Source organism: Phascolarctos cinereus, unplaced genomic scaffold, assembly GCF_003287225.1.
Source record: "Phascolarctos cinereus isolate Bilbo 61053 unplaced genomic scaffold, phaCin_HiC Scaffold_5;HRSCAF=322, whole genome shotgun sequence".
Taxonomy (NCBI): Eukaryota; Metazoa; Chordata; class Mammalia; order Diprotodontia; family Phascolarctidae; genus Phascolarctos; species Phascolarctos cinereus.
The window spans coordinates 116001950-116146128 of NW_027555958.1; the positions used below are offsets into that span (position 1 = coordinate 116001950).

Below are 144179 nucleotides of genomic sequence, written 5' to 3' on the forward strand. Positions count from 1 at the left end.
TACCACTTCATCCTCTTACAACCAAAAGTACAAGCAAGCATTTTTTCTGGTTCAATCTGTTTCTCTAAAGTTTGGGTATTTCACTGAGTTTTCTGTTTTCTCTATCCAGTATAGTCATGCCAGCGTGGTCACAAGTGAGGTCCAATAAGCCTCCCTTGATTTCACCACTCCCAATGGGTCCTATAATTCAAATGCACTTCCCAGAACCTTCCTGAGCTTCCAGTTGTGACTAAACACAATGGCATGGTTGAAAGGTGTCTACACATTCTAGAGGGTGCACACAGGATCCTAGCCTCTATGTTCTCTCCTCCAGCAGAAGGCAGGCCTATTACCTCTATTAGTTTACCCTGAACAATGTATTCTTCCTATCTATCCATAACTTGTTATGTTAGTCAAAGAATTGAAGGCTATCAAATTCAGGTTTTTATGATTTCCCACCTGCCCATGGATGACAATGTCCAGAAACCTAGTAGGGGAAAATGACCACCAGATTTGGCATTCAGACCATCTGGAGCTTCTGAATGTTCTAAAAGTTCTAAAATGTTCTCTAAAAGTTCACAGCCAATGTAAACAATAAAGGGTTACCAAACCCTCTCAAAAATGATGATTTCCTATATCAAATGAAGCCTTGGCTCTGAGCAGGTTTTTCTCCCAGATTGTACAATTCTTATCAGCATTAATCAATTTGCAGAGTAATTAAGGGCCCTGGCTTAGAGTTGTCCAGAATGACCCATTACAGGACATTTCTCACAATAATCTTGACTCCATGAGTATTAACAAAAATCTAGATTATCAAAAGAGGGGCTGAGGTAAGCCAGGTCTTCATAGCCCCATAGTCACTAAATGTGCCTCCCCTCAACCTCTAGCATCCATTGGAAAGTCTTGAGGTGTTTCAACAAATCAGGGATGCTGGCAAGATGGAGGTGCTGGAATGAACCAGCCACAATACTCTGTCTAGCTAAGGAGCTATACTACTGATTGTGGAGGACCTTAAATATCCACTTGAGGAGATTGTATTTTATTTTAGTGGGGAGAGGGAGCCACTGAAGATTTTTGAGGAGAGTGACAAGGACAGATACATGTTTTAGGAATATCATTTGATAGCTGTGTGACTTGGAGAAGGGATACCAATTATGGAACTGGAGGCAGAGATACCAATTATGTAGTTACTACAACAGTCCAGGCAAGGAGTAGCGAGGACCCAGAAAAGGGTCATGATTAATAAGAGACACTGTTTCCACTGAAGGAAGCTGTTCTCTTGCATCCTGTTAAATTGACACATTGTCAATCACAGTCCTACCTCTGTGGTCATTACTATCAAATATTTTCAGTAGGTAGCACTTTTGCAGGAAGGTGGGAAGCCAAGTTTGGCCATCTTATTTATGGAGCAATCCCTTAGCAATTGGGAATCCAACAATGATTGGTCCTGTCATTCCTCCTTCCCTTCTCCCAACTGCTTATCTTCCTACTTCTTCCTGAATCACTCTGCAGTGGTTTTCACCCTACCACCTACCTGAAGATTCACTTAGAGACAGACTGAAAAACCAGAGAGAAACAGCCAAATGATCATTTTCCTTTAAAAGCAAAACATTCACTCTCTTCTCTTAAATTAAGATAAAATGTTTTATTTTATGTTAATCTGCTTCAATATGGCCTTCTAAAAACTAATACAAGTGCCTTGGGGATGGGTGATAATATCTTTCTGAATTTCATATTACTCCCAGTCATTTATTACAAGTCACCAAGAGAAGTACTATGATTTTGGAGATTACTAGAGTAAAGAAGGAAAGCAGATCTAAATGTTTTTTGGCATTGATAGTGATCGGACCCTCTCCCCAGCAGGTGGTTAATTCTTTTCAATTCCTTCTACTTGGGAATACACTGATTTCTCTTTTTAACACTTGTAACCCTTTTGTGTCAGGAAAGATATAAATGGAGCAGAAGAGGAAAGAAGTTGGAAATCACACTTAGATACCATAACTGCAGGAGGCAAACCACCCAGAGATGTGAGGAATTACCCTGTTCCCTTCACAAAAAGGAAAGTAGCAGTGGGAAGAACCAGGCAGAGGCAATGGAGAATACCATAGACATCTATTAACATTATTATTATCCAAAGCGGTAGCATGCTTGTAACTCTCCTACCAGATATTTTCTTTGGTGGAGAAGAATGCTGATCTCTAGTTGAAGGATTGGGTCTGAGTCCACATTTTTTCATGTTTCCCAACATCTCTGGGCTTCACTTTCCTTACCTGCAAAAGGGGAATAATGTTATTTGCACAACCTAGCTCAAAATTATTAAGAGGTTTAAATAAGAAAATATGCATAAAAAAATTTTGTATACAATCAAAGGCTCCATCATTGTGAGTTGCTATCAACGCCACCTCTCTGGCAATACGGAGCGTGGTTTTATCTGAGTTCTTGAGTACCCAAGGATGGTTGATTTAGGGTGTCTCATAAAACAGAGGTACTATCATCTAGGTGGGAAAAGATAAATTGGAGTTGAGAGTTGTTTTTTTTTCCAAAACCAATTTCTCCTTATGCCCACAATGTAAAATAGTTGACAATTAAATGCCCAATTATTTTCCTCTGTGGGTCTTTCAATGGAGTATAAACATGGCCGCAATGATGCCTTAAAGTTAACACCCCATTACGAATGAGAAAGTAGCCATGCCACTTAGTATATTGCAGCAGTATTACTAGCCATAGAACCAATACAATTGTAGTGCATTTGATTGGTAAACTAAATGCCTTTCCCTCAGTTCTGTTGGGATTTTTTTTAAGAGGCCATATTTGAGTTCATACTTTGCAGAAAACAAATTAACATATCTGAGATTATGGAAAATCAAATAGAGTCTTAAGAAATTTAAGGACAAAAGCGACTAGTTCTATCTTCCACAATTAGTGGTGTGAAACGTATAAGAAACAGATCCTTGTAGACTACATATTAACTTATAAATCCACATATTAATATTATCTGTGGCTTATTGTATTTTAATATATTTTCTTAAACTTTCCCAATTACATTTTAATCATGATTTGGACTATATTCAGGAGTTGGTCATGAGTTTGACACCTCTCTTCTACATGACCCTGGGCATGTTTTGGTACCAATACATACCAGACATTGTGCTAGGTACTACATATGCAAAATGAACAACAACAACAAAGAAAGAATGAAAAAGAAACAATCCCTATTCTCAAGGAGCTCGTATTTTATAGAAGGAAGCAACATGCATATGATAATAATAATAATACCTAGTTTTTATATAGCATATACCATGTGCCAGGAACAGTGCTAAGCATTTTACGAATATTATCTCATTTGATCCTCATAACAACCCTGGGAAGCAGGTACTGTTATTATCTCCATTTTACAGTTGAGGAAACTGAGGCAAACAAAGGTTAGGTGACTTGCACAGAGTCAGTCACATAGCAAGTATTTGAGGCTGGATGTGAACTCAGGTTTTCTGACTCCAGGCCCAGTGCTCCAATCACTGCATTACCTAGGTAGGGGTGTGGGTATGGATAAGGGTATGGATGTGTGTGTGTGTGTGTGTGTGTGTAGCTGGGGTGTGCATATACAGATACAAAATGAAAAGTAGGGGGGAGCATTAGCATTTGGAGGAATAAAGAAAAGCTTTGTGTAAAAGTTTGAGTTTAATCTTGAAGGAAGAGAAAGATTACATACTGGGGAGTTGAGGAAGACATGCATTCCAGGCATGGAAGTGTGGGGTGGGTAGAGAGACAAGGTAGAGTATCACATGTGAGGAATACAGTAGACTAGTTTGTATAGAATGTGGGAAAAGAAATAATGCATAATAAGGTTGGAAAAATAAATTGGAGCCAGGTTGTAAAGGACTTTAAAAGGCCAGCAGAGCAGTTTATATTTTATCCCAGAGGCAATAGGGAACCACTGGCATTTATTGAATAGTGGGGTGGCATGGTCAGATTTTCTCTTTAGGAAAATCACTTTGGGGGGGGCAGCTAGGTGGCACAGTAGATAGAGCACTGGCCCTCGAGTCAGGAGGACCTGAGTTCAAATCCAGCCTCAGACCAAACACTTGACACTTACTAGCTGTGTGACCTTGGGCAAGTCACTTAACCCCAATTGCCTCGCCAAAAAGCAAAAACTAAAAATAAACAGAAGAGAATAGAAAGAAGTTCAGAGGGAGACACTGACAAATGCAGCAGTGTTGAAACTATGATATTAGATTTTAATTATACAAAAAATTCAAGCTGTACCTAAAAGGGAAAAAAAACTAGGTTAGAGTATATAGTTTCATTCAGAATCCCCCTTTTTTGTCATTCTTTGTATACTGATATGTTCATCCTACTTAAGCTCACAATAAAAAAGATAATTTAAAACAATAAAAATAAACCATTCAATTTGGCAATTGAGAGATCATTGGCAACTTCGGAGAGAGCTGAGTGATGAGGGCTGAAACTCAATTGCAAAGGACTGAAAGAAAGCAAAGTAGAGGAAAAGAGTAGAAATGGTTTTCCCCCTTAGGAGTTGGTTGAAAAAGAAAATAAATATTTGGGATGACAACTTGAGAGGATGGTATGGTCTAGTGAATGTGTTTTGTTTTGTTTTGTTTTTTAAAAGGATGAACAGACTGGCATATTTGAAGGCAATAAAGAAGGACACAGTAGAGAGGGAGAGATTGAAAATTGGAGCAAGAAGAGATGGTAGGGGGAACAATCTTTTGAATGGGGGAGGGGGGATCAAAGGTACATGTAGAAGAGTTGTCCTTGACAAGAAAAAGAGCTACAACCTATGTTATAGTATGCAGAACATTATATGTATATATGTATATATATATAAACATGTATACGTCTGTTTATACACATATATGGTATCCAAAAAATCTTTGTGTAGTTTAAGCTATTAAAACTTGATAAATAATTAATTTAAAGCTTTAATAGCTTAAAACTGCACTGTTTTGGGACACCTTGTATGTGAAATAGCAGGATAGCAAAAGAAAAAAAAAGCTAGTTGGATAGTGAAAGAGGGGTTAGATTTTTTTTTTTTTGGTTCCACACAGAAGAACTAGGGCTAAAGAATGGAAGAGGCAAAGAGGCAGATTTAGACTTAATATAAGGGAAAGCTTCTTAACAATTAGAGCTGTTCAATACTGGCATGCTTAGCTTTGAAAATTAATGAAATTCCTGTATTTGGAGGTCTTCAAGCAGGTGCCAGATGACCACTTACGGAGAGTGGAAAAGTTTTCTTGGTCAAGTATAAATTGGACTAAATGAAATCTGAAGTCCCTTCTAACATAGATCATGTTATAGTCAAATATCAGGTTTAAGGATTTCTGTCCCCATTAATAAAAAATAATAACTATCGTTAGTATTCTTACTGTTTTTTGTATTCATCTTTTTTGATGGGGTTTAGATAGAAGCAATCTGAAGTCAAATTATTATACTACTTTGTATTTTTTAAATTTAACCTTCTGCAGACTATTTTGCAGAGAAATAAACCGATTTCTTTATATATAATTGAAGAAGTGTGTTGGAATGAAAACACATCTTCTGTGGACTTACTGAAAATGTCTTTAGGACAATTCTCATTGCAGGCAGAACAGCAGTGATGATATCTATCTTATCCTGTTCCCATATTATTGTAATGTCTCTTAGATTTCTACATTTTGAAGAGATTTTCATTCCATGCAATTTGGAGATTATGGGTATCTGGTATTGCAACATCTAGCAGAAACATTCTGAAATTTTTATGGATCAGTGTTATATGCTGGTTATTCTTTCTGAAATGACGTTTTGGTTCCGAACACATACTTCAAAGTGATACAATTTGCTGGATTTTTCTAGGATATTTCAGGGCTTATATTTTTAGGATAGGGAATTGTCATCAGTTGTTAGTTGAGAAAGAATAGTGAGCTTCTGGTGTATAATTCTATTCATATGATTTTGTCTGTCTAGATATCCAGTAGATACTAAATTTGTGTAACATGATTTAACATCTTACATTGTTTCAACCACTTCATTGTATAATCTGCATATGTTCTGTAATTTCTAGTGTCAACAGGCTGATCTCGAAATATTATAATTAGCATCTTGTTCTCATCTTTTATCATCATTGTCATTATTATAATCTCTTTTTCCTCTTCCTCCTTCCCATCCTCTTCCTTCTCCTCAATGGATCTGTGATTCAATAATGTAGTTACACTGTCTACTGCCTTCTCTTCCCATGTGACTCTTATTCAAGTCCTTTTGTAAATCTTTCTTATGTGGCTCACCCAATGTTGGATGGGAGTCTTCTGTGTTTCTTAGCATTTTATGGGTGCCAGCACAAAACATAGGACCCTCACTGGTAGGACATCTAGTCCTCTAAGGTCTTTATAGCTTTAAATCTATGATCCTATGAGCTATGTTTTAACCCTCACCTTCACAACATAACCAGCCTCACTCCTTTTCTGGGCATATGTTTCCCGGATGATGTCTTTTATGCCATTTCTTAACTGTAACTTACCGCTGGCAATATTAGGCTATGGTCTATTAAATCCCACAATCACTCAATTAAATACCAAACATTTATTAAGCACTTCTCTGTGCCTGACACCTAGGCGCTAAGGAGATAGACATAAAAAATAAACAATTCTTGCTTTCAAGGAGCTTACATTCTCTCAGGAGAAATAAAATGTACAACTATGAGTGTATATTGAACGCATATATATCAAAGAGATCAAAAGGGGAAAAAAGGATCCATATGTATAAGAATGTTCATAGAAGGTTTTTTTGTTATATCCAAGAACTAGAAACTAAGAGGTGCCCATTAATTATAGAATGGCTGGGCAAGTTTTATAGGAATGTCACAGAATATTATTGCTACATGAAAAGAAAAGGGACAGATTCAGAGAAACCTGGTAAGATTTGTATGAATTGATACCAAGTGAAGTGCATAGAACCTGGATAACAATTTATATAAGAGCACCAAAAACTATGTTTGATATAATGATCAATTATAATTCCAGAGCACCCATGTTGAAGCATACTAAATTATTCATTGATCTGGAAATTCCCCTACTGAGTGTGTAAGCCAAAGGTGCTTACTGATTAGGAGGATGGCTGAATGAATTGTGGAATATGAATGTCATCTTAGGTATTTTTTGTTCCAACTTGGGCCCTAAAATGTGGATTAGGTTACATGGTGTTAAGTATTTAGCCCTTAATCAAGACCTAGAATGAGGATAGGCTAAATACTCTTTAACCTGCTTTAAAGGGAATCTTATACAAACTGGTATCAAGAAGGAAGAAAAAGTCTTTGGATTTAATGAACTGTTTATTGCTACATAGGCTATTTCTGTTGTTAACTTGGTGGTGTCCCCATAGATGGGTACCAGAGAACTGCACCTATATCATATATCCATTCTGAGTGTTTATAGTTTAGCTTAAAGATGTTGTTTTCTCCCCCTCTCCCCAAAAAATTATCTGCCTCATTGATTCAATGTCTCAATATTATAAGCTTGCATTTGGGGCAGATGTATACTTGGACAGGGATATGTAGTGTAACTGCCAGCGTCTGGTTAAGTTTTTTGCTAGAAGGGGGAATAGCAATTGTGAAGGAAAGTAGGCTAGAACATTCCCATTGCTGGGGTGCTGTTGTTCCATATTATTTGATGGCACAGGAATTAAAACTCTATGAGATGGATTCCATTCATGGAATATCTAGAATCCCTATAAACCCAGAGGGATTGACCTGCTGAATTTGGCAGGAGAGGTAATGAGGGAGTAAAACCACTTTTCACTTTACTATTCTCTGGCTGTTGCTAATTATTGAAAAACCAGCTTCTGTGTTAACAAAAGTAAAGTTAAATGAGGCCAAGATAGTTTTACATGCACAAAAGGCAGAGGGCCAATTGATAGACTTTGTGATAGCCCAGTTGAAGGTGACAGGGCCAACATTTTCCCTGAGGTAGCACTACATAGGGTATCTGATCATGACTTAGCCTAACCTTGTTGTTCCAGGAAATTTGTGCTATTAGAGATTAAATTTGGGGAAAGGGTGGGGGCTGGAGTAAGGAAGATTCTCCTTCTGTTGGTATTTCCCCTCTATCTTGGTCCCAGCCCTAGCTTTCCCCATAGACTGGGAACTGGAGTGTATACTCAGTCACCATCACAAAGCAGTGTTCTCTTAGAGGACAGTAAATGGGAAGATAATCAGGGTAGGAAATAAGGTGCCAGAAGGAAATGGAGGCTTTAAGGGATTGGCTAGTTCATTTGTGGGAAAAAGAAGCCAACACTGATTTATTTTCTGAGGACAAATTTCATAACTTTAGGGAATTTACTGAAACCCCTGTTGCAAGGCCATTCTGATACCCTATCCAGTTGGGATAGGTGATCTATTTCTGTTTCAGTGGTCTTAGGTGGGAATCCAGCAGGTTTAGCTCTCTAAGGATGAATTCCCTTCCTGACCTATTCAAGCAGCCTAGAATAAATACTCACTATAGAAGACCTGGGAGTTCTTGATTGCCCATATGATACTGAATAGTTGAAACTAAACAAACTCCAGTCCCCTTATGAACAGCCTGTTTCAAAGACCATTAGAACTGAAAGCTCTTAGAAGGTGTTCCTCCTACCTGGAAGTAATTGTGCTTACTATGGGACTTTCTCTGTGTGTTACAATTCAGGTTATGCTTTTGAAGTTTGAACAAAGATTGGACCTCCTTAATGTTAAGCAGACACCAGTATAGTGCTGCCCTCTCTGGTCAGCCACTCTAAAAGAATGGGAAGACAGGAAGCTTTGTCTAGGTAGGAGGCCACGAATATAGTTATCACAACATGAGGTTGATGAGACATTTTAGCATCCTGATTGGGTTAGGATTAGGATTAATCACAATGGAAGAATGTCCAGACAAAGGACTGATAAATTCTGAATGCAGTTCAGAGCGTGCCGTGTGTGTGTGTGTGTGTGTGTGTGTGTGTGTGTGTGTGTGTGTGTGTTCCTTGTGGTCTGTTTCTCCTTTCACAACTGTGATTAATATGGAAATACATTTTACATGATTGCACATACATAACCTATATCAAATTGCTATCATTTTAGGAAGAGAGGAGGGGAGGGGAGGAAGGATGGGAGAAAAATTTGGAGCTCAAAATTTTATAAAAATGAATGCTTAAAAATTGCCTTTTATGTAATTGGGGGAAATACTATAAAATTTTAAAAATAAGTTAAAAAATAACAACAGAAAAGGAAGGAATAGGCAAATGGGCTTTCAATGGTCTCCACTGATCCTTTTGTACCATAACCTTATGTAATTTAAAGATTGTCAGGGGTGGGGCCAAGTTCTCCAAAATTGTTCAGATGGATGATAGGGTTCAGATCTTTAGGGATCTTCTAGATACCAGAAATCAGGTGACCAGTACTCCTAGGGTTCTCAATTGAGTGAGACATGGAATACTTCTAGAGGTGGGAGGTTTAGAGAAAATCACTAAATGGGGAACAAAAGCCACTGACTCAATAAAGGGGAGACAATATAATAATAGTATCATATATGAAAGGTGACCTGGCATCATGGATAGGTCACTGGAATCAGAGACACTTAATAGATATATGACTATGGACAAATCATTAAACTTCACTGTGCCTCAGATTCTCCATCTGTGACACAATGACCTTTAAGGTCCCTTTTAGCTCCTAATCTACGACCTTATAAGCACATGATTCTATTATAGTTACAAATCAGCCTATTTAAAGTGGGGGTAGGTTCATTGGCTTTGTGGGGGTTGTTTCCAGCTTAGGTTATTGTTTCCATTAGTAAACATGAATTTTAATAGAATGAACAAAGGCCAAGAGTATGTTAAGCCTGGGACCACCAGTGCTAGCACCCACCATGAAAATGTTACTGATCTCCTTAAAAGTGATATTCCCAATGAGTCTCTTCCCCTGCCACTATAATGCTTGATTTGCAAACAGTTCAACCCATTATGGGTACACCATGGGGCTCAATTCCATCTCTCATGAGAACCCAATGGATCAGGGGCCTAGACAGTTCTTAGGACACTGTTGCTATAGTAAGGAGCCTAGAGGCTCAACATTTGGATCACCAAGGGGAATAGCTTGTGGGGGCAGGGTCAGTCAACCATATCAGCACTCCAATGCATATTAGGGTAGACCATATCAGTACAACTAACAAACATATATTCTCTCAGCTAAATGGAATAATGCTGTAGATTGATTTTTTTCTTTTTGACCGTCCATCTGTCATTTTCTTTGATTAAGGGACTCTGCCTCCTGTACAATGAAGGATGTTACTCCCAATCTCATGCTAATTTATTTCCTAGAATGGTTTGAGCAAATAATATCCCTGAAAACCAAGGAGGGTTTGGCAGTAGAGAGAGAAATAGTGGGCCCCAGCCATAGGGAAGCAATAAAAGGGGTGGTAACAACATATGAGGAAAGCACATTAACCAATTAATCGCTTTGCCAAATCCGTAGGTTTAAAAGTCAGATAAACAATAGGACCCTTGAGAAATGTGGGGATTATTACTCTGGATCAGAGGGTGTGGTTTCACTCATCTCTGTGAGGAAAAGGTGATAGCCAAAGTGCTAGGTCATATAGGATGGGTAGCTGAGCAGGAGAGGGGAGATGTTATCTCGGGCCAAATGGCACATTGCAAGAAAAGAAGATTATAAACCCTCAGCTTCTTGTTCCAATTATGCTTTTTTGCAGATATTCTGTAACGAAATATCCTCTGATCCTTGTTATTCTTGTGGCTGAATTTTGTTACTAGTTATTCTTGGTGTTATATTTTATTGACCTCTAGCTAAAATAAGACCTTTAGGCTAGTTTATGATTTGGCAACAAAATTAATGTTCAAACTTGGGGTATAGTTAAGGTTTTGGGGTTGTTGTTTTGTTTTTGGTTTTTGTTTTTTTGCTTTTTTAAAAAACTTTCCTGGAAGTATACTTTGTGTACTACTCCCCTGTGCATTTTGTTTGTCAGTACTTGAGATTAAATGCTATGTTATTAATTCTTAGGCATAAAATATGGTGTTGGTCCTGATGTGGTCATGATAGGTATGAGGCCAAGGGGTGGAATGTCTTAGGCACTATTTGTTTTGTCCAGATCTTGAGAATGAAGGGTCCGCATGACATTCATGACTTAAAGTGTGTGGTCTTTCTACGACCAAGAGATCTAGAATGGTAATGGGTTAAATAAAATAAGGCCTGCTTTGGAGCAAATCTTACATAAACTAGTATCAAGAAAGGAGATTACCAATGTAGGTTTGATGAACTATGTATTCCCACACAAGCTGTTGCTGCTATTCATAGGCAATGACCTTGAATGCTACACCTATTTATTCTTATTAAGTGTATATGTTTAGGAAAAACAATTTTTCCCTATTTTTATTTTTGCTTCACTGATTCAATCTGTACAGATAATCCAGACAATCTTATAATCAGGGCCAATGCATACCTAGAATAAGACAAATATAAGGGAATGATATTGTACCCAAAGAAACAATGAATATGAAGGGAAATGTGGGATTTAAAAAAAAATAAATACAGAGTAAAACAATACAAATGGTGATTATAATAATATAAATAAAAACAATGCAGAAAGGCAACAACTCAAAATAAGAGTGATACTGATAACCAAGTTCAGATGACTGTAGATGCTAAAGATGATAGATATAGATAGACACAGCTGCTACACTTGTCAGTGTTGCTTGAGCTTTTTTTTATTATAAAGGAGAGTTATAGGAAAACAGAAGGACATGTAGAGAAATGATTATGATGTAAAAACATAAAGACGTTGATCATCATTATGTTGGTGTTTTTTTTAAAAAAAATTCTCAAAATAGTCAATGTGGCACAATTTTATGCAGTCCTACGTGTACAGGTAGAAATCACAATTATCCCCAAATGCATAGTTTTTTCAGATCCAACAAACATTTCAGAAAGCCTACTGAAGATTACTGCTTGCTTAGTACTCAACTAGTGCCTGACTCAGTGCTAGAATGGCCTTCTTTAACCTACAATCAAAAAGAAAAGAAAATGGACTTCTCTGTCTCAGTTGGAAATCTGATCCTTACAGAGCATCCCAGAGCAAATGGATCTCTCACTACAGAGATTTCAGACCTGGGCTTGACTAGGCATCACCCCCTCACTTTTAGATGAGAAGTCAAATGCCCTGGGTGAAAATGCTTCCATTATTCCCTCAGTACCTAAGGACATCCAAAGGGTATTTGGACAAATTTTTCTAAGTGTGTCTTTATACACCTGGCACTCCAAAATTTCTCTAGCCTTCATCATAGACTCTCTCTCTCTCTCTCTCTCTCTCTCTCTCTTCTCTCTCTCTCTCTCTCTCTCTGTCTATATATGTGTGATATATATGTATATACACACATACACGTATATGTATGTGTGTTTATATCATAGACAATGGACCTTTAGAGGTCTAGTCAAATTTCCTCCCCTTATTCCAAAGGGTACCTGAAATTCCCCCAATGGATTCCTGCCACAGCAAGGGCAATCCAAGTGGAAATGCAAACTCACTCAACATGACAAGTAACCTGTTAGAAAAATAGCACAGAAAGTCAAATATTTGGGTAAGCAAAACTTACTCTGTGGATTTTCAGGGTATATTGCTCTCATAATAAAGCAAACAAAATAGTTCTGTTTGACTGCAAAAAGAGGGAAAAAAAGATGAATATCAGCTGTTCTTCATACCTTCATTTTCTTTAGTACCTTTTCCACTTCGTCATGCAGCATATTAGGGACTGAAATCTCCAAGTCCAAATGTAGGAACTACACTGCCATCAATGAAGAAAATAATTTGCTACATAAATTTTGGAAAAGCTTTTCCATTTTTCCTGTTTGTTGTCCTACTTTCTGTTTTACTGCTCATCTTCAAATGATCTAATTAGGTTTCATGCTTTGCTTTCTGTAAATTATTTTTCTTTCCTTCCTCTGCTTCTCATTTTTTAAAAAATGAAACATCACTCTTCATAATCTTCCATCATCCTTATCTGCAAAGTCTTGAAAATGAATCCAATGTTGCACTTGGCAACCAGTTCTATCTGCTTGAGAGATAAAAGTGTTTGATGTCTGAGGGAGTTCCTAGGTTTTTTGGTTCTTTTTTGTGGTGATTGCTTTACATCAGTTAAACTCTGTAAGAAGAGGTAATCTTCTCTGTTGATATCTTCTCCTTTGTGTATTCTATATCCTTCAGCATCAGTAACTTATTTAAATAGATCAGATTATAGTTGTTTTAATTGCATGTTATGTTTTATCTTCGTAACATCTAATGTGATATTGACTTTAATATTTTCTTTAATAAGGAGCTGAACTGACTGTACATCTTCAGCACTAACTCCCACATTAGTAAAACAGATAAAATCCCTTTAAATTTCAAACTATTTCTTACAACCAAACAACTATTTGGCATAGGATATCTCAATGAAGAAATTTTCCTGCCCAATGCATATCAGCAGAGAGAATTCCTACAATTCATTGAGAGTTCCTATTAACAGTGAAATATGTTTGTGTGGGTCTATGTATATAGAATATGTGTGTTGCCAACATGGGTTATGTGTATATGCATATTTTTGTTGTTTACTCATTTTTCATGACTTTTCAGATGTTTTTCAGACTCTTTATGGCCTCTTTTAGAGTTTTCTTGGTATAGAGAGATGAGTGGTTTGCCATTTCTTTCTCCAACTCATTTTACAAATGAGGAAACTGAGGCAAACAGGGGTAAATGACTTGCCCAGGGTCACACAGCTAATAAGTGTCTGAGACTGTATTTGAACTCAGGTCGTTCTGACTCCAAGCCCAGTGTTCTATCCACTGTCCCACCTAGCTGTCCTTTATGTGTGGACAGATAGAATTTACACAGAGATATACACAACACACACACATAAAAATGTGTTGTATATGTGTATATATATCCATATATGCACATACATATGTATATATTTGTGTGTGTGTGTGTGTGTATCCAGACATGTGATCTCATTGGTATAAAGAACTCTTGATAGGAACTAAATTAATATTTATTAAATAACAATATATTATTAACTTACAATAGGGTATCTAGTTGACACTGAGACATTAGTAGCTCCATATTATATATCCTTTACAGTAATTTAATGCCAGCTTAATGAGGTTTTACTATAGTTGTTCTATTAAACATTTAATTTTGGGATTTTTTTCTCTGAATATAATGCATGTGTCATTCATTGTTCCCAGTTACTTTCTAAGATCTATTTCTTATTTATTAAAACCTAATTTCTTGTAGCCTGCACTCTCTTAATAAATTTTCTTTCTACAGCTTTTTTCCCCTGTTGCTGGTCTCCTGATATAGTGGCTTGTCTTCAGTGCTACAAGGAATTATGTGGAATAGAAAGAGAGTCCATATAAATTTTATTCATCTCAATACAAATTCTTTTTTCCTCTCTCAGTTATTTTGTTCTCTTGCAGAGTCTCAAATTCCCTTGTCTGGAATATCCATCTTTTGCCCTTCACATTTTTAGTAACACAAGCTATTTAAACAGAATCTCAAGCTCTCACTTTTCTCTGGGGATGTGACAAATATTCTATTTGTATGAGCTTTGTATACAAATATTCACTTCCCCATTATTTCATTCATTTGAGTCTTGCTCTGTGGGAAAAATATGAATAACAAATAATTATACACAATGCAGGCCTCATCCTGAGAATGCAAAGATAGTGAATTTTATGAGGTAATTTACTTTCTTCTAGCATTCACAGATATAGAGAACAATAACATTTTCTTCAGAATAACAAATTTCCAATCCCCCAAAAGAAAAACCATGTGTTATTCCAAGTATAAGTTAACCTCCAATTTGGGATCTCGTTTTCTGAAAAGAACTTATGAACTGATTCCAAACCAAGCACTCAGTTAAGTGACAAGCTTGCTATTCTGATAGTTAGAAAACCTGTATTCTTGCCTTCATTCTGTAATTAACTGGTTTAATGTCAGACAAGTGACTTGAATCATTCTTTTTTTTAGTTTTTCTTTTAGGCAACTGGGGTTAAATGACTTGCCCAGGGTCACACAGCTGGTAAGTGTCAAGTGTTTGGTCTGAGACTGGATTTGAACTCCTGTCCTCCTGATTTCAAGGCTGGTGCTCTATCCACTGTGCCACCTAGCTCCCCTTGACTTGAATCATTTTTAATTCAGCTCCCCAAAGTGAAAGGCAGTTAGGCTTTCTCATAGGAGTCTTATAGGGATGAAAATACATAAAAGATACTTTGAATTGTTCGGGGAAATTGGAGTTAAATAAACTAGCATTATTTTTTAAAGCTCTACTCTATGCTTCATGGTGGTGTGAAAGGGACTGTAAATTCTTAGAATGACAGAATTTGAAAAGATGTCAAAGAACATCTAATCATATTCCCATTTTACAGAGGAGCAAACTGAGGCCCAGAAGGATGAAATGACCTGCTCAAAGTGCAAAAGTAGTAAGTGGCACATCTAAGATCTGAACCTAAGCTCGCAGTCTTTATACTATAGAACATTAGTGAAAGAAAATTTTTTTAATATTTTCAAAATATTGTATCAATGTTCATAGGTATATTGGTCTACAGTATTTTTTCTCTGCTTTGTCTCTCCCTGGTTTAGGTATCAAGAACATATTTGTAGCACAGAGAGAAATTGGAAGGGTCCCAGTATGTTGGTTCTCTGAATGTTTGGTAGAATTTACTCATAAACTCATCCAGTTCTGGAATTTTTTCTCTGGGATTTCATTTATTGCTTATTCAACTTCTTCTCCTGATAATGAGTTAATCTTTTTTTATTTTTTGTTAATCTAGCTATTTTATGCTTTTGAAACTATTCCTCCCATTTCCCCTAAGTTATTTTTGTTAGTATATAACTGGAAAAAATTAGTCCAATAACTTCCTTTATTTCTTTGTCAGTTATTGTGAATTATCCATTTTCTTATTTGATATGAATAATTTGGTTTTCTTCTCTTTTTAAAAATCAAATTAGTTCACTGTTTATGTTTTATTGGGTTTTTTTTAATTACAAGATCTATTAACATGCCAGAATTGTCTGCTTTTTAGAAGGGCTTTCATCACTGATTGTCTTTATACTCTTCTTCCATAGCATTCTCTCACAACATCATCATTTTATCAATTCTCATCTCATTCTTGGCCCCCAGACTGTCCACATCAACATGTTCTGACTGCTTCTAACTTGCATCCCAGTCTGTATAGATGATTCAACCATCCAGGCAAGTTCCACCAATATACCAAGTGACATTTCAGCACTTCCTCTGGAGTCGTATTCAACATAACAGCACCCACATATCCATTTTCTTCTCTTTATTCAGGTTGACAGTGATTTTTTTTAGGTCGCAACTCTTGGCAAAGTTCATTGATCTGTTCCCCAGTTGTATGAAAGGAAAGATTTCCCATATGCAAGTTAGAACTTTTTTTAAGTGGTTTCTCTTGGATCACTGTTTTCATCCAGGACGTATGGGTCACAGTACTAGCTGAGTTCCATCTAGACTACTCTAGACATTCTGCATTTGGGGGGTGGCTGAGGCTAGGGTAGTCACTTAGTGAGCATGACTAGAATCAGGTGTATCTCTGGACTGCTTTTTCAAATCAAATCAAATTAAATACACTGATTGAGTTAATATATATGATGATCATCTATTACCTGGGAAATGTAGAAGGGAGAGTACCACTCAGATGACATATAAAAATCACAGCTAATAGGTCAAGTGTGTCTTGGAGCCCACTAGGACCAGCTCTAGAGAGCCCATTGTTAAATATTCAGTGTGAGCATTTACACCTTAGAATTAGCAATCATTACAAAGCTAGGCTTGATTTATTGTTTTGTTGATTGTGTAGACTTAAGAAAGTGCTAACAATGCAGATTAAACTTAAAAGTGTTCATACATTCTCCCTCTCCCCCCCCCACATACACCCCAGTGGTTAAACATTTACTGGCACACCCATGTATTGCTTAATAAACATTGCTGGAGCTCAGTCCCAGTGCAGTAGAAGGCTCAGGGAATGATGTCATAACTAGAATGAAGGCCTGGTTACTGAAGGCTAATAATAATAATAATAATCAGCATTTATATACTGCTTTTAGTTTTGCGAAGTCTTTTACATCCATTATCACCGAGCCTCATAATGCCCTGTGGTAAGTCCAGAACTCACTCTCCCTTTCTCTCCCTCTCTCCACACACACACACACACACACACACACACACACACACACACACATACAGAGAAGAGAGAGAGAGAGAGAGAAAGAGAGAGAGAGAGAGAGAGAGAGAGAGAGAGAGAGAGAGAGAGAGAGAGAGAGAGAGAGAGAGAGAGAGTCACTGTTTGGAATCAAAGAGTAAATTTGGGAAATGAATAGGAGCTAGAAATTAAACTATAGACTTAGGATTCCTGGACCCCAGCTTGAAATTTAGGAATGGCTTTTGACCAAGGGTAGAGTGCACATAATGAGGCATAATAAAATATATTAGCTGTATTACAGACTTGCAAATATTATCAAGAGGGCTTTAAATTTGAAAATGAAGGGGGAATTTATAACAGTTCATTTGTAGATTCCAGAGAAAGCAATGCAGCTCATACTTTGGGAATTTTCCTAACTAAAATGTATTTATATCACAACAAAGCATTCAGGAAGGACATTTCCACCTCTGTAACAATGCCAGGTGTCATCCTAGCATGCTTGATTTCTGGCGTGACCCCTGACACTTGTAGATCCCTAGGGCAAGAGAACGGCTCACAGGGAGTATTTTCAGGAAGGCAGCATGCTGACCTCAATGCTTCTAGTCAACACATCCTTTCCCTTGGTACAAATATACCAGCTTCAAGCAGCAAGTAGCACTTCCAGGGCATAATCCACACAACTCAATTCAATTCAAATCAATAAGCACTAAAATGTCTCCTCTGGCAAAGAACTCTCTCAGGCACTGGAGATACAAAGACAAAAATGGAACAATTCTTGCCTTCAAGATGCTTATATTTATAAATTCTTTAATGTTTCACTGAAGAAGCACCTTCACCCCAAAAAGGAAGACAAATTGGGTATATATAAATGCTGCATATGAAGGACACACACTCAGTGTTTCTCACTTGAGCTGGTTTTTCCTTCACTATCTCCTTACCTTCAAACTACTTAACATACACAGACAGCGCGGCCAGTCTCTTAAAAATACCCCAGCTACCTTCCTATGTTCAGTTCAAGTTAAATGCTTAAATACTTGGGGTAAGTGCAATACTGTCTATAAGTATTCATGCAGTCATTCTATACCTCATCCCATCTGGAATTTGTTCTACTCCATCTTTTTGTGGGTTCTGCTGCTCTAGAATTTGTTTAGAATCATTTTTAAAGGTATTAGGATGAGTTTGGGAAAGAGCTCAGGCAAGTCCCAGCCTTTACTCTGCCATCTTGGTTCTACCTCCTCTCCCATTACCTCATCCCATCTGTATTGGGAAGCTCCAGCATAGTGGAACCATTCCAGGGACATCTCTAATGCACAGTGATGATAAACCTCTACTGGTCATTTGGCAACAAATACAGATCTCTGGACATGCACTCAAAGCCTTTTGAGCTTGTGAGGATATGGCAGAAATTGCATTTTGCTGGCATGGCCTTAAAGAATACAGAAAACTATGTTACAGGTAGAAATTAGGCAATGCTGGTCTATATATACAGCAACCAGAAAATCACTGGTTTCAACTGTCAGCCTGAAATTCTCTTGGGCAAGTGGCTAACAACTGATGCTTTAAGAATAGAAGTGTCTTCATACCTCAACCATGGGGAATTCAAATAAATGTAAAAACAGTTGTTAGCTTCCATACTTATATACAATGAATTTTCCCAGGAGGGGATATCACCTGCCACAGTACTGGAGTAGCCAGGGACAATGGTAGATTGAAACAACCATTTTCTACCTACAGGCTAGCTGGAGTTAAAAAAAAAAATCCTGTCAGAACACCACAAAGTTATCCTGTATCTCTCCTAGATGCTGTAACAGTTATTCAAAGACTTTTCATAATAATGGAAAATCAATCACACCCTCATCGAAACAGACTTTATCCTTCAAGTCTCTCTCACTGCTAAAATGAACTCTCAGGAATTCATGATAATAAAACCTGACCAATTCAGACTCCATTAATTTGGAATTTGTAATCATTAAGAGGGGCTAAGGTTTACCTTTGTGGAAAACAAAGTACTTTCAAGGACTTGCAAAGAACCATATAATTTAAATGCATTATTTATTCTTACTACTTTAATGTCTATTAAAAGCAAGTCTATTAAGAATTTTTACTAGGCAACCTAATCCTAGGTGTGTTTCTATACTTTTTATCCTTTTTTGAATATTCAAGAATTCACATATTAATTCAAGAAAAATATTTCATTTATTATTATATCTCTCAGCTTTGCACATAGTAGGTATTAAATAAGTTTTCATTAAGTTAAATGTGGTTGAACTTTCACTAATCCAGACTGACTATCTCCCTGAGCTCAAATTAGTGAGGTTTTGCTCTATTTTCCAGATAGCTAGACTAGTGAAAAACAAGGTCAATTTGATTACAACCCTACCCTGTCCACAAGAATAAAATGAAGCTACAATCCTTGCTCAACATGAAGACAATGTTGACTGAAGTTCACCCTGTTCTAACCACGCTCTTCCTCTTCCCCCTACTCCGGAGTACTGTCATAAATTTGTAATAGCACAAAAACTTGGCTTTGATTTTAGAAACTAAATTCCAAGACAGCACAGTTCCAAAATCTGTTTACTATAAATCCCATTCATTCCCCTCTTCTGTCTAGCTTTTCATACTCAATACCATTAACTGCTTGGTGTTAATTAAGGTAAGCTATAAACCCTTCACTTAGATTTAACGATAGAATCCTCAAGTTGGAAGCTACCTCAAAGGTCAAGTCCAACATTCCTTTCAAAATAAATAGAAACCTTTTTCTATGGTATGTCTAACACAAAGTCATCCAGATTCAGCTTGAAGAATTTCAGTGATGAGGATCTCACTACTTTGCAGAAGGTTTTACCGTAATGCTTTCATCTGTAGAATCTCTTCCCTACAGTATGTTTATCTTTATTTGCAACTGTTTCATCTCACCCTCTCTGTCAGGAAGACATACTGAGAGTATTTCAAGTTCTGCAGTCATGATTTAAAAAAAAAAAAACAACAACCCTGCTATTGTTCCTGATAAGGATATCTCAGTTTATCCTCCTATGGCCTACTGACCATTTCTATAGTAACCCTCACCAAAGTTCCCTTCCCTGACCATCTGTTTTGCTATGTGTTTTGTGTCTGCCCCTATTACAATGTAAGTTCCTTGAAGGCAGGCACAGCCTTATATTTGTATCCTTAGAGCTTAGCACAGTGCTAGTCACAGAGTGAGCAGTTAATGAAAACTTTCTCATTTATCCATTGTAAGGTATTCCATTATTGAATTTTTCCAGTTGTTAGGCAGTCCTTTGAAATATTATCTCAAAGACTTGTGTAGCCCTTAAAACTCTAGAAGTCCTCACCTGAACTCCCATTTTCACTGATGAATGAGATATTCAGAACAAGCCTCATCACTATATCTCCCCCTATGGGCTCCAGAGATATTCTTGAGGGATTGGGAAATTCTATCTTTAATACTATCAGCTTGAGACCCCATTCTGGTATGTGCTCCAAGTATCAAGCACCAATGATTAGCACCATATATTCATTTAGCCAACTAATGTCAATTAGTTTTTTCAAAGAGATATTTACCAGGGGGCAGCTAGGGGGCAGGTAGGTGGCAGCTAGGTGGCACAGTGGATAGAGCTCCAGCCCTGAAGTCAGGAGGACCTGAGTTCAAATACAGCCTCAGATCAAACACTTAACACTTACTAGCTGTGTGACTCTGAGTAAGTCACTTAACCCTAATTGCCAAAAAAAAAGAGAGAGATATTTACTGAGAAGATATATGAACAGAGATATAAACCATTCCCCCAAAACTAAGGATACACTCTCCCCTCTGCCACCCCAGTCCATAGAGATAGTGGTCTCAGACTTAAGGTTTGCTATAAAAAAAATTCATTCCCCACCCTCACTCCCCAGTCCACTTCTAAATTCAAACGAGCTACTGAATGAATCCTTGTCTCATCTACTGCTAAACTTGGTACTGCTAGGCTGAATCCCAAAGATTGTTCCTTGGGGACTTTACTTTTGGTCTGGCATAGACTCTAGCTCCCATACCTCTGAGGATACATCATTCTGACCTTCTGAAGTTCACAATGTCAGAGCTGTTTCCACTACTTTTTCTTCTACAGTAGTAGAGATCGGCCACAGTAAAAACCACCACCACCAACAACAAAAAAAAAAGCAAGAGTAGAGCCATGAGTCATTGGGGCATATTATTGGGATCCAGTGGGGAAATAAAGGCCTGAGGCCTCTCTGTCTCCACTGATGACTTTCAACTGTTCTTGACTCTCCACAGGTTCACATCCAGACTGGAAGGAGGATGAAACCTCACTGTGGTCATCTAATAGGGCTTGTTGAATACACACCCACTTCCAATTCACAGCCAAGCAAAAATGCTCCTCTTCACCACAGGGTCAACAGACCAGAACCAGCTATAGAATGTCTGGACATGCTCCAAGTCATCAGGCAAGGCCTGATGTCATACCTCTCCATAAGCAGACTTGCAGCCTCTTCCATGGGAGGATCTTATCAGCTGAGTACACTGTGCCTGCTCACCAGTCATCCTTTTTACTCAGAAAGTTAGCTTCCTATCTCAGAAGCAACCTGGTCCTTACAGAGCTTCTCAGCTTATCCCAAGGGGCTTGAGGGCCAATTGATAGTCAACCTCTCAACTTCAGGTGAGAAACCAAAGTAATTTGGCTTGTTACCTACAAACCAGCTAGGGGAGAGGCTGTCTTATTTTGCTCTTTCTCTATTAAACTAAGCTCCCCTCCCCCTATTCTGTAGGTCTACACTCACAGAGTGGGTTTAATGCTGTCAAATTCTTTGGGGCCCCTGCAATAACACAGGTACTCACATTTTTCTCTAGGGATCCCTGAAATTCAAAGAACATTCTACTAGAAGTCCAGAAAAAGAAAATCCTCAGTTGCCCCTTCCCACACAGGGCACACCAAGATCTTCTGAGTTACATTACTCACTAAGATAATCAAGTTAACTTCAAAAGAAAACTCAGGAAAGCCCTCCTGTAAGGCTCCCCCTAAAAATGATTAAGTATGTAGGGTTAATTACTCAGAGTTTCTAGGCCAACAAGCATACTTTATTTTGAAGTAAACCTTATCTGTTTAAAAGCAACATTTATCAGCTGGGCCGATACACTTGCAAGACTATAATAACATCGTAAAGGTGGTCACATTTTAGCAATCTCATAACCTGATCTAGATTGCTAACTAATTTAACAACAGCACTAACAAAGATTGGAAAAGCAATTTCAGACTTTCAGAAATATGTTCTATGGAAATTCACGAATTGCATCTATACTAGTGTACTAACACTTCACTAAAGATGACCAGCTGTCACCAAAGGAGAAATAGAGAAAGGCTTAGAAAGAGGAGTCAGTGTGAAATAGCGGAAAGATGATTGATTTTGAAGTCAGAGTACATGGGTTCAGATCCTGTCTTATTTACTACCTGTGTGAGTTTGATCAAGTCCCCTCCCCTCATCTGGAAAGTGGTAAGTTGGGCAAGATGGTATAGAAAGTCATTTTTTTACCTCTTAAATTCTATGATCCTGTTTTAGAATCTTTCCACTATAACAGTGTGTTCACATATTTGGCATGAGAGACATATATGTGTAATATCCAGTATTAAATGTGATGAAAACTAAGTCAGGGTATCCATTCATTTATGTGTTAGATACTGTGTGCTAGGTGCTGGGGATTAAAAGACAAAAAATGTCTCCTTAAGGAGCTTACATTCTACTACAGAAAGGTAACATGAATGCAAAGAATTACGTAGAAAAGATATACAGATTAAACACAAAGTAATGTTGGTGAGGGGAGAACACTAATAACTGGGGAGATGAGGGAAGCCCTCCAGTAGTAAGTGGCTCAGTGGAGAGAGTGCTGGGCTTGGAGTCAGGAAGACCTGAGTTCAAATACAGCCTCAAACATTTAGGAGCTGGGTGACCCTGGATAAGTCACTTAACCTGTTTGCTTCAGTTTCCTCATCTGTAAAATGAACTGGAGAAGGAAATGGCAAATCGTGCCAGTATCATGGTCAAGAAAACCCCAAATGGGGTCATAAAGAGTCAGAAGTGATTGAATAAGAAAGGGATTCTTTGAGATAGAGGTGAGAAGGGAGCCCATTTCAAGCACGGAGAGAGCTTTTGCAAAGGCACAGAAATGGGAGATGGACTTTCATGTATAGCATCAGTTTGGTTGGACATAGAGTGCATGAGAAGTGATAAGAAGTCAGTCACAAAAGACAGGCTGAAATCAGACTGAAAAAGGACTTTAAATGCCAAAGAGGGGGATTTGTTCTTTATTCTAGAAACATATGAAGCTACTGAAGCTTCTTAAGCAAGGAAGTGACATGGTCAGACCTGCACTTTAGGAACATCAATCATGCAACGGTGTGAAGAATGGATTAGAGAGATATGCAATCAAAGACTAGCTGTATCAGCAATTATTGAACATTTTAACATTAGAGGTCATTTAAGTAAATGCATGTACATTTTTGCAGATGATACAATTTAGAGAAATAACCCTTACTCAGGTTTGCATAGCACTTTAAGATAGTAAAAGCACTTTCCTCACAACAATCCAGTTAGGTTAAGTGTTACTGACCTCATTTTACATTGGAGGAAACTGAGACTCCTAAAAGTTGTCTAAAGTCAGAACTATTTCTAGGTTGGAGCTGGGGCCCAAATCCAGGTCTTCCAACTCCAAAAAGAACAGCAATTTTTTTTTTCCATACGCTGCTCCTTTCCACATACTACAATGACTAATTATTAATTATGTAAGCAATCCCTGAATGTCTCACAATAGAAAATCTATTCCAAGTCTAATAAAAATGTTTCCATGCTTAGGACACTACATTATTTCCTATGTTACTATGTTACATGTTACTATGTTACAGCACTGTGCTCTAACAATGATCCACTAGAAATTGGCATCCTTTTTTTACATGCTATTGCAGAATTATGAAGGAAAGCTGTAAAGCTGGAGTTCTGTGACACTTTACCAGACTGTCAAAATATTAACAATATTTTTAATCACCACCACTACAGGTATTTTCTCTGAGGGCATATTAGAATACCAATAATAAAGGAAAGAAGAGGTTACTGGGGCAGGGAACCTGCAGCCGCAAGGCTACACGTGGCCATCTAGGTCCTCAAGTGCTGCCTTTTGACTGAATTCAAACTTCACAGAACAAATCCCCTTAATAAAAGGATTTGTTCTGTAAAATTTGGACTCAGTCAAAAGGCCGAACCTAAGGACCTACAAGGCCACATGTGTCCTCGAGGCCATAGATTCCCCACCCCTGGATGGGTTAGCCCATCATGAAGGAAATACACAATAGATAAAATTACAAACCAGGACAAGAAACTCTGCCTATTCCATGTTTTTTGTTTGTTTTTGCTTTGTTTTGGTTGTTTCAAGACTTACAAGTAAATGGTATCAATTACATCATAAAGAAAGTGTTTCAATTCTTACATTTTTCAAGCCATATGTATCTCTCCCTCTCCTCCCCACCCATTTTCTCCATAAGCAACTTGATACCACATACCCAGGAACAAAATAAGACTAATTAATTAAGCTAGCATGAGAAGGAAAAGGAAGAGAAATCACAAACCATACCGGAAACACATCTTGAGAACTGAGAAACCCTGAATACCCGAATGAAAAGCCCTCCAGGGTGAAAAAATTAGCTGACCCAAAATAAAGCTACTCTAGCTGTCAGCATTTCTAGTCTTCAGTACAGTAGGGGAAAGGGTCTCTCTGGTTGTCTCCACTTTTCTTAAAATAATAATAATAATAATAAAGTGGAAGAAACCATTAAGCCTCAGAAGCTGTCAATTATCTCTGAGCCACACTCACTCACCAGGAGGTATCATACTTAAATTTTGCACAGTATTTATTCCTTGCTATATATGTCATACAGGCTTCAGTCCCTTGGTCCGCCCCCACCCCACCCCCCTTCCTCATCTCTCACTGCATGTGTGTGTGTGTGTGTGTGTGTGTGTGTGTGTGTGTGTGTGTGTCCATGTGTCTCTCTCTTTCCCTCTCTCTCTCTCTCCAGCAGGAACAGGGGTGAGTGTACTGCTCTGGTTCCTGCCCTGACTTATGCTGGTTCGTTTGGGTTTTTTTTGTTTTGTTTTGTTTTGTTTTTTAACTACCTCCTTCCTCTGGCTCTCTCTTCCTCTCTTTTCTTAGTTCCTCGCCTACTGGTAAGTTCAACAAACACTTTTTCAAGCAACCTTAAAAGTTGTGAGGTTGGGGTTGGGGGGGAGGTGTGCTTTGCCCAAACCGCTCAACTTGGAAATTGACAGTGAACTGCTGAAACCCTTTCCATTGTTTCATTTGTGCTTAATAATATGCTCCTCAGTAAGGCATGGGAAGGGGGCGGGGGTCTTTTAATCTTCTGCCAAAAATTAGTCAAGATAATAGAGTTTATACAAGAGAAAGTTTTGTAATACTCCCTTTTTTTTTGGCCACCAGCAATTAATCAGAAGATCAATATTTGCTAAGAAAGAGATAATCAAAAAAAACACAGAAGTTTTCCTAAACCAGGCTTCTCCTGCCGTTGTCAGGCTACTTTTAGGAAATGAGGGTCCCTGAGTGTTCAGTGACTCATTATTCCTATTTAAAAACAAATATAATGTGAAAATCCAGAGGGCTTACAATAGATTTACTGTATGGAATTAGAGCAATCTTTACACCTGAAAAGTACAGGGTGAATTTATATACAAGTTTAATTGGCCCAAATCCAGACCCTGTGTGCACAGGCTACTATTTATATTTATTATTTGTAGAATCTGAGTAAATGTGGGTCTGATTTCAACCAAAGAGGACCTCTTTAAAGTACACAGATATGTATATGAGTATTTACCTAATCATTTTAAATGTACATATTCCAACTTGTTAATTCTTCCCATTTGGAATTTAATTTTTAAAAATAATGTTCTCCTTCCAACGTTTCCAAGGATGAAGTGTTAACTAAATACCAAACCTCCTTTTAGAAGAGCTTAAAATAACTTCTGGCTGGACAGAGGGTGCCATGTGTCTTTCTGCTTGGTGGTGTGGGGGAGAGGCAGAAGCTATACATAGACAGACATGTGTACCTCATGGGGATCAAATTTAAAATGCCTGTGATTAAGAAGGTGAAGAGGTGCTTTATAAAATTGATTGAGAGAAGCCTGGCTAGATAGAAATGGTATAAAGAAAGGTGAATTTATTTTTTGTCAGTATTTAGCTGATGCTGACAGGTTGCATTGTTAAACTTTGCCTTGGAGGGAGGAGGAGAGAGGGACCTGTCTACACTAAAGAAAATTTTCTGGTTTTTTGTTAAAATCTGGGCATTGAATATACTGGTGAGAGAAAGGGTAAGAGATCTTACATCTATCTCATATGGCACCTATACTTATATTATTTCACTCAACATATTATCATTAGCAAAAACACTAAAAGCCTAAAATAGGGCCTCTTTTTGTAAGAGAGTAACCAACTTTATTGTTAAAGATAAATGGATCACTAGGTATTGACAGAACTGATGTCAACAGGAGCCTAAACGCTGGCTTAGGTTAAAGTTACTACAATTTAATAAAGTATATATGACAAGTGCCAGATCTATTTAATTTGCAGTACTTGACAGAACACAGGCTGAGAAATATCACATACTCCAAGACTTACCAGGACTGATCTTTGCCCAATAATTCAAATAATAATGAGTCAACATTTATATAAAACTTTGTAAGTTATAAAGTTCTTTTACATCATTTGATCCCCATATTAACTTTATAAGGTCAGTCTTTATTATTATTAATAATTATCATTATTATTATTATAAGTTATTATTAATCCCTTTTTGCAGGTTCAGAAACTGAGACTCAGAGAGGTTAAATGACTTTCCTCGGGTTGTACAGTTAGTAAATATCAGAAGCAAAAAGCCAGGACTTGAGTTTTCTGTCAGGAATAGAATTTGAATCACTTCTGACTGCAAATTCAGAGTTTTTTCCTTTAAACCACTGTGCTCTCAGGTTTCTAGCTTTTGGATAGAATGTAAAATAACAAATATCATTGTCTCTAAAAGTAGACTTAAATTGAGGATTCCAACTTGTTTCCAAAAGAGCATGATGGGTAATTCTCCTTGTTCTTCATAGTAAAGCAAGTTCTTTAAAACAATATTTAATGCAACTATTAATTAGTATCATAGAATCTATCACCTTACTTGATATTCACTCAAATGCATCCATAGTAACATCAGTGTGGATATTCCTTCCAATGATGCAAATGACAAATCACCTATGCCCACTCATCTTATATAATGCTTGACCATGTTCTATCCAAAGCTTGCTACTGGGGGAGTATTCCCACTGTGCTTTAAAAAAAAAAACAACTTCACTTTCTCCTCATATCATAAGAATATCAATGAAGCACAGAGGGTGCCAGTTATCTCTTGATCTCACCATGTAACCAGCACATCCCTCTTCTTTGTAGCTTTTTATGTCCTGTGTTACAACCTGGCACACACACACATATGCGTATATACATACATATCCATGTGTCTCTCCATTGTTTTTCTGAGTGATGCTCAATTTTAAATCTTCAGATACTACAATGTTCTATGGCTTGCCGCCATGTAACCTGGGTAGAATATTGGTATTGAAAAAACAGTGCTAAGTTTCTGGGAAAAGTTTTAGGGTACTTAACAGAGCATCACAGTTTCCTAAAGAAGATTCAGCCAATTCTCCTCCTATTTAATTCTAATCCCAACTTCTTGTTCATTTATTCTGGCTATCCAAGATGTAAAGACAGACAAACAGAGACACTGGTGGATGAGTTCTACAATTTATCCATCTAACTATGTCATGCTCAAAAATTCAAATGCATGGGTGGTCTCATCAATCTGAAAGTCCCCTCCAATAATACAGATCTTTATCCAACCATGTCTTCCCAACCCATGTGTGACTCTTACCTATATTTTCCCAAAAGTCCGATGTTCTGCAGGCCTTCTTTACTTCCTCCCAACATTTTACGGTGCCCATGGAATGATTTGGATGTCCACTTGTCATATCTGAATCTTGTCAAGCAACCAACCTATCTTCTCTTTCTATCATAAAAGTCCTTTATCACTTCCTTCACTCCTATTCTTTTTCATAGTTTCCTATTGGTTATAAATTGTAGCCTGCACATGGTAACCATGTGCTTCTCCATTGCTTTCTATGAGAGTCACATCTTTAGCTCTTTGTAGGTAACGGTGTCCCATGTCTTACTGCTGTAGCCAGTAAAATGTTAGTATTGAAAAAAATGATGCTTTATTTTCATGGGAGACTCAAAGTCAGTTAAAAAGCTCTGTAGTTTCCAAAAGCAATTCAGCTTTCTCTCCTCCTCCACTTTGACATTCTGGGCCCAGCTTGTCCATTCACACTCTCTATCCCAGATATATTACATATATATATATATACACACACACACATATATATGTATATATACACATATATATGTATTTATGTAGTTATGTGTACATGTACATGTGTATACATTTATGTATAAATTGCATGTATATGTACATGTGTGCACACAAATAGATATCGATGTACACACACACACACACACACACACACACACACTGTTGGTTGAGCTCTGCAAGGTATCCATTGAAATGCATGTTGAAATCTGTGCAATAAATTTTCTTCATTTGCTTGCACTTTCCTGCACTGAGGAATAGGCCAAACTTTTTAAGCCATTACAGATTTCTTCCAGGAGTCTCTGCAGTGTTATGGGACATGATAATCATCACAATGTCATCTGCAGAAAGAAGTGTCTGGAAGACCACATCATCCACAAGGAATCTCTGTCCCCAGAGCTCTGTGCTCAGTCTCTGCCATCACAGGGGTGACTACCCTTGGAGAGCACATAGCTTCTGTTTTATGCTTCAATTGATGTTTGTTATTATTGTAGATGTGTTCTCCTATAGAATATTTCTTATAATAACCTACTAGTTCTCTGTCTCATTAAGAATGCCCTTGCTTATGATTCTCAAAAAGTTTTTATGTAGATGGAGAAGTAACCACATAGGGCAGCAGATGTTGATGTCCTGTTGCTCACCTTGGTGAGAGGTAGTGCATTGAGAAGTTTGGAGATTTTTTTCCCCTTATGGTGGTACTTTCTCTTCTGTCAGATACTTTGTGACTCAATCATATTCCCACAATTTTGCCCCCTCCAACACAGATCTTCTCCTTGTACACTTGGTCTAACCTACCTGCTTTTTCTGTCTTTGTTCTCTTTAATGCCACTTCTGTCTCCTTTATAAGCATATGCAGGGCCATGACATTAGAGTCCAGATGTGATGGCTCTATTGTCTTTGGTGATGAAAAAAGTTCTATACATAGTGTACAAATCCTTTCAGATCGTTTCCGTTTTTTTTAATATTTGTTGTCCTCCATCCAATTCCTCTCTTGGTAGGATTTTGTTTAATTGTGTCTCCCATGAAGTTTCTTTAAACTGGTTTTACCCTCCAGTGCTTCTTTCTGTGTTATGAGATAGTTCTGTTCATCATCTCACATTATCCTGTTATGTAAGACCTTACAAATGAGTTTGTATTGTAAAAAGGTGTTACTTATGGCTGCCATTGATCTCCACTTTGTAATTAAGTCAAGTGTTTCTGCCTAACATGCTTTTTAGGCACTTTTGACCTTCTTGTTATGGCAATTGATTTATATTGGCTAAACTTCTATGTGAAATCATTGTAATCTGTCAATTGTAATCCTTTGAATCAATAACCTTTCAAACATTTATGAAGTGTCTACTATGTGTGAGATACTGTGCTAAGTGTTGGAGATTTAAAAAGAGGCAAAAGGTGGTCCCTGAACTCAAGGAGCTTACAACCTAATTTCTTCCAATCATATTTATGATCAATATCTTGATTAAATGGGTTGAGGTTTTTGTTGTTTTGATTGTATACAACATCTTTTTTCTTATTTTTATTCTTTCTTCTACTTTTGTATTAATTTTCATCTTTGTTTTAACAAATACGTGTTCTAACCACATACAGCCAGTTTCTTAAATAATAAATCCCACAGCCACACACAGTGGGTGTGCAAATGTTCTCTGCTGCTTCTGAGGCTGAGATTGGTGAGGTTGAGTTCAAGAGTCTTAAGCTGCTGTAGGGCCAAAGCCAGTCAAGTTTCCTCACTAGGTCTGGCAACAATATGGTAAGATCCAAGGCAGAGGGCCACCATACTTGTAAGGAAGAACAAATGGGCCCAGATCACAAAAGCAGGTTAAAGCTTCTATGCCTGTGAATAGCTGCTGCATTTTCAGTATGAGAGAGGGATTCTCAGTCTTAAAAAAAAAATGAATTCTACATCAATGATGAGTCATTTCTTTCTTTTACAGTATAGTAAATTTAATTTTTGTGATGTTATTCAGGATTCACCATGTCTAGGACATTGTAAAAAAAATTTAAAGAAAGTATTCATGATAATAGGCCTAAGGCTTCTTTGTAGCATAAAAATTTTTGGCTTCTCATATTTATTCCTGCTACATACCTTGTAATATGTTTCTCATTCTCCTCACCTATCCTCACCTTTGCACTGAGGTCATTAAGCACTGAAGTTTGTTTATTTGTTTGTTTGACTGGACCTGTGATTATATTGGTGTAGAGAACTCCCAAGAAGGAAACTCCTATCAATGCAGATCAGTACTCCCTTTGCAACTTACAGTCTTAGAAGGTTACCTGTAGCATTAAGAGTATAAGTGACTCGCCCAGAATCACAAAACTAGTATATGTCAAAGGCAAATATTGTGGTCTCTGAGACCAGTCATCTATATACTATGTCACACTTCCTCATCAAGGTATACGTAGATTTAAGTCAGAAGGTCCTCATTAAATAGTGCACAGAATTTCTCTCTTTGTCCTCTGCAACAGATGTTAGTATATAAGCAGCAAGTATTTTCTTGATGGTCTTTTGGTAAAAACTTTTGCAGTACAAGCTAACCAAATGTTTCCTGAAATTATGTTTCTTATTATCCTTAGTTCACAATAAAAGCAATTTCACTAACTCCTTTATTTGGCTCTCTAAGGAGAACCTGTGAGCCATCCTATTGGCTGAATTCCCTTCTTTGTTTGGTTTCATTTATAGCAAGAATAGCAGGATTGATATTAAGGTGTGTTCACTTGGTCGTTGAAAAAGACCTCACATTTAGCATATCAACAGCTAAGTTAAAGTTTATGCAGTCCAAAACTGTGTGATTCTTAGTGCCCTCTTTTCTACTACTCTACCAGAGAAGGGGGCTACATAAGCCCGAGGCTATTTTGTGTTTGGTTTTGTTTAGTGGGTTGCCATGGTGAATCACTAAGTGACCAGACTACTTACCTCTCCACACCTAGCTAGGATAGTCCTCTGAAAGCAGGCTCTGTCCTTTGCCAAGATTATACTTTAAGCCTTTCTAGCCTGGTTGAACTTGCCAGAGCTTGAGTTCTGCTGGCATAGACTTCAGAAACCAGGATCATTTCCACACCACAATGAGTCATTACAACAGGATTTTGTGAAGACTGTTCAGTGCAGAAATTCACTTTTATTTACAGCTATGACCCATACTGTAATTTGGCAAAAGACCTTCCTTACATATGAATGGTCTTGCATTGATCCAATTCCATATTTATCTGTTAGATTCAGAGTCTATCTGGTAATTTTTGTATAGTATCTGAAGGGCAGGAATCATGGCATAGTTGAAAGAGACCCAGATATGAAGTCAGAGGGCTTGTGATAAAACCTTAGCTCTGTTGTTTATTTACCCATGAAATCCTAGGTTAAGATCACTTCATTGCTATGGAGATAATTTTCTTCATCTATAGAATGAACGAGTTGAGCCAGATGATCTCAATGATCACTTCTGTCTCTAGATCCCAAGATAAACTGTGACCTGATAAGCCGCGTAGGCTACAGGAGTCCAGGATCGATTGGGTTGCCTTGGGATGAAGTGAAATCCTTGTCACTTGAAATCTTGATGACCGTGGGGTATTTTATAGAGGTGATCCTTGTTCAGATAGGAGCTCAGATATTGACCTTTCAAGTCAATCAGTCAACAAGCATTTATTAAGGGTCTATTATATGCCAAGCACTGTGTTAATTGTTGGGGACTCATAGGAAAGCAAAAAACAAAAAACAAAACAGTCCCTACTCTCAAGATACTCACAGTCTCATGGGGGAGATAACATGCAAATAGCTATGTACAAAAAGCTATATACAGGATAAATTGGAGATCAACAGAGGAAATGCACTAGCATTAAGAAGGATCTGGAAAGGCCTCTTGTAGAAGATCAGACTAGCTGACACTTGCAGGAAGCAAGGAAACTAAGACTAAGAGGGAGAGAATTCTGCCAGTGAAAATGCACAGTCAGGAGATGAAGTGTCTGGTTCAAGGAACAGTAAGGAGGACAGTGTCACTGGATAGCAGAATGCATGATGCAGTGGAAGGTATGAGAAGAATAGGAGGGGGTGAAGAGATGAGTTAGGAAGGGCTTTGAACGCCCAACAGAGGATCACCTGGAATTGATAAGTAGCCATTGTAATTTACTGAATAGGCAGATGACATGATCAGTCCAGAACTTCAAGATGATCATTTTGGCAGCTGAGTAGGGAATGGCCTGGATTGAGTACAGGCTATTCAGTGATCCAGGAGTGAGGTGATGAGATTCTTTACTACGGCGGTGGCAGTATTAGAGGAGAGAGCAATGTTACAAAGACAGAATTGAAAGGACTTCAAAACAGATTGGACATGGGAAGGGAAAGAGAGAGACAGAAAGAGAATGATATGAAAGTTGAGAATGACACCTTGGTTTTGAGCCTGGGAAACTAGAAAGATGGTGGTGGCTTCCATGGTAATAAAGTTAGGGAGGGAGGGCGCGTTAAGGGGGAAAGATGATAATTTTGGTTTTATACACATTGCATTGAAGATATCTATGAAGCATCCAGTTCAAGATGTCTAGTATGCAATTGGAGACATTCAAGACTGGAGGTTAGGAGAGAGGTTAGAGCTAGATAAGTAGATTTTTGAATCAGCAGGATAAAGATGATAATTAATTCTGTAATAGCTGATTAGATCCCTAAGTGAAATGGTATATAGAGTCCAGAACAAGTCCCTTTCAATTCAATAATTTTGGGATTCTGTTATGTGGTGCAGCTAGTTCAAGTCTGATTATATTTTAAAATATTGCTACATAATCCAATGAAAAGCTTTTTTTTCTTCTAATGATAGAGTGATAGACTTTTGGTCATCAAATCCTGAGCTCCAACCTTGCCTCAGACATATGAGCTTGTGCCAATTAATCTCTCTGAGCCTGTTTCTTTATTGTAGAATGAGAGAGTGGACTTGATAAGCTTTAAGGTTCCTTCTAGCTTTAAATCTGTGATCCTATGCTTATAAGTAGTCATACCACTAAAAATCAAGATGGATTGTTGTCTCAGCATACCAAAACTTAAGTATTATATTAAAAAATTGAATGAGTATTGCCTAGTTATGCCATGGAGCTTAATGCCCTCAATCATACAAGTGCCTCCTTTCCTCCATTCTCTTTGCAATAAGAAAAGCAAGAGCCTTAGAAAGAGTTCAGAGTTCAAAGGGACCTCATCGGCTCTGTAGTCCAATCTATATCTGAAAAAAGAATCCCTATTACAACATACCTGAAAAGTCATTATCCAGCCTTCCCTTGCAGGGTCCCAATGTGGGGGGGACCCACCATTTCCCAAGTTAATGCATTTCTCTTTGGGATAGCTTTAATTTTTAGGAATTTTTTTCCCAACATCAAACCTAAATTTCGATCTTTATAACTTCCACCCATTGTTCTTGATTCTGCTTTCTGGATCCAAACAGAACAGGTATAATTCTTCTTTCTCATGACAGCCTTTCAAATATTTGAAGGCTGTCTGGTCATGTCCTTCTTGAGTCTCCTTTTTTCTAGGCTAAATATTCCATTTCTACAACCAATTCTCTCAAGGAATGGACTTGAATCTCTTTGCTATCATGTTACCCAGAAATGAACACAGTATTTCAGATGACCGAGGCAGAGTACAATGAGACTGTCATTGGAAATTACGCTTTTCTAAGTTGTTGTTGTTGTTGTTGTTGCCATATCACATATTGGCTCATATTAAGAGCTTGTAGTACATAAAATAAGTTGTTATTTTATCCAAATACTTTCAAAACTGCTAGTTTTCCATGGCAAGGACACATGGGAACCAATTTGAACCAGCTCATATGAATAAACTGTTAATTTCAGTGGGAGCATAACATCTCAGAAATCAGCAAACACTACAAATCAGGACTTGGTTTATAGGTTTTGTTGATTGTCTAGAATTAAGGACATAGTGGAGAAAATGTTATTAATGCAGATTACATTTAGAAGTGTGTCATGGTTACTTTTTTTTCACAGAGAGGCAGTTGTTAAACATTAAGCCATTGTTAAACATTGGCCTCTGACCATGCCGCTCCCATTTTATACTTGTGAAATTGCTTTTCAGAGTCCAAAGACTTTACATTTGTCCCCATTACATTTTATCTTAATGGACTCATACTAGTATTCTAGCCTGTCTTTATCTTTTGACTCTGTCAACCAATTTGTTAGCCATCCTTTCCAGATTTATGTCATGTGCAAATTTGATAAACATGCCATCTATGCCTTTATCCAAGTCATTAATGAAAATGTCAAACAGCACAGGACAAAAAACAGATCTCAAGGTACACTGCTGGAGACCTGCCATTTTGATACTGAACCATTAATGACCATACTTTGAGTCTAGCCATTCAACCAGTTCTGAATCCATATAATTTTGTTATTTCATAGTCCACATCTCTCCATCTTCTCCACAACAATACTATGCTATTAACATAGCATATATGTTAGTATATATAGTAAATATTATTAACAGTACATTATTATCAAATGCTTTGCTAAAAGCTAGATGAACTATATTAATAACATTACTCTCATCTACCAGTCTAGTAACCATGTTTTAAAAAAAAAAAGGTACATCTGTCATGGCCTGTTCCTTTGTAATATACATAAATAGACATATATATAATTTATATTTTTTTACATTGCCAAGATTTCCCCCTATAGCTCTTCTTCCCCCACAAAAAAAGTCATTCCTTAATAACAGAATATAAAAAAGAAATAAGAAAAAGATGAAGAGAAAAAAATGAACAAAATCAATTTGTTGAAAAAAATTTGACATTATACGCAATATTTCATACTTGTAGACTGCTTCCCTCCCCCCACCTCTGCAAAGGAATAGGGCAGAAGCCTTTAGGATCTCTTCTCATAATATTCATTTTCAACTATTTTGTTACTCTTTCCATTCACATTGTCATAATAAATGTACATATTGTTTCCTTGGCTCTGCTTACTTCATGTTCCATCAGCTCACGTAAGTCTCTCCTTGCTTCTCTATATTCATCATATTATTCATTTCTGATACCATAGTAATACTCTATTATTATGCAGGACAACTTGTTTAGTTATTCTATGACTGATGGGCACCTCCCAGTTCCTTCAACTAATTCTTTCATGGAATGGACTTTAATCCCTTCACTATCCTGGTGCCTAGAAGCAAACAGATGGCCAGGGAAAAATATAGTAAGACCATCAGTTCTTTATTCTTGGAATTTATATTTTTCTTAAAATAGTCTGAGAGTAAATTTTGGTTTTTTTGGTTGCCATATCACATGTCGACTCATTGAGTTTGTAGCACACTAAAACTCCCAAATGTTTTTCTTAATACCCTTTAACCATCTCTCTCCCACAAAAAGTGCCACTATAAATATTTTAGTGGATATGAAGCCTTTCTTTTTGTAAGTGAATTCTTTGGGGTATATGTCTAGCAATGGAATCCCTGGGTCAGTAGTTATGGACACGTTAGCCATTTAATTTGTATAATTCCAAATTGCTGTCCAGAATGATTGTACTAATTCACTGATCCACCAAGATAGTATTGTGCTTGTCTTTGGACAACTCCTCCAACATTGACTCTTTCCATCTTTTGTCATCTCAGTACATGAGAGTTCAGAAAAAGAATGGCAGAGCCACACAGGGATAGCAGTTTAAAAATTTTACTACTCACAAAAGGAGGGAATGAATAAATGTGAACAGGGAGCAGCCTAAGTGTATGGCTCCCATTGCCTTCTGCCAGAGGCAACATAGCGGAATGGCATCCTGACATGGAGCCTTGCATTGATTTTCGTACTCTTGTGAAAAGCACATAGTCCCAGTAGGCTCAAACTTATATAGACTTTTATACAGAGTCAGTTGGCACCAATAGAAGACTGCCAGGTTATCCATAGAGGAAAATAACAGTATAATTAGGACCAGTGAAATGAGAGTATTTTCTAAATTGCCTAATAAGGAGTGAGGAATGAGAGAAAGGGATAGGTAACAACTCTAATTGTGCCATCCAGTGAGAGGTATTGGTGAGGAATGCCCAGTCTTGAGGTCATTACCCCTACCATACTTGCATCCCGGGGACTAGAACCATACCAGTCAAACTGGTTTTCACTGGTTCATAGTCATCTTTACCAATCTGCTGAGTGCGATGAGGAGAAACCTCAGAATTATTTTAATTTTTTTCTCTTATTATTAGTGATTTGGTTGTTAATAGTTTGCAGTTCTTCTTTTGAGAAGCATGAGTTGTTCTTGATGAATCCATGTTGTTTCTGTGCAATTACTCCTTCCCTTTATAGTTGTTTACCAACTATCTCTTTAATGATCTTTTCTGGGATTTTCCAGGTATCAACACTCAAGCTCATTGGCCTACAGTGGGCAGAATCTATTCTCTTCCTTTTTTGATAATGGAGACAACATTTAATCTTCTTTAATCCTGTATTACTATTCCCATTCTAGTCAATCTGTCAGATATTATTTATGGTGGGTGGTATTAGCTTTTTTACCATTAAATTATTATTTTGTTATTATTATTATTAGCTGTTTTATTATTCGATGTTTACTTGGGATGGTTGACTTGAGTTCACCAAGGGCAGATAGGTATTCTCTTATTAATTTCTTGTTGATCTTAGTTATCAACTCCCTATTAGCCATTTTTGTTCTGTCCTTTCCATTTCAAAGGTCCTTCTTCTTGGCAAAGAAAATGGAAGTAAAGTAAGAATTAAGCTTCTCTGCCCTCTCTCTGTTGCCAGTTATCAGTACCCTATCTACCTGAAGCTATGGTCTTATCCCTTCTTTGGCCATCCACTGTCCCCTAATACTGCTGAAAGAAGTACTTTTTGGAGTCCTGAAGCTTTGCCAGAAAGGTCTGAATTCATTGGTAGTCTTAGTATTCCAGATGTTATGTTTATAGTACCATACCATGGGCTTTTCTTTTCATCCTCTGTTGCCTGCCCAAAGTGCATGTCTTTTTAAAATCTAAATTAGAAGCTAAGTGTGTTGACATGTATCAGTAATCCCTGATACTAAGGAGACAGAGGCCAGTGGATCACTTGAGTTCAGGAATTCTTAGCTACAGTGGGTTAAAGCCTATCAGATGTCTACCCTGAATCTGGAACCCATCTAGTGACCCCTTGAGAGTATGTGGAAGGGGGTAGGATGTGTGTGTGGGGATTAGGCGGCCTAAAGAGGAGAGAACTGGCCCCTGAATATATCCGTCCTCCTTGCCTCCCCACCCCCAACTCATACCTCTTACTCAGAGAGCCATTTTCTGTAATAGGTATTAAGATGGGGTGGAGGAAGCAGGTCAACCAAATTAATCATGTATCAGCCAAGTTTGACAGTATATGCAATGTTGCCTACTTCTAGACTCCTACATTTTCAAAGAAGCGAGGGAGTCATTTCTGCCTTTCTTCATTATGCTAGGGTCAATTATATCATTAGTTGCATAACCATAACAGAAAAATAAGTTTTTGTCACAGGGTACTAACATAGGGACAGTCCTCCTTATCTTTTGGGTACTGCTTCTTTCTCCCAACAGTAATCATGAGACACAAAACAGAGACCTAGGATCCAGTCTCCATAGCACCACTCACAGGAATGCCACCTTCTCCTCCCCATTTCCTTAACTACAAAAAAAAAAAACCCTTAGGCAAAAGGGTTAGAGTTCTCCCTCTTAGTGTGACTGCACCTGTACTAGGACTGTCCTTTGCATCTCAATCTTCTGCAACCACTACCCTAACCCCCACTTCCCACTCTGCTCCTCCATGCATTTGTCAAAAGTGAAAATCTGATTAGAGGGTAATTCATCCATAAACAAAAGAGCAGTCTGTACCTCAGGAGAGGTCCCTTTTGAGTTCCTGCTGCTGAAAAAGTCAACACCCTTTGTCCATCCTGTTGACAGGCCTCTCCTTAGTGACATAAGTTTATTACCAGGCACAAACTCAGAGCCCTTCCAAGTTCATAGAAACTACCAGAGTTTCACTCCATTAACATTCCCTTCAAGTACCTAGGGCCAGTACCTCCATGAACTAATGAAGTATTGAAGGAGAATGCCCACAAAAGTGTAACTGCCCTTCATTTTCTTGAAACACACCATGACATGCATTTATACCTCTATCCTCTCCCATTACCTGTTAATAAATTTAGAAACTGATAGAACTGGAAAGGATCTTGTAGGTCATCTAGTTCAAATTCCTCATTTTACAGATAAAAAAACAAACTCACAGAGATTAAAGCAACTTAGCCAAAGTTACATGGTTACCAACTGACAAAGCCAGAACTTGAACCCAGGACTTCTGACTTTATGTCTAGTGTATTCATCATACCAAATGATCTTCCACTCAGCTCAATAAAAGTTTCCTTCCACTACTAAGTTTGGTGACAACTTTGAAAGTACCTAAGGCTCCACATTTTCATTTTAACACACAAAGATTACCTTGTGCAAGAGAATTACTCTGAAACTGAAGACAGAGAATCACTTCTCAGTTTCTTTTGCATCCAGGCCATGCCCAGTACCCATAGGCATCCCTCAGGTTCTGCCCTGGGCTCTCTTTTCTCCTCTCTCTATATTACCTCATTCAATGATCTCATCAGCTCCCACAAATTAAATTGCCATCTCTGCATTGATGATACTCAAATCTACCAATCTTGCCCCAACCCTCAGCTGAAGTTCAATCTCACACCTTCTCATACCTTTCAGTTATGTCAAACTGGATGTTCAGTGGACATCTGAAACATAGCCAAAACTGAATTCATTATCTTTCCCATCAAACCCTATCTCCTTTCTACCTTCCCTGTTACTTTAGAGAGCAATACCATCTTCCCAGTCTCTCAGGTTGAGCACTAGAAGTCATTCCCCACTCCTCACTATCTCTTATTCCCCACCTCCATCTAATCTGTTGCCAAGGCCTGCCACCTTTGCAACATCTCCTGAATAAATCCCCTTCTCTCCTCTAACACTACCACCACTCTGCCGGAAGTCTCTCCACTCATCCTCCCTTCAGCCAGTAAAGTGATTTTTCTAATGTGCAAGTCAGATCATGTCGCATTCTCTTCATCTCCAAAAACTACACAAACTCTAGTGGCCAGGATCAAATAGAAAATCCTCTGTTTGGCATTCAAAGCCCTTTGTAATCTAGCCCCCTCTTACTTTGCCAGTCTTCTTATACCTTACTCCCTGACACATACTCTGACCTAGTTACACTGACCTCTTGGCTGTACCACAAACAAGACACTCCACCTCTTAGCTCTAGACATTTTCTCTGTCTGTTCCCATACCTAGAACATTCTTCTTCATCAAGTCTGTCTACTGGCTTCCTTGGCTTCCTTGAAGTTCCAACTAAAACCCCATCTTTGACAGAAAGCTTTTCCCAATCCCTCTTAATTCTAATGCCTTCCCTCTTTTAAGTATTTGCTATTCATCTTGTATACAGCTAACTTATATATGTTTTTTAAATTGTTGTCTCCCCCGTGAGATTGTGAGTTCCTTGAAGGCAGGAGTTTTTTACCTCTTTTTTGTATCCCCACCTCTTAGCACAGTGTCTGGCACATATTAGACACTTAAATAAATTGATTAATTAATTGATCCTAAATTTACTGTCTCCTTTGGGGACAGGTGGATTTCAAAACATGTTCCCATACTTCCACTAATGTACATCATCCCTTTCCTCTAAAAGACTCCTTCACATTAAACATCCTCCCATATTTTTTATGACCTTTGGATTTTACTGTATACCATAATTTTGATCCTTAACTTTCTTCCTTGCCCTCATTTCAAGTCCACCTTAAAGCCTGCCTGCTGTAAGACTCCTCTCCAGATTGTGTGTACGTGGAGGAGAAGGAAGGGAGAACAGGGAACTGCTGCCCCAACTCCAAAACAAAACAAAACAAAACCCAGGACTAATATGATACAATTTGATACATATAATATTATATATACATATAATATACATATAACATAGAACATGTGATATACATATAATACATACACATATACTATACATATAATATAGACATATATACATGCAATATGCATATAATATGTACATCTGTACATATTATATACATAGAATATAATGCACATATGATATACATATAATATAATTTTATATATATATGTATATATATATGTATATATATATATATATATATATATATATAGGAACTGCTGCCCTGACTCCAAAAAAAAAACAAACCCCCAAACCCAGGACTAATATGATACAATTTGATACATATATTATATATAATATACATATAATATAATGATATATAATATAATGATACATATAATATTATATATATGATGCAATTTGATACATTTAGACCCCAAAAATTGTCCTTGCAGCATTTGTTTTTACATTTTTTAATTTTTTAATTTTTTTTGGCTTTTAGGCAATTGGGGTTAAGTGACTTGCCCAGGGTCACACAGCTAGTAAGTGTCAAGTGTTTGGTCTGAGTCCGGATTTAAACTCAGGTCCTCCTGAGTTCAGGACCGGTGCTCTATCCACTGTGCCACCTAGCTGCCCCTGTTTTTACATTTTAGAACATTGCTACTGTTTGAAAATGATCACATTTGCAGGGATGTGCTAGTAGATGTTTAATGAGTGGCTCTGGGAAAAAAAAAGTATGAACACTCTTCTAAGTTTAATATGTATTATTAACATTTTCTCCATCAGTTTCTTAACTATAGAAATCAACAAAACAATAAATCAATCCTTGATCTGTAGCATTTATACATTTCCAAGGTGGAAATGCTCACACTAAAAATTTAACAATTGGCTCTGGCAAACTGTACAAGCTGGCTCCAACACACCCTTGAGTGGCCAAAGCTACAATATTTTCATATAAAATTTTTGCTTCATCTCTTCCTTCAACTTTTGTGTTGGAGCAAAATATGGCAAAACCTATCTTTTTTTATTATTGATTTTAATTCCAGTTAGAACAATTAAATCATGGAATTTTAGAGTCAGAAGGATTCTTAGGCAATCGAAGGAAATACTCTCTGTGAAAGGGATTCCTGCAGATAAAATACACTTTATGTAACCTACTATTGTTTAGTTCAACCCTTTTGATTTATGTATGTAAACAGAGGCTCAGAGAGGATAGATTAATGACCTGTCCAAGGCCAAACAGTTAGTGTTAGACGTAGGACTAGGACTCAGGTTTTCTGACCCACCTAGAGCTCTTTCTACTGTGCCATACGTGGCTATTTTGATTGGTCCTTATGTCTAACTCTGAGATTTTATTATTCTATTTCTAAATATGATACTTTCCAAATAATGATCACTTAAAATTACAGGCAAGAAGAAGGCTGCCTCATATAAATTATTTTAGTTTCAAATTTGTTTTTTATGTTTAATATTACAATTGAGAAAATTCCTCAATTGTAATTGCAATATTAATAAAATTTATACAATATGAAAAATACACAATGGGGGGTTGGTATTTACAGAGCTGTTCTCTTCCCATTCTCCTCCTTTAAGCTGTACTAGATAAGAAAGTGGGAACCCTAAAGTAAAACTGCTCAGACTTATCCACCCTGAGTCAAATGTCAGTGTGAGCACAGGAAAAAATAGATTGTAATTATGCTTAAAGGAGGATGGGGGAAGAGAAGGGAGCGTGGAAACCCTATGTTGATAGAATGCCTTTAAAAGGAGAAATGGTTTTGAAAAGCATTCTTTCCATTCCAATTCTAATAACAGAAGTTTATGAATGTGAGTTCTGTTTAGACAATAGGCTTGTAATAACCATCTGTTTTGGATATGTGTGATAAATCCATTCAAAATCAGCATTGCTCTATCCCATTCATGTACAATTGGGAGAATGACATTAAACCTCATTATGTTTGACACCAGATACTAGACCAAGCATGGAGAGTAACCAGCACACAGATCTGTCTGCCGAACAACAGCCACCCCCTTCTGCAGAGAGCAACACTTTGTTGTTACCTCATCAGAATGGCCTGGACAAACAAACAGAGCAGAATCCAGAGCCCAAGTCTCAGATACCTGAGAAAGAAGCAAGTGCTGACCCTGAAAACATGGGGAGTGATATTTCCGAAGAGCTCAATCGGCAGCTGGAAGACATTATAAAGACCTATGGGTCTGCCTCCAGCCTCGTGGGGAAAGAGAGCAGTATGAGAGATAAGGAGAAGTCTGAGAAGGCAGAATCCTTCAACCATGAGGAAGGGGAATATGAAGATGCAAATGATGACAGCGAAAAAGAACCAATAGCTGCTGGAGAAGCCCCCATATCTGCAGTCAGGGAGCCTTTCAGCAACAAGGAACAAAAACTGGAAAAGAAAATCCTAAAAGGACTAGGCAAGTAATGATATAATTAACATGGGTCCTTTCTTTAACTCATTTCTATTCATGAGCAATAATAACAACAACTAACATTTATATAGCACTTTAAGATTTTGCAAAGCACTTTACATATATTGTCCCATTATCCACATAACAACCTTGAGAGGTAGTTACTACTATTATCCTCATTTTTCAAATGAAGAACATAAGTCTGAGAGAGGTTAGGTGACTTGCCCAGGGTCACACAGCTAGTAAATGTCCAAGATAAGAATTTAACTCAGTTTTTATTGAATCCAAGTCCAGTGCTCTTTCCACTATACCATTTCTTCTTTGGGTCCTCACGAAGTCGCACAATCAATTATAGACATGACTTACCCTAGGTAATGCCACTGTATAGAAATTTGTATGTACACCAAAAATTCAATCCATTTCAACAAACATTAGCATCTACCATGAATGGGCAATGCCTTAAGCTGGGTCCTGGGGATATAAAGGTAAAAGCAAGATAGTCCCTGCCCTCAAGGAGTTTACATACTATGGGTGGTGGGAGGGAGGTGGAAGAGATACAATATGAACAGAAATACGCAAATACAAAGTATAGAAAAATTAATTGTGTAAAATAATTTTAGGAGGTAGAGAGTGCTGATAAGTAGAGATATCAGAAAAGACTTCACAAAGGAGACTGTGGGCTTTGATGGAACAAAGCTATCCTATGAGAAAGAAGTAAAGAAGGATTTTATTCAAGACATTCAAAATATGGTCATGGAAGTGAAGAGTGGAAGGGCAGGAATGGTGTGTACAGGAAACAACTAAAAGGCCAATCTGACTAGAACAGAGATTAAGGAAAGGGAAGTAATATGAAACAGGACTGAAAAGGTAGAAAGGATACATAACGTAAGACTTTGAATGTCAAGCTAAGGAGTTTGTGTTTTATTCTAGAGGCAATCAAGAGCCACTAAGGGTTTTTGAGTATGGAGGATAGGTGGCACGGTCAGACCTGTGTTTTACAAATGTCAATTTAACCGATATTAGAGGATATATTGGACAGAGAAGAGTCTGGAGGTAGGAAGAACAATTAGGAGGCCATTGCAGTATTCCAGGTAAGAGGTGATAAAGGCCTGGACTAGAAGAGAGGAGAGACTATGTGAGCAGAGAGCAGGGAGTGGAAATAAGACATGTCATAGAGGCAGAATTAGATATGTGGAATAAGGGAATAAGAAGAGTCAGCGATAACCCTGAGATTTGAAACCTGAGTGATTTGGAAGCATGGTGATGCTCTCAGCAGAAACAGACGAAGATCGATGTGAGAAGTCAGTGTATTCTGGTGGAAAGAGTACTACATTTGAAGTCAGAACTTGAGGTCAAATCTTGGTTCCACTGCTTACTATAACTTCTGTAAACTTAGATCAGTCATTTGCCCTCTCTGGGTCTTATTTTTCTCATCAGTCAAATAAATGAGTTGAACTATATGGTGTCTGAAGTATTCTTTCAACTCTAAGTCCCATGATCCAGTTTGGAAAAGATTTGTAGGTGGAGCTCAGATTTAAACTAGGTCCTGAAAAGGGAATAGGATTGAATTAGGAGATTAGGATGGGGTGGGGAGAGGTGACATTCCAGGCAAGATTCAGTAAAGGCCCAGAGGCAAGAACTCACCTGGTATATTTGAGGAACGGAAAGGTTCATAATGAGGATGGAGCTGATAAACTTTTATCCACATGGAGGACCTTGCGAAGGAGTTTTAATTTCATGGGCAATGTTTCATGCTGGGAGTTTCTGAGCCGGGAAATGATCTGATAATAATAATGTTTTAAGAAGATTAATTTGGCAATAATAAGGAATAGATAAGTAGTCTATAAATTCCTTGAGGTCAAGGACCGATTGTAGGGTCTTGCTTAATCAAAGACTGTTGAATGACTGACTGCCTAACAAAATGATTATAATAGAGATGCTAAGGGGGAAATGCCAACTGTCCCCAGTTCTCTCCAAAACATAAAATAAGCCTTCGCTTGACTATGAGGTTCCTTCTTCTACAAAATCAGTTTGTAGACTATTATAATAATCTATACATGTGGTAAATACAGGGAACAAAAGCAAAATTGATCATTTGTAGGAAAAAATTATGTTCCCATGCATTCATTTACAATAATACCAATGGAGAAAGGGAGCTTAATCATACAATTATTAATTTTTAAAGTGTACATTTCAAACATAATTATCTTGTAATTGATTTTGGCATTTTGAAAAATGGAACATAGAGACAGCAGAATACAATTGGGTGACAGAATATAATTTTACTTTATGAAGTGACTAATCCTGTCATTCAATAGCAGCCCCAAAGAACACTAAATGTTAGCTTTCAATCAATTAGAATGCAAAAAAATTTTTTTTTCTATGTAGGTAAAACAAGCAGAAAAACTTTAGGATCAGAAAGGATGGCCCAAAGAAGAAATAGGAGGTTGGGATGCCCTGAATCTATTAACTTTTCAACAAATAATAGTGACAAGGCAAACTCTAATCTGATAGCTTCATTTTGTTTATTGATCCATTGGAATCCAAGAGCAGAATGTATTAGATAAGTTGAAAAGTAATTCTACACTGTCATGGAACATCACCATGAGATCCTAAACAACACTACAGTTGACAGCTTAAGAAAGGCTAAATAATTTATTAATGTACCCGTGCCTCAGCACAGTTGATCCATGCCATGTAAGAGATTAGGATTAAAATAATTGAGATGAGACCTAAAAAAAAAATATTCCAACAGATTCAAAAATTCAAGGTTAAATTCAAGATCCTTTTTGTGTAATTGGCAGAGATTCAAAAATCACTCTAGCATTTGGTCATCCCAAGAAAGCTTTCGCAGCTGCTTTCTCCTTTCTCCCCCACTCTCTATGCAAACCAGAATAGTAAGGGCTTTCCTATCTATGCCTGACATTTTCAAAAGGACCTAGCAGTACTAGAGACCATTAACAAAACTTTAGCCTAGAAGAATGACTTCAGCAATCCCTGATTTAGGAAACTCGAACTTTGGTCTCCAAATTTGATTATGTTTATTTTTGCATATGAAAGTTGCAAAGATATGTGGTGGGAGTGGGGAAAAGGGAGAAGGTGGAAGAGAAAGGGAAAGAACAATGGCTGGCTCTTAGTGTGGTTATTTCTTCTTTCTGTTCATTTTTATTGTTTATCTTTACCGAAGCCTTCCAATTTCCGAATTGCCAGAGTGATTTACAAGAAGAAAACCCATCTAGCTCCAGTTTGCCACAAGTCACAAGGCATATGGATTTGGTTATATGTGATCTTTTAAGAAAGGTGTTGTGAGTGGGGAAAACTTGGGTTTAAATCAGTCCCTTAGTATCCATGACCACAGCAACTGAGTTACTTAAAGTTCTAAGCCTCCGTTTCATCTTCAGTATCACTAATACTTGGGACTCAAATCCATAAATATATGTAAAGTACTTTGTAAGCTTTAAAGCAGATAGTTTAACTACACTTCTTTCACCCCCAAACTCCCTTTAGACTTGCAAATAAGTATTTACTTATTTATCTACTACTTTCTGAACCTACTATTTGTTCCTGGCAGACAGACTCCCTGGGGGATGGAGAAGCATAATAATAAAAATAAAAGCTCACATTTGCAAAGAGCTGTTAAGGTTTGCAAAGCACTTTCCTCACTATAATCTCAGGACGTTGGCTTTTTAGGTGTTATTATCTCCATCTGAAAGATGCGGAAACTGAGGCTTGGAGTAGTAAAGGGACTAGCCTGGGGTCACACCAGGATATGTCTGAGTCACTATTACAACCTAAGTACCTCTTGACTCTAAGCACAAGACAAAAGTTCCTGCCCTCAAAAAGCTTTCAGTTTTGCTGGAAAAACAAGACTAAGATACAAAACGACAGTGAGCAACATAAGCAGTACATAAATTTCACAATATGTACTATAAGCCCTCTAGGTGATGAGAGAGAGAGACACACACAGAGAGAGACAGAGACAGAGACAGAGAGAGACCAATGAAGCCTGAGCTGGAGTAGTCAAGAAAATTTTTTATGGGGGAGTCAGGTCTTGAGCCATCCAGAACAGTCTTGCTGTTTCTCCCCACCCCTTCAAGAAATCATATTTATTCTCTCCTCTGTTCTGGCAATAGAGTGGGCAATATTGTAGTATCTTGATCTCAAATAGCATGCTGCTTCTTTTATTCTACTTCTTTTTCTTTTAATAAAAAGGGCATTTTTGTTTGTTTCTTTTCTCCCCTCCCCCCTTCTCAAAACTAGACTTTTCAAGATTTTTAATTAATTTTTTCTTTGCAGTTCCAAACACTTAATTACCAAACACAACAAACATTTACACGATCACTCTTTTTCCTACTCATGTAACCTAACAAGGAATCCCAAAGTTACTTCTTTAGCTAAATTTAGGGCCAAAGCATATGGTTTGGTGAAATAAGAAGAATTCTAGACAGGAAGTAAGAAGACCTAAATTTTTTTAGTCCTGGCTCTATCTATTAGCTGTGTGATCCTGAACAAGTCCCTTCTTTCTGGACCTTTGTTTCCTTATCCATAAAATGAGGCAGTTAGAGAAGATTGTCTCCAAAATTCTCTCAAAAAATTCATTGGATAGTAGAATAAAGAATTTTATATAGGCACTGTGGGATAGTGGATAGAGAATTGGCTTCAGATTCAAGAAAACCTGAGTTTTCCTCTGACATCTATTGGGGTATAACCCCTGGAAAAGTCATTTAATTTCTTAGTGCCCCACTTAATGGGTTTTCTTACCCTTAGACATGAACTTTTTCAAAAATATTTTGGTAACTATTTCAATATGACTGATTACCTTTATAATCCAATGTGTTTTATTTTATTCATTTTAAAACATTCTAAGAAGGAGTCTACATGCTTCACTGGTGAAGGGGTCCAAAACACAAAAAAGAATAAGAACCCCTGCTCTAAGATTATTAATTGCAGAGCAAAGACAAATAATCTTCACTGATAAAGCTTCCTCACTGAGACTTCCCTACATCAGGGATGGTATGATCCAAAATTTAATATGAAGATCACTAAATCAATAAAAACTTATTTTTAAAAAGTAAAGAACATTAAACTATGGGACACACAACATTGTTCAAATGTAGACTGTAATTAGCAAAGGCTAAAAGCATAAGTATGTGAGTTCAAGTTTGATAAAAAAAAAATTTAAGTTAATTCTAATCATAAAATCCTATAAGATAAATCATAATCTAATAAAATAAATAAAGCCAGTCATAAAATCCTATAAAATAAACAACTTTTTAAATCAAGTAAAAATCAACACCAAAAAAGTTTAAAAGTATAAAATATCCTCTAAAATTTTTTCTCAGGAGGGTTAAAAGCATTCACAGTAAGAACCATAAAAACTTACAAGAATCCCAGACCAATCTAGTTCAACCCCTCACTTTACAGGTGAGAAAACTAATTCCCAAAGAGGTGGGGATTGGGGTGGGATGGAGCAGGGAGACAAGAAGGGAAGAAAAGGAAGAGAAAAGCAAATTTATAAGATTTGATAAAGCTAAATAAAGGATCCCTGAACTTGTTATGAATAATCATTCTCAGGGTAGAAGTTTAAACAGCTCCCAGACCACTTGTGTACAGCTGGTTTGCTCATCTTAATTTAAGATTTTTTTTCTTTGGTGTAAAAATAATCTCTTAATATTCCACAGCTCCCTCAGACTACATCTGCGCAGTCCCCACAGCCATATGTGGGTAGATGGTATTCTTGCCGTGCAGGTGGCTATGCTCCCTTTTATACTCACTACACAAACCGAACATTTCACAGTATGGGGACCATATGCCCACCACATGCCTTACCAAGACTGAACACAAAAGAGACGCAGATTTCTTTTGAATGACACTTTGGGGAGAATTCAGTTAGTACTCTCCTTCTAAGCAATTCCCTGCATAAAAGTAGGTTTTCCCTTTTGTTTCCATCCCTCTGTTTCCTAAACTACCCTCACTTCCCCTTTGCTGTAATTATAGCCTTTCTGGAAAGACAGACAAGTCCCTTTGTCTGATTACCCTAGGCCACAATAATCCCACATAACATCCCAGTGTCAGGGAAACCTGAAGCAGCAGGAACAACACAAACTCTTTCCCTTAGCAAAGTCATATCCTCTACACCCACCCTCTGTCTGGCTGTAACTTCATCATTTTCTGTTGTTGCTGCTCAGACAGATCAGCCCCAAAGAAGACTTTATTTTTTAAAGGGTGGATAGGTGCATCTAAATATTAGGCTTCAGAACTAAGGAAAGAATGTGGTTGATATATAGGAAGGAATATATATATATAGATATGTAGATGTATGTATGTATGTATGTATATGTATATTACAATCACTTTAGCATTTCCAAAGCACCAAGAATGTGGCTGATATATAGGAAGGAATATGTGTGTGTGTGTGTGTGTGTGTGTGTGTGTGTGTACGTATACATATATTACAATCATTTTAGCGTTTCCAAAGCACCAAGAGAAAAATTACTGATTTTTTATAACTGTCACCTCCTAGGAAGTTATGCTGTCATCCAATTCAATCCAATCCAATGCATTCCAACAAGCAATAATTTATCTATTAAGTGCCAAGAAAGTCACTGGAGAGAGAAGGAGGAAAACAACTTAGTCTCTGTTCTCAAGGACCTTACATTCTACCAAGGGGATTCTACCAAGGGGATATGAATGTAAATACATCAGGGTATACATCATCATTTGTGGGAAGGAGAGAGAAAACACTAACAACTAAGAGAATCAGATAAGGCTTTTTGTAGGAGAAGCCTTGACTGAAGCTGGAGGTTCTAAGAGATAGAGATGAGGAGGAATGTTTTCTAGGTACAGGGGACAACCTGTGTGCATTGTCAAGGAGTCTGGAAATGACACATTGATTTTGGGGAACAAAGTAGGACAATTCGGTAGGAGAGTAATGTGTAATTAGCCTAGAAAGGTAGGAAGTAAGGAAACAAGCATTTATAAAACATCTACCACCTGCCAGGCACTGTGCCAAGCACTTTATAAGCATCATCTCGTTTGATCCTCACAATTACCCCTCAAGGTAGGTGCAATTATTATCCCCATCTTATAACTGAGAAAACTGAAGCAAGCAGAAGTTAAGTGACTTAGTCAGGGTTACACAGCTATCAAGTGTTTGAAACCATATTTGAACCCATTTCTTCCTGAGCCCAAGGCCAACACTCTATCCATTGAACTACCTAGCCACCACTAGGTAGGCTACAGCTAGTCTGTTATTATGATCTCTTATCTCATTTGATTATAACAGTGTGTGGACTGGTGAAATATAGGAGTATGGTAGTGAAACATAGGAGTGTAGCAGTAAATATATAGGAATATAGTAGGAGGAGGGATCAGTTTATAGGTTTTAAGAAAGAAGAATATATGGTATCTGTTTTTCAGCCTGTTAAACATTTGCTATGGAGCTGTTGGGTAAGCATTGAGTTCGAGTAGCGTTAATGATGTTAGAGGTTTGAGCAGGAACGGATCTCAGGAGGTATCTAGTCCAACTGCTTCATTTTACACATGAGGGAATTGAGGCTAACTTGGCCTGGGTTAAAAAGGTAGAAGAATTTGAATTCAGGGCTTTTGAGCTGAAATCCTATGTGCTTTCCACTATGCTGTGCTGCTTTCTTAATTAATGCCTGTTCTTCATGGCCATAAAGGCAGCTAGGTGGCTCAGTGGATGGAGTGCTTCGCCTGGAAGATCTGAGTTCAAATGCAGCTTCAGACCCTTATTAGCTGTGTGACCTTGGGCAAGTCACTTAACCCTGTTTGCCTCAGTTTCCTCATCTGTCAAATGAGTTGGAGAAGTAAATGGCAAACCACTCCAGTGTCTTTGCCAAGAAAAACTCATGGACAGTCCATGGGGTCATGAAGAGTCAGACACAACTAAACAGACCAACAAGAACAATATGCTAAAAAAAAAAAAAAGGAACTTTTTTGTTCATTTGTTTTTCATTCTAGACCTGTGCTATCATGGTAGAGGGAAATTCCTCTGAGGAATTCTACAATGTATAGTCTTAGTGATTTGCCTAGAGCACAAAGAAATTAAGTGGCTTGCCCTGAGTCATGTGGCAAGTAGAAAGGAAGGAAATAAGTATTTATTAAGCTTGTACTAAATTAGTGTGCCAGGTACTGTGCTAAGCACTTTACAAATATTATCTCATTTGATCCTCATAACAACCCTGGGAGTTAAGTGCTTATATTATTCCCATTTTGCAGTTAAGGAAGATGAGGCAAACAAAGGTTAAGCAACATGCCTAATGGTCACACAGTTAATAGGTGTCTCAGATAAGAGTTGAACCCAGGTCTTCCTGCCTCTGAGGCCATATATCTATCTACTACTATTCTGTTTTTATGGTCATGAGATTATCATCATTGTTGTTTTTAGCATCTGTAGCAGTAGCAGCAAGTACTAATAATTTGCATTTATATAATACCGTTATGGTTTACAAAGTGCTTCAGATATCTTGTTAATGTGCATTTTGCTTACAAATGGGAGCAGAGTAAGACAAAGTATATGGCTCACATAAATCCATCCTCATTATAAAAAAAAATTTTACTCTAAGTACAAGATCTATAAATGATGAGCCAATAGTGTATTAGAAGGGGTCAAAAGACCAGTTTCTACTTCTATGTAACCTTGGGCAAATGACTTCACTTCTCTGAATCTCAGGTACCTCATTTGTAAAATGAAGAGACTATTAAATGATCTCTAATGCCCCTTCTAGCTCTGCATTCTATAATTCTATGGATTAACTCATCTTGAAGAATAATGCAAGCAACCTTTTTTTTAAAGGAATTCAAGTTTTTGTTTTACTTCTATAATATGGGACTAGAAGGTCTAGAAAAATTCAGATAAACTAGTTACATGAGTTTGAGTAGTCATTAGACCTTTCTTTTTTAAAAAAAAACCCTTATTTTATTTTGTTTCATTTTTTAAAATTAATAAGCATATTTTCTCTCCCTTTCAGAAAAAACAAACCCTTGCAACAAATGTGTGTAGTCAAGCAAAACAAATTCTTGCATTGGCCATGTACAAAAATGTATGTCTCATTGCATGTCTTCAATCCTTTACATCTCTCAGGTCATGGGTAACGTGTTTCATCATTAATTCTCTGGAATCATGTTTGGTCACTGAATTGATCAGAGTGCTTATGTCTTCCAAAGTTGTTTGCCTTTACCATATTTTTGTTATTGTATAAATTATTTTTCTGGTGCCGGTCACTTCACTCTGTGGTAGTTTGTAAGAGTCTTCCCAAGTTTCTCTGAAACTGTCCTTTTTGTCATCAGCACACTTATTGTTTGTTGTTGTTCAGTCATTTCTCAGCCATGTCAGACTCTTCATGATGCCATTTGGCATCATCTTGGCAAAAATATTGGAGTGGCTTGCCATTTCCTTCTCCGGCTCATTTTATAGTTAAGGAAACTGAGGCAAACAGGATTCGGTGACTTGCCCAGCATCACATAGCTAGTAAGTGTCTGAGGCCAGATTTGATACCAGTATTCCATAATTTGTAGATCACAGTTTGTTCATTAATTTTTCAATTGATGGGAACTCCCTTAGTTTCCAGTTTTGTGCCACTACAAAAAAAAGAAGGGACTATTATAAATATATTTGCTCATACAGGCATTTTTCTTCTGCCTCCTATCTCTTTAGGGTATAGGCCTAGTATGGTTATCACTGGGTCAAATAACATGAACAGTTCACTAAATTTTTCAGTTTCTTCATCTGTAAAATAAGAAGGTTGAAGAAGATAGTGGTCTTGCCCTCTGTAACTTTCTATAATTCTGTGACTTATCTATCTTTACAGGAATGCAAAATGGAAAGGCTAGGTATAGATAAGGAAAAACAGGGTATGATAAAGACTCTAATTCAGGGGTGGGGAATCCCATTGGATTCAGTTAAAGGGCCTCACTTGAGGACCTAGAGGGCCACAGGTTCCCCAGCCCTGCTAATGTTTTAAAGCAAATTTTCCTAGGGAAAGAATGTCCTATGAGACAGTGTGGTACAGGTGGAAGCACAGATGTAGTGGAAATAATGGTAGGTTTAGAGCCAGAGGTACTGAATTCAAGTCCCACCTTTAATACTTACTAGCTTTGTGACCATGGACACATGTCACCTCTCTGTGCATTAGTTTTCTCTTCTGTAAAAATGAAAGGTTTTAATCTAAATCTAAGTTCCCTTCTAGCTCATACTTTATAGTCAAGAAGGAATACACCTTGACACCCAATGGTTATTATCTGGACCTCCCTATTCAACTAAGGAGTGTTCCTTTGGGGGAAAAATTCTTAATGAACCAATATCACCACCAACTACCACCTGATTTTTAAAAAGATATATAGTTTTCCTATTCTGTTTCATTGAGTCCTACCTAAAGGGATACCTAGAGATATCCTGAAAGATAAGGTAACAATCACCATAGATAGTCAAAAGCAATGTTGTGTGTTAGGGTTGGCGATCTAAGACAAAAGCTGAATGCTGAAAAGCAATAGGGCATAAAATGAAGTCTTAAGAATAAAAGAGGAGGAAGAAGGAACATTCTTTTATCCCCCATAATATGGAAAAAAAAATGAAAAAGTTGGAATAGACCTCAGAGGCCTTGTAGTTCAGTCATCATCTGACCAAGAATCCCTGCTATGACATTAGTAATTGGCTTCCCTAGCATCTGTCTGATTTAGGATTAGAAAGTCCTTGTCACTCTGGTTTAATTTTTGATTGCCCAACTAAACCCATTCAGAATAATGTTTTTAGGATTGCCCTTTCAACAAATTGTCAAGGCTGTCTCAATTTGAGCTTTTCCTTCACCTTTTTCAACTCTGAGATTTTTTTTTTAAATATCCCATGAAAACAAATAGGAATAGGGAGAAACAAAGGACAAAAATTCTAAGTAGCCCTCAGTACTTTGTTCCAAATACCTTTTATTGTATATATGGCTAGCAAAAAGCTTTGAGCTTTCTTTGTGAGTTGATTCTTCTTAACCCAAATTGGTATACTTTACTAAATTTACTCTTAAATTTCATCTAATTATAGGTTATATCCTGTTGAGGTCTTAGATCCTGACTGCGTAATTTTCTATTCATTTTTTGTATGCTTTAATCAAGTCAAGTCAACAAGCATTTATTAAGGACTCTATGTGCCAGGCACTCTGCTTAGCACTGGGGGGGGGGAAGGGTGAGAGGAGGGAAGAAGGACAAGGGGCATCTCCAGTTGTCCTGATCTACATCTTGCCACCAGACCCAGCTGGTTGCAGAAGAAAAAGTGAGACTGATGACTTTGCACAGCCCTCCCTCACTTAAATCCAATTCACTCACATGTCATGGCATCAACTTCCTGATGCCAGGTCTTCCCTACTCTAAGGCAGGTCTTCTTTCCATGTATTACTCTGCATTTCTTCTCTGTTTAGTTGTTATGGTTGAGAAAAGGAGAGCCAGGGCAACATAAGGATCTTTGTGCCTGGTTATAAGGTCCTCTTTGAGAAGGAAGAACAAACAACAGCACTGGGGATTTAAAGAAAGGCAGATAGATGGTCCCTGTTCTCAAGGAGCTCACAGTTTATTGGGAGAGACAACATGGAAACAGCTCATCTAGAAATAATCCATTGTATCCTCACACCACTTTGCCTTTAAAAAATGAAATACCCTTATGATTTCTTTTCTCTTTTTTAGGTATTCAATTTATATTTGGAAGCAGCCTATATTCAGACCAATTCAATCTCTCTCCATTGAAGCTAGCACAGAATTTTCCCCAATTCCTATGAAGATCACCACAAAAGATGAATGCTAGAATACATGGGACAGTCAAAAAGAGTACTGGCTATGGAGTTAAAGAACATGGGTTTAAATTCTATCTCTGAGAATTACTATGTGACCTTGATCAAGTCACTTAAACTCCATCAGCTTCAGTTGGCTAGATGGCCTCTGACGTCCTTTCTGTTTCTAGATCAATGATAATTCCAGAGGTGACCAGAGATTAGGATTAAATTTTAAGTTGGAAACTAAGGATTAACTGTGAGCCTGATTCCATGCATTAAATAAGCCAGTTAACAGATATGTAACAAACACCTACCAGTTTCAAGGCACTGTAGTTAAAAAAATCGAATATGAAAAGGTCATACTTACATAGGGTTGCCATGGTCTCTTATTCACTAGTCCTTATTTATTCATTCATTAAGGGGGAAAAAAGCATTAAGGGTATAGAGAACCCTGTGCTTAGTGCTGATTTATTCCAGTTTGCTTTCTAAAACATATCTTTTTGCCCTTTCTAAGGCAAAGAAGCTACTCTGCTGATGCAAAATCTGAACAGACTGCCAACAGCTGAGGAAAAACTTGAAGTTTTATTTAAGAAGTACGCTGAATTGGTCAGTATGTCCTTTGCTAGCCTCTTAGTGGAACAAAGATTATTTAATGTAATAATTAATCAATTTAATATTTTTAAATTAGTTTAATAATTACTAACCTAATAATTACTTGATTTAATAATCCATGTAATTTTGCTTTTGTTTGCTTTTATATGTGCCTGTGATTTCATCTGTGTGGAGAACTCTTGGTATGGAAATTCCCTCCATGGAGATTGTCAATTAATCTATAATTTAAGGTCTTAGTTGCTTAGAACACTAAGGTGTTCAGGGACTGGCCCACGGACACACCACGTAAGTGTCAGAGTCAAGACTTGAATCCAGGTCATCCCTACTCTAAGGCAGGTCTTCTTTCTTTGTATTACTCTGCATTTCTTCTCTAGTTAGTTGTTATGTTTAGAGAAAGGAGAGCCAGAGCAACATAAGGAACTTTGTGCCTGGTGGGAAGAACACTGTGGCTTTAGATTCAGAGGACCAGCATTCAAATTTTAGCTCTTCTGTTTGCTACCTGTAACCTTGGGCAAGTTATATCACTTCACTGAGCCTCAGTTTTCTCATCAGTAAAATGAATTAGGTAATCTTGGGGAAATTCCTCAACCCAGAAATCCTAAACTCCTCCTGAAGAGTTATTCCTTCCACCTCAGTCCACTTGGCTGGAGGTCAATAAATCAAGAGGCAAAAATAAAAGATAAAAGGCTTAAATAGTATCAGCTGATGGGCAAAAATAGCTAGACAGATAGATAGATACACAGATACATAGATACATAGACAGACAGACAGACAGACAGACAGACAGATAGATAGATAGATAGATAGATAGATAGATAGATAGATAGATAGATAGATAGATGATAGATAATGTGTGTGATTTTACATAGCTAAGGCAATATTATAGGAGGCAAAAGGACCCTGTTGTGAGACAGCTCAGCCACTTTCCTTATTTAAGAGGTTGAAAAACAGGGACAGATTATCAGGTGATTTGGAATGAGGATTATATTCTTAACTTTGATTTTATTGATTGCTATCTTTGCTGTCTCTGGTGTTGCCAAAGATCTGGCAATTCCTTTGGGGATGTTTTCCTGTAATGAATCTCATCAGACCATCTTGGTGGGGCAGAGGGTACAGGAAGTCAATCTCTAGTCAATCTCATCAGAATATGCAGGTGAGGTAAGAGGTCTCCAAGATAACAGAAGCCTTCTTCAAGATAGAAACTATAGACTTGTTGAACCAAATACTGACCTCGAGTCTATTTATACAACCTTGTAGCTCCCTTTCTTTGAACTCTAAGCTTACTTTTTCTGGGAAGAAGCTATTTCCCCCAAACTCATAGCACACAGGTTTTATCCATTTCCTCCACAAACTTTAAGGACCATTTCAACTCTCAAGCCTTTTAGCTTTTGTTTTAAATAACCTGTACCCCTTCAGTTGGTCAGCTGAAGTCAGCCACCCATAGCCAAAGGACACATGTATTTTCTCAAATTTATGACTCACATCACAGCTGCAATCCCAAAACAGCTATCACTCTATTATAGTCAGACAACTCATTTTCAGTTTCATTTCCGTCTGTGGTTTCTTGTTCGTTCAATTCTTCCTACTCATTGTGTTGGAGAAGCAAAGACATGAGAGTAAGGCCTACATGTCTGCACAATACCAAAACTGCCTTCAGTGACTAGGTAAGTTAACAGCCTGCCACCATTAGCTAGCTGCAGCCATTGCCACTGTTAAGGCTTTTTTGCTCTAATGTAATTATACACTTAAAAACATTATTCTGGGGAAGAGGCTATAGGCATCACCAGACTGCCAAAAGGATCCACGAGATAAAAAAAAGTTAAAAACCCCTGATCTAGCACAGCTGCCTTTTTGATGGATGAATAAACTAATGGGGGAGTAGGTAAGAGGGGTAAGGAACTTCTAAGTAAAGAAACTTCCTCTACCAATGCAGATCTGTAGCTGCTCTGCAACTTATGGTCTTAGAGAGTTAGCTGGTAACTGAGAAGTTAAGTGATTTGACCAGGGTCACATAACCAGTTTTCATCAAAAGCAGGATTTAACCAGGTTTTCCTGACTTCAAAACTGAGTGTATCTAGTATGCTACATTGCCTCTAATGAATGAATAAATACCCTCTACAAAATCCCTGAGAAGTGTCCATCCAAACTGTGTACATCTCCAATGATAGTGAGCTCAACTCCTCATAAGGCAGCTATTTTTTTAAGCAGCTCTAATTATTAGGAAATTCTTTACATCTAGCATCACTGAAATTTTATCATTAGGTACAGGAATATAGGAGGCCTTTGGTTCAGTTTCTGGTCCAAATGTCCCATACAGCTCAGGCTATGCAACCTTTTGAATCTAATGCAAGAAACTATTTAAGGAAGAGCTTAAGAGCTAAAAGGGGTCTCAGAGGTCACCTAGAGGTCACTCTAGAATTTTACAGATAAGGAAACTGAGACCAATGGAGAAAGAATAATCTGCCCAGGGTCATACAAGCAATAAGTAGCAGAGCTGAGATTCAAAACTAGTTCTTCTGATTTTTAACATCAGTGCCCTTTTATTGTACTGTACTGACCACAGAAGCTCTCATCCAGCTTGCCTAAAATCTTGTCCATGGGGCCAAAGCCTTCCAGAGTCCTTTGCATTTGTGCAATAACCTGCAGGCAGTCACATCTTGACAAGATTTCCCAAATTAAAGCAATAAATCTTTTGATACTCTGTAATTTCAAAGTAAAAGGAGGCTCAGAAAAAAAAATATTGTTCAGTAGTTGCCATTTTTAACAAAATCCCACCTAAATGAAGCTTTGATCACAGACTGTTGGTATTTCAGTCACTACCTATAAAAAAGTACATTAGAAAACTGGCTAAATGGATGATCCATATCTGAAAAACTGTACTATCTCATTGTCTTAATTACTCATAGCCAATCCTCTGCTCCCTAATTTAGGTGACAATATAACATCTGTCCAGGCATTTCAGTTGTGTCTGAGTCTCTGTGATCCCTGCCACAGTGAATAGAGGGCCAGGCCTGGAATCAAAAAGATACATCTTCCTGAGTTCAAATCTGGCCTCAGACACTTATGAGTTGTTTGACCCTGGACAAATCACTTAACCCTGTTTTAGCTGAAATTTGTAGTTTTGTCTTCTTATGCTTATGATGTAGATAAGAAAGCCATAAATGGGAATTCCAGTATCTAAGGAAAATCTATTTGTTGGGGTGGGGAGAAGAGTTCTACCCTGTTTGCCTTGGTTTCCTCATCTGTAAAATGAGCTGGAGAAGGAAATGGCAGACCACTCCAGTATCTTTGTCAAGAAAACCCCAAATGGGGTCATGAAGAGTCATGACTGAAAAATGACCAAACAGCAATAACAACATAACAAGTATCAGAATTTGCAGAGTCGACATAAAACATTTTCACTAAAGTCCTACTCTTCATGCAAAGATGATTTTGAGACCCTGAAGACTTGTCTGAGGATGGACATGCTGAGCTAAGTTACGAACTCATCACTAGAAGGCTGGCCAAAGCAACTCATAAAATAGGAAAAAATATAAAAGAACCTTTAGTCCTTTACAACCCCTTCTACATCTTCAGTGATTATGGCTGACCAAGAAGAAATTAAGCTGAGGATACTAAAAATCTCAGTTTTTAAATCTACTACAAACACTAATTCAGCTGTTAGTACTTTTTATTTTAGTCTTTGCCCAATGAAGGAGTTGATCTACTACCAGAGGAATTGCATTATAGCTATATTGACATTCTTATTATCAACAAAAACAGAAAAAAATTATGGCTATAAAGAAATTTGGCCTGCATGTTCTCCTTGGAGATACAAATAAAGAATAGACAGAACCAGTTTCCTCATAGCCTCAAAGGCACCAAAAAACAGTGTTTAGTTGAAATTTGTAGTTTTGTCTTCTTAAGCTTACGATGTAGATAAGAAAGCCATAAATGGGAATTCCAGTATCTAAGGAAAATCCATTTGTTGGGGGGGGGGAGAAGAGTTCCACCTAATCAAGTGCAATTGTATCAAAAGAAGGGGCAGCCTGCCCTATAGAAAACCTGACCCAAACCTCCTTGACATAGTCCCCTTGACCCTTTTAATCCACAGAAGACAGCAGCAGGCAGGGACCAGGCCCTATAACAATAGGACCATAAGGTCTAGTGACCTTAGACCAGGCAAGGGAGCAGAGCTGGTAATGCCAAGGACAGTGAACAAGAGGGCCAATGCAGGGAAACAAGAATGCTGTCTAGTGCCCTGGAGACAAAGTTCTAGTCACCTGATAAGAGTTATGTTTCCACATAGAAACAAATCAATCACAGTAAAGACAATTATATCTTACACAAATATGCATTGCAGAGGATAAAGTAGAGAAGTTCTATGACAAACTGGACAATATCTTCCAAACTAGCTTAATATATACTTCAATATTTAGTAACTTCAAGTAAAAAATGGGAACAGGAAATATATGGTTCAGTATAAAATTACTAAAGAGGCTAAGGGCCTGTAGACTGCTCAAAAGCTTCATATCCATTAATTGTGAGTACTTATTTTTTTAAATAAAAAGAATATAATTGGAAAGTACAAAATATACTAGAAAGGAAATTGACACATTAATAGGCAAGAAGCAACAGTTTACAGACATAGCAGTCATCTCAGAATTAGCTGTTCGTATGCAGTCAGACCACTATCTGGTTAGAACTGACTTTAAGGTTGGTTCTATAATAATGACAAATTATGACAAATGATAAAGATAAAAAGTTTCTGCAGATAATTAGAATAGTTCCAACCTGACCTGTTTAAATAAGGTACTGATTCTGAAGGGAAAAAGAGGGGAAGGGACAGAGGACTACGTAAAAGTAAAGATGTTGATTTTATTGTCATTTCCAAGAGAAATTTAACAAATGGAAAATAGCACAATGGGGAAGTCTAAACAGAAGAGAAACCACATTAGCTAGAAAATGCTTAATCTTTGTTTAGTCAGTCAAAGAAATATGGCAGCCAAGAGAAACACGAATTTAGAGTACATGTTGACATGCAAAAAGCTACAAAAAATGGTGGAAGATTATGAACTGTACCATTTCAAAAGATGGGGGGGAGGGGGGAAGCCAAAGAGAAAATGAGCCTGCAAAGAGATTGGCATTTGTTCCATTACTGCCAAGTTATCCAAAGAGCATTTATAGATAAATCAGTGGGAATACAACAGAGATACAAAATCAAACAGATTTGCTTACACAACAAAATGATATCTTTTCATCAGAAGCAAAAGCAGGACCACTGTAGTTGGACTCTACCTATTTCCATTCTACAATATGAAGTAGATTTAGGACTTAGGAAGCTAAAATCAAGAAGAGAGACTGAAAAAACACGAAAAAGATGGAACGAGATCTGCAGGAGATCCATGATATACAAAAAAGGATGGAAGAGCTTCAGAAAGAGATAAAGGAACTGCAGCTTGCATCACAAAAGTTGCAAGGGACACAAGAGAACAAGAAACAAACCAAAGATTCAAGAGAAGCAACAAGGAATGCCCGAAAAGTATGAAGGAGATGCAGCAACACAGGATGCCACTGAGCTGCCAAGGCATGCAGAAACTGAGCAAAAAGTGGAAAGCCTTCAAGATCCACAAGAAGAAAAGCAAAATGTACATGGAGAGATGAGCAGAGACATTAAAGAAACACATCAAAATTTGCAAGAAGAGAGAAAACAGATGATGCTGGAAAGAGAAACTGTAAAATCGATCTATGAAAAAATGCAACAATACATGCAATAGGTGAGTGAGATGTACCAAAAGATTGTACGATATTTACAAGAGTTAAAAAAGTGACTAATATTGAGAACTTTAAAGACTAACGGTATTCACTGGGTTTCACATAGAGAACCCCTGCTGTAGAGGTACTGACTGATGTTGAGCTAGAATCAAGATAGCCATTTATTTTGCTAGCTGTTTGTCATTTCCTTTAATCTGCTCCTGTCCATATTACTAGAAGATTCAGATTCCTGTTTGCAGTCACACACCATCTCCATTGTCATGTCACTAGCTAATCTCATCCTGCTTAAGTAAATGGATTCTAGTTAGCCAATGTACCTAAGTGTAGAAACATTCAGCTCTTCCATCTCTTACCTATTCATGTTCTAATCTAGCTTTCTTCACTGGTTAGTCATTGTTATATGTACCATTCTTTTGATACTCAATTTGGAGAAGAGTTTTTCAACCTGCCCAGAGCCACCTATCAAACACAAAGAGCGAGACAGCAATGGACATGTTTTAGATGATTTGAAGATGCTGTTTTTCCCAATTCACTTAGTCACTAATACTTCGGGCTCTACAAGTCCATGTATATTTCTTGTCAATCAGCTTAGCTGACATCACAGAATGTTTATGTAATAGAATGGCTACATTTTGCCACCTGCACTGTCATATCCATTGAGGAAGATGCTATCATTTTTCTAATTATACATATGATGTGATTCAATTCAATAAATATTTTTTGAGCATTAAAAAAAAAAAGACCTTGCACTGTGAACTTATTGAAGAAATCTTACAGAAGAAATCTATGCCAGAAGTAACACAATTTTAAACTTCCTTGGGGTCAGTTTTCAGTATTTCTTAAGGAGGGGAAGATATCAAAAGAATAAAAAAATGAAAAAGGTCATGAATAGTGTTCTTACCAAAAACAGTCAACTGAGAAGACATCAGCAACTACCAACTTTTATGCCTATTTTCAAATATCTATAAGATTCTTCACGAGAATGGTCTATGTATAGTATACATTGAAGAAATTATTACTGAAAATATAAAAAGGGAACAAACAATTTTCTGTAGCAGATCCCATATTGATAGCCACATAACTGAGAGATGTAAAGAGTATATCTTGATATGTTTAGTGTTTATTGATTTCAGAAAAGCATTTGACTCAAGAAAGCAAAATGTAGCCTTGAAGGTTTCCCTCATACAAGATGTTTGATCAAAATCATATATGAATTCATGACAGACATGATAACACAGATAACTTAGTTCAACAATATGCTGAATTTTGACAAGTGGAATGTTAAAAGGTGTTCACCAGTGTCATAGCAGATGCTTTGCATAAGAGCCAAATAAACCAATGATTTCCTATTTATAATGAGGTACTCTGAATATTCCTATTCCTAGATTATGTCATACTAATTTAATCAAGTTCTGGAACACTACAAAGCTTCATCAGAGAAATATGCTATGATATCAAAGAGACTGGTCTAATCAAATACACAGGAAAAACAATGTAGTTTTAAAAGATACACTTTTCTTCCATTATGACAAGCAGCTAACTAGTCATTCAGATGAATCAGTCAGCTAATATGTATATGTGAGATAAATACTGTGGATGGACAATGAGCTTGGCTAGAATAATATAAAAAAATGAAGATGTACTGCATTTGATAAATTGTGTGGTGCTTTCAATCCCAAATTGCCCATTGCAGCGAAAAAATCTCTCTTTAACACTAATACTCTCCTAATGATGCTACATATCTGTAAGTCATAGAATGTTATGAACTCAGAAGAATTTAAATTATACATGAATCAAAGAGCAATTAAAAATATGTTGTGTATAAGCAGGCTATAACATGTTACCATCTATGGCATATAGGGAAGCCAAATAAAAGACATTATTGAAGAAATTTATGACCAGGGAAGAAAGTAAGCTAGTCACATTACACTAATGAGGGACAGCATAAGTAGTACACTGATATCCTTGAGATACTAAAGAAACATATGCATTGTTTTGATCTTATATGGATATTTGATGGGGGATCATAATCAAGAAAAGGCCAGAATGAGAAGGTATAAACGAGTTGTGATCTACCTCGTTTGAAAAAGTATCCATACCAATGAATCACAAATCTAACAAAACAGACAAATTTCCCCAATTCAGAGTTACGAATTACACAACCCAGGAGTGGGTTCATTTTTGCACAGTTTGAATCCTCTAGCATTTCTGGTTTTGTTCATTCATAATTAGAGAAAAATAACATTCAGCACACAGTTGAATTAAGAAATTATTCAGGAGACAATTTCAAATTTCTTGAATTTGAATGAGGTTAAAACACCATCTGTTTACTCTGAAATTCTGCCTTGCAACCATCAGATGGGCAAAGATGACAAAAAGAGAAAACACAATTGTTAGAGAGGTTGAGGGAAGATAGGCACATTAATATGCTTTTTGGGGAGCAGTGAATTGGTCCAACAATTCTAGAAAGCAATTTGTAGCTATACTGAAAGAGTTATTAAACTGTATATATTCTTTAACTTAACAATAGCCACCATTAAGTAGGCACATACCCAAAAAGAGCTCAAAGACAGAAGAAAAGGACCCACAGGTATTCAGAGAAGCACTCTTTATGGTAGCAAAGAATAAGAAACTAAGTGGGTGTCCATCAACTGGGGAGTGGCTGAATAAATTATGTTACAGGAATATAATGGAATATTATTATACTATAAGAAATGATAAATTCAGAGAAACTTTGGAGGACTTGCAGAACCAGGGAAACATTTTTACAGTGACTACAGTAATGTAAAGAAAGAGATCTTTGAAAGGCTTAAAAACATTAATTAATGTGACTTCAAAAGACTAATGAAGCAAGTTTCCTACTTCTTGTCAAAAAGGTGATAGACTTGAGGTGCAGAATAAGATTTACATTATCAAATAAAGCCAACAGGTACATTTGTTTTTCTTGATTATACTTATTTCTTATAAAGGAAGATTTCTATGGAGGGACAAAGAAGTTGTGAAGTAAGAGAGTTGATGAATAGAGATAATGATGTATTTTTTAAAAAAAGAATATTAAAGAGACATTTTAAAATACACAGAAAAGAACAGGGCAGGGAAGGGGAATTTCAAAAGGAGATAATATCAAAGTAGTGTTGTTGCTATCGCATTAAATTTAATATGTGTTTATAAAACAAACTACATATAATGGAAATTCATGGTTTTATCCGTTTTTCTGTTCTTTGTATATTTAATTGTTCATGTTTATTGATGTTTGATAAGTTTGTTAAAAAAAAAACTTTTAAAAAAAACTGACCACATTTCATGGGTCTGTAAGACCTAAAGATTCATCAGCATACAATTAATTTGCCTCAGTGCAAGTTGGCAGGGAGATCATACACACCCAGAAGATACCCCATACAAGGAAGGATATTTGTCTCCTAGCAGGAATGCCTGAGGCACTGGTCCCAGACTGGGTCCTGGTGGCCAGAGGGTCTGAGGACTTGATGGTTATGCATGACTAAAACACTGTTGTTTTTCTCATATAGTTTGGTGAAGAAAGGGAGAATAGACCATCCTTCCACATAGTGCAATAGATTCTTGAATGTGGGGGTTCCAAATCCTGTGAGTTCGGAATTAGAGGCCCTATTCTCACTGGTTCAGTGATGGAGAGGGAAAGAAGAAGTGCTGGAGCAGGGACTTAGGGATCAATGATGGCCTTCTTTTACCTGGGTGCTCAGTGGCCACACAAAGCTGAAATACTGTAGCTTTCTTAGCAGTGGGGGGTAGACTAGATCCCTGGCTCCTCATGTGGCAACTGGCTCCACCCACCTGCCCATACTTCCCAGAGTACTCAAAGGTAATGGAGCATTGAGATGTTGCTTTTAGATGGTTGCTTCATATGGTTAAGTTATACAGTGCCAAGCAAATATTCCCTCCACAATTGGCAGTAATATACAAGCAACCAACACATCAACCATGCCTAAAAGTACATGAAATACTATAGATGGAAAGTCAATATGTCTATCTTTATCATGTATTTACAGGCTATCCCAAAAGTCTTAGTGCAGTTTACTACATTTTATCAATAAGATTGGGTCCACTTTTAAATAGATTTTGGTATTTCATCTATTGTATATACTGAAAGCATAAGGGGGGGGGGGGAGTGACTCAGTCCAGGCAGTAAACTGCACTAGGACACCCTGTACTCTAGAGTGCTAGACCCAAGGACATTAAAAATATTTATAAAAGGCTATGACTATTCTAAAACACTTATCAAATTTGATCAAAATTATTTACCATCATTAAGAATTCTAACAAACACAAGTTTGGAGCATTGAAAACAAAGTAGCTTTTACGTCTCTCCTTTCATTACAGAGGTGTGGGACTATGTATGTGCAATATTTTATGTACTGTTAGACACAGCTGATGTGTTGGTTGCTTTTTATACCTCTTTCTTTTAAATTGTTTTTAAATTCTTTAAATTTTTAATATTAAAAAAAGTATGAAATAAAAACAAAAGGTAACAATAAAAATAAGATAATTTTTTAAATCAATTTTGAACTAAAAGAACAGTGTATCTAGTAACAGAGAAAAGAGTTTTCATTGTTGGACCAATCAAGATAGCCTTCATAGTGAATTTCAATGTAGAGTTGGAATCCTATAAAACAAGAAAACATCATATGGTCAAAAGGTAAGCTCTGAACTCTTTCCTCCTACTCATGTAATATAAGGATCTTCTATGTTGTCACTGAAGTGAATCCACAGAGTGCCTAAGTTTTTAGTTCTTTAAAGTAAATGTCCAAATAGTTTCTCTGAAGATTAAAAAAAAAAACTTTCAGGGATGAAAAGAATTTTCATCAAAAGCTAAGAATAAGCACAAGAAATTTTAGCTCAAGTGTAATCAAATTACATCTGTCTGATAACTGGATTACACAATGAAAGGGCCTCATCTACCCCCATAAATGAGAATTTTGCACAAGAACCCATATAACAAAATGTCACTCATCTTCTAATTGTGCCCCTATTAAGATATCAATTTCAGTAGCAATTCATCGTGCGTACATATCTAATTTTTCTCTAGGCTAACTCTCCCTGATTTGACTTGAGTAGAAATTGTTCAAAAGTATGAGCACAGAATATGACAGCATGTAGCTTATTGTGTAAGGATGACTGTAACTTTGGGGTTTGTTTGTTTGTTTTGTTTTGTCATTTTAATGGTTGGAACCTCAAAAGAGTTACTGTGACACATTCAGTTCAATAAAACAAAAGCCAGTATTTCTCAAAGGTAATGGTGCACTGAGATGTCACTTTTAGATGATTGCTTATCTATAAGCCAAAGGGATTAGTCTAGGCTTTGAATGTCCATAAGAGCTACTTGTGAAGTGGGAGGAGTTACTAGCTAACAGAGCCAAAATTAGGGCAGGCCAACAAGGCCTTTGCTCTGGGTGCAAAGGTGGGGAAAGCATGCTTTTTCCCACCCCACCCCCAATTACTACCATCTGGGTACCTCATAGCCTTCTCCCCTTTGTGGGGAGGCAGCACGAAGGGTTAAGGGATGAGGGTCACAGGCTATTGGATATGGGGGTGGAGGGTAAGGGTACAGTTATTACTGAACTGCCTTGTACCCTCACAGAGTAGGGAGAGGTGGAGGAAGTCAGACTGCAAGATGAGGGACTAGAAGAGGTCTGCAAAGAAGAACAGTCACTACACTGCACTTGGGCCCTGGAGGGAAAGGAATTATAGCCTATGTGGAGGAAGTATGGTCCTGGTACCTGGATTGAGGAGAAGTAATGAAAACAGTTGCCCTCTAATCCGATTGCTGCGATAACTCCCCCGTAATTGTTTTGCCCCAGGTAGAAAAATTCCCAGTTGTGCCTCTGTTAGCTAGTCTTCCACTATGGTGTTCAGGGATGTTACCGCCTGGAAGATTGCCTACAGGGTATTGCAGTTTATTCTGAAGGGACTCTAGTTCAAGTAGAAGGATAGAAATAGCCCCACAAAAACAAAACAAACCCAAAACATTAGCTTGACTGTTCCTTTCTAGCAGCTGTGCTAACCTAGGCTGCTGAGCACATTTAGTCCTTTAGTTTCTAGAAGAGGTTGGGTCCCGGTTCTCCCTGCCTCTGGAGAGCCAAAGCATGGCAAAATAAAAACCACACTGCCATCCAATGGCCATCTCAGTAGCTTTGGGGAAAACCTGACAATGTTCAGGTGATTTAGTGTACATTGGTTCCATGTGTATTTCATCATCTCTTCCTCTCACCTCCCTCCAAGAAAAAAAGAAAACGGTACAGGAAAGAAGATTTTATGCTTCAGTTACCATGAGGTTTTTCCCCCTTTCCTCCTTTTTTCTACAGTTGTACAAAAGGGTCATTTTGAGAAACAAAGCAAAAATAATAATAACTCAAAAGCAAAGCAAAAAAAAAGAAAGAAAGAAAGAAAGAACCAGAAGAATGGAGTACATATAAACTACAAATATATGACAAGAAAAGTGAATTCAAATGAATGGACAAATAATCCTGACAAGGATTTAACTAGAATGACTGAAAAATTATTGTGATATGTTATACATTGAAATGTTGTCTAAAGAATTACTAATCAAGTTTTATTGGTTGTGTTGAAGTTCACTATTGTTCTTTTAATAAAACATTAAAAGTAAAGCTTCAGTTTATCAAAAACTATATATATAGTATATATATGTATGTGTGTATATATACTATATATATATATATATATATGTATAAAAAACCTCATTTAATTATCACAAATGAGGATCAACTACCTCATAAGGTAGATGCTACTACTATGCTCATTTTACAGATGAGGAAACTGGGCTCAGGGAAAATTCAACTAACCCAGGGTAACACAGTGAATAGATGTCTGAGATGGGATTTGAACCCATGATTTCCTGACTCTGGTCACCGTACTATGCTGCCTTTCAAAAAAAAAGGTAAATATGCTCCTGGGAGGTGACCTTCTAACAATTATGTCACCATCTGATCTCTGAGATCTGGCATCATCTATAAATTCTAAGAAAGTATCCCTGTTTTAAGAATGGGTCATAATACAGAAGATCAATAAAGACAAAGCACTCAAATAGCAACTCAAAGCAGGAAGGGATGAGAAAGAAGATTTATAAGCTTGTGTGTTCTCATAATTATGTCTGAGGCTACTGAAAAGGTGAGGAGATTGGAGATAGGCACAGAGGGATGAGTCCATAAACTTTTCTAAGAAGCCAATTCCAAGGAATTTTTTTTTAATCTTTCATCTTCTGCACTGCTTATCACCCCCACAAGAGAATTCATGCTCTTTCCTCCCTCCCTCATGCACATGCAGCTGGAAGAGCACCGGGCTGAGCAGAGGCAGCTAAAGCACCTGCAGAAGAGACAGGCCCAGATCATCAAGGAGAAGGACCAGTTGCAGAGTGAGCACAGCAAAGCCATCCTGGCCCGGAGTAAGCTGGAAAGTCTGTGCCGCGAGCTTCAGAGGCATAATAAAACTCTCAAGGTGAGCAGGCTCCTCTGAGGGCAAACTCACGCCACCATTCATACCACTCCCTCTTTCAGTTCCCTGAATGAGGAACAGCCAAGTGCACAATGTGTACATTCTGGAGCTCCCTGGGCTTTCTGCCACCCCTTCGAGCCCTGCTTTTTTCTGGAAAGCCTCAGAACTGGGGTGCTAGTGACCCCTCCTGGTATCTAGCCGTTACCAGCTCTCCTCCCAAATCTGGCTTTCTGAGCTCCTGCCTGCAGGAGAGAGAGAAAACACAGATGGTCTTTTCTCCCTTTCCCTGCTCCTTAAAAACTAGCCTCAAGAAAAAAAAGAAGTAATTTCACTAGTTAGCACTCAAGTAATTAAAGTACCACTTAACTCTAAAGGGAAGCTACTGGGGGTTAAAATGATGAACTCAGGGAACATTATAAGATTTACAAGGTCCTATCCTAGTTCTATATGCATGTTTCAGGAGTTAAGTACTTATGAGTAGTTTTTTTACCTTTTGTTCTTGGAGTTTTGTTCTCCTAGAATTTATTACTTCTCTTGAAAAAGAAAATCCTAATTCTCCCTTCTCCCTAATATAATATAAGCTCCTAGAGAGAAAGAACTGTTTCATTTTTTTCTTTATATCTCTGGGGCCTAAAGCAGTGAACTTAACAAATGGTTGTTTTTTAATTTAATTTAATTCGACCAGAATTATTAAGTACCTACTATGTGATAGGTGCTGTGGATACACAATTGTCCTCCCTTATCTTCTTGGCCCCTCACTTCATCACCTAGTCCTACAAGTAACATTCTAGATGCAGGGTAGGTAGAGGGGGAAGTAGGGATAAATTAGACCTATCCTAACCTAGACAGAATTCTTTTTCATCTTCCAGAACTATTAATATGCCATTAATATGGCAACATCCATATTACTCATTTTCTATTTTTGGTCAAGATTATTTGGGCTTCAGTTTGCTCATCTAGAGGATGAGGGCATTGAATTCAGTGGCTTCTCAGATTTCCTTCTAGCTCTAAAACTATGGTCCTATGAACTGTTTCCCATGGATACATATCTTATTTGATCCCCCACCCTATGAGGTTGATAGAGTAGGTTTTATTATACCTGTTATACAGTGGAGAAAATGGAGGCCTAGAAAAGTGAAATGACTTGCCCAGGGTCACAGAGCAAGGCAACCATGTTATGACTCAAACCTAGGCAATAATAATAATAATTTTTATTATTGTTGTTATAATAACTAGCATTTGTGTAATATTTTAAGGTTACTTTTACATATGTTATTTCATTTGTTCCTCACAACAACCCTGTGAGGTAGGTTATTATCCCCATTTTACAGATGAGGGAATTGAGGCAGATAGGTAAAGTGACTTATCCAAGGTCACACAGATAGTATCCAAGGCAAGATTTGAACTCAAGCCTTCCTGACTCCCAGTCCAGCATTCTATCTACTACTCCACCTCATTGCATATCACCCAAGTCCTAACTCCAGTACTATTACTAATATATTCATCATATTGCTTCTCAGCTACTTTAAAGTGGCACCCTTCAGTCCTATCCATGCACAAATTTTCAAAGAATCAAAAACTTTCAGTATTTATAATGGGAATCCCCCAAAAGATCTGAATTATGTGAAAAATTATAGACGAGGTAATTGACAAGGTAATATTACAGTAAGCATTAGAATAGTCATTCTGTAAATAGGCACATAGAAAGGATTGGGAAAACATGGGAGCTCTTCAGATAATAATTCCTACTAAAAATAATGGAGTGATCACTTCACTTGTCTGTATGTGTTTTCACTAATTATGGCGCAAGCCTTCAGCAGTGTGGTTAATTTGATTACACACAGACTCTGGCTCTGTTTAGTGCTGGCAAGATACTGCTCTCTAATAGATAATACTTCCCGCTTCTACAATACTCCTTTTCAGCTAAGGATCCTGAAGCATTTGACAAACATTAATTAATTAAACACCAATGTTCCTATGAGGTATGCATTATTACCCGTGCTCACAAGGGGATAAACTGAGACAGGGGGAGATTAAAAGATTTTCCTAAATGTGCATGCCTCAGACACAAAACCAGAAGCAAACTGAGGGCCCTAATACCTTGACCTCTTCTTTAATCAAGAGATCACATTTGGTTCTCTGGGAAATGGGGAATCCAGTGTGATGAGCATCTCTAATCCTCAGGTTACCTCGTTGCCAGGAGTGATGGTTTCAGTAACGTTCAAACCTGGCATCACTGCAAAGGCCGTGTTGAGGAAAATAATAAACATGGACTGGGGAGAGGGGGTGGGTATGGGAAGTCTTTGTAACTTGAGAATTGCATTCATGAGCAAGTAGTCTGATGTGTTTATCTGTATTCTCCTGTTTAATTTTTAATTTAATGTTTAAGGACCTAGGTTTTCAGAACTAAGAGGGACCTAAGAGATCATCTATCCCAACCTCTTTTATATATATATATATATTTAGTTTTTAACATTCACTTCCACAAGATTTTAAGTTACAAATTTTCTCCCCATCTCATCCCTCCCCCCACCCCAAGATGGCATGCATTCTGAATACTCCTTGCCCTAATCTGCCAACCTCTCTTTTTACAGACGATGAAACAGGCCGAAGGAGGAGAAATACTTTGTCTAAATTTCCAAGAGTAATTAGTTGCAGAGGCCAACCCAGGTTTTCTGACACCAAACTTAGGCTCCTTTGCAGAATTTCTGACTATTTCATTGTTTCAGCAAAGCTGCAGCTGGAATAAAAAAACTAATTTGAGTTGAAAATAAAGAATAAAATGATTGAAGATGTGGCAGATAAGCTAAATGGATTGATACAGAGAGGAAACAGCATTATTTGCCATGACCACACTCTAGCTGTTAACACATGTTTATAATTCTAGGAGGCTGGAGAAGATAGAGGTGGGGAACGTCAATGTATATTGCTATAACCATCCAAAATTGTTTCCACTACTCCTGATGGAAATATAACCTTCTTTCTTCAATGGATCAAAGAGCCTTTCCTTTCATAGGTGTGTGTATGCATATATGTATGTACATGCATAAATGCATATATATAATAAAAAAATTTAATTTTTAATTAATTTATTTTGAATTATCAACAATCACTTCCATAAGCTTTTGAGTTTAAAATTTTTCTCCTTCTCCCTCCCCACCTCTCTCCCCCAAGACAGTGAGCAATCTGATATAGGCTATACATATATATATTCCTATTAAACATATTTTCACATTAGTGATGTTGTAAGAAAGAATTAGAGCCAATAGGAGGAACCACCAAAAAGAGGAAACAAAACACAACAGAAGAAAAAAATACCAAATAGTATGCTTCAATCTACATTCAAACTCCATAGTTCTTTCTTTGGATGTGGATAGCATTTTCCAACATGAGGCCTCTGGAGATATCTTAGATCCTTGTATTGCTGAGAAGGATTAAGTCTATCAATATCAGTCATGGCACAACGTGGCTGTTACTGTGTACATTTTCCTGGCTCTGCTCATTTCACTCAGCATCAGATTATATAGGTCTTTCCCAGTTTTTCTGAAGTCAGCCTGTTCATCATTTCTTATAGCATAATAATATTCCATTACTTTCATATACCACAACTTGTTCAGCCAGTCCCCAATTGATGGGCATCCTCTCAATTTCCAATTCTTTGCCACCACAAAAAGAGCTGCTATAAATATTTGTGTATATGTAGTTCCTTTTCCCATTTGTATGATTTCTCTGGGATATAGCCCTAGAAGTGCTATTGCTGGGTCAAAGGGTATGCACATTTTTATAGCCCTTTGGGCACAGTTCCAAATTGCTCTCCAAAATGGTTGGATCATTTCACAACTCCACCAACCGTGCATGTGTTCCAATTTTCCCACTTCTTCTCCAACATTTATCATTTTCCTGTTTTATCATGTTGGCCAATCTGATAGGTGTGATGTGGTATCTGAGAGTTGTTTTGATTTGCATTTCTCTAATCAATAGTGATTTAGAGCATTATTTCATATGACTACAGATGGCTTTAATTTCTTCATCTGAGAACTGCCTGTTCATATACTTTGACCATTTATCAATTGGTGAATGATTTGTATTCTTATAGATTTGACTTAATTCTCTACATACTTTAAAAATGAGGCCCTTATCAGAGAGACTGGTTGTAAAAATTCTTTCCCAGTTTTTTACCTTCCTTCTAATCTTGGTTGCATTGGCTTTGTGCAAAAACTTTTCAATTTAATGTAATCAAAGTTATCCATTTTACTTTTTCTAATGTTCTCCATCTCCTGTTTGGTCATGAATTCTTCTGTTCTCCATAAATCTGATAGGTAAACTATTCCTTGCTCTTCCAGTTTGCTTACAGTATCAGCCTTTATATCTAAATCATGAACCCATTTTGACTTTATTTTGGTATATTGTGTGAGATTTTGACCTATGCCTAGTTTCTGCCATACTCTTTTCCAGTTTTGATATGGAACAGTTTTCAAGAAATATCACAATATACTTGTAAGGAATAAAACTGCAACTCAGATTAGTAAAGAGCTGAGGCACTTCTAGGATATCTGCTTTGCTGAAAAAACCTATTTTATAATTATAGGTCATAGAGTTCTAGAGCTCCAAGAGAATTTAAGAATCATCTAATATATCCCTCACCACTACCTCACTAATTTAAACTGGTGAATCTGAAGCAAAGATTCTTAATCTGGGATCCACAAGCCTCTCCATGGTGGAGGGTCCTTATTTTTAAATCTTTATTTTTATTGACCTTTAACTGAAATTTAACATTTTCTCCACTTATTCAAAACCATGATTCTGAGGAGTCCATAGACTTCACCAACCTACTTCACCTTATTCCCATCCAATCAGTTACCAAGACTCATCAGTTCTCTTCCCACAGCATCTCTCTAATCTATCCTCTTTCCTTCTCAACTCACATAGCCACCACTTAGTTTGAATTCTCATTACTCTCACATGAATGAGCATAAGAACCTTCTCATTGGTCTCCCTGCTGCCAGTCTCTTTCCCTCTCTAAATCCCTCTCTGATATAATTGCTGCCAAAATAATTTCCTAAGACACACAACTGACCATGTTACTCCCTTGCTCAAAAGCTTTTAGTGGTTTCCTCTTGCCTATAGGATAAAATTCAAATGCTTTTTCCCGGCATTTAAACCCCTTCACAGTCTGGCTTCCATCTACATTTCCAGACTTACTGCCTACCATTTCCTTTCCTGGCCAAATGAGATTCCTAGCCATCTCCTGGACTTGATATTTCACTTCTTGCCTCCTCACAATTCCTCCATGTCTGGAATATACTCTCTCCAAATCTCCATTGGTCAGAATCATCATCTTCCAGGCTCAATTCAGGTGCCACAACCTTCTCAAAAAAGTATCCTCTATTCTTCCCCAGTTCTTCATGGTCTCTTCCTCCTCAGTTTTCTTTGTATTATACTTACTTTTGTACATGCTATATCTGAGAGTAGAATGTAAGCTCCTTGAGGGCAGGAATGGTTTGGGATTTTTTTTTCTTTATATCTCCATCACCTGTACAGTGGCTTACACATAGTAAGAGCTTAATCAATGCTTATGAAATAAAACAAAATGCCCTGCAATAGGTTGGAGATGTGGATGGTAAGCTCAGATGAGAAACCATAGGACAATAGTACTTGCACTATGTACCTCACAGGGTTGTTGCAAGGAAAGTACTTCTTAAACTGTAGATATAATGTAAACTATAAAATACTCAATTTCTCAAACTGTGACTTCATCAATTTGAGAGTTCCCTCCAACAATGCTAATTGCAACCTATCCATGCCTGCCCATCCTATATGGCTCTTATCCATAGTAAAGATAAGGCATAATAACTACTACTTTTGTTTACAGAATTCTCCTGCCCTCCCCTTGCCATCTACACACACACACACACACACACACACACACACACACACACACACACACACACTGCAAAAAAAAAAAGTTCTTCAGGACTTAATTTGAACTTGTTAGACACTTTTGTTAGAAAGTTCTACACTATACAGGTTTTACTTTTCACTGATGAATGCATAAAATGTCCTTGTATGTTATAAATTAATCAGAAAGACTATAAAGGAACCCTTCAATGTCTATATGTGATTTGCCAGTTGTGTAAGTGTCTCTGTCTTTATTTTTACATGGAAATATTAAACCCTTTTACTCTGGAAGAATGAGAATAAGACTCACAAAGCAAACAGCACTCAATATAGATGTGTGGGAAATTTTGGTATATTGTCAATGGGTCTGAGTGAATGGAGAGTTTTGATTTAGAAGGAAAAAGGGAAAAGAAAAGACATTGTGAAAGTTAATTTCCAATTCTATCATGCTAACAAAGTGAAAGAAGAGAAAATTAGATGTTTCTTTTAGAGTTTTAGAAGGGTTTGAAACTTATCATTGCACCCAGAATCAGAATTTTCCAGTGAATGTATCAATTACCCTGTGTGACACATGACTGTTCTTTCCAACAAAAGCTCACTATCCAGCAGGTTTGCCAAGACTAGTGCAACTGCTCAGTAGCTATTTTAGTTCACCTTGTTATTGATCTTTTAGGGAACCTTTTTCTTAATAAAGAGGAGAATGTACTATTTACCAGGGTGTACTTATGACATTTCAATAATATTATTAGGGAGTTGATGTGTCTTAGTGGCTATATAGTGGTACAAGGCCAATTTTCCTCCTTACAGCAAGCCACTGGAGTGGATGATTTGAACCATCACTTTTAACTCATGGCAAGGAAGTGACCTTTGTTTTCAGCTAAACACAGTCAGATCAGAACTGGGTATTGTGGGCTTGGTAGAAATCGCTGCAGCTCATTCAAAACACTCAGCTGGAGCCTAGTCATCTTTCAGATAGGCCTATTCATAGGTAACTATTAGATACAAGGTGTTCACAGCATCTGTCTCCAGGAACTATTCACCCATCACTGATATTCATGTATTGGCCTGTATAGCCCTTGAATATTTACTTCACAGTTAAGCAGTATGATTTAGAAAAGAACATACACATGTTCAATTATTCTTTCTCTTTGCTTTGTTACTGATCTTTGGCCTGAAAAGATTTTGTAAATCTGGGGGGAGGGGAGTTACTGAAACTCTTAAACTCAAATACTGTTCTTCTTTTCAACAGGAGGAAACTCTCCAGAGGGCACGTGAGGAAGATGAGAAAAGGAAAGAGATCACAAGTCATTTTCAGGGCACACTGAGTGACATCCAGGCTCAGATTGAGCAACAGAGTGAAAGAAACATGACACTATGCCAAGAGAACACAGAGCTAGCAGAGAAATTGAAAAGCATCATTGATCAGTATGAACTCAGAGAAGAGGTAAGAATTATATGAAGCCACACAGAAATAAGGGCACTGAGCCACTGGGGTAGATAGATGACACGGTGGATAGAATGCTGGACTTGGAGTCAGGAAGACCTGAGTTCAAATCCTACCTCAGATGTGTACTAACTTGGTGACCCTGGGCAAGTCACTTAACCTCTTTGGCCTCAGTTTCCTCATCTGTAAGATGGGGATAATAATAGCACCCACCTCCAAAGTTGTTGTGAGGATCAAATGAGATAGCATAAGTAAAGTGCTTTGCAAACCTTAAAGGGCTCTATAAATGCTAGTTATTATTATCAGCTAAAGAAATTGGGGAAATAAGGTTTTGACCCCCTCTTTAATGGACTAATATTTAGGAGCATCTTTCTTTGCAAACCAAGAGGATCACAGATAACATTACTAAGAAGTTCATCTGAATTTATGTCCTTATAGTAGCTAGAAAGAAATAAAAAGTGAAGTTGTATGATCCAAACCACAGCTTTCCCTTGGGAAGGCAGCCCAATACTGCTGGGAAAAAAGGGGCGGGCTGATTTTAGCAACCTCCTCTTTTATCCTGAGTAGATTCCAACGTGGGTGCTCCTTTCACTGATGTAGATTGCAGCGCATGTCATCCGGTACAATTCATATCTTATGTTTTTCCATAAATCCTGGCACAGAAGGCCTCCCTATTGGAACGAAAGCTACCTTCTGTTTTTTTAAGTGGCATCAAGGCATCAACCCATACCATTCAGACTACCCTTCCACAATGTTTCATTGTCATTGCATAAATGACCCAATTCTTTTTCTGGTCATATGGTTCCTCAATAATGTCTTTTGCAACACTTTTTCAATGCAGGTTATTGGTGGTGATGTATCTTTTCATTGCCTTTACTTTTTTGTAATTTTGTCTTTTTAAATTATGACATTCCGTGATTCATAGACATATAGTATATTCCTAGAAGATAGGTGGGGGAGGGGAGGAAGGGAGACTTCTTTATTTGTGTTTTGTTCTGTATCTGAACTTCATCAGTGGAGGAAACACCTCGAACAAAAATTCCCTCCACTAATAGACAACTTGTCTTAGAGAGTTGCATGGAGCACTTAAAATTGAAGTACATGTCTATGGGTCATGTAGTCAATGTGTGCCCAATGCAGGTTTTAAACCTAGGTCTCTCTTACTCCAAGGCAGGACATCTATGCTACCTCTCTATCAGAAGAATCTACCACTACACTATGCTACCTCTCTAGCAGAAGAATAGCAGCATTAAGAAATGCAATGGCAAATAGTTTAGAATCATTGAAAGTAATGGCATTTTCCAAATAGAATCTAACCCTATGACTTCCTTTAAGTTCAGCTTCTCTATCTATCCAAGAAATAAATGATAGATAGACAGACAGACTAATTCAACATGTAACTGTATCACAACTTAAGTATTATGCATTTTTCATCCATTTTGTTTTTTAAGTATAAATGGTTACGCCAATCTTTTCAGTATTGTGGATTTTACTAAAAGAGCTTTATAGCATTCTGAGACACAAGAATGGCAATTAGAATATTGTCATCTCTCAATAGAAACATGTGGAAAACTGAGTTTTATAATAATGCTTGTAAGAGAAAGCAGTCACATGGTAAAATAAATGTCACAATTTTGTCATGCTACTTTCTAGTCCACAAATTTCAATCCAGCTCCAGGAGTATCTGTATAGACTGATATGTGGAAAAATGATAAGTGAAAGGAAGGATAATTATATAGGATCAAAAAGTTAAAACTGAAAAGACTCTTTAGTCTAACCTCATTTTACAGATGAGGTTCCAAAATGTCTTGTTCGAGGTCACACAGTTAATGTGACAGAGGTAAGATTTAAAGCCAGTTATTCAGAAATATTCTAAACTAGCAAGGACCTGGGGCCACTTCTATCTATCTGAGGCACACTCCACTATAGAACCATACACTGCTCCCAGGGCTCAGTTAAAATTAGACCAACCTCTGAATGAGGTGAGGGCAGAAGAACATTTGTCTCTGCATTTTCACCCTATTCCTTAGCCCTTACTCATTCAGTGTCAGGTCATTAGGATGCAGTTTAGTCTAGCACTAGGATTGGCCATCTTGTGACAACAAGACCACATGGCTCTTCAGTGATTTATATACATTCCTTGAAGCCAGCCTAAAGACTTGGCAGGTTCTAAATCATTGGAATTCTTTAAGCAAAGATTGGAGGACCAATGGTTATGAAATAGCTAGGTAGTACAATAGATAGATCATGGAGTCAAGAAGACCTGAGTTCACATCCAGCCTGTAACACCTACTAGCTGTGTAACCTTGGGCAAGTCACTGAAGCTCCATTTGCCTCCATTTTCTCAACTGCAAAATAAAGATACTAGTTCCAGGCTTGTTGTGAAGATCAAGTGAGACAATATTTATAAAACACTTAGCATATTGGCATTACATAAATGCAAGCAATAATTATTAATTATTGTCAGAGGTGTTAAAGAAGGAATTCTTTTTCAACTGTGAGTTGGATTGCATGGCCTCTGAATTCCTCAATTCTGAAATTTGGTGATTCTATTAAAAAAGTCACCATTACAACCCATCTTGATGGTGAGACTAAAAGTAATACTACTAATCCTACAATGCAGATATCCTAGTGCTTTATTGTAAACATTTGCCTGTCATAGTCAGTATACTAAATGAAAATAAGTATTACAACTTTAAAAAAGCATCGTTGTAAATCTTCACTGATCACCTTTTAGAATTCTGGCTTCTTCTCTGGGTCATATCAGGTATATGTCTGTTCCTAACTAGCTGCATGATCTGGGGAAAGTCACTTAATATAGGCCTCAATTTCCTCAGCTATGAAAGAGGGGATTGTAGTAGATGATCTCAAAGATCTTTTCCAGTTGTAACAATTCTCTGCTTCTCAGATACCTGCCCTCTTTAATACAGTAGGTGATTTAACAACATCAGGAAAAGTAATGGAAAAGAAAAAGTGGATTCCCACTTTGAGCTCCTCCAAAGCTACTGGACATCTCTACTTAATAGACCTGCTATTTTAAAATTCAGGGATTATATAAATTATTATTTAAAATGCAGGGAATATTATAAAGGAACCACAATGAATTGTTAGGCAACCCTGGGAAGCAAATTGAGGAGATTTTACCTACAATGGAACTTAAAAGTTTCAAGCCGACAGGGTACAGTGGGAAGTCACTAGGTATGGTAGAAATAGCACTGATTCTGGAGTTAGAAGACCTGGATTCAAATCCTGCCCCCAATACTTATAATCTCTCTGACCTAGAGCAATTCACTTCACTTTCTGGAGCTTCAGTTTACTCATACGTAAAATGAGGGGTTGGATTAGATGGGCTCTGTGGTTCCTTCCCATTCTGGATCTATGATTTTAGCCAGATGAAGACATAATGCCCAACACAGGGAATTTTTGCTACCACAAATGACGTTTCCTCTCTTTCTCCAGAAGAGGGAGCTATATACACTTTTCTTGATCTCTTAAGTTCCTCTCTTGACCGGTTCCTTTTTTGTCATGAGGATTTGCCTCAAGGGGGAGGCAAATCAATTTTGTGTTGATAGGAATATTGTCTGACAATTCTCAAGCCATCGTAAATAAATTTTTTTTTCTTTCTTTCATATGCGTGCTTTGTTCCTCTCCAGCATCTGGATAAAATATTTAAGCACCGGGAACTCCAACAGAAGCTGGTAGATGCGAAACTTGAACAAGCCCAAGAAATGATGAAGGAAGCAGAAGAGCGACACCAGCGAGAAAAGGAATATGTACTTATCAGTTTGAACATCTGCCTGCTATACTTTAATCCCATGTCACAGAGAAACTCCAAAGTCCCTCGTGTTCATGAATAGTCACAGAGGCACAGGGTTCCATTATTAAATGCAAATGGAAACAATGGCTTCCTCACCCTACCCACCCCCAACTGTAGGAAAGTCCAAATTTTATCTCAAGAAACACCTTGGTAGATGATCAGGAGTCTAGGGAGTATCTATAATCTATACTACTTTCCCCCCTAAATTTTAATTGATGTCCTTTGTTTTTTATACCAGTCTTTTCCTGGTGGCATTACCCGATAAACACTACTGAGCTCTCCTGTGCAACAAAGAGAAACATTTAGGTTAAATTAATATGCCCAGTAGTTGCCTTCAACTGAGACATTTCTGATATGCAACATTCAATATCTATAGTCTTTACCAAGAGGAAAGAGGCACCTTTCTTGACTTGTCCTCTGGGACTAATATTGGTTTTTATCTTTCATTTAAATTCAGCTGACTTTTAGAAATAAACAGTCCTACTCTGTATTCTAGTGAAAGTGCTAGCATCCTCCAAAGGATCCCCTATCCTTTGCACATAATAGGTACCTATTAACAATTTGTTGAACTAAGAAATCAAGCCATTTATTAGGAACCTAACTCATCCATCATTGTGTGGGTTACTATGAAGAAGTCAAAAGAAAGAGGGGACATAGTCTCTGACTTTTAGAAATTTACAATCTGGCTCCAGAAACTTAATCATCCATATACATGAAATAACTTGAGAGCATATAAGACATTTATATCCTCAAATGCTAGATGGTTTGATACCCCCCAAAAAATGCTGTAGGAATTTAGAGAAAGGAAGAATCAGTATAGGTTAATTTAGCCAGGGAAGCATTGGTAAAGGTTAGTCTTGAGCTAAGCTTGGAAAGAGATGTTTAGAATTACGATTGGTAGAGACAGAGGGTAAGGACTATCTCAATAGGGGCTGGGGGGGGAAGCCAAGAGTAAAGAAATAAAAGAAAGAATTTGGATGGCCTATGTATTAGTAAGGAAACTGGCAGTCCCACAAGCTTAGCCTAGGAGAATAACCCAATAATCTAGGGGGCCAGATGCACAAAAGCAATAACTAGCAGGAAATAACCTGCCCTTCTAACTCTTTTTGAGTCACAGGGGTGTCTCAACTCCTGCCTTTGGTCTACACAGTGGATGGAGCAGCACACTCACACCTGTCAATGCCATTCTTACAGATGTCAATGTTTCTCATGCTGGTAATTGTCAAAGGATAAAGAAAACAGACCCACTGTTACTGGCATAACTGCCTCTCTATTATCAACTAAAATTACTACATAAAGCAAAGTTAACTCAAGTATTCTAGGCCATCTAATAGCTCAACAACACTGAGAAATATTAATGGGAAGATCTTCTAGGTAAATTAGAATAGCCTCAGAAAGGAAGTAACAAGTTACTTAACTTCTCATCTGCTGGCTTTGTAGATCACAGTAATATACCTCATTTTTTCTCTGTAGCCTTTTCCAAAGGTAGCTACTCACCCAACTGGCATACTTTCTATATTAATTTGAGGGTGGTGGAGGTAAACATCAGACACAATATATTCTCTCCTTGCCTTTGACACCTTTCCTACTTATTGCCCTAGGTTTTCCCCCCAATAAAACCCAGAAATCATGAGAGCAAAGCCACCATGCAACTTGTCAAGTTGGGCAAGGGACAGATATTCTTCACTGGGATACTCCATTGTCTACTATTTGTTTAGAGAATGGGACTCAAATATTGAGTTTTCTCAGTAGTATTAGGAGTCTTCAAGCAGAGGATGGAGAGTCATCAATTAAGAATATTAAGAAGCAGACTCATTGTGGCTGAACTACATGGGGATTTAATTCAATTAAAGCACTTATTTAACACTTACTATATGCCAGGCACCATGTTAGGCATTTAGGATACAAATATGAAAATTTTTAAATAGTCTGCTGTCAAGAAACTTACATTCTGCTGGATTTGATATTTCATAATCAGAAAGTTGTATTTCTATTTTTTTCCATGAAATCCAATCAAGTCATCATCAAAACCACAATATACATTCCAGCTTTTATAAATCATTATTTTATATATTTCATATTCTTTTTAAAGCCTGAAGCTTTTAAAGAGATCTAATAGGCAGGAAAAGTACTAAGCTTTATATATTAACTGCAATAATAAAGTCATTCCAAAGATTTTTTTAATGTAATATGTTCTCGTCTTTTGGATACTCTTTTCACATAGTTACTGAACCAAGCAGCTGAGTGGAAGCTTCAGACTAAGATGCTGAAAGAACAAGAGACAGTCCTGCAGGCCCAGGTGAAGTACAAAGAATCAAATGCATAACGTGTGCCTTTCCTTATTTGTTTCCGAGTCATGGTCCTAAGATCCAATATTTAGAATGCTAAGGTCTTTATATTGGGCAGGAATAAGGGGGAAAGAAGAATAAATTCACAATTGTAAAAAACATAGCAAATGAAGACCTAGAGCACTATCTTTTTTTTTTAATATAAATTTATTTATTTTTAGTTTTCACCATTTACTTCCACAAGATTTTGGCCATGCTAATCTTCTCTGTATCGTTCCAATTTTAGTATATGTGCTGCCGAAGCAAGCACCTGGAGCACTATCTCTAAGCAGGGCAATTCTACCCACCTACACGACTCATTCTGTGTGCCCTTCTCCTTAAAAATTATGGAACCCCAAGTGTGAGTCAGGATAAACCAGTGTCCAAATAGACATTCCTGAGCTCATGTCTTCCTTTCTCTCTCCCCTCCTTTATTAATCTTTGAAGGTAAGAATAAAACACAGTCTAAGTTTAGATTTGCCATTTACAAACATAAATATTCAAAATCTCTTCCACACATGTTTTATTTCCTCTATTTTAAACATGTCAGTATATCAAGCAAGGATCTATCATCGTGTTAGTGCAAGAATTTTATCTACCTAGAAGATCCTACATATAACACAGTACATGTCTTTGAGAGTTCTGAGGCTCAGAAAACTTAAGTAACTTGCCCAACATCACATAGGCAGTAAGTGCCAGAGGCAGACTTGAATTTGGGTGCTTCTGACCCTGAGCTCAATACTCTTATCTCTTAAACCATACTACTTTTTTTTTAAAGAGAAGGAAAAAATAAGAGTTTAGTCAACTCTTAAATATTTGTCCTATTGAAAGGGAGCAAAGGCAATGATGAGTTCAAAACACTAGATAATCTAGAATTAGTTTCTGTTTGGCTTAATCTTAATCTTGGCTTGATATTTAGACTGGAATAAGAATGTGTCCATCTCATAGTCTGCCAATTCACACTTCAGAACAAGCAATGGTGCCCCAATGTGAAGACATGACAAAAATCTAGGAAGCTAGAGAGCTTCCTCATCACCCACAAGTTCAACCTCTCTATTCCTTACTCCAAACTGGAGATAAGAAGTTTAATACTGATAAGATATGATAGTGGCCTTTATTATCCCATCTCACTGTCACTCTTATTTGCACCTTCATTTTGATTCAATTAGACAAAAATGCATTAGATACATTGGAATTGGAATCTGAGTTTGAATCCCAATTTTGCTACTCACTTATCTTATGTCCTTGGGCAAGTCACTTTGTGTCTCAGTTTCTTCATATGAGGAAAAATGAAGGCATTGGTCTCAATGGCTTGTAAGGTCCTTTCCAGCTCTACGTTTGTGGTCTTATGGTCTATAAATATCTTAACCCATCTAGGCCTGATTTCCTCATCTATAAAATGAGGATAGGAGGAGTTGTACTCAGTGGTTTCTAAGGTCTCTTCCAGCTCTAAATCTGTGACTCTGTGATCTTAATTAGTGCAAGACTCTATGGTAGGCACTTGAGATATAAAGATGAAAAGCAAAAGCAAAAGCAAAAACAACAGTCCCTAACCTTAAGGAGCTTGTAATCTAATGGGGAGGGGATATGAAGGATTACAAAGGGGAGAAAGGAAGAAGCATTTATATAGCACCTACCACATACTGGGCACTATGCTAAGTGCATTTTACAAACACTGTCTCATTGGATTTTCACCACCCTTTGAGGTAGGTGCTATGTCTTCTTTTTTTCAGTTGAAGAAACTGATATAATCAGGAGTTAAGTGATTTGCCCAGGGTCACAGAACTAGTAAGTGTCTGAGGCCATATATGAACTCATACCTCAATGATTCCAGGTCTAGCAGGCCTTATCCATTTTGGCAACAACTGTATACAATACAATACAACATAATACATAAATTATTTGCAAGGTAGAGTAAATAAAGGCTAAGTAGAGATTGGTGCAAAATATTCTAGCAAAATTTGAGGAAGCAAAGATTGCTTTCATCTTGGGGGAGGGGGGAGGAGGAGTGAGGTGGGAACAGGAAAGTTAGTGGAGTAGGTGGTCCCTTTGTTGGACACTGAAGGAAGAGATTTTCAATAGTTGGAGACTAGGAGTCAGCAAGTTCCTAGAGTGGTGGATATGTCCCAGAATGAACAGCAGCAGAAGAGAGTAAATGATGAAACCAGAGCAGTATTAGCAGTTCTTCCATGAGAGAAGAAGCAATGACACATTCAAGTGGAAGAGACTTTCCCCTAGAATCCTTCAAGCCAAGGCTGTGCCTCCCTAGTGTTTCAAGGAGAAATGTCCCAATTATTACAGGATACTTAGGGAATAAATCAGCAAGAGGTGAGAAAGTCAGAAGGCCTCTAAATTTAGCAGAGATAATGCAAGAAGCACATACATCCATTTGCATATAGTCAAGGACTACTTATTTATGACAGGCTGAATAAATCTTTTCATGGCTAATGTTTTTTTGGGGGGAGGAAAGCAATCATGAACTTTTCCCTTCTAGTGTGATTTATTCTCTACTCCATTATTTAAAACATACACACACACACACACACACACCCCAAAGCAGACTTGTTCTAAAATCTTGTCATAGTCTATTTTGTTTCACTTCATGCTTTCTCTGCTGCTCCCCAGAATCGACTTCCCTACAAGGCAAGGGTGTTTCCAGAAGCCTCTTATGCAGCCACTTTTATTTCATTTCAGCCTTCCTCCTCTTCCAACTTTCCAAATCCCTGAATTTGAATATCAACAAATTAGCCATTACATAGTTCACCAAAAAGAGAAAAGAGCTTCTCAAATCCCTAAATTCAACAGGAAGTTTAAAAGGATTTTCTTTTTAAAATGGCAAACACTATGCTACCAGAATGTTTATTTGTTTGTTTAATCACACAACAAAGTTAAATAAGAAAGGGTTTTTTTTAAAACTTATTTTGTATAGCACTGGAAATTCCCAATTTCATTTAAAATCAATTTTTTAAGGGCTTCCAACAGACTTACGGATTGTCAGAATCACAGACTATTAACACTAGAATGGAGCTTAGACATCCCCTGAGCTGGTGTTCATTTCTCAGGTCTGCATTAGACCCCAAAGCATGACTGTGTTATTTTCCTAGACCTTCATTTTTCAGTCCTTCAAGATGAAAGGACAGAATCAATGGCCTAAAAAAGATCAGTGGAACACAACTGCTACTTAAAGATACAATTTTCTTAAGGTCACAATCAGCAATTCAAGGGAGGAACATTCACAGATTTGGAATGCCAACATTATCAACCAAATAATATGTCTACTCAATACTATAAAGGGGGAAGGAAGATTTAGAAAATCAATGATTGAAGAAGTGTAACTTGCACATCCTATAAAATCAGACCTTCTATGGACCATGATTCCCACCACAGTCAGGGAACTTAGCTATGGAATTAGTTACAAATGAGTAGAATATCACACACCCCACAGCAGTCACTTCTGTTGATGATCACCGGACTGGTTTCTAAGGCTAATCTCATAGGTCTTTGGACACAGATCCTACATACAGGATTTTTTTTTAATATTATTTGAATGCTTTTAAACTTCTACTCATTAAAAAAAAAAGAATATTAAAAGAAATCCTTTTAAATGAAACAGATTCAGTCATTGTTATTTCTAAATGAGAATGCCTTGAAACAAAGCTAATCTCAGAGTCTGGCTCAGAGACATATCTACCAGGGAGATTATAATGGCAAATCCTGCATAGCCCCAGCACAGTGTCATGCATGCAGTAAGCACTCAATAAATGAGTTCAAATAGATTTCATTGAACACTGACCTAGGCTGAGTCCATAAGGGTTATCAGAGCTACAAATATTTCCAGAATCACATTGTATGTAGCCAAAATAATTTTTCTTCCCAAATAATAAGCCACAGCATAGTGTTTTGATCTTAAATCACTCTGAATGCAACTCCTATAATAGATCCCCTCTTTCCTGTGCCTGCAGCTTACTCTCTACTCTGAGAGGTTTGAAGAGTTCCAGAATACGCTGACAAAAAGCAATGAGGTATTTGCCACTTTCAAGCAGGAAATGGATAAAGTGAGTACCACTTATCATCCCGAATGTACTGGTATTTTACATTTTGACAACCAATTCTCCTTTGGACTCATTCATCTTTGGCTATGACACTACAGTGCCTCTCACAGAATCGTGAAATGTTTATAGATTCGGAAGAGATTGTGGCTATATTTTTTATTGGTAAGTTTGTGGTAAAATAGTCTCAGCAACTGTCCAAAGAAAAAGAAAATGATTCCTTCTCACTTGTCTTCTTGCTATGGGGAGGGAGTAGAAGGGAAAGGTAAACTTTCTCTTTACTGTTTGCTGAGAGTTAAAGAAAGGGCAACCTTGTGATCTGTAGTAACTTGATAAGCACTGAAGTTAAAAGGAGCTATTCTCCTAAGCTACAAACTATCCCTTAGAATTTAATTACACTTTAATTTTTAAAAAATGTGAATAATTGCTTTAATTCTCCATTTTAGAACTGTGGAATTTTAGAGTGGGAACAAACCTTGGAAATCACTTAGCCCAACCCCACCACTTCATAGATGGGGAAACTGATATCCAAAGGGATGGAGTGATATGCCCAAGGTTACAGCTAATTAGTAATGAGTTCAGACTATAACCCAGATCTCCTACCTCCCAGTCTAGTCACTAGATCCTTCTACCTAGGTCATCATGCTATTTCCCTTACTCCTTCAACATAAAACTAGTCCCTATTTGTAGATGCATTTCTCCCAGAAATGCTTATGCATATGTTTTTCATTTTTTCTTTTTAAAAACTAAGTTTTATCAACTTTTTAAAAAATTTTAATAGTTATTTCCTGATATATACCCCTGACGTCAAATCTTCTCTTCTAACAAAGAAAAATAGTTATAGTGCTATACTTTTACAAGGAGTAAAGTCCCCTTTCCATTCATTCCCTTCACAGTATAGTCAGTATCAGAATTATGCTTGGTAAACAGCATATCCCAACTCATAAATATAAGAAGCATCTAAGAATAGATTTTGTAAGTCAGCAAGAGAAATGTGTACATATATAATATGCATAGATATATATTATTTGTGGGCAGTCTAGACCTATGATTTTATCAGTGTTGGAAATGCCTGGTACAGAAATTACCTGTGTTGATACAATCACCTGAGGCACTGAGAAGTTGACTTGCCTATAGAAAGAGCTTAAACCCAAATCTTCCTTATTCTAGGGTTGGCCTTCTAACCACTATGCAGTCTGCTTCTCATATATATATATATTATAGGATCAGAGATCTAGAACTGGAAGCGACCTTAATGGCCATCTAGATCAATTCCTTCATTTTACAGATGGGAGAAAGGAAGCCAAGATAAGTTAACTAATTTGCCCAAGGTCACATAGATAGTAAATAGCAAAGCTGAGATTTAAACTGCAATCAATGCTCTTTTCCTCTTTAGTTCGCATATGATTTTTATATGCACATATATGCATTTAGGTACATATGCATATATATAGTATGAGATATGTAGCACAAATATAACATGAAATATATAAAGTACAAATATACAATATGACACATATATATATAGCATATATGTACATGCACAAGTAATTCTGTCATAACACAACACATGTGCCCAAGCATGGCGCTAAGCAAAATTGCACAATAAAAACCACAGAGCAGGGGCAGCTAGGTGGTACAGTGGATGGAGCACTGGCTCTTCAGTCAGGAAGACCTGAGTTCAAATCTGGCCTCAGACATTTGATGCTCACTAGTTGTGTGGCCCTGGGCAAGTCACTTAACCCCGATTGCCTCAAAAAACAAAAACAAAAACCACAGAGCTTATGGTGAAAATGGAGTTGGAGCACAATGCTTAAAAACTTCATTAGTGATACATTTTAAAAAGAATAGGAACCTAATTTTAAAAGTAGTAGCACAGTGTTATGTATGTTAAATGGTTAAGAAATACATAATGGCCACATCCACAGTCTTGGACTACTAGTAGGCCTGCACCCTGGGTTTACACCCTGAGCTGCACAAAGCTAGGCAGGCCTCCATAACTCCTAGACTCAGGCCTAAGGTCATGGCGGAAGGGAGGGTAAGGGTGGTTCAGACCAGGCCTTCTCTGCTCATAGCTTCTGCTACACCAGAAGACCTAAAATAAATATGCCACCTTACCTTGACAAAGACCTGAAGTTTGCTTATGGAAGTGGGCATCATAAGGGTTGTAGCTTACGAGTTACAGTGAAGTGGTGCAGTTTTGTGAGTTCTCTCCTGTTTCTCACCAAAGGAATCACACAAAAGCAAAATTTGAATTATCAGCAGAATGTTCTCTAATATAGCAATCAAGTTGGAACAAATTAGCATTTTTAAAATATTTATAGTTGAACTGACTGCCTGTATATATGTATACTAGGCAGCAAATACTAAGAAGCTTTACCAAAGCCAATTTCAAATTAAGAATTAGTTCTCTTTTTCCAGAGTGACTGATCTATTAAAAACTAAAATAACAAAAAAAAAAGAGAGAGAGAGAGAGAGAGAGAATTAGCCAAAAAAAAAAAAGTCAGGGACTTGAGATAGCTTCATTTTTCACCATTAAGAAACAAAGTTAGAAAGTACAGACAAAAGAACTTTAAATCACACATGAGAGTGAAGCTAAAGTGATTTAAAATGAAAATTTTGCTCATGATCATGGTTAATCCATCCTCATTGTTAATTTGATTCCAGAAATTATTTTCTCTTCTAAGTATAAGGAGGAAGCCCTGTTCTTAAATTGGAGAAATGAGCTCACCATATAGAGAGGATTACTTTATTGAGGGTTGGATTTTCATTTATAGTTATTGTCAATAATGACTTCTCCTAGTTGTAAACTTGTATGAGGAAAAGTTTAATCAAAGCACAGAGTAGCCAGAGTTCACACATGGAAGTCAGAGAAAAATGACTTAGATGTGTTGAGTATATTTCAATTATATGTGACTTCTAAATGAATTTTTATTCACTTCCCCTTACTGGGTTGCAGAGTCCTTACCTCTTAAATGAAGGGGTTGGACTGCATGGTCTAAGAACATAGAGCTCAAAATCCTTTGCCTGTCTCTGAAATACTGCTCAATACAGTGGCAGATATTTTGATAAATGCAAAAGTAGTACAAGCCTCTGTATGAATCCTTGGAACCTATGAAGGAAAGAACAAGAAGAACAGCACCTAATAAGATGAAATTTAACAGAGAAAAATTTACACTTGGATTCAAAAAGTCAACCTCACACAGAGGTTCTCTCCCACAAGAGAAGGGATCTATTGCTAGATGATAGCAGTTAGTCTGGGAAAAGATTTAAGGGATTCAGTGGACTGCAAGTTCATAGGAAGTCAACAATGTGATATGGCAACCAAAAAAAAAACTAATGCAAGCTTAAAATTGTGCTATTCTACACTAGAAGAAAGAATAAATAGGTCTAGGGTTATGTACTGGGAAATAAAAGTATGAAGAAGGCATAGGGGCTCAGATTTGAAGACTTGTGTTGGAATCTGAAGGGCAGCTAGGTGGCACAGTAGATGGACTGCCAGACCTAAAGTCAAGGAGACTCATTTCCTAAATTCAAATCTGGTCTCAGACACTTACTAGCTTTGTGACTCCGGGCAAGTCATTTAATCCTGTTTGCCTCAGTTTCCTCATCTGTAAAATGAGCTGGAGAAAGAAATGGCAAAACCATTCCATTATCTTTGCCAAGAAAACACCAATGTGGTCACAAAGAGTTGGACATGACCGAAACAACTGAACAACAATCTGGGCTCTTCTATTTACTACTTCTGTTACCCAGGCAAGTTATTTAACTTCTATAGGCTTGTTTCCCCATACATAAAATGGGGATTGGACTTGACAATGTTTAAAGTCTCTTCTAAGTCTAGCATACTGACATTCCTAAATCTTTATTCTTTGCTATCGAAAATTCATTTGTCTTAGTAATTGGTAATAAAAGTATCTCTTTTTCAGAGAGGAGAAGGAGAAGATGGCTACTAGTCTTAGGTGTATCAATTTCTTATACTCCTCTTATGATGTTAATAGAGGCAGCTAGGTATCACAAATAAATAGAATGTGGGACCTGGAGTCAGGAAGACTTAAGTTCAAATTTTACCTCAGATGTTTTTAGCTACGTGACTCCAGGCAAATCACTTAACTTCTGCCCTCAGGTTCCTCACTTCTACAATGCAGATGAAATTAGCAACTAAATTCCAAGGTTGTTGTAAGGATAAATTAAGCTAATATTTGAACAGTGCTTTGCAAACTGTAAAGCACTATATAAATGTCAGCTATTATCATCATTATTACAGACAACGAAGAAAATGAAAAAGCTGGAAAAGGATACAGCCACGTGGAAATCGAGATTTGAAAACTGTAACAAAGCACTCCTGGACATGATTGAAGAGGTGAGAAAATTCTGTCACAGTTTTTCTAGGTTTCAGCCAAAACAGCCATGCTAAGGCAAAGCCTGCAACATAATGGCAAAAATTATTGTCTTTGAAAAATAGCCAGGCTCTTCAGGGACTTGCCATATTAAAATATAGCCAATGATAATAAGCACAAAAACGATCTAGAATTAGATCAGGGATTGTAAGTAGGTTTATGATCCTAATTCACACGTTTTTCTTAATTCAAAAGCCTCTCCCAGGGGAATGCCATCATTTTAACTTACTACTCTGTCCCTGATAGGAGGCACCTGCCTGAACACAAGACGTCCATGGCAGGCCCTACCAGGAGAGCATCGTATATACCTCTCCCCATCCCTGGTCCTCTCTTTCTGTTTCCTCCTCCAATTATATACTATGTTGCTGAGGAGAGGAAAGAGAGGTGATATGTAATGGTTTTCTCTAAGAACAAAACCGCATTTGTCCATATTATATAGTGGATCACAAGTGGATGAAGCATTGGACTTGGAAACGTGAAGACAATTTCAAATCCTGCCTCAAAATTAGGCATGGAACCCTTGGCAAGTCACTTGCTTTCTTTTAGTTTCAGTTTCCTCATCTGCAAAATGGAGATAATAATTATAACAGCTAAGTCATAGGATTGTTGTAAGGATCAAATAAGACCATATAATGTAAAGCACTTTGCAAACTTCAAAAAGGTATATAAAAATAGCAATTATTAATCACTAGCTGCTATCATTATTATTATTATTATTATTATTATTATTATTACACCAAAAGCTACAGCAGTTATGGGGCCTTATATCACCTTATTCACTATCAAACAACAGAGTTGTTGAGGGCAAGGAAATTCCTCCCACAGTCTCAATCAGAGTCCTTGCTTTCCCCTTCCAATCCAGTTCTCCAAAACAGCAATCTCCTGATGCTTCAAGATTTCAGAATCTCTAAATGAGAAGCATGAAGTTGCCTCACCCCTTTCTTCCCTAAAAAATAAATAAATAAATAAATAAAAAGCAGCAGTGATTGGGGTTCCAGCAGAGCTGGATGTGTGTTGCAAAAGGGAAAGTAATCTTGCTTAGTTTCTAGTCCAGCTACCTCAATTTACATTATTTGAATGATCTTTGAAGGAAAGATTTTGTCTGTTTCAAGAGATAATTCTCTTACTTTTTCTTTCTATCCTATTGTCGTTTTTCTTCTCCTTTCTAAAATCACAGAAAGCAGTGAGGACTAAAGAATATGAGTGCTTTGTGATGAAAATTGGAAGGCTAGAAAACCTCTGTAGAGCTCTGCACGAGGAGAGGAATGAGCTATACAAAAAAATTAAAGAGGCCAAAATCCCTGAAAAAGAAGAAAATAAAAACACCTCAGAAGAAGAGTCTGACACAAATACCCCAGTTGATGGAACAGCTGATGGACAGGTAGCCAGTACTGATGAAAATGCATTGAGCAATCTGGCAACAGCTTTCATGGTAATCCATCAAATGGATGTTCCTCATGAACAGTCCTGTGAAAACACAGAGGTGAAGTTATGTAGTCCTCAAGCTTGTAGCCCGGGGAGCTTCCTAGCCCAAACAAATCCTCCATCTAAGTCTGAGGAATGTGAGGAGGCCACACTTCCACCAAAGACTGACAATCAGTCTCTCTTACCAAGGGCAGTTTCCCAAAGTCAGTCCTTAGAGCCTAAGGCAAGGACTGATAGTCACCCCTTCCAAGCACCAGCAGATGCAAACAGTCAATCCCTCCCACCAATTGGAAAGGCTCCAAGCCAACCTCCACAAATTGCAGCAAATGATGGTCCACCCCCACAACCAACCCAAGAGGCTAACAGTCAGCCCTTACAGCCTACAGCAAGTGACCAATGTTCACTTGTGCTACCTGTTTGTGAGCCCAATGGTCAGCCCCCACCATCTGCAGCAGAGGGCCAAAGGCAAACTTCACATTGTCCAGTACAGGCTTCCAATGTGGCATTGATGCCTAAGCCAGACACTGATGTGGAAGAAGTCGATTAAAGGCTACTTTCTGGCTGACCTCTGTGAAGTTTGCATTTCAACTTCTACTGGTTGATTTCTTTAATAGGCATAAAAGGGTAGAAATGGGAGGGAGGGTGTCAGGTAAAAATTAATTTCAATGATCTTCAAATCTTTGTGCTATACATATGCAGTTTAATGCCATCCATAATTAATCACTGCTTTGGAGCTTTTTTAGGCAACAAGGGTTAATGGTCTGGTATTTCCTAAAGGCAGTAAAACATGGCAAAATAATACCAGCTTACCTTTGGAAAGGTATTTGATTTGATTTTTAAATCAACAATAGAATTTTATTTAAGAAATTTCACTTAACTATAATCCCTACAGTTTGTTTCCCTGAATTGTAATGAACACTGTCAACGGCATTGGTGGTTTCAGTACTTTTTTTAAAGAGTTGGTCATTATGGCAACAGAACACACATTTCAAAAATAGTTGGTCACACATCTCTCAACATGTTATTTATCAACCACTCCCTGGCACTCTCCCTCCTGCCTAACCCATACAACACTTATGTTCCAGTAAAAAAAAACAAAAAAAACCATGCAAACATACAATTTTGCATTAAGCACTACAAATAACTCATGTCTTCTATCAGTTTTCACCAGAAATAGACTCTAAACAAGGGCTTTCACATTTTTATAGTGCTAGGCAAAATGCAACTAAACCACAGGTGCATTGGTATGATCCAATCCACTGAATCAAAAATCAAAGTGAATCAAGCCATTTGCTAACAACAGTTCTCCCATGACAGTGAAGATCAAGGATCCAAACAACTTTCAGTCTTCTAGTGGTACAACAAGCCACTTAAGTCTTTTTTTTTTTTGCCAAATTCCACACAAAACAATAGAATCTCAGAACTGGAAGAGACCTTAAAGGTCCTCTGGTACAACTCATATCTGATGTATGAATCCCTGCTGTGATATCTTGACAAATCCAGCCTCCAATTGAAGACTTTCAAAAATGGAGAATTCATCAAATTAGCCCATTCAGCTTTTGAACAGCTCTGAAAATGGACAACTTTTCTTTATGTAGAGTTAAAATTTTTCTCCTATTAACTTCCACCCACTGATTCTACTTTTGCCCTTTAAGGCCAAGCAGAAAAAAATCTAATCACTTTTTCATCTGACAGCCCTTTATATGCTTGAGGGGTACTATTATTATGTCCCCTCAATCATTTCTTCTTTGGGATAAATAGCGCCACTTCATTTAACTAGTCTTTGTTTGGCATAGTTTTGAGTCTTCTCATGGTCATAGTATGGCTCTTCTGAAGTAGTTTGTCAATGTCCTTTATAAAATCTACCATGGGGGTAGCTAGGTGGTGCAGTGGATAGAGCACCGGCCCTGAAGTCAAGAGGACCTGAGTTCAAATCCAACCTCAGACCAAATACTACTAGCTGTGTGACCCTGGGCAAGTCACTTAACGCCAATTGCCTAAAAATTTTTAAAAAATTAAAAATTAAAAAAAAATCTACCATGAAGAACAAGACACAAGATTCCAGAAATGGATTGACATAGCAGACTACAGTGGAACTAACCCATTCTTCCTTTTGTACGCAGTATTTTTATTAATTTGGCCTTGACTGAGTGTCTTATCTTACTATTGACTGATACGAGGTTTTATTCTACCCAAATCTCCTTATCCTTTCCATGTGATTTGTCATGTAGTACAACCATATTTTTTTCTGGTTTTTTTTTTGCTTTTTTTTCCTTTTTGGTGAGGTAATTGGGGTTAAGTGACTTGCCCAGGGTCACACAACTAGTGAGCATCATATGTCTGAGACCAGATTTGAACTCAGATCCTCTTGACTCCAGGGCCAGTGCTCTATCCACTGTACCACCTAGCTGCCCTACAACCATAATTTTTCAAAGATGATCTTGCAGTTTTAAATATTGTAAGCAGTGGACAAATTCTAGTTAATGTTTTTATAGAGTCTGGTCTCAGAGAGAGAAGCTGGATATTAAAAAAGTTCTATCCAAAGAATTTAGCAAATATAAATACATATTAGGAAGAATCTCTAACTGTTCAACTTTCTTCATGGGAATGCTAATTGCTCTCATTTTTCTCACATTAATGGTTACCATCTGCATGGTTAAGTCCAAGAGCAAGCAATAAAGATTTGGGTCACATCAGTGTAGCATAGGAAGAGGTAGTGAGAAAAAGAGATGGATTGGTGTGCTGGGAAATTTAGTGAGGACTCAACATAAAAGCAAAGAGTCAAGCAGCATACTTTCAGCAGGTAATAAATTGCTACTTTCATCTTCCAAAGTTATAGAGGGTATATAAACTAAAGTAGTCATCAGGCCCACTAAACTAAGGTGTGAGCAATTACTAGTGTAGCAGCCTTCTCACTGCCATCAACTTTCTCTCTTATAGCTCTGGCCTCTGTCATAGGGTGTCAAGACACTCTGACCTGATGAACATGAAGGATTGAAGTAAGAAAAGGAATTTCAGAGATGGGAACATGGGTAGATCTTGCTCTTTTCTGTTGCATTGTTTCAAATCTTTTGCTGTAATCAGAAGGCATATTTTGATTCTTCTAATCCCTTGGTCTAGCCTCATATATGTCTATTACATTCTTTTTCATAGACATCCAAATCTGCTTTTTAACATTACCTGTCTTCTTTACTTTCCCAACAAAAAAGGGAGGTAAGAGAAAGATAAAAGAAGGGACAATATTCTGCTTGGGATAAATGTTATGGTGATACTAGATGATGGAGAGAAAGTAGAAATACTCAACTCTTCTTTTGCTTCTGTTTTCTCTGCCAAGAAGAATTATCTTCAAACTGTAAATTTAGAATAAAAATTGTCAAAAGGAAAAACCCAAGGTAAGTTCAAAGGGAAAGCTCATAGTAAGTGAGGAGGCAATTAAAGAGCACCTAGTAGCTTTCAAGAGACCACGGGATGATAGTACTGTTGACCTGGAACCCATTAAATGATTGGTCCCAAAGAATGGTAATGAGCAGATTAATGTCATATTGGAAATAAGCCTCCAGTGGATTTCTCTTTGGTCCTATTCTGTTCAACATTCTTATCAATAACTTTGATGAAGAATAGATGGTATGCTTCCCAAATTTATGGATGAATGAGATTTTGAAGGATAACTAACACATTGAACAATAGATTCAGGATTCAAAAAGCTATCGATAGGTTAGAATGATGGGTTAAGCTTAATAACATGACATTTAATAAAAATAACTGTATAGTCCTATAGTTGGGACCAAAAAAATCAATGGCTAAGAATGAGGCAGATGTGGCTAGACTACAGTTCATATGCAACTTTAAGCTGTTCAGAATAAGAGAGATTATACTCCCTCTATATTCTGCTCTGGTCATACTAGATCTTGGGCAATATTCAGTTCTATGGAATATATTTTAGGAAAAACATTAATAACCTGAGCCTTAGTTCCCTTATTTGTAAAATGGAAGCACTGAAACAGATAATTTCTAAGGTTTCTTTCAGCCCCCTCTAAATATACTACTCTATAATCATACTATGCTGGAGTATATCCAGAGGAAAGCAGCCATAGAGAAGAGACCTGAAACTATGCCACATAATTATCAGTTGATTAAAATTAGGGATATTTAGCCTAATTTCAATATGTGGAACTGTGAGGGTAGGGAAGGGTAGCAGTCATCTTCAAGAATTTTAAGGGTTGTCATTTGAAAGAAGAATTAGACTTGTTTTATTTAGACCCAGAGGGCAAAATTAAGAGTGAGTAGAATTGTTAGAGAGGCAAATTTTATCTCAAGGTAAAGAAAAACTTTCTAACAATGAGGACTGCCTAAAAATGAAATAGCCTGCCTCAACTGTTAGTGTGCTCCCCATGCAGCCAACACTCAGAGGCTGGATGACGAAAAGACATATATGTATTGGACTATAAGACTCTAGGATTTTTCCAACTCTGACACTATATCCTGAAACATCTACTGCTTCTTCTTAAATTCTATCCTTTGCAGCAGGAAATTAGACTGAGCTCTCATCACAGTAAACATTAAGTGAAAACTATTTTTATTCTAAATTGGATATTCATACAGAGCTTTAGTAAAAGAGAAGACTCTGTGCCAAGTCAGTAGAGCCTCTCCCCCAAAGAATTCTCTACTAGCCAAAAGAACAACAGAAAACACAGGGTTGTGTCCAAAATTCTTGGGGAAAGGGGTAAGAACTCAGGAGAAAAGCCAGGAGGCTGTTTCACGTAAACCAAATAAAACTTTGGATCCTCTTTATTTCATTGTCATCAGCTGCCCTACTTAGGGCAAGAACAGTTCACAATTTTTAAAACATGATCCACTATTTCCACTTAAAGGACACCCACATGTAGGGGGGGAAAGACTGTATTCTCTTCCATCAACTCAGTAAATAGCTATTCATCCTCATAAATGATTAGATGCAATATCAATTCAATTCAGCAAGCACTTTCAAGTACCTACCACATTTAAGGCACTGTGCTGGGGGGTGGGGATACAAAAAGAAAAGAGAAACAGTTCCTGGTCTCAAAGAGCTTATGTGTACATGGCAGCACTCTTCAACAGGACTGGTAAGTTCTGCATGAAATGTGTCCTAAATAGACAATGAAGATACTGACTGGTGTAAGTGCTATACTCAAAAACGATCAGGGAAAATCATGTTACTATTTGGGAATAGTTATGTTTTGAGGGCTTAAGTTGTTATGACAACAATAGAGTCACCAGCCAGATTCAAAACGTTACTGCCAATTTAGGGATTTTGATTGTTCCAATAACTCAGAGCAGAGTATTCAATTTAACAGTTCAGGACGAGCTCAGTTCCAACAGTTTATAGATTCAGAATTCCCAAATACTGGAGGAAATGACATAAACATGATAAAGTTATAATCTAAGTGAATAGGAAGAACAGGAGGCAGGAAGGAAGCCAAAATCCAGATAATGGAATATTATCACTCCAAAAGTTCATTTGACTTCATCCAAGAGGGATTTGTCAACTTAAAGTTTTATCAACACATTATTTCATTAACATCTAAGTAATAGGCAAGAGTTTCACATAATGTTAAGTTCCTTGGTATTTACAGAGCATGATATAGTCTTTGGAAGGATTATTTTCATATTCAAAGCATGTTTTATTACAGTTGTTTGTGTTGGAGTTTGGCCTTGATAATTATAACAATAACTCTCAAGAGCTGAAAGAAGAAGGAATTTATATTCTTTTATAAAGTTCATTTAATTATGTCTACAGACACCAAGTCTATGTTGGAGCAGAAATGCAGCTGTTGGAGTTTTCTAAATTAAATTACTATAATTTATGTATCTATTAAAAGTTAATCCCCTCCCTGATTTTTTTTTCCTTGGTGGTGGTAGTTCCTTTCTATATCTTTTTCTGCATTTCAATCTTTGACACCAAAAACATAACTAATATACATTGTGTTTGACCTCAGTTATGTACTGATTGCTTTCCTTAGAGGAGAACTGTATTTATACAATATTTTCAGAATGTGAGACTTGAAAGGTCTGTGTGTGTGTGTGTGTGTGTGTGTGTGTGTGTGTGTGTGTGTGTTGTGCATATGTACATGTGTTTGTGTATAGAAAGTAAAATGCTTGGCCCAAGAACTTATCCCCAGGGGAATATAGTTCAGGCACCTAGGCTTCGGTGATAAGCTCAGTCCTTTCTGACTCCACAGAAATAAGATGAAGGGACTGAGTAGAATAAAACAAATCCTTCACTAGGCCTTAAGATTCTCCTGATCCTGAGGTCCAATGAGATGGGAATGAAGATGCTGAACATTACTAAACAATCATATTCTCGTTTCTCGTTTACTTCTTGTGATTACCTTCTGACAATAACTTGATGAATGCTACCATCCAGAGCCCTCTTTAACCATTCTGAAGCCTAGGTCAAGTACCAAAAAACAAGATAGAGCAAGTCCTCTGATTAGATTAGATATATCATTCAAGCATTTACTATACTGTGTGCTAGGTACTATACAAAATCTTGGTAATACATGCAAAAAGAAAGACAGTCCCTGCCCTCACAGAGCTTATATTCTAGTGAGGGAAGACTACATATGAAACGGAGCTGGCAAAGAGGAGTAGTCCTGACAGTGGGGTTAAATTAGATTAGATACATAGGTACTCCCCGAAATGGAGGGCTCAGGGAGGCCACAGGAGTGGATACATTACCAGACATCTCTGAGAAGGCTGCTGAGCTGGAAGTAGAAAAGTCAAAGTTGTTAGAGGGTAAGCTACACGAGAAGTTAGAAATAAACTTCTAAAGACAAATTTAATTGAGGAGAGATGGGTTAGGAAGAGCTCTGATCTAGAGACAAAAAGCCATGTAGGTAGAGACCCTAGGGTCCCATGAAATTGCTACTAGTGAGATCACTAAAGGGATGGGCTAAGGAGGAGCTGAGGAGCCTGAGGAGCAGTCACACAAGGTTGGGGAAGGAAACATACCATCTAGAAGCTTCCTATTTTAACTAATTATTCTTGCTAACTAAATACTAACTAAGCACAGTTGTTTCTGCCTCTAAATTTCAGTACCCTGAGACAAATCTCTCACTATTCTGCCCTACCTATACCTCTGTTTGTATCACTAAAGACAAATCACCAATTTTTCTTTCTTGCCTTAGAATATCCTTACAACAAGACTTCTCCAGGGAAAGGAAGAGATAGGTATGTCCCAAGAACCACACAATGTTAGATCCGGTAAGGACCTTACAGATTGTCTTGTCCAACATCTTCATTTTAATAGGAAACTGAGGCCTAAGAGGTGGAGTGAGTTGCCTAAGATAACACAGCTAACAAATGACAGGGATTCAATTCCAATTATTTTGACTGCAAATGCAACACTCTGCCCATCCCTTAAAAAGAACCTCTTTATTTGGAGTTGGGGAAGAGATCATTTCACCATATAGGCAAGCAGGCGCTCTCTCGCTCTGTCTCGTGCTCTCTCTCTCTCTCTCTCTCTTGCCCCTCCTCCTTCCTTGCCACCCTTCCTCTCTCTCCCTCCTTTCCTTTCACTTTTTCTCTGTCTGTCTCTGTTTGTCTCTTCTCATAAATTGACTGCTCTTGGCTCCATATTATTGCCAGAGCAATATTCCTAGCACACTTCCTACTCCACAGCAAAAACTGAAAAGTAGAGCATTCCTCCAATGATGCTGTTCACAAACCATCCACACCTGTGTATCATATGAGACTCTTGTTGATGTGCTCCCATAAGCTCACCTAACATAATGGGAACTTTTCTTGCCTTTTTTTCCATTTTTCAAAGACATCAATGGACCATGCAAGCTAATGGACCACATAGGCTATCAGTTATCCTTCATTCTCATCACATGACCAACTCATCTTATGTTTTGATTGTATATTTCTTTGGTAACATCCTTTACCACGAATTTTATTTACAGTTTCTTACTGTATACATAAAATTCTACAAATATCCATCATAAACCTCTCCATTGTCCTCTAAATGATGCTCTTTTAAGTTCTCCTTAGATGCTAGTATTGCATGACTTGCAGCCAGATGAAGGGACTAACACAATGGGCCTATGTTTTAGGGGAAAGTTTGGGGGCTTTAGAAGAGCTTTGTAACTTCCCAAAGGCAATCTAACTCCACTTCCTATTTAGTTAATTTAGATGGTTATCCATTTGTAGTATCTGTCCAAGATTTTATATATATATACACACACACACAAACACATACATACACACACACATATATATATAATATATACACACTATATATGTGTGTGTATATATATGTATGTATGTATATCAATGTGTATGTGTGTATGGATTGGTTATTATCTGAATATATAGCTTGTATACACACACACACACACACACACACACACACACATATCCAGATGGAAAAGCTTTATTTGTATTTCTTCCCTAACACTCATTTCAAAATATCTTGAGAAGACAACTGTTTCATCCTAAGAATATGGAAAGTCAATACCCATATCTTTAACTCTAGGCTGTTCTTTGAACCAAATTATAGAGAGACAAAGGTGCATAGTCAGCATAAAGAAGCAAGCTTTTGAAAAATGAAGTCTTTTTAAAAAATATTTCCAGGGCAGACTTACCCTAGCGAAAGATCAACAATGACAAGCAAGTAGGAAAAAAATGTAGTACAAGAACAGCTTTATCACATACCTTCTCCTTGAACAAAAAGGTAAATGTCATATTTAGGTTGAAAAAAGTTTCAGTGTTAATGGCCAATTGAAAGTGCAAGGAAGAAAAAAAAACAACCACCAACATTTCTAGAGCTTCCCAAATTAATCACTGATATTTGGGTAGATCTGTGGCACTGCCTCCATTAGTTATTCAACCCTTGTCTCAAGCTATCATCTTATAGTTCTCCTGTTCACAGCCAGGTTCTAAGAAAAGCTGTCTCCATTCATTGGTTCTGCTTCCTCACCTCCCACTCAAGTGTTAAGCCTTTTCAATATGCCATTTAACCTCACCACTTGACTGAAACTATTCTTTCCCAGGTTCTCAGCAAACTTTTAATTGCTAAATTTCATGGCCTTGTCTCAGTTCTCATCTTTCCCAATCCTTCTCTAGCTTTTGACATTGTTGACCATTTCAGTTTAATTCAATCAACATTTATTAAGTGTCTACCATTTAAAAGACCCTGGGGAAACAAAGACAGAATATAAGTAGTCCCTAACCTCAAAGTGTTGCTGTAAATTCCCATCTATTCCCATTTATTCCCATGGGCCTCTGAAACTCAACAGCGTCCAAAACAGAATTCATTATCTTTTCCTCCCAACCCTCCTCTAAACTTCTCTATTACTATTTTTTAATATTTTATTTTTTTCCAATTACATGTGAAAAACATTACATATATATATATATATAATACACACACACACACACACACACACACACAACACACACACACACACACATATTAAATTTTGAGTTCCAAACTCTCTCCTTCCTTTTCTCTTTCCCTTCTCCTCCCCTCTAATGGACAAGGCAGGTAATTTGATGTAGGTTATACATGTACAGTCATGTAAAATATTTCCATATTAGTCACTGTGAAAGAACACAGGCCAAAACAACAACAACAACAAACCAACAAATAAGATTTAAAAAAACAAAGTATGGGGGCAGCTAGGTGGCACAGTGGAGAGAGCACCAGCCCTGAGTCAGGAGGACCTGAGTTCAAATCTGGCCTCAGAACAAACACTTGACACTTACTAGCCGTGTGACCCTGGACAAGTCACTTAACCCCACTTGCCTAAAAAAAAAGAAAATTATCTTTCCTTGCCCCATTTTCCAGGTTAGTTGTTTTTCCAATATGATATTTCACATTTTCTTCTATTTTTTCATTCTTTTGATTTTGTTTTATTGTTTCTTGATGTCTTCTGGAGTCATTAGCTTCCACTTGCCCAATTCTAATTTTTAAGGAATTATTTCCTCCAGTGAGCTTTTGTACCTCTTTTTCCATTTGGGCAATTCTACTCTTTAAGGAATTCTTTTCTTCAGTGAATTTTTGTACCTTTTTTTCAATTTGGCTAATTCTGCTTTTCAAAAAGTTCTTCTCTTCAGTGGATTTTTGTGTCTCTTTTACCATTTGGCCTATTCTATTTTTTAAGATGATACTTTCTTCAGTATTTTTTGTGCTTCCTTTACCAAGCTGTTGATTCTTTTTTCATGATTGTCTTGCATTTTTTAATTTCCCAAATTTTCCCTTTATCTCTCTTATCTTATTTTTAAAATCTTTTTTGAAGTCTTCCAGGAATGGGGGGGGGGGTGGGAGAAGAGTAGCCTGAGACCAATTCATATTTTTCTTTGAGGCTTTACATGTAGCTGTTTTGACATTGTTGTCTTCTGAGTTGGCGGGGGGGATTGGGAGGGGAGAGATTAGTTTTAATTTATTTTAAATATACAGAGAAATATTTTCACAGGTTTGTTTGGGTTTTTAGACAAATTCATATAAATTACTTAGAGGCCTGATGGCACACCAAAACCAGGTCCTTTGGGTGGCTCAGTCAAAGATGTAAGACCACTAGCTGGCTCACAAGAGAAACATCCACTCCTTGGTCCAGGTTTTGGAACATTGCCTGCTTTCAGTTCATCAATTATCTCTTCAATACCAGTAGGTGTCAAATCTTCACAGTAATTTTCATTTATTTGAACCACTGGTGCATTTACACAGGCACCTAAACATTACACTTCTATTAGCAAGAAAAGCTTGTCAGGTGTAGTTTCTCCCAAACTTAATACCAAGCTTTTTCTGAATGGCCTCCAGTATGCTGTCAGAATCTCAAAGCATACAAGGTGTAGTGTTACACACTTGAATATGATACTTTCCAATTGGCTTTTGATTATACATTGTATAAAAAGTTGCTACTTCATATATTTCATTGGAGGTACTTGAAAAATTTCAGCAACCTTGTTCATGGCAGACATGGGCAACCATCCATTCTGCCTTTGGGCTAAGTCCAGTACTGGAAGCACAGCTGCTGCTTTATGTCCCTCTGGATAATTCTTTACAATTGCTTCTATCCTCTTGTAGTTTTCTGGTGTGAAATCAAATCGAGTATCTATTCATTTGCAAACTCCAACCTCCCTTTCACTCTCAAATCAGTTACTAAGTCTTGTCAGTTCTATTTCCCACCATTTCTTGTGTCTATCCCCTTCTTGATACTCATATGATCACCATTCTATCCAGTACCTCTGCACATATCACTTGAACTGTTGTAGTAAGCCTAATTTCCATTCCCTCACCTCTGTAATATATGCCACACAGGGCTGCCAAAATAATCTTCCTAAAGCAAACCTATTTTTACGTAAGTGTAGTTTAGTTTAGCTCTCTCTTTCCTCTAATTACCTTATATTTACTTATCTGTATACACGATGTATCTCCTAATAAAATGTAGTTTTCCTGAGTGCATCTTCGTATTCTCAGTACTTAGAATAGTGCCATGCACATAGTAGGTGCTTAATAAATGCCTGTTGAGTTGGTCAAATAATAAGTAATCCATAACTCCTTATGCTAGGGATTTTTGTTCATGCCCTTCCACAAAAGGATTATAGAGGATCTATTAAATACACTGGAAACTTTTCTTTGAGTCTTTTAATATTTCATGAATGCCAGGGTAACAATAGGTTGTCTGATATCTTTCCTTCCAATACATAACTAGCCCATATCCTTTCCCAGTTATCATGTTCTTGATAATATTATACCCTTTCTCTAATTTAAGCTATTGTTGATAAGATGGTGAAACCTACTTAAACCTACTATGAATCTTTTCTTTGAACTTTGGGTGAAATGAAATTTTGATTTGTTTAAAATAATGATGTTTCTGGAAGCCTCCCTGGGAGAATCCTGGTGCTTAAAAAGAAAGATGAGCTTTTGAAATAGCAAGTAGCTTGGGATTCTTGAAAAGTGCTGCTCAATTTCACAAATGTAAAGCAATTCACATTCCTCTTCTTACTGAATTCAAAGGCCAGTTCATTGTCTTTCTGCAAGGTCCAAGATACACCTATAAATGGATTAACTAAATGGCTGCCCATGCATCTGTATGACATAACCTGAGCTATATGCAGTTTTGATCCTCTTAGGTTTTTCCCATATGGTTATACAGTTGATCTCTTTTGAAAGATCACATGAAATTGAGTGAGGAAGTGCTATAGTGCCCTAGAACTTGACACAATCAGTAGATTTAATGCAAACAGGAGTATTTAAAGACTCTAGAAATTTATGGGAAATAACTTCCATTAACACTTCAAACAGCATGTAGGAATCATAGATTTAGAGCCAGAAGGGATCTTAGAAATCTTCATTTTAAAAACGAAGAAAATCTTTATGACTTATGAATGTCACACATTTAGAGCTGAAAGGGACTTTACGGGCTACCTAGTCTAATCCTCTCATTTTACAGATGAGGAGGCTGAGGTCTGGAGGGATTGAGTGACTTGCCCAGAAAGTATATGGCAGGGCTAGGATTTTAATCCATATCTTCTGATTCAAAACCCATCACACTTTCCACTCTGCTATGTTCCATTATTAGCAAGTAACAAAGCTGAGATTTGAACCAGGTCTCACAACTACAAAATCAGCAATATCTCCATCTCATGACACTCCCTCCATGACACTGGCAAGCACCATTTGTGAACATTTGTTTCCTTTTTTTATTCCTTCCTTGATATCAATAAGAGAATGAGTGAACAAAATTGTCTCTGTGGTTGCACCTATCAGAGACTCTTGTGAGTCTTTTTCAAAAATATATTTTCTCTTACTCTGAACTTGACAAACATCACAAACATTTGAAAATACAAAGAACATAAAGAGATTATGAGTGAAACTGCAAATCTATATTATATACAGCTTGTTTTTTAAGCATTTAATAAATTGAACACTTTAGTTCCAAAGCTGTTCTACTTGTCTCTGTCTCTCTCCAAATTTCCTTATGTTTTCTTCTGTGCATTTTAAAAATGTTTCATTGATGTTTTTTTCTACTTTTTCTTTTTGGCAACACTATTGATAGTCCTTCTCTCTTTTCACTCCTCAACAATAAAAAAGCTTCTTTTATGAAAAATAGACATATGAAGCCAAAAAAAAAATTCATATGTTGGCCATGTCTGAAATATGTCTCATTTTACATCACTAGTCCATCACTTCCCTGTCAGGAAGTAGAAAACATGCTTTATCATCATCCATCTTCAGGAAATCAGAATTGGTCACTGAATTGATTAGAGTTCTTAAGACTTTCAAAGTTGTTTTTCTTTACAGTGGCATAGTTATTATATAAAATCATGTAGGATCTTAGCATATTAATGAGGGAGACCTTGTTGGAAGGGAACTGCATTTTGTTTCATCACGTCAATTGCTTTTTCTACAGTCAACTGGTATCTTATATTTTTTCTCTAAGACAATTAGGTGACTAGGAAGATATGATCTACTGTAGAAAAAGGATCATAGATTTTGACCCATAAAGGAGATAAACTAGTCCCATCCAAGTCATTTGCAAAATTTTGCCTATTCCTCACCACAAAGAGATCAAAGAAAGAGGGAAAGGACCCATAAGTCCAAAAATATTTACAGCAACTCCTTTCAAAGTAGCAAAAAAAAAAATTAAATTAAGTGGGACAACTACCTATTGGAGAATGGCTAAACAAATGATGGTCTGCAAATATAATGAAATATTATTATACCATAAGAAATGATAAAATAATGAAATGGAGGTTTCAGGAAAAGCTGGGAAGACCTGAATGAATTGACTCAAAGTGAAGCAAGAAGAACCAGGAGAATAATTTATACTATATAAACACTGTAAATACAGATTGAAAGACTTAAGTACTCTCATCAATGCAAGTTACCAATCATGCTTCTAGGAATGAGGCATACATGCTACCTACATCCTGATAGGTGACAGACTCAAGATGCACAATGAGACATATATTTTTTGGACATGGCCAATGTGGGAATTGTTTTACTTGATTATGCATATTTGTTACACATGTTTTAGCATTTTGGGTTTGTTTGTTTTTGCAATGGAAGGAAATGAAGAGAGAAAAGGAAAAAATGCATGGTACCAAACAAAAAGTGAACAAAAAGCCTGCCTGTTCTCGTATTTTCATTAAAGCTAACTTTGATGTATGCTTAGACTGCTCTCATATTTTACAGATGGGAAGTAGGCATATGGGTCATCAGTTCCTAATGTCTTCTCAATTGCCTTTATTTAGCTAATAATAAAATCTGTGATCTTTTGCATTTTTTAAAAATCTCTTTGAGAGAGGTAGAAAATCAGTCCCTGAATGCTTTTAAAATCATGTAGTCTGGAGCATGAATTTCTTCATTGTACATTTGATCAGGTCCAGTCATTCTTTCCAGTTTCATCATCTTATGTCATTTCTACTTCTTTATATTGGGTTTTGATGCATCAGGGTCTAAATATGGTGGTTCCACTGTCATCAGTATTCTGTACTGAATAATGTAGTTCCCTTTCACAATGGTCATATCGTGCTTTCAGTTTTACCTATAAATTGTCTCAAGATGACCCAATTTTGCTGGATTTCAGTCCAAGTATTCTACAAACTTGTATTCCCTTCCACTATTTTTTGTTGTTTTGTGAGACAATACTGCTTGTAATCAAACATCATTTTCCTCCATAATGTTTCTCAAATCACCTTTTTTTGGGTTGAGTGCTACCCTGGGCTGCTATGTTTCTCAAATTGGCAAGAATCAGTCAATCAAAAGGCTGGTGATCACCTTAAAGAGAGAATGCACCTCCCCAGATGCTGCTACTCTGGGGGCAAATTTTCATTTGCCCTTGCTAGATACAGTTTTGAATACAGGGTAGGCATTAATTATGTAGCAAGAAGTACAAGCCCCTCTCCCTGGTTTATTAGTGATGCCAGCAGATAAATATTCAAAACTCCTTTTCCTTTCCTCTTTTAGATGTTTTTGGAAGAAGCTTTGGGTAGTTAGAATAATTCTGCCAACATGTCCAGGGAGAGATAAGGAAGACTTGGAAGTATGATCAAGAATAAACTGGGTACTCCTCTGAGTCCCTAGTCTGATGTAAACAGAAATCATACTGTCTGGGTAGTCAAGTGAGAAAACATGAATAGACTCCTACAGGAAACACAGGAGAGAGAAAACTTGTGAAGGACAAGGGGAAACTGTAACAATTGTTCCTTAGAGGCTGCATGGTGCGGTAGAAATAGTGCAGGATTTGGAATCAGATGATATGACTCTGCTACTTACTAGAACATCCTGTGTTAGTCACTTAACCCCTCTGGACCTCAGCTTCCTCATCTGTAAAAGAAATGGTTTGGACTAGTTAGCTTCTTAGGTCTCTTCCAGTTCTAAATCTATGGTCTTGTGATCTATGAGCTCTTCTTGATAGACCTATTGTGTTTGAGGTCAAGGGCTGTGAGAACTAGGCTACAAAACTAGACTTCAAATCAATAAGCCAACAAGCATTCCTATGTGCCAGGCACTGTGCTAAGTGCAGGGAATATGAATACAACCAAAAAGCAAGATAGTCTCTGCCCTCAACGGACTTACATTTTAATGGAGGAACACATAAAAAGAAGCTGGAAAGGAAATAGATATTGCAGAATGTACTCTTAAGAGGCACAGTGAAAAAAGAAGTCCAGAGAGTCAGAAATGGAGCCTGGAGGGACATGAAGGGGCCAACCTGACTGATTAGGGCACTTTCCTTAAAATCAAGGTTCCAGGAGGAGCTTATCAATTTAAGGAAGGGGATGCAGGGGTCAAATGATCTTCTGGGGTGAGAAGGCCCTAGTACCCAAGTGAAGTTTCAGCATGAGAAGGTTGCTATGGCAAAGTGGAAAAAGAAGCCTAGAGCCTCAGGAATGGAGCCTGAAGAAGATTGATTCAGAAGTGCTTATGGTATTTTCTTTTTTGCTATAAACATTCTTGATAGAGGTAAAGACTCGAGTGTTTTTTACCCTATAAGTCAGTTTGCTAGAAAGCTTATTTCCTGGGAAACAGTATGTGTGTGAGTGTGTGTATTATTGGAAGTGTATCTCAAATTATATATGTATATTATTCATGTCCTCGATGACTTACACAGATTCCTTGTAAACATGCTGTAAATGAACTAGAATAAAATGGTCAAACATTAAGAACATCTAGTGAGAGCAGAGGGGGCAGCTAGGTGGCACGGTAGATGGGATGCTGGCCTTGGAGTCAGGAAGACTGATCTTCCTGAGTTAAAATCCAGGTTTAGACACTTACTAGCTATGTGACCCTGGGCAAGTCACTTACTCATGTTTGCCTCAGTTTCCTCATCTGTAAAAATGAGCTGGAGAAGATAAACCATTCTAGTATCTTTGCCAAGAAAACCCCAATGGGTCACAAAGAATTGTACATGACTAAAACTGCTGAACAATATCAACAATTGGGAGCAGAAAAATAATTAAAACCTTTAGGCAGATCCAAGTGATCTTATATAGAAAAAAAAATGTGCTAAGGCTGAGATGAGGAAGAAATACAAACTTGAAAATTAGCAATATGCAAAGATAGAAAGCTTAAAAGAAATCATAAAGTAAGTGATATTTTTAATAAAAAATTTTAAAAAGACTCATAGGATTAATCCTGTGTTTCTTTAGACAAGCAGATGCAAAGTGGCAATAGTCAATAGAGTCCTGAATTGGGGCTGAGAAAGATCTGGGTTAGAATCCCATCTGTCCTATCATGTGACCATAGGCAAGTCAGATGATCTCTCTGAACTTCAGTTTCCTTATCTATTAAATGGAGATAAAATATTTAATTTGTTCCTCAAAGGGTAGTTGTACAAGATCAAATGAGATCATTTATATGAAGCATTTTGCAAACTCTGAATCATCATATAAATTTCCAGTTTTTATTAAGTGACGTTCACTATCAGATTAAGATATACGTATCAGAAAGAATTGATAAAAATGTTGTGAACCTGACCCCCCCCAAAAAAACAGTTTATCTGCCACTATAAAGAGCAATACAGATCACAGAAAGCCCTTATTATAAGAAAAATAGGAAAAATTTCATATGTGCAGACTTGGTATGATAGGTAACTTATTTATTTTACATTATCTGAAGTCTTGAATTAAGAAATTAACAGGCTGGAGTATACCAGCCATGTTGGCTGTCTGAATTTATCGCCACTGATGAAGTGTGATGTAACAGCCCAAGCCTGTTAACACATTGTAAATGAAACACCCAGATCCTAGGAAAAGTCAGGAGCTTATAGCATGAACTAAGGAGATTCCTAGCCAGGGAAAACTTCTACAGTAAAAGGTAGAAAGATGAAAGACAGGTAGTAGATGTCAACAGCTATAGCCTAGAATCAAGAAAGGAAAAGGAAAGCAAACCCACAGATAAGATTAAACTCTCAGCAGGCACAGTGTTGCTGCTATATCCTACTGCCTGCAATGGAATGGGAAGCACTACCATCTACAACCTTTGTCACTAGTTTTCTGCTCAGTCTTTTTGAAATTTTTCCCTCATGAAAGTGCACTTGTTCTGAACAGAACTAATTTTGTAGCAAACTTTGCAGGAACATGACCACTTCATAAGGCAAATGATACTCTAACATATTATGTAACTCATTTAAACCCAAGAATATTATTTCTATAGAAATTTGTCAAATAGGCAATGGCATATTTTGAGAGCAAGAATTGTTTCGTGTTCACATTTGAATCCTCTGGACTTTGTGTGGACACAGAGTAAATACAATAGATGTTTATCAATTGGTTGATTGATACTTACTTTTCCCCACCCTTCCCCAGTCAGATAATTCTTACTCTCTTGGTAGAGAATTGCTCAATCTCATACCCATCCATTCATCCTCCTAGTTGTTAGTGCCTCCCTTCCCCATACATTAACTCTGTGTGTGTACGTATATGTAAAACTCTCTTGTACATGTTATCTCACAGAGTGAATATAAAAGGCTTCAAAAGGAGGGTGTGTTTCATTTTTGCTTTTTGTCTTTGTTTTTTTTTTTTAGGCAATTGGGGTTAAGTGACTTGCCCAGAGTCACACAAGCTGGTGTCAAGTGTTTGGTCTGAGACCAGATTTGAACTCAGGTCCTCCTGACTTCAGGGCCGAGGCTCTATCCACTGTGCCACCTAGCTGCCCCTGTGTTTCATTTTTGTCTTTGCATGCTCAGTACCTAACACAATGCTTAACATATGATAAAGCACTTAAATGCTTGTTGATTGATGTTGTATCCAAAGTCAGTTTCAATCCTGAAGGAAATCCCCTTGAGCTATTTAACCTAGTGTAGTAAAGAGCAACCTGGTCTGGAAGGGAAGAGAACAAAGATGTTATTGCAGCTCTGCCACTAACCAGTTGTGTCTCCTTAGGCAGGACATCACACCTTTCTTGGACTTCATTTTTTTAATCTAAAAAAAATAAGGAATTCATATACATAGGATGTGAAGGGGAGAGGAGAAGAAAGAGCTAAAGGAGATTCTGAATAGATTAACCTAGGTTACTAAGAGCATGGTGGTGCCATCCAAAGAAACAGAAAAATTGGGAGGAGGACCACAATTTGGAGGGAAAATGAAGAATTTCATTTCAGATATGTTTTTGTAGAACTGATGATATACTCTCTCCTTACTTTCCTATCCTTTGTTGTATGATCCAGCTCTACAGAATCCCTACTCATGCCTATCAAGAACTTATATCAAGAGAAGAAGGTCTAGGACCATCTTGACTCTTCCTTTATCTTCTCAAGTGAGCAGTTCTGATAGATAAGAAATGGGAAAATAGAACAGTGATGATATTCATTTGACTGTTACTGAATCTTTTTCTCTCTCCCATACCAAATCCTTTCCCATACCTTTTGTTGCTGTTTAGTCATTTTCAGTTGTGCCTGACTCTTCATGACTCCTTTTGGGGTTTTCTTGGCAAACATACTGGAGTGGCTTGCCACTTTCTTCTCCAGCTCATTTTTATAGATGAGGAAACTGAGGCAAACAGAGTTAAGTGATTTGCCCAGGGTCACACAGCTAGTAAGTGTCTAAGGACAGATTTGAACTCAGGTCTTCCTGATTCCAGGGATGGCACCACAGTGCCACCCACCTGCCCCTTTCCCATAACTAGCATAGTACTTTATAAGCAGCAGGTACTTAATAAATGTTTATTGAGTTATATTATTGCAGTTATGACCATTTTGCAGAATATGACACATATTCCCTGTGTAGTATACAATAACTTTATAACTAAAAGTAAACTATCAGGGTTTGTTTGGTTTTTTTTTAAAGAAAACAAGTAAAATAATTGTATGCATGATTTTTAACCATACCATTCAACTGTGCATCAGAACCTTAGCTAGAATGAAGCAACAGGACTTTGCCTCAGGCCAAAAAGGAAAGAAATGGAAGGAAGGAAGGAAGGAAGGAAGGAAGGAAGGAAGGAAGGAAGGAAGGAAGGAAGGAAGGAAGGAAGGAAGGAAGGAAGGAAGGAAGGAAGGAAGGAAGGAAGGAGGGAGGGAGGGAGGGAGGGAAAAGAAGGGAAGGGAAGGCAACGAAAGGCAAAATAAGGCAAGGAAAAAGTTACTGTAGCATAACCTATTCTTGATGATGCCATGTTGTTTGGGACCACTGCTTACTCACCTATCTCTTTAATAAGATGTACTAGGATATCACCAGGAATCTAAAATCATAATCTTATAATTTGCCATCTCCACCCTGACTCATTGTGACTACTGCTCACTTATCTGATTTATTTTTTCTTCCTCAACTTACAACTGTAAAATACGGATAGCACCTACCCTACAGGGTTATTGTGAGGATCAAATGAGATAATTTTGTAAAAACAACAACAACAACAACAACAACAACAATAATGCCTGGCACATAGTAGGTACTATACAAATGCTTATTCCTTTCCCCTTATCTTATATGTTCACCAGGTATCCTCTTATTTATTTTTTTTCATTTACTTTTTGTTAATGAAACTAGATCGCTGCTTACAAAAACCTTCACAAGTTCCTGCACCCTTCCCCCTCTGCTCAGCCTCCGCCAGGAGCCAAAGCAAACTGGCTGCGGGACAGGCCAAGAGTACCAAAACATTTCTATTTAAAAGGGAAGCTCTGGGTCCCCGAACCCCTTCTGTGGTGCCTCCGGGGCAATGGCTCGATCCATGGTCACTGTGGGTGCCCGGAGGTGGCGGCCCACGCCTCTAGGACAGTCAACACTGGCTGAGGCCACCATTCAGACCAGAGTGAAATGAAGTGAGTGTCCCTTCCCAAATTACTCCCCCCTCCCCTCAGTCTCTCCCCTCCCCACCCCCCACCCTAATGCTACCCACTACAGAGACAAGGCCTCAGTTGTTCCGGAGGGGACGGGCCTACAGGCTGTAGAACTTGAGTCTCCTGTCCATGCCTGTCGAAGCGATGATCTTGGCGTGGTGCCCAAAGGCCACCCCCGTGGTCAGGCCACCGTGCTCTGTGAAGTGGAGGATTTCTGTCCACTGTTTGCAGGTGTAAATCTGAACATCAGTGCCTCCAGGGCCAAGTACGTGCAGCTCTGCTCGAAGATCAGTGACCTCACCTCAAAATTGTTATCCATCTGCAATGTTTTGAAATTCTTGAGTTTGCGAAGATCCCAGAGTTTGACAGATGAATCATCGGCCGCAGTAGCCAAATAATAACCATTCTCTGAGAAGGCGATGCTGGTGATGGGGCCAGAGTGTCCAGGGAAATTGGTCACATTGGTGCATTCCTTCAGGTCCCAGATCTTGATTTGAGAGTCCATGGTCCCTGTCCCAAAAATGAGCCCATCAGGATGGAACTGAGCACAGGTGAGAGCGCAACCGGAAGTCTCATCAGTGACCTTGGTGAGCACTCGTCCCGTCTGGATGTCCGAGGAGGCCCAGTACTGATCATCAGAAGAGCTCAGGAGGTAATCGCCCGTGGCATGAAGACTGAGACCTGTCACGGCACTCTCATGTGCCCGGACAACTTGCACACAAGAGGCGTTGGGGACCGACCAAATGGCGGATAGTGGCATCCAGGGAGGCAGAAAACACTAGATCCTGGGATGGGTGGAACACCACGCTGGTGACCTTCTTGGCGTGGCCTTTGAGCATGGCCAGGATCTGCTCTGAACTCTTGTGAAAACTGACGTTTTTATCCGCCTCTCCAGTGAGGAGGCAGAGGTCCAAGGCAAGGATTCCCGGGATGCTGGCACTGTGCAGCCCCACATGAGATGCCACCTGCCGATATTTGCTGAGCTCCTCCGGCTTCACCAGCTCCTCCGCCACTGTCTTCCCCCTCTTCTTACGCTCCGTGGTGGATAATCTCGGGGGGTCATTCCAACCAGCTCTCCCAAATCCATTGGCTCACCAGCGCCCACCACGCTGGGCTGGGAGCTGGGCACGGCCTGGGGGACAATGAGACCAGCCTGGGGCTTGAGGGTGGCCAGAGCCTCTCGGGCAGCAGTGACCTCCTTCGTGAGACGGAAAATGACACGGCAGGCAGCATCATGCTGGTAGAGCGCGTGCGACAGCTCCTGGCGGGTGGTCTGCAGCTGCTGGCGCAGCGTGAAGCTGTGGAGTATGACCGCGTCCCATTCGTCTTGCAAGGCTTTCAGGATGGCTGGGATGCTCGTAGCAGATGGTGGCTTGGGCCGGATGGGGTGGGCAACTTTGATGTCAATGAGCTGCTACTCAGACAGAGGCTGGTTGCTGATGGGGTCGGTGCCATTCTCTGAAATATACTTCTCAATAAGCCTCCGCTCATACACGTGGTTGGAGAAAGGGGATAAACAGGGGTGCTCTGGCACCTCGTTGCAGATGGAGCAGATGAGGGACATGGCACCACCGGCACCTCCGCCACCGCCGCCGCGCTCAGGTGTCCTTTTAATAACATAGCCTAGGAATCCATCAGAAATCGAAGTCAAGATCAATCATATAGTTTGTAACCTCTCTTCTCTTCTCTTCTCTTCTCTTCTCTTCTCTTCTCTTCTCTTCTCTTCTCTTCTCTTCTCTTCTCTTCTCTTCTCTTCTCTTCTCTTCTCTTCTCTTCTCTTCTCTCTCTCTCTGGCTAGGCAATGGGTTAAGTGACTTGCCCAGGGTCACACAGCTAGTGAGTATTAATGTGTCTCAGGCCAGATTTGAACTCAGGTCCTCCTAACTCCATGGCGGGTGCTCTGTCCACTGTGCCACTTAGCTGCCCCTCTCTTCTCTTTTTTTAAAATAACTTTTATTTGACTTATATTGACAAGTACAGGCAATCAAATACATGAACAAGAAGATAAGAAAAAAATTTAGGGAGAAAGTATGTAAATGGAAACCAAGGAAACCTCAAAATTTCCATCATTTGCTGATTATTAACCCCATCCCAAAATATTTGACTTGAAGAAAGTAGGACATCCATTGTCCTTATCTTTAATATTCTTTATAATGTGCATGATATGAATTTATTTATTTTGGGGGTTTTTGTCTTCATGTACATGATCATAGTTAACATGTATATTATTTGTTTGCTCCTGCTTTCTTCATTCTGTATCACTTTATGTAAAACTTTCCCCTTTTAAAACAATTCTCCTTTCAGCTTCCCTCTCTCTCAGGTCCTGGTCACTGGAGCCCTAGCAGGTGGTACCTTTCCTGTGTTTTGTACTGAGATTTCTGACACCTACTTCCTACCAACTGTGGGCCCCAAAACAGCCAGAGATTGTCTCACATTAACAATAATGGAAAAATGTTATCCACATCCAAAGAAAGAACTATGGAAGCTGAATTACTATCATTTTTTTTCTCTTCTGTTGAGTTTTGTTTCCTCTTTCTGATGGTTCCTCCTATTGGTTTCAATTTTTACTTACAACTTCACTAATGTGAAAATATGTTTAATAGGAATGTAAATGTATAGCCTATATCAGACTGTGTGCCATCTTGGGGAGAGTGGTGGGGAGGAAGGGGGAGAAAAATTTTAAACTCAAAAGCATATGGAAGTGATTGTTGATAAATCAAAATAAATTAATAAAATTAAAAAAAAAACAATAATGGAAAGAGCAGCCATGGGACTAGAAAAAGAATCCTAAAGCCAGAAGACCTGGGTTCTTTCTCATCAGGCTTGAATAACAGACCAGATCAAATTATACTTAACAGATATGATGTAAAGTCCTATATTTGTATTTTATAAAAAGTCTGGAGATTTTAGTGAACTATGTGTTCAAGATGTGTAGACAGTGTAGTAAATCAAGAATGATAAGACATTGGGCAACATTAAAAGAAGTTAGTTCCTAGTCCAAGACTAGGAAGATTATAGTTCCATTGTATTCTACCCTGGTCCATCCACATTCGAAGTATAGTGTTCAGTTTAATGTCATTGGTCTTTTTAAAATGTAACTCTTTGTTTTGTTTATTAATTCAATTTTGGAAATAGAGGAAAATGAGGAAGGTTCAGTCCCACTAAACCTTTATGACCTTTACAAAGAACACCTTTCTAATGATTTAATGACTCAGAATTTTACCTGATGATCACTTTTCACTTGCATGTCAATTTTCCCTTCTTTTCTTAACTTAGACTCTTTTTTTTTCCCTTCTTCCCACTTCATCATTGGAAAAAAAACAACAAAAACTAAACCCTTCTAACAAATTTGCATACTCAGGCAAAACAAATTTCCACATTGTCTATGTCCAAAAATATATATCTCATTTTTGGACCCTGAGTCTATCACCTTTCTTTCAGAAGATGAGTAGCATGTTTCATCATCAGACTTCTGGAATCACAGTTGATCAATGTGTTAATAAGATTATGAAAAGACTTGGAAATATTGTGGAGAATTAAAAATATGTATTTCATCTTTCTATGTTATTCCAACTTTATCTAATCAAAAGATATTGGAGTGAAGCCTGATTTCCTTTCACTTTCCATAAATCATGTTCTAGTTTCTTCTGTTTTCTTATGATGGGTAATTAATCCTATGTAGTCTATATTTAAGATACTCCCCTTATTGACCAAACTGTGGGGTTCAGAGTCAATGATTCTGGGAGAATTGAATCTTGTATTTTTCTCTGGGTACCTAATAAATTCTATCAATCCATAATCTGTTCTTTGCTCTTACTAATTCAGAAAATTTGTCTTGACCAATTTATTCACATTTCTTCAGGTAATCTGATGATTGTCAGATTACCTACAAACCTTGCCTTTTAGTTGTATCATCTTTCCTTTTAGGTTATTTAGCCTTTTTTTCATAGTTGAGTAGTGGTTTTATTTTGCTACATTTTCTGCCACTTGTTGATTGACCTTTCAGACTGAAAATTTTAATTCAAATTGATTATATTTCTCCATTTTACTATTTTTTAAAGTCAATTTATCATGTTCTATTTTTACTTATGCTAGATTTCTCATTATAGATAGATAACCATATCTCTTTTAATCAATGTCATAGCTTTCTCTAGAGATATCATATCTTCCTTCATTTCTTTTAGAATGTTTATTATCCAATTTAAAGTGTCTCATTTTAGCTCTGTCTCCATTTCTTGTGCTGTTGATGAATTTAATATATTGTTTTTAGCCTCTATTATCTTTCCTTCAGAATACTGATCAACTGTAATTGAAAAGTAATTGATGTCCTTTTTTTTCCTTATCTGAGAGACTGCCCATTTTTTGAGGTTCTTTGTTAACTTTCATTTCTCTCCTTTCTCTTTTTACTTATTTATTTGGTGTGTTTTTAATCTATTCATGCAGGAGAGATTGAGAAACTGGGTACTTTGTAATCTCTGACTCCACATATTTACCAGAATCCTCTCTTTTTTGAAATTTAAGACATCTGCCCTTTTCTAGTCTTTTTCCTTTTCTGCCCAAATGGATGAATTAATTAATTTAAATATACTTATTAAATGTTTACTATATTCCAGGAACTGTGCTAAATGCTGGAGACAAAAATATCAAAAGCAAGTCAGTCTTTGCCCTCAAGGAGCTTATACAATATGTATAGGAGAGTTAAAGCCAGCGAGGAGTCTTTTGGTCTTGGGAATTGTACACAATTTAGACATACAGGGCGACACCATAAGCAAGTTAGTAGAGCAAGGAATAGTTTACCTGTCAGATGTATGGAAAAGGGAAGAATTCATGACAAACAAATGATAGAGAGCACTATGAAATATAAAATAAATAATTCTGGTTATATTAAATTAAAACTTTTGCACACACACACACACACACACACACACACACACACAAATGCAACCAAGATTGGAAGGAAAGCAGAAAGCTAGGAAACAATCTTTACAGCAGGTGTCTCTGATAAGGGCCTTATTTCTAAAATATATCGAGAATTAAGTTAAATTTATAAGAATACAAGTCATTCCCCAATTTATAAATAATCAAAGGATATGAATGGACAGTTTTCAGATGAAGAAATCAAAGCTATCTATAGGCATATTAAGAAGTGCTCTAAATCACTTTTGATTAGAGAAATACAAATTAAAACAACTCTGAGGTACCACTTCACACCTACCAGACATGACAAAAAAGTAAAATGATAAATGTTGGAGTGAATGTGGGAAAATTGGGACACTAATGCACTGCTGGTGGAGTTGTGAACTGATCCAACCATTCTGGAGAGCAATTTGGAACTATGCCCAAAGAACAACCAAACTGTGAATAACTCCCTTTGATCCAGAAATACCACTACTAGTCCTGTATCCCAAAGAGATCATAAAAAAGGGAAAAGGACCTACATGTACAAAAATATTTATAGCAGGTCCTTTTTGTGGTGGCAAAATATTGGAAATTGAGGGGATGCCCATCAATTGGGGAATGGCTGAACAAGCTGTGGCATATGAATGCAATGGAATATTATTGTGCAATAAGAAATAATAAACAGGCAGACTTCAGAAAAACCTGGGAAGACTTGTATGAACTGATGCAAAGTAGAATGAGCAGAACCAGGAAAACATTATACACAGTATCAGCAACATTATGTGACTCAGCTCTTCTTAGCAACACGATCCAAAACAAATGCAAAGGACTCAATGAAGGAAAATGCTATCCATATCCAGATAAAGAACTGATGGACTCTGAATGCAGATTAAGCATACTTTTTTTTCACTTACTTTATTCTTTTTTGTGGCTTTCTTTTTCCTTTTGATCTGTTTCTTCTTTCACAACTGTGAATAATATGGAAATATATTTTACATGATAGCACATGCATAACCTATATCAAATTGCCTGCCATTTTAGGAAGAAAGGAGGGGAGGGAGGAGGGAGAAAAATTTGGAACTCAAAATCTTGTAAAAATGAATGTTAAAAATTGTCTTGACATGTAATTGGGCTGGGGGGAATAAAATAATATTTTAAAAATCCAAACCAAAAAAACCCCCTATATTATATGCTTTTTATTATTCCTCCTTTCTCCCTAATCTTAGATCATTCTGAGATGTTGGTCTCCAAGTATTAATCTATGCCTCACTTCTGTATTCATCCTTCATTACCTATGCTTGCCTATTATATCTTCTGCTAACATCTTCTCAAGTTAATCAATGAGTTCTTTGTGCATCTATATCACTTGCTTTAGACAACTTCCAGTTTTCCTGCTCCTTATAATCATCTCTCTTGAACTTTTCAGAATTTAATTCTTAGGTACTTCCTATTCCTTCTGGACTGATTTCCCATATAGAATTTTAGTCCATAGACTCCTATCCATTCTTTCTCTGAACCCTGTGGAATATGTTCTCCCAAATCTAGAATACATATCAGATTATACCCATCTTTCATGTGTGTATATATAAATAAAAGATGGAGTGGTCAATTCCCTCCAAGATTCTCACTATTTCCATTAGTTCTTCCTCATTAAAAAGATTCTTTATCCTTAGACAAGTAGACTCATTGAAGGATAAGATGTTGGAGGGGTAAGGTACCTCAGAGACATACTAATCCAATCTCCTCATTTTACCAATCAGTTCACTAAGAATGAGAAAGGGAACTTAATCCATCCAACTTCACATGGGTACTTAATAGCAGAGGTGGAATGAAAACTCAGGTACCAGTAATATTTTGTGAAATTTTAAATGTTCTCCCTAATACAGACTAGACACAGAATAGGGTGGAATGTGAGAAAGGTGGCTAAAGTGTAGTTTTTAACAGGGTTTATGATAATAATAGCTTATATGTTAGATAGGATTTAGAGCTGGAAAGGCCTTTAAAGATCATTTAGTAAGCCCTACATTTTATCTTTTACATATGGTAAAACTAAAGTCCATAGATGTTAGGTGACTTACCTAAGTCTACATGGGTAGTAAATAGCACAGCTGGGACTGATACCTAGGTGACTCTCAATTAGATTGACTCCCAATCCATACCACCTTCTGGTTCTCTAGGATTTACAATATAGGCACACTCCTTCTAACCAAAGTAGTTTTCCAGGAGCAGAAGGCATCAAAAGTTCATAGCACTCACTGTCTCTGTTAGTCAATCAGTGAGATGAAACTGAGCCCCCAAATAGAAGATATTTTTCTCTGAGTCAAAAGCCAAGGAAACAGTAAATGTCCAGTTTGTGCTTTAGATGGTGAGTCAGCAGGCAGACAGCTGAAGTTGATTACTAAGCCAATAGTCGAGTCAGTCATGCCCAATGATTCATTTTTAGCACAGAGAGATTTTTGCTGCAATAAAAACCATCTCCCAAAATACACACTATTGAGTGTCTCCTGCTGTCATATCTGAAACAGCTGGCTATACCCCAGTCCATTATTAAGGAAGTGATTATTAAATCCTCTGATTTAGGCTGGAAGAGGTTTAAAGCAATCCCTACAGGAGGGCAAATAGGCTTGACTTAAAGATGGCTTTCTAAAAACAAATTAATTGCCTGCCATAGAAGCTAAGTTGGGGTAAAGGCGGCCTTAAATGGCCTCGATGAGGCTATAGACAAAGGGGGCAGGGGGAAGAAGGAAAGAGTTTAAAATTTTAACTGCTAATTTTGTTTGTGTTGAAATGCTTTAAATAGTCTTACCTCTCAATTTAAATTCTCTAACTCAGTTTTTATGGTCATCCTTTGTAATGGACATCCTCACCCAAGGACTAGCTGTTCTATAAGACAATTATTGCAAAATGGTACATTATTTATATACTTACCTCTACTCAAAGAAATTACAGAAGAAAAAAATTATACTTTTATTATGTCTTGGTCTAAACCTGTGATTTCAGTGAGGAAATTCCCTTCACCCAGTGTAGGTTGACAATTGTTCTGTGATTTATTTTGTTATTTTTTAAAACATTTTATTTAAGTTTTGAGTTCCAAATTCTATCCCTCTCTCCTTCCCTCCCCCCCTCACCCCCCAAGATGGCAAGCAATCAGATATCGATTATATATGTGCAATTATGTAAAACATTTCAATATTCATCATTTTGTACAAGAAGACTAGAATAAAAAAAATGAAAGAAAAGGAAAATAGCATCCTTTAGTCTGTATTCAAACAAAATCAGTTCTTTCTCTGGAGGCAGATAGTATGCTTCATCTTTAGAACCTTGGGACTGTCTTGGATTCTTGCATTACCGTGAATATCCAAATCATTCACATTTCTTCATCGAATAATATTGCTGTTATTGTGTACAACATTCTCCTGGTTCTATTCACCTCACTAGGAATCAGTTCATGTAAGTCTTTCCAGGTTTTCCTGAAATTATCCTGCTTGTCATTTCTTATAGCACAATAATATTCCATTACAACCATGTACCACAGCTCATTTAGCTCATTTAGGGATATCCCTTCAATTTCTAATTTTTAGCCACCACAGAAAGAGCTGCTATAAATATTTTTGTACAAATAAGTCTTTTTCCCTTTTTTTTTTTTGATGCTTTAAGATACAGACCTAGTAGGGATATTGCTGGATCAAAGGATATGCACAGTTTTATAGCCCTTTGGGCATAGTTCCAAATTGCTCTCCAGAATGGTTGGATCAGTTCACAACTCTACCAACAATGCATTAGTATCCCAGTTTTCTTCGCAAATTCCCTCCAATATCCAACATTTTCCTTTTTTGTCCTATTAGCCAATCTGATAAGTGCGAGAAGGTTTTAATTTGCATTTCTCTAATCAATAGTGATTTAGAGCATTTTTTCACATGACTATAGAGAGCTTTGATTTCCTTGTCTGAAACTGCCTGTTCATATCCTTTGATCAATTATCAACTGGCAAATGACTTCACTTTTATAAATTTGACTCAGTTTTCTATATATGAGAAATGATGCCTTTATCAGAGATACATGTTGCAAAATTTCTTCCCAGTCTTCTGCTTTCCTTATAATTTTGGTTTCATTGGTTTTCTTTGTGCAAAAACATTTTAATTTTATATAATCAAAATTATCTATTTTACATTTTGTAATGTTCTCTATATCTTCTTGGGTCCTAAATTCTTTCCTTCTTCATAAATCTGACAGATAAACTATTCCAAGCTCTCTTAATTTGCTTATTTTATCACCCTTTATGTATAAATCATGTACCCATTTTGACCTTATCTTGGTAAGTTGGATTTGGGGGTTTATAACATACTAGATTACTATGCTCATTTACTATAATGTTATTTGTGTCTAATATATTCCACTGATCCACCACTCTATTTCTTAGCCAGTACCAGATTGTTTTAATAATTACCACTTTATAATACAGTTTGAGATCTGCTACAGCTGGACCACCCTCAATTGATTCCCTTGATATCCTTGAGCTTTTGTTCTTCTAGATGAATTTTGTTGGGGGGTTTTCTAGCTCTATAAAATAATTTTGGTAGTTTGATTGGCATGGTACTAAATAAATGGATTGATTTAGGTAGAATTGCCATTTTTATTATATTGGCTTAGCCTACAAGTGAGCAATTAGTGTTTTTCCATTTGTTTAGATCTGACTTTATTTGTGTGAAATTTGCTATTGTGTTCATATAGTTCCTGGGTTTGTCTTGACAGGCAGACTCCCAAGTATTTTATATTGTCTACAATTATTTTAAGTGGAAGTTCTCTTTCTATCTTTTGATGCTGGACTTTGTTGGTCGTATAAAGAAATGCTGGTGGTTTATGAGGGTTTATTTTATATCCTGCAACTTTGCTAAAGTTGTTAATAATTTCAAGTAGTTTTTTAGTTGATTCTCTAGGATTTTCTAAGTATAACATTATATCATCTGCAAAGAGTGATATTTTCTTTTTTACTCATTGTCTATTTGAATTCCTTTAATTTCTTTTTCTTCTCTTATTGCTTTGGCTAACATTTCAAGTACAATTTTAAATTAATTGAGGTGATAATGGGCATCCTTGCTTCAGCCTTGATCTTATTGGGGATTGGCTTATCCCCATTATAGATAATGCTTGCTGATAGTTTAGGTAATTTTAAGGTAAACTCCTTTTATTCCTATGCTCTCTAGTGTTTTTAATAGGAATGGGTGCTGTATTTTGTCAAAGGCTTTTTCAGCATCTGTTGAGATAATTGTGTGATTTTTGTTGGTTTTGTTATTGATATAGTCAATTGTGTCCGTAGTTTTCCTAATATTGAACCCACTTTGCATTCCTGATATAAATCCCACCTGGTCATAGTGTATGATCCTTGTGATATATTGCTGCAATCTCTTGGCTAGCATTTTATTTAAAAATTTTGCCTCAATATTCATTAGAGAAATTGGTCTATAATTTTCTTTCTCTGTTTTGGCTTTTCCTGGTTTAGGTATCAGCACCATATTTGTGTCATAAAAGGAGTTTGGTAGAACTCCTTCACCTATTTTTTTCAAATAGTTTATATAGGATTGGAATTATTCTGTAAATGTTTGGTAGAATTCACTTGCAAATCCATCTGGTCCTGGGGGGTTTTTCTTAGAGAGTTCATTAATGGTTTGTTCAATTTCTTTTTCTAAGATTGGGCTATTTAAGTATTTTATTTATTTTTCTCTAAATCTGGGTAATTTATATTTTTATAGATATTCATTCATTTCATTTAGATTGTCAAATTTATTGGCATATAATTGGGCAAAAAAATCTCCTAACAATTGTCTTAATTTCCTCTTCATTGATGGTGAATTCACACCTTTAATTTTTGATACTAGTGATATGGTTTTCTTCTTTCCTTTTTTAAATCAAATTAACCAATGGTTTATCTATTTTATTGTTTTGTTTTGTTTTTTCACAAAATCAGCTTCTAGTTTTATTCATTAGTTCAATGGTTTTCTTACTTTCCATTTTATTAATTTCTCCTTTGATTTTCAGGATTTCCAATTTGGCGTTTGATTGAGAATTTTTAATGTGTTCTTTTTCTAGTTTTTTAGCTGCATGTCCTATTCATTGATCTGCTTTTTCTCATTTTATTGATGTAAGCAATTAGAAATATAAATTTTCCCCTAAGTACTACTTTGGCTGCATCCCATACATTTTGGTATGCTGTCTCATTGTTGTCATTTTCTCCAATGAAATTATCAATTGTTTCTATAATTTGTTATTTGACCCACTTATTTTTTAGGATTAGATCATTTAATTTTGAATTAATTTTAATCTCTCCATTGTCCATTACTGAATGTAATTTTTATTGCATTATGATCTGAAAAATCTGCTTTTCTGCATTTGTTTGTGAGGTTTTTTTCATATGGTCAGTTTTTGTGTAGATGCCATATATGCCTGAGAAAAGGTATATGCCGTTCTATTCTCATTCAGTTTTTTCCAGAGATCTATCCTACCTAACTTTTCCAGCATTCTATTCACCTCCTTAACTTCTTTCTTGTTTGTTTTTTGGTTAGATTTATCTAGTTCTGAGAGGGGAAAGTTAAGGTCCCCCACTAGTATAGTTTTATTATCCATTTCCTCCAGTAACTCATTCAACTTCTTCTAAAATTTAAATACTACACCATTTGGTGCACATATGTTTAATACTGGTATGATTTCATTGTCTATGGTACCTTTCAGCAAGATATAGTTTCCTTCCTTATCTCTTTCAATTAGATCTATTTTTGGTTTTACTTTATCTGAGATCATGATTGCTACTTGCTTCAACTGAAGCATAATAGATTCTGCTTCAGCCCTTACCTTTACCCTATGTGTATCTCCATTTCAAATGCATTTCTTGTAAATAATATATTGTGGGATTCTGGTTTTTAATCCATTCTGCTATCAGCTTCTGTTTTAGGGGTGAGTTTAACCCATTCATATTTATAGTTATGATAACTAACTGTATTTCCTTCGACACTATTTTTCCCTTGTTTATCGCCCTCTTTCTCTTACCCCCACTCTTTTCCTCCTCACAAGTGTTTTACTTCTGATCACCACCTTCCCCAATCTTCATTCCCTTTTATCCAATTTTCCCTTTTATTATTTTATCCCTTTTATCTCGCTGCCTCCTATTATCCTTTTCTCTTTTTACTTCCTTATAGGGTAAGATAGATTTCTGTATCAAACTGAGGTGTATGTTATTCCCTCTTTGAGCCAATTTTGATGAGAGTAAGGTTTATGCTTTGCCTGCCACCCGCACCCCTTTTCTTCCCTCCATTATAGTAGCTCATTCATGTCTCTTTTATGTGGGATAATTTACCCCATTCAATCTCTCCCTTCCTCCTTCCAGTTCAATTTTTTTCTCACCCCTTTATTTTGTTTTTCTTGGAGTATCATCCCTCAAATCAAAATCACCTTACTTCCATGCCCTGTCTTTATATACTCCTTCTAATTGTTCTTATGATAATAAAGTTCTTATAAGTTACAAATATTATCTTGCCATAGAGAAATATAGTTTAGCCTTACTGAATTTCTTATGTTTTCTCTTGTTTCTTTTTTAGCTTTTCATGTTTCCCTTGAGTCTTGTATTTGGAGGTCAAACTTTTTATCCAGCTCTGGTCTTTTAATGAGAAATGCTTGCAAGTCCCCTTTTTCATTAAATATCCATTTCCCCCCTGAAAGATTCTATTCAATTTTGCTGGGTTGGTGAGTCTTGGTTATAATCCTAACTCCTTTGCCTTCTGGTATATCACATTACAAGCCCTCTGGTTCTTTAATGTGGAAGCTGCCAAATTCTATGTAGTCCTGACTGTAATTCCGTGATATTTGAATTGTATCTCTTTAGCTGCTTGTGGTACTTTCTCTTTGATCTGTGAGCTCTGGAATATAGCTATGATGTTCCTCTGAGTTTTCATTTTGGGGTCTCTTTCAGGCAGTGATCAATAGATTCTTTCCATTTCTATTTTGTCTTATGGTTCTAATATATCAGGACAGTTTTCTTTGATAGTTTCTTGAAAGATGTTGTCTAGGCTTTTTTTTTTTATCATGGCTTTTAGGTAGTCCAATAATTCTAATATTATCTCTCCTGGATCTGCTTTCTAGGTCAGTTGTTTTTCCAATGAGAGATTTTGCATTTTCTTCTTTTTTTTTTTTTACTTTTTTTGATTTTATTGTTTCTTGATTTCTCATAATGTCACTAGCTTCCATTTGCTCAATTCTAATTTTTAAGGAATTATTCTCTTCAGTGAGCTTTTATACTTCCTTTTCTATTTGGCCAATTCTATTTTTTAAAGTTATTTTCCTCAGTAAATTTTTGTGTATCTTTTCTTATGCTATTGATTCTTTTTTCATGATTCTCTTGCATCACACTCAGTTCTTTTCACAATTTTTTTTCTACTTCTCTAATTTGCTTTTTAAAATCCTTTTTAACCTCTTCCAGGAATTCTTTTTGGGCCTGAGACCAAATTACATTTTTCTTTGAGGCTTCACACATAGCCATTTTTGACACTATTGTCTTCTAAGTTTATGCCCTGAATCTTCCCTGTCACCATAGTAACTTTCTATAGCCAAGTTCTTTTTCTTTTTCTTTTTTTTTGCTCATTTTTTTCTGCTTTTTTTGTGACTCTCAAGTTTTTTGTGTAGGGGCTCAGGGTCTTACTGCTAGCTCTCACTGGGCTTCAGGGCTTAGTTACTTGCTTTCATTGGAAGGTAGGCTTCCCTTGTGGCTTGTGCTGGGGGATGGGGCCTCCCTGTTGACTTCCCCTGGGTGTGGGGTTTGGCTGCTGGCCTGTCCCAGTGGTGGAGCCCTACTGCTAGGTTGCAATGGAAACAGTCTCTCTGTTGGCAGGCCTCAGGGGCAGAGTCTTACTACTGGCCAGCCCTCAGGGTGAGGCTTCATTACTGGTCAGCAGTGGGGTCAAGAGCTTGCTGGTAGCTTGTAGTGGGGGTGGGGTTGCTGGGGTGGGGACTTACTCCTGCTACACAGACTGCTCACTTGCCTAGGGGGCTGTTGGTTTGCAGGAGGGCTGGGCCTCACTGGTGGATTGCCCCAGGCTTGAAGCCTTGATGCAGGCCTGGTGCTGTGTTATTTAGAGGGGAATTTGGGAATGCTTCAGAGAGCTCCTTCCTCACTCCACCATCTTCACACTGGCAGGCTGCTCTGCAATTTATAATCTTAAAGAGTTGCCTGTTGTACTGATGGAGTAAAGGACTTGTCCAGGGTCACACAGTCAGAATCTTTCTCAGGTAGGACTTGAACCCAGACTGTCCTGAATTCAAGGCTAGTTCTATCCACTATACCACATTGCTTCTCCTTTATTGTCACTGATAATAATTAATAGTTCACATTTTTATAATATTTTAGCTGTGGAGAGTGGTAAGGCCATCCTGTAAGATTCCTTGCCAAGGTTAAAAGTCCATTTTGGAGGAGGATTTAAGAGTTCTCTTTGATAAGATGTGAATTCACCTTTACCTAGGCATAAGTGATTTAACCTCAACTTAGGAAAATTCATAGTTAATACTTACTTGCTGATGAAGTTAATGCCTAAGCTATACCCTTGGACATAGTCTTTAAAAGAGAGAGCCAGGACAGTGAGAGAACACCTGGAGAGATAAAGGACCAGAGCTGGAATGAAAAGAAACTGGTGAACACATATTGATTCTTCTTGCTTGGAGGAAAGTCTGTAGTCTACACAGGCATAAAACCACTCCAGAGAACCATGTGGCTCCTGAAATGGCAGGAGGTGATATCAGAAAGGCATCAGAAAGGTGCAATGGTAAGGGAAGTGAGAAATTCCAGGGCCACACTCCGCTTCAGGAAGATGAGCCAGCAACAGTGATATAGCCATAGTGGAGTGGTGGAGGACTTCCTAGACAAGCCACGTGGTTCCTGACCCAAGCCTTCTAGAAGTAAGAGGACAAGCATCAGCAGTTTTTCTAGCCTAAGAGCAGCAAGCCATTGAAACATGATATTGAGGAATGCACCTAGGAATGCACTGGTCCTTCATTATGAATGTGATGTGATTGGGGAAAGGAGGATCATTCTCTTTTAAATTAGAATGTTTTCCCCTTTGTTTGAGAGGCACTAGCCCAGAATACTCCTACAAGTCACAAGCTGGAGTTCACTGGAAGAAGTGGGTTACTTCACTGTCTAGACACCTTTTGGGGAGAGCTGCTACCATAGGTCTATAAAACTAGGAAGACTGTATATATATATATATTCCTGGGAAAAGTGGAGGCACATAAGAAAGAGAATTGTTTTGACTATTCACAACCTCAGGTTCAAGTCCTTCCTGTTTTATGTTGGGTTAAATGAAATCTTCCCTATTGTCTGTCTACATATATATATATATATATATGTGTGTGTGTGTGCATGTGTGTGTGTGTGTGTGTGTATGTATGTGTATGTAGGTATATATATACATATATATATAATGTATATGTATATGCATATATGTGTATATATACACATTCACACAAATACACACACATACACATACATATATAATATATATATTTACATATTGCTAACTTGAGGGCTTGCATGGAAGTTGAAGGCATTTCCCCCCTTTTTTGTAGAGACCTAGGTACAAGTCAAATACTGAGTAGGGTCATGAGTCAAAGAGAGTACTTGCAAAAAAGATATTTCCAAGACTGAACTCAGTCCACATAAACTCAGTCTTTAGGTCAAGAACATGGGTTACATGATTTGCAAAGTGCTTTCCTCACAAAAGCCTGAGAAGCAGGCAGTTCAAGTATTATTCTTTCAGGCTCTTAACTTGATGAGGCCACAGATTCACAAAATACTAGACTGTACAGCCTCATGCTCCCTATTTCCATTTCTGTTCCAAAGAATCAGAACGCTGGTGCTCACTACTGCAGATTTTCAGCTCCTGGTTGGCAATTTGTGGTCCTGTGAGATCCAGATGCTTCATCTAATATCTATTACCCTTGTTACATCCTCAGTGTCTCTTTATATGACTCATGTGGCCTACAGAACTCTCTTCTTGTCATGAAATCACAATAAAGATTGTACACATCATTCTTTCATGTGATGCATAGCCACAGACTACATTCTTTACTACAGATCAACATTTTGATTCACTAATTATTACGTAGCTCTGCCAAGTACAACATTTTTGCTCCAACTTTATTGGGCACTTTATCCTCAGTAAGTTCTATTCAGATGTGCTTATGCTTTCTTATCTATTCCTCATCCCTGCTATTATCCAGCAAAAGTTGGTAACAGAGATATAAGTATTATTCCCATTTTACATATGGGGCAACTGGAGCTCATGAAATACACTAAGGTAATTTCAGAGTTGGGAGGAACCTTAGAGAGTATTTGGTCTACCCCCACCACCTCCCTCCTCGTTTTACAGATAAAAACAGGCCCAGAGAGGTTAAGTTCCTTGCTCAGGCCAGCATGTAGCAGAGCTTAGATCTGTATTCCTGCACTTTGACTGTAGCTAAGAGTCTTTCCTCTATGATGCAATACCTGAATTGTAATTCAGGGCTTCTGATTTCAGAAGCTTAAATGATAGGATTTCCTACCATCCCAGCTTTGTCTCTCAATGCTCATTGGGACTTAAACTTTTGCAAAAATCAAATCAAACAAATAAACAAAGAGGCCTATATGGTTTTCTATTATTTTGTCTTATGCTACATCTGAGAGTATATAAAAGATGTGGCAAGTATCAACTTCGAGTCTAACCTAATGCTTGGGTGGGGTGGGGGTGGCAAGGAGCAGGGTGGAACTGGGTTAACTTTGGAATCCTGCCTAGGATTCCAAGGGAACAACCACAAATATAATCTTGCCACAGGCTTGAGATTATCTGGACCCAGCCCTGCATGAGGCTCTTCTCAGTACATTTCTATTTCTATCCTTGGACCAGCTAGATACAAGGTTAACATCTCACACTGGTCCTGCAGGAGCAAACAGCCTGTTTTGTCTCTGCCTCCAGGCTGCTCCAGATCAAATCCTCTGGGAGCCTGATAAGTGGCCCCTACCTATTTTTCACAAGTGGATTAAACTGCATAGAGTCTTCAGCCTCATGGTCCAGGGCCCCTTAGAAATTCAGAGACTGCCTTTGACAAGCAGCAGCTGCAGCTACACTGATAACCTGTTTTGTGCTTCTCCCTGCCCAAAAGTGCTACTTTGTATTGATAATTTGCATTCCCGGCTGACCCAATCTATTGCCATAGCATTGTAGCCAGCTTCAAGAACCTAGAGAATGAGAGCGCCACCTACTGTGACACCAACAAGATTTCAGCGTCCAAGCAAGTGCAATTTGTTCTGTTTCTCAGGGGTTGCCATTTGTATCAACAACCCAAGGCAAGCCCTCTCACCTTGTGCTGGCTGCAAGGATTGTTAGCCATAGTTAGTTCAGGGAATCAGCAAGGAAGTCTATTCTAGACTGAAAAACTAAAGTCAATAGCAGATTGGAGATGGGCTGTATTCCACAGGAGCAACAAATGTGTGAACTCTCAGATGTCTGCATTGAAAAAGCAGTAGAATTTAAGCCATATAAGGATATATCCATCAATTAAAAGAACATACTCAAGGATCCAGGCACAAATTCACTCTACAGACAGTACTCCCCCAAATTTATAGCACTCAGGAGCAGTAGGGGGAGGCCAGAACCAGATCTCCCATCTGGCACCTGTCATTATCCCAGCTGCTACCAAATGAAGTGCCCAACACCCTCCCCTCCCCCTCCAGTTTCCTCTATGTACAAATTCTGTTACCTGTGCAAATAGCTCAAATAAAAACCACTTTGAAGATTTTCAAGCTCCTATGGAAAATACTCAGCATCAACTAAATAAACTTACTATTGGGTCAGGAATCCAAAGATCGACCCTGGCACTGATGTAATAAACACACTGATGTGTGTTCATGGCTAGACAGCTACCACATAACAGTAGTTGGTATGGAAATGTGGTGCCCCCAACAAGCAACGAACTAGACCTATGGACCCACAACATTTGCAAAAACTTCTAAGCCAATGATGCAGTAAAAGGCTACTAGATGAAGATGGCTGGAAAGAGACAAAAGTTAGGATGGGAAATGTTTTTAAAATAATTACATCAGGTGTAAAATTAGGAGAACTTAAGTAACTTGTACTAGGGAAAATCGTAAATCGCATTTCCTAAAGATTTAGAGATTCTTGCTTCTTTAATGATATTAGAGTTAGGTTGAGGTAGATATCATATGGACAGAGTTTTTGATATACATTTTCATAGAATAATAGAACTTCATACTTAAAAGGCACACCTCAGTAGGTATCATGTGTAATGAGAAGGAAGGAAAAGCAACAGGGAAGGGAAAGAAAGAAAATAGGGAAGGGAAGGAGGTAAGGAAGGGAAGGAACTAGGCAAAGGAAGGGAGGGAGAAAAAAAGGAAGAAGGAAAGGAAGGAAGGAAGGAAAGAGGAAAAGAAAATCTACTTTTACTTTCATGCCCTTTTGGAATACAGTACAATATCACTAATATTTGGAGTTATTGATTTTGATAATTTTGGCCAATTTTGGCCATAGTTAATACTGTAGAGTAGAAAAAAACAATGAACTTTCACTTCGTCTTTTTCTATTTTATTTATGTAAGCATTTAGAGATATAAAACTTCCCCTAAGAACTGCTTTCACTGCATCCCATAAGTTTTGGTATGTTGTCTCATTATTGTCATTCTCTTGAATGAAATTATTGATTGTTTCTATGATTTGTTGTTTGACCCAATCATTTTTTAGGATTAGATTATTTAGTTTCCAATTATTTTTTAGTCTATCTTTCCATGGCCCTTTATTACATATAATTTTTATTGCATCATGATCTGAAAAGGATGCATTTAATATTTCTGCCTTTCTGCATTGGATTGTGAGGTTTTTATGCCCTAGTACATGGTCAATTTTTGTGTATGTGCCATGTACTGCTGAGAAAAAAGTATATTCCTTTCTATCCCCATTCAGTTTTCTCTAGAGGTCTATCATACCTAACTTTTCTAATGTTCTATTCACCTCCTTAACTTCTTTCTTGTTTATTTTGTGGTTAGATTTATCTAGTACAGAGAGGGGGAGGTTCAGGTCCCCACTAGTATAGTTTTGCTGTCTATTTCTTCCTGTAACTCCCTGAACTTCTCCTCTAAGAATTTGGATGCTATACCATTTGGTGCATATATGTTTAGTAATGATATTACTTCATTGTCTATGGTGCCTTTTAGCAGGATGTAGTTTCCTTCCTTATCTCTTTTGATTAGATCTATTTTTGCTTTTGCTTTGTCTGAGATCAGGATTGCTACCCCTGCTTTTTTTACTTCAGCTGAAGCATAATATATTCTGCTCCAGCCTTTTACCTTTACCCTGTATGTGTCACTCTTTTTCAAATGTGTTTCCTGTAAACAACATATTGTAGGATTATGGTTTTTAATCCATTCTGCAATCCATTTCTGTTTTATGGGAGAGTTCATCCCATTCACATTCACAGTTATGATTACTATCTGTGTCTTTTTCTCCATCCTTTCCCCCCATTTATGCTTTTCTTTCTCCTTTTCCTTTCCCCCCTTCACTAGTGTTTTGCTTTTGACCACCACCTCCTTCAGTCCCTCCTCCCTTTTATTATCCCTTTCCCTTTTCTTCCCTTTACTCTTACTGCTTCTTCCCTCCCTTCTTCCCCCTCCCTTTTCTTTCCCCTTTTCCCTCCTACTCCCTGTAGGGCAAGTTAGATTTCTATACCTAACTGATTATGTTATTCCCTTCTTGAGCCAAATCTGATGAGAGTAAGGTGCAAACAATGCTCACCCCTCCCTTCTTTCCCTCTGCTGCAATAGGATTTTGTGCTTTTCCTGTAATGTAATTTACCCTTGTCTGCCTCCTCCTTTCTCAGTACATTTTCTAAGATCAGAATCCACTTATTTGGATCCATTTAACCCACTTGATTAGATTTTTTTTTATCATTACATCAAAGTCAACTAATATCCACCCCTTTATGTATACTCCTTTAACATGGTGTAATAACAATACAGTTCTCAAGGTTGCAAGTGTCATTCCCTTGTAGGGTTTAAACAGTCCCCTTATTAACAACATATTGTATCTTTCTGTCCCATTTACCTTTTTATGTCCTTCTTGACCTTGTACTTGAAGATCAAATTTTTTGTTGAGCTCTGGTCTTTTTATCAGGAAGGTTTGGAAGTCTCCTCATTGAATAACCATCTCCTCCCTTGAAAAATGATGCTCATTTTTGCTGGGTAGTTGATCCTTGGCTGCATCCAAGCTCCTTTGCCTTAGGAATATCATGTTCCACCCTGGTCTTTTAATGTAGAAGCTGCAAGGTCCTGTGTAATCCTGACTTCCATGATATTTAAATTGTTTCTTTCTGGCTGCTTGCAGCACCTTCTCTTTCATCTGGTAATTTTGGAATTTTGCTATTATATTCCTTGGCATTGTCAATTTGGGATCTCTTTCAGGTGGTGACGGTGATTCTTTCTATGGTTATTTTCCCTTCTGGTTCTAGGACTTCAGGGCAGTTTTCCTTTATGATTTCCTGAAAGATACTGTCCAGGCTCTTTTTTTCATCATGATTTTCAGGTAGTCCAATAATTTTTAAATTGTCTCTCCTGAATCGATTTTCCAGGTCGGTTGTTTTACCAATGAGATATTTTACGTTTTCATCTATTTTTTCATTTTTTTGTTTCTGTTTGACTGATTCTTGCTCTCTCATAGAGTCATTAGTTTCCATTTGTCCAATTCTAGTTTTTAACAGATTGTTTTCTTCTGTTAGTTTTTGTACTTCCTTCTTCAATTGGCCAATTGTGTTTTTTAGGGACTTGTTTTCTTCAGTGTTTTTTCCAATTGGCCAATTGTATTTTTAAGGACTCTTCTACCTCTCTCATTTGACTTTTAAAATCCTTCTTGAGCTCTTCTAAGAAGGCTTTTTGGGCTTCAGACCAGTTCATATTCCTTTTGTTGTTGCAGATGGGTTTGTTGACAATGTTGTCCTCTTCAGAATTTCTGTGTTGATCTTTACTCTTCTCATAATATGAATCTTTGGTATGTTTCTTTTTACTCATGGTGTTTCTTTATTCCCTGGCCTTTAAAGAGATTGAGCTCTCCTGCTGGGGAACAGAGGCACTGACCCAAGCTTCTTGTGTTGGGAGCCTAGGTCTTGGTCACTGGCTTTGTGTGCTGGGGCCTCTTATGTTGGCAATTGGAGGCTGTAGGTTCTGGCAGCTTACCTCGTGTTGGGCTGGAATCAGCAAGGCTGGAACTTTCAGGCAATTCTAGGTTGCCTGCTTTTCCTTTTCTTTAGCTTTCTTCAGCTCCTTTTAGATGGGTGCTGCAGGGTGTTTATCTGCCTGGGGCCCCTGCAGTGCTGCTCCCTGTTTCTGCTAATGCACTGGGAGATTCCTTTGGTAGAGTGCTGAGGCACTGGTGGTTTTCTGAGCTGGTTTCCACAGTTCCCCTGCCCTCACTGAGGCACTCAGAGGTCCAGGTGTTGGCCTTTGCCTGCTTTACCACCTGGGCTTCAGGATCTCTTCATGGTTGACAATTGGAGGCTGCAAGGCTCTGACAGCTCACCTGGTGTTGGGCTGGAATCAGCAAAGCCAGGACTTCAGGAAGACTTTAGGTTGCTTTCTTCAGTTCCTTCAGATGAATGCCACAGGGTACTGCCTGGGGACCCTTGTAGTTCTGCCTCCCTTATTTTTGCTGAGGCACTGGGAGACCCATTTGCTGGGCTGCTGCACTGCTGCTCCCCTTCTTTCTTCTAGTTCAGCTGTTCCAGGGTTTTTTCTGGAGTGATATTTCATGGGTTTTCAGAGGTTGATAGGGGAGAGTGAGAGCAACTACCTTTTTACTCTGCCATCTTGGCTCCTGGAAGCAGAACCGAACTTTCACTTAAAGGCCTGTGTTGAAGCCCTTATTTTGCTATTTACTACCTATATGATCTTGGGCAAGACAGTTCCCATTCTAGTCTTCAGTTTCTTACCTGTAAAATAAAGCAGTTGATTTAGTTAATTGGTCATTGAGGTCTTCTAGTTCTAAATTTATAATCTTATGATGAGATGATCTGTAAGGTTCCTTAAGGTTATAAACCCTATGATCCAGGATTTTTTTGTTTGTTTGTTTTACTACCCTTGAATTTCCTCATCTTTTTTTTTTTACTTGAGATCCTACATTTACAAGTAGCCTCATCTTTTGCAGATCGACTTTTAAAATAGAGCAAAGTCCTTCACACAAGTAATTCAGCACATGGACACCTAGATTCCTAGGTCTGTGAATATGCAGGAGTTAACGAACAGGCACAGTTAGAGTTATAAATCTATGGAAGCCAGATTGTTGCTGGGTTCTACACATTCCTATTTGGGTAATGGATAGGCTGCTAGGAGAACAGGTGGACACTACTAGGGAAATAAGAACAGCTCACATTCCTCTTTGGAAACCTTCTGTTAAACTCAAGCCCAGCCCTAGCTCTGGATTCCTGTTAGTATTTCCAACTGTTGCCTGAACAGCTGTCCAATAGACTGCTTGCATACCAGTGCCCCCTTTGGAAGTATGAAACAGCTGACCAGTATTGGCAAGAGTTAAGCACTTGAGCTACATAAATCTCTCCTTCTCTTCCTCTCATATACTTCCTCCCTTAGGGCTTAAAAAGAATTTGCCTAAGAATTATACAAGCAATTTTTTAAAAGCCTAGCAATAATCTTTGTTATAATTATTATGTATGTAGATATGTAGTAGTAATTCTCCACTCAAGTCCTCCTTAATGATCACGAAGGCCTAGAGATAACACTGGAGTCTAGAAGCAAAATGCAAGTAGGCCCTACCAATCTGAAAATGGTTTAAGTATGAACCCTGTGACAAATTGTGTATCAGTCATCTGATGAGCAGTCTAACCAAGTTTGAGAAGCTCAGCACTAGTTGGACCACCAGGTGACAAATATTCTTGATCATGTCTGGATTACTAGGTAAATCTGCCTAAAGTGTGTAGGGGTTAAAATCAGGACATTTGGACATTTCCAGACCTGTGGTATCCCTCTTACCTGCCAAGATTTTTCAAAGATTACTTAAAACAGGCAATCAAACATATCTCCCAGTTCTTTCAGTAGCTTAGGATGTTATCTGTGTGAACAGCTAGGTGTTCTCTTACATCTCCTCTTTTATCTTGGGTTTCAAATTCCTATTGATTATTTGCGTTCTATTCTTTCTAGTTTAAACATCATTCTGCTTGACAGAGAAAACAACACAAATAGGAGTTGAGTAGTTCTATCTCCTTTCCATCATTACTATTGCCCTATTTGTGCTGAGCAGCAATTCTTTGTCACAGATTCTACAACAGAGAGGTCACTTCCTACCAATGTTCCCATCATTTCTATTTCAACAAGCCCTATGTTACCTTATCTGTCAGAAACAGGAACAGTAGATCAGCTCCTCTCTTTTTTCTCAGCTTTTGCAGAATGAAATCTTCAGGGAGTCCAGTCAACAATAAGGGAGCTGTATTTTTTGTAATAGCAAAGAACTAGAAACAAAATAGATGCCCATCAATTAGGGAACGGCTAAACAAATTGTGGTATGGGATATAATGGAATATTACTGTGCTATTGAAATGATAAATATGATGAATACAGAGAAACTTAGGAAGTTTAATAATGAACTGATGCAAAAGGAAATTAACAGAAGTCCAAAAACTACATACATGATGAATGCGACAATGTCAATGAAAAAATCAATAAAATAATGAAAATGAATTGCTATGAAATTATAATAATCAAGACTGATATCCCAAAAGAAATAATGAAAAGACACTTCCCCCCTGATTCTTTGGGAGGTGGTAATTTTTGGCTATTGAACTGAATATCAGACTTTTTCAATATGTGGGTTAATTTTGTTGAACTTCAATTTTTTCCCTTCTTTTACTTTATTATAAGTGATGGTTCTTTGGGATTGAGAGGGGAACAGGATGCATTAGAAAATGTAGGTGATGTAGAAAAAAAATATCAATGAAAATTTGTTCTTTTAAAAAGAATATATCATCAGCTCTGCCTTTGGCAGAGGGAACTTCAGGCCATGATTAGTTAGTTGAAATCTCCCCTCATTACTATACTGTGCCTCTATGATATTGTAGCAATAGCTAGCTACTGAAGTAGAAATAATGGGAATCTTGAGAAGAAGTAACTTTCATGATAATAGATGAAAAGAAGAATAGAAGTATTCACCTTTCATTTTGTTTATTTTCTCTGCCAAGGAAAAAGATACCCAGATGGAGAATACAACAAAAATATTTAATAAGGAATTAAAACCCAAGATAAGTGAGTTGGTAAAAGAATACCTAGCTTCCCTAAATGATTTCAGGTCACTTAACACCAGCTGAACCACATTCTGGGATACCAAAAAGATATTATGTGTGTGATTGCTAAACCAGTATCAATGATGTTTTGGTTTTTTTTTTTTTTGAATCATGGCGAACAAGAGAGGAGCCATGGGAATGGACAAATGTTGTAATGATTTTCATAAAGTGAAGCAAATGGAATCTTCATACCTCAAACCAGAAAACCTTTGATTCTTGGCAAATTATGTGATATATTAATAAAAGTATAGGTTATGAGTACTATAAAGCAACAGGTTCTCATCAATATTCAATTGATCATTTTGAATCTATTTCATTTCCTTTTCTGATAGGGCTACTGAACTATTAAATCAAAGGAATGTTATACATAATATTGCTAGAAGTCCAGTAAAGAATCCATCTGATAAAGTCACAATTTCTTTGTGGACAATATGGACAGAATGTAATCTTGGCGATATTACAATTCAGAAGACTTTAAAATGGTTAAACAACTATGCATCCATGATGTTGACACAGAATGAAGTTCAGAATCTTGGAAAGACCCTTAGTGCTGCTTTATTTATTATTCTATTTTATTCATTTCATTAAAGACTTTGACAAAAGCATTGTAAGCAGGATGTTTACTGGATTGCTTATAAATAACATACCAAAGCCATAATAATGGTTCCATGTACCATTTTTGAATATTCAATCTGTCCCATATGGACATAGGAGTAATGGGAAAGATTGTGGAAGTACAGTAATTGGGACAGTGGCAAGATTGTTCTGCAGACACCATTGTTTTCCCTCTTTAATTATTAGTAAGTCAATAAGCATTTATTAAGTGCCTACTATATGCCAGGCATTGTATGAAGCACTAGGGATACAAAGAAAAGCAAAAGAGAGTCCCTCTGTCCCAATCTGTTTAACCACAAAGCTTTAAAGAAGACACATAATTTGAATCACAATTCTGGGACCAGATTTTAGACAAGATTGAATAAATTTGCTAAGTGCTAAGGAGACAAACAGAAAACTAGAAAACTAAATAGAAGACTAGTCACTACTCTTGAGAAATAATATTAAAAGAAAATGGACCCTAAAAACTCATTCAAGGTCAGTCTGGGATTCTCAGACTAAAACTTGGCAGATGTTTCCCCACCCCCACCTTCTACAGTAAATTAAAATGGCCCTTGAAGTAGATAACTTAAATGCTCAATAATGATCTTCTGTACAGCCTACTTATCTCCCTAGAAAAGAAGCAAATGTTTTCAAGGCCAGACAGATTAAAATAGAAAGATATATGCAAGAAGGAAGAAATCTATCCCTACCATAGGGAAGCAGGAAACAATGATATCTATGTATTCTGTAGCTTGAAATGTAAGTGCAAATATGGACACATACACTACAAAGCAGCTCCTTGCGGGGGGGGGGGGTGCTTCCCTTCTTCTTGCTCACCTTTTTACCATTTACTTTTGTTTTTAGAAGAGTGATTTTGTGTTATTGGCGTGGTTTTCTTTCCCTTTTATTTCTCTAGCTCAGAGAGGAGCTCAAAGGATTCTTACGGCCCCTACCCTACACCTTCTCTGCCTGCTTTACTGACCCCCAATACCATCAAGGCTGAGAGGTTCAGAATCTCTTGTTTTGGCCAAACCTGTAGGTCCAATGCACCCCAGCAAGAATAATGCAACAAAATGGTAAAAGTCTGTTATTTCCTCTTCCAACCTTCCTAGAGATATTCTGACTGGAATCTATAGCCTCCACTCCTAGTTCTAATATTCTACCTCTCTGTGTGTATCTCTCCCTTTTGAACCTTAGTCCTGTCTATCTTTCTTCTGTGTATGTCTTCTCTGTTTGTGGTATATGTGAGTTACTCTTAGCATTGACCTCTAAGACGACTAATGAAAATAATTATTTGATTGAGGTACTTTATACTTACTAGCTGTGTGACCCTGACACTTAACCTATTTTGCCTCAGTTTCCTCATCTGTAAAACAGGGATGAAAATAGCACCTACCTTCCATGGTTGTTATGAGGATTAAATGAGATAATAATAAAGTGCTTAGCACTATACTTGCATGTAGCAAGTTTTATATATACATATGTAAGTATACAGGTATGTGGGGGGAGCTATTAGTAGCTATTATATTCTTATTTTTTTAACAATGATGTGACTATTTTCTGTAAGTTAGAATTTTCTATGATTAATGTATTTTAATTCTGTATGCTTAACAAAATTATTCTCCTGTTTTCAAATAGAACTGTGTGTGAATTATTGGTAATAATCTACCAAGCCCGAATGTTATCAAAACTAAAAAAGCCCAATTCAGAATTCAAGGAATTCTGAGGAAAGGAAAAGGAGAATACATATTGTGTAAATGAAGCATATAAGTGACAGGAGTCTCAATAGCAACATAGATGGTTTGCTTATCAAATATGAAGAACACATGAAACTAGTAGGGGGAGCTAGCACTTGAGATAATAGAATAGGGATTCAAAAAATATCAGCCAGTTAGAATGATGGGTCATATCTAAGAAAAAGAAATTTCTTAGGGATAAATGTAAAGCCCCATACTTGGGCTCTAAAAATCAATTATATGCAAATATAGGATGGGAGAGGCACAGTTATACAATAGTTCATGTGTATGTTAGATATAGGTTTTAATAGATTACAAACTCAACACGAGTCAACAACATGTAATAACAAAATGTTATTAGACAAAGGTAAAAAAACCCAAAAAACTAATCAATTCCTATTCTGCTTTCATCTTTTTTCCCCCTGGGGTAATCTTTATACCAGAAAATATAAATTAGATATAGCTTAGGTAGCCTTGTACAGCAAGGGAAAATATAGGTAAGGTGACAAGACCATGAGGAAATACCCTATTTCAGCATTTCCAAAGATCTGTGATTTCATCAATAGAGATAGTTCTTCCATTCAGAATGCAATCCTTCCATCTGCCTCAATTCTGTTCCCAAGACATACACACACATACACACCTTAGTATATAGTTTCAATGAGTTGCTGTGACTAAAAAAAAAAATTATCACCTGTTGCCCATCCATCTAGTAATAAGCCTCTCTGTGCTTTGCTAGTATGGTCCTCATACAACAATCAATGATCAAAGACTTACTCAAAGCCTTTTCAATTTGGTTGGATTTGTCAGAACTTACACACCACTGGCAAAGCTTTGAGAATCTAAAATGAACTTCATGCTGCAATGAGGCATTGGAGAGGATTTCAACAAGCATTTTTAAGCACCTAGTTTATACCATATATTGTGCTAGGCACTGGGGATATAAAAACAACAAAACAAAAAAACCCCAACTCTGCTCTCATGTAGTATTTGGCATTTACCTAGATGCCTAAACGAATTATTCTCTAGGTTTCTGAAAAAACTTGTAGATATAATCAGAGAGGCAATGCCAGTTATCATTGAGATATATGATTAGGGAATAGTTTCATAAGATTTGAGCTAGAAGTGAAGTTAGAGGTCATCTACAAGGGCTTTTTAACATTTTTTTTGTGTCAGACCTCTTTGGCAGTCTGGTGAGGCCTATGAAGCCCATCTTAAATACAAAAAATAAAATACATAGGATTACAAAGGAAACCAATAACATTGGGATACAGTTATCAAAATATCTAAAACATAAAAAAGTTTACAGACCCAGGTTAAGAATCTCTGATCTAGTACAACCTAAGGTGAGAACTTAAGTGAGGCCAAGAGAGGGGAAGTAATTAAGACTAGGGAAAGCAATATACCTATTTACATAAAGTTAGGTTTTTTTTTAAAATAGAAGTAGATTCTAGTGACTTATAGTCTCAAACTGATTTCCAACAAAATCAACATTTCTTCTCTAGGCAGGACTTTAAACTGACATCATGATAATGTAATCACATCCAGCTGTCTTTGTCACACTTTTTCTGTTTAGCAGCTTTAAGGACATGACTCACCCAGAACCCAAATTGTACTGTTAATAAGGAACAAACCAGGAAGTATTCCAAGGCTCTATTGTCCTCACAGCTCCCATCACCACAGGTGAGCAGTAAACAATCATCTACCAGAATATATGAATACCCTGACCTTAAAGACTTCCTAAAATGCAAGCAATTAATGGATTTAATGAATCAAGACCCACTCCCAAAATGTAGTCTCCACATACTTAATCCTAGCTTTGTGATAAGATATTTTCAAAGATGTAAGGTAGGTCATTCTGTACTAGGTGCCAGGAAGCCTCAGAAGGGACCTGTGCATTTAACCAGCACAAGATAAAACATCCTAAGATCTAATAAATTGGAATTTGAATTAATTTTTATGCTTGGCTCTGGTTCTTTTTATATAGGAGGCCAAGTCCCCAGTGAACTGAGTGCCCCTCAAAGGAAATGACCTTCATTAATTTGAACCTGGAATTTACTTTGACATTTCTAAGAAAATCACTCAAGTTGGTACTTGAGTCCCTTTCAGCTCTTAGACATTATGATTATATGTAATGGTGTGGATTTAGAATAGTGGCACATACTTATGAAACAGCAGAATTATAGAACTGGAAAAGGCCTCATAGCTCAAATTCAACACTTACCCAAATCACAAGTCCCATATATAACACTACTTGGGGATCATTCAGTGTTGTGGACAGGATGGGAATCTAATTATTTCTACCCCTTTGTAGTAAGGAAAGTATAATGAGAGGCTAGAAGGTAAATTTTATATTTGTGTGTGTGTGTGTGTGTGTGTGTGTGTGTGTCAAAATCCTCAAATAATGCTATCTTGTACACTTTATTTAACTATACTTAAGTGGAATACATTTCTACTAGACCATCCTTCTGTAAGACCCACCCCTCTCTCTGACTGGTGAGTTCCTCTTGGTGGCCTCCATTTTATGTATAGGGACCTAAGACAGCCATCATTCCCTCCTAACCCAGCTCCTGAATTCCAGAATTCAAAACCACGCTTCTCCTAATGTTTCATCCTGGAACTTCCTTTGGCACCTGAGATATCCCTCACCCTGGAATATCCAATTATCCCTGTGCCCTTCTCAACCTAGAATATCTTTCTACAAGACCTTCCCCCTTCTCCCTTTGGGGAGTTCCTCCCATGGTCTCCATTTTGTGGAAGAGTTCAAGCCAGCTTCCATTCCTTGACCCTATTCCTGGCTGAATTTCAAAACTATGCTCCCATGGCAGGTACCATCGTCTCTCCCATCCTTGATTTTTCAGCTCCCTTTTGCATGTCATTTTACATATAAGCTCCTTGAGAGCAGGAACTGTCTTTTCTTTTCTTTTACTTGTATTTTTATCCCTAGCACTTCTGTGCCTGGCACATAGTAAGCACTTCATAAATACTTATTTTCTTCCTTTCTTCATTATCAATATGGGTTCAAACCATGGTAAGAGACGAGGAAATGGTGGCCATGAACAGATACCACTCCAAAAGTCTCATAATGCTACAGAACATTATTTGAGGGTATTGGGCTATGTGGTAGCCAATTAACTAGGGCAACGTGTTTACATTTACACTCAACAAGGCAGTAGGAATATAATATTTGTTATTGTTGGTTTGGTGGGTAGCCCTGGGGAGATGTAGGGATTTGTTTCCCAAGGGTAACTCATCATTACACATTTCTAAAAGCATTTTGTTCAATTTTAACAAACCAGCAGAGGGACTATAATGGCTATGCAATTGATGGATGGCTGCCATAGAGGAGTTAGCAAGGAAATCTCCAACAATATACAGTCTCTACTTTAAAATAACCACCAAACATAAAGAATTCATTACACCTCCTCCTCACTATGCCAAGACATCCCATTTCATATTGGGGTGGGTCAAATTCTTGGGATTTTTTTTTATCATATTTAGTAGAAAGCTGCCTTACCTGTAAGTCAGAGGACAGAACTATGAGCAAGGGAAGAGTTACTGACCAAATGATAAAGAGGATCACAAGATACAAAATGGACAGTTTTGATTACATAAAGCTGAAAAGTTTTTTGCATAAACAAAATCAATGCAGTTAAAATTAGAATGAAAACAATTAACTAGAAAAAATATTTCAAGCCAATTTCTCTGATAAAGGTCTGATTTCCAAAATACATAGGGAGACAGTGTACATCTACCATACAGTGAGAAAGTACTTGTCTTGAAACCAGGAAATCCTGGCTTTGAGTTCTACCTCTGACACATCCCTGATCACAGGCAATACTTAATCCCTCAGTGTTTTAAGAAAGGCTAAGAAAATAAGTCACTGAAAAGCTGCAGGTCTGCCTTGGTAAGAGTTTCCTATGCTGATGAAATTGGAGGTGCCATGCTTATCTTATAGGGAATTGCTACAAATATATAAAAATAAGAGTCATTCCCTAAAGATATATGGTCAAAAGAAATAAAAAGACAGTTCTCATGGGAAGAAATCCAAGCTATCAATGGCCATATGAAACAAAAAGCATCAAATTACTAATAATAAGAAATGCAAATTAAAATAGTTCTGAGGTTCTACCTCACAACCAACAGATTAGTAAAGAAGTTAAAAAAAAAAGGAAAGTGAAGTGATAATTAATGAAGATGGTAAGAGAGGAAAGGCACACTAATGTATTGTTTATAGAGTAGTGAATTGATCCAACCATTCTAGAAAACAATTTGGAACTATGCCCAAAATGTTATTAAACTGTGCATATAATTTGACACAGCAACATCAATACAAGATATATATCCCAAAGAGGTAAAGGAGGGATACTCATTTTTTCACCCCAATCAAAAAGTTTTTGTCAAAATTCAGTGTGAGAGGCAGCTAGGTGGTGCAGTGGACAGAACCCTGGAGTCAGGAGGACCTTAGTTCAAAGCTGGCCTCAGACAACTTACTAACTGTGTTAACACTGGGCAAGTTACTTAACCCCAATTGCCTTGCAAAAACAAAACAATACAAAATTCAGCTTGTCTCTTCTCCTCCTAACAGCTTCCTTTTCCATCTTTCCCAATATCATCAGTTATTCTTGAAAACTAATCCAAAGGCATTGTATTTTTATATTTTTTACAAATCGGTCAAAAACATACAGAAACTCTTCACCTGGAGGATTTTTAATAGGTTAGAAAATTCCATATCCACATTTTTAAAGTGTATAGATATCCGTTTTCATAATCAACAAATTTACAATCTTTTGGCAACAAAATTACATAAGAGTGGAAACATTTTTTAAACATCCTTTATAAAAATGTTTTTCATTATCATAAGTCTCATTGCTAAAACATTACCTTTGTCCAATAACCAAGATATATATACAGAACTAACATATAAAATATATAACACCAAAACAGAGAATCAAAAGTTCATTCCTTGATGGTGAAATTATAAGAACCAACAATTCTGGAAAGAATTGCAAACAATCAGCAACTACGTGAAAGATTTGCCCATGTCACTAATAATAATAGAAATGCATACAAAGCAAGTTTTATCTTACACACAGCAAGCTGGCCATGATGACAAAAAATTGGAATAATCAGTGATGAAGGGATTGTGGAAAGATGTACACATTTGGGGATGTGAACTGGTCAGATCATTTTTGAAGCAATTTGGAATTATGCTAAAAGTGACCAAAATGTCCATACTCTTTGATCAAAATCCTACTACTAGGACATAACTAAAGGATATCAATCTACACTCCCAAAATTATGGAAGCATTTTTAATACCAGCAAAGAACTGGAAACAAAGTAGATTCTGGGAAACTAAACAGTTGGGGAATGGCTGAACAGATTGTGGTTTACAAATGTGATGGAATATTACTAAGCT

At 37.4% G+C, this 144179-nt stretch overlaps 1 protein-coding gene, 1 non-coding gene and 2 pseudogenes across 3 annotated transcripts; 1 reads left to right on the forward strand and 3 right to left on the reverse strand.

Moving 5' to 3' along the window:
• The first annotated feature begins 25193 nt into the window (after window positions 1–25193).
• On the forward strand, window positions 25194–97776 carry TXLNB (taxilin beta). 2 transcript variants are annotated; one of them, XM_020973745.2, is made up of 11 exons: window positions 25194–25390; window positions 42459–42923; window positions 55206–55297; window positions 68375–68545; window positions 75690–75884; window positions 79538–79657; window positions 81926–82000; window positions 85991–86083; window positions 90345–90440; window positions 91655–91858; window positions 94843–97776. In XM_020973745.2, exons 2-11 carry the CDS (start codon window positions 42473–42475, stop codon window positions 94858–94860), a joined length of 1515 nt encoding a protein of 504 aa, XP_020829404.1. In that variant the 5' UTR covers window positions 25194–25390; window positions 42459–42472; the 3' UTR covers window positions 94861–97776. The 2 variants fall into 2 exon arrangements, with proteins under 2 accessions (XP_020829404.1, XP_020829403.1); XM_020973744.2 differs by having other exon boundaries at window positions 91655–97776.
• Window positions 82191–82299, reverse strand: LOC144458051 (U6 spliceosomal RNA). The gene has a single exon (XR_013487606.1). It is a non-coding gene; the product is annotated as a U6 spliceosomal RNA (small nuclear RNA).
• A 4559-nt stretch (window positions 97777–102335) lies between the features above and the next one.
• LOC144457908 (NADH dehydrogenase [ubiquinone] flavoprotein 2, mitochondrial pseudogene) lies at window positions 102336–104402 on the reverse strand (annotated as a pseudogene).
• A 7841-nt stretch (window positions 104403–112243) lies between these two features.
• LOC110199064 (pre-mRNA-processing factor 19 pseudogene) lies at window positions 112244–113755 on the reverse strand (annotated as a pseudogene).
• Window positions 113756–144179: the final 30424 nt, after the last annotated feature.

Coding starts and splice junctions, on each gene's coding strand:
- TXLNB (XM_020973744.2), top strand. CDS start 42,473: ATGGAGAGTAACCAGCACACAGATCTGTCTGCCGAACAACAGCCACCC. Junction 42,924..55,205: donor GAAAATCCTAAAAGGACTAG/GCAAGTAATGAT, acceptor GCCCTTTCTAAG/GCAAAGAAGCTACTCTGCTG. Junction 79,658..81,925: donor ACCAGCGAGAAAAGGAATAT/GTACTTATCAGT, acceptor CTTTTCACATAG/TTACTGAACCAAGCAGCTGA.